The 144,179-nt window shown below is 35.4% G+C and overlaps 1 protein-coding gene across 6 annotated transcripts; it reads left to right on the plus strand.

The window, feature by feature from the left end:
• Window positions 1-3,009: 3,009 nt before the first annotated feature.
• Window positions 3,010-62,782, plus strand: LOC148603005 (secretin receptor-like). 6 transcript variants are annotated; one of them, XM_088552501.1, is made up of 15 exons: window positions 3,010-3,050; window positions 41,268-41,335; window positions 41,804-41,903; window positions 43,494-43,604; window positions 44,369-44,493; window positions 46,890-46,984; window positions 49,488-49,656; window positions 50,033-50,189; window positions 50,477-50,537; window positions 52,579-52,648; window positions 54,557-54,648; window positions 57,829-57,967; window positions 58,971-59,012; window positions 61,491-61,937; window positions 62,641-62,782. In XM_088552501.1, the coding sequence occupies exons 2-14, from the start codon at window positions 41,282-41,284 to the stop codon at window positions 61,779-61,781; spliced, it is 1,506 nt and encodes a 501-aa protein (XP_088408627.1). In that variant the 5' UTR covers window positions 3,010-3,050; window positions 41,268-41,281; the 3' UTR covers window positions 61,782-61,937; window positions 62,641-62,782. The 6 variants fall into 6 exon arrangements, with proteins under 6 accessions (XP_088408627.1, XP_088408628.1, XP_088408625.1 ...); XM_088552502.1 differs by lacking the exon at window positions 3,010-3,050 and adding an exon at window positions 6,873-6,924; XM_088552499.1 differs by lacking the exon at window positions 3,010-3,050 and adding an exon at window positions 11,461-11,603.
• Window positions 62,783-144,179: the final 81,397 nt, after the last annotated feature.

Consider the following 144,179-nt stretch of genomic DNA (forward strand, 5'->3'; position numbering starts at 1 on the left):
ACAAAAGCTTTTTTAAAAAATTTATTATTAATTACTAGGGCAGGTGTAATTAGCTTTAAACAAAAACTAAAAAAAAAAAACGATATTTCCCCGATATATGTCAGTCTTCGTTCATTTTGTTGAAAAGAAATTGAAGTCGTCGTTGAATACGAGTGCAAATAATACGAAAATAAAGTTATTAACTATTATTTATTAAGTTATAAACAAAATCTGTCAAATATTCCATTTCTATATTTGATTTAATTCTTCATGTTGAACAATAGGGTTTATTAAGCGTATAGCATAAATTGCTTTGTGCAATTCACCATTTTGTAATACTTATAGACTGTTTAAACAGGTGCTGGAAATGTATTTTAAATAGTGTGTTTCTATGCGGCGTTAATATAGAATCATACTTAATCATTTAAGTAGAAAGATATTTTCTTAAATTTCTCAAATAAATAATTAAATGAATATAGTGTATTTTTATATAAAAATATAGGTCAACAACATTTTATATATACTCTGTAGGTAATGTTCACTATATGGCAAACTTTTAAAAACTTACATTAAGAACATTTTCTAAAGAAAATTTCTAAAGAACATTTTCCTGCCAATTATCTCACATCAAAAGAATTTGTTATTTTTACCTTAATAATTGTGGGTCATAAATTCTTTTAAATAAATAGTAGTAAACCACCTCTCCTTTCAATGGTGCTAAGGTTTAAGACCCCGGATTAAGTTATTGTCTAAGTTTGTTTGTTGGTGTTTAACGCCCGAGCAGCAATATGTCAGCTCTATACAGGCAGTGAACATGAAAGGGACGATAAAATGAACATGAAAGGATGATGATGAAATGAAAAAAAGGGATGGGACGCACGGATAATAGGGGAGACTAATTTAGATTGCCACTAGAAAAAGGGGGATGGGTAGGGTCATTTTATCATCCTTTTCATGTTCATTGCCTGAATATAGCTGAAATATTGCTGCTCGGGCGTTAAACCTCAACAAAGAAAGAACGAATACATTTTTATTTTTGTTATTAAGTTGTTTAATCGGTCTTTTTGATTAAACGAATAATTATTAATTTCAATCTGTCTGTTCTTATGAGATAATTCACATTGAAAACTCAGTATTTTTTATTGTATTTCATTGTCATGTACAGAGTTATCCCCCTTAATTCTGAATTCTATAGTACATTCTTTGTAATTTATATCTCCAATATACAGGAATCATATGAAAAGCCAAATGTTGATTTTTGTGTACTTTAACATATTAAACAAAATATTAAAAAAAAACAACAAAATAATGCAGTCTTCCCAACCATGAACCACATATTGCATGATTCTTAGCTTTAGTGCTTGTTAATTATTCCAATACTGATTCATGTCGTCGCGGCAATTTATCTTTGCAGCTGATGATTGACAGGTTGTTACATGTATATTGTAAGCACATTGTGATGATTTCACGTATTTAGATACACATGGGACATTTATAAATTGTAAGATCATTCAAAATTCTGAGTTAGCTGATGGTTTTAACGCATTTACAAGATGAACTGACAGATCCATTCTTGCTTTTAATGTTAAAGATGGCAATGATGTCATAGAGTAAGTGTTAAACAGATCTCTGACTTGATGATTAATGGCAGGTTTTTCATTTCAATTTGTTGGTCAATTATTGATATCATATTGCAAAATATAAGTGTGTAAAGCTGTCTGACTGCTCATGTCATCGATTAGTTTCCTCATGTTGAATTCATCGTATTATACAACGAATATACGGTCAACATCTTTTTTTCGAATTCATAGACTCATAGGTAGAGTTATGACTTACTGCGTATGCGTATATAGTAGTCTCATCAAGGAAGGGTTTTATCTGGTTATTCGTTTCCATGGAAACAATGTATGATTCACTTGACCAATCTAGTTCTGTACTAGGTTATTTGTCTGCGTAAGGTTAAGGTTAAGGTTTTGATTAAACCTTCGTGGACAAAAGCTTACAAAAAACAAACCTAATTACTTCCTATATCTAGGCCCCGTACGGGTCCGGATGTTAAAAGAATAGGCCAGCAGCAGCGCTCAGCTTTTTGTAAAAGGCGACTAAATAGTGCTCAGAGCAACTGGGTTGTGTGCCCCAGGTGGTGGAATGGGGTAACCCTGGTGAGTACCATGCTGGGGTCGTCAGCCCATAATACGGAAAACCTGACCGCAAACCATAGTAGTGCACTGTGTTGGGAAAGATGCCACGTTTCTCACAAGTTAAAGAACCTTCTGTGGTATTCGATAGGAGTAGGAACCATAGAGCTCCGCCACAGGAGGCATAATTGCCCGGCACTACCAACCTCTCCCAGTGGCAATCCAAATTTGTCGACCCAATTATCCATGTGTCCCATTCCATTTTTATTTCATCATCATTTCATGTTCATCGCCTGAATATAGCTGAAATGTTGCTGCTCGGACGTTAAAACCTAACAATCAATCAATCAACCTATATCCAAAATGAGCTTTGTTTTTCTTCCTCGCGAAAACTGCTTAGATACCTTGCTTTTCACCATGCATATTTGTAAATTTCTGCTGAATTACAAAACTGGTCTTTTCAGCATTAAATATATATTTGGTTTAATGGAACGGAGAGAATTGAAACGGTATACCTTATTTCCTTTAAAACATTTATTTACTAAATCAACCGACATAAATATCCGCTTATATGATATTCAAGGTTATATTCGAATTTCGATGTGTCTATCTAGTACAAGAAGTATTTGTTTAATGTTTTGGTAATTATATATATAATGTAACAAAATTGTTCCAGTACCTGTTGACATTAACATTATTCATGGTGTGTTTCATCGAGATTGAAATATCAAAGACATTGAAAGCAAAAAGATTGAATGAAGAAAATCTTTGTCATTACACTTCGTTTAATTTAATTGTGTGATAGTACACTTTATTGCAAAGGTTATTTACAATGATATTGGATATCCGTCTGTTTAAAATAAATCTCTCCACTTTTTGTACTTAATAAATGATTTGTCGTAATGTGTTGATAGTTGTTCTTCTGATGATTTGGTAAGTTATTGTATTTTTTTATTTATTTTTGCACAAACAGCGCAGTTATGTGTCTGAATATCTGTTTCCTGTACAGACGGTCAAACCGTCTTGCTTAATATATGTACGTAAACTTTTACGATGCAGGCAAGTTGTGGTGTCGTATTTAAAGTTATTTTAAGTATTCTTGGTTTAATTTTTGCACCTAATCCATCTGTGCATATGTGTATTGTGTGTTCAAAATTGTACAGTGGAAGCAGCAGTAACCAGTATTAAATTATTGCTCTGTCATGTAATATACAAGGTTATACATTAGCTTAAAACTGAGGAAAAAAATTTAGTAAATATAATGACCGTCATAAACATCAATTGACTCTGCTATTACGATGTAATAACCCATTTCGAATGGGATTGAAATTACACATTGATAGCGATACTATAAAAATAGTCACTTTTCAATGATCATTGCTAAAATAGAAATTAGAGAAATAAGATATATGTCAACATGTCAAATCACGATTGTTTTGTGAATTGAATTAAATCATTAAAACATATATAATCTTTCTCAAAATATTGAATTTGCAAATTTTGACTTCTTCACCAACAAACACTGATGATACAATTATTCTTTTGTAAAATTTATATTTTCGATTCCAGTCTTAAACAACCTCAATGTCTCGTATCTATGCGGAATAACCAACTTTATAAACAAACAACATTTCAATTACGTTCTTATAATAGCCTTTCAAATATTACAAAATAACTTGTTAAGTAGCTGTCTTTGTAAGAATCATGCAAAATCTGAAAAAATGTGATATACCCTAAAAAAGGCTACATATTTTTGTTTTTGCAATTAAGTTGTTTTATGGGTCTTTACTATGAAATGTGTAATTATTCATTCAAATCTGCCTGCTCTTAGGAGATAATCAACATTGAAAATCCAGTAGATTCTATTGTATGTGAGCGTCATTTACAGAGTTATATCCCTTAATTTTGAAATCTACAGTGCATTCTATACAATTTTTATCTCCTAAGAGCACGGGTTATATGAAAAACCACATGTTAATTTCTGTTTACTATGACATTTCAAACAAAATATCAAAAATAAAAATTTGTAGGCTTTTTACCCATGAATCACATTTTGCATGATCCTTAGCTAGAGTGCTACTTAATTACCCAACAATACAATAAGATCAAATTTTAGTAGAACACTATACATAACCTGATGATCAGATTATATAACTGACATCTTTGAAGAATGCGAACCATATTGGGATAAATTGCCTATTGTTTGCACAATGTTACAAACAAAATCAAGAAATCTTGTATAATGTTTAAATTGATAACATTTTCTTAAAGCTTTGATATATTCGGCTTTAGATCACATTAAAATAATTCATACCATTATATAGTAGTAATGAAGTAGTATGAAGTTTGAGAAAGAACATATTTTATTGATAAGTATTGTTTATTTCTTATTTTTTTTTCTTAAAACAACTTCTTTTAACTTTAAGTTATTGTGCGAGTTCAATTAATATCTAGCTGAGTTGTGGTTGCTTTCGAGTTTGGAATATTTACATTTGTTTCAATTACAAATATAGGTAGCACTTTACGGGGCATTCAAATTTAGTGTTTTGTTTATGAATATCAGCAATATATCAACAAAAGGGTAGACATATACAAAAATTATGACCAGTATCCAAACTTGTCATGATTTAAGCAAAAAGGAATTTAAAAAAAAACCAAATGACATTCATATGAAAAATTGATGATGTTTACCGTGAGAGCGATATAAAAAATTGACATCAAATTGGAATAAAATTAAGCATACACAAGACATATTTCAGACACACCAAGGAAGCACACATGTTAAAGTTTCTATGAGAACAAAATTGACTCTGCAAAGACTCGGGAGAATTCGTCAAGTCCAATGGAGTATACGTCTTCATCTTTGTAGCACAACTGACTGATATATAGTGTATTCAAGATATTTTCAAAGAAATTTTGGCTTTACCGAAGGGATACGTTTATATAATGTGTAAGCGAGCGTGATATGGTCGAACAAACCTCTATTTCGCAAAATGTTTAAAGTACAAAATGCACATGAAACATGATCATATTTCAGAACATACATTTTCATTGATGATTTATCTATTTGATTTGTAAAACGGCTCGAATACAAGTCACTTAACAATAATATTCAAATTTGACACCAAGGCTTAAGATAAAGTTTTTGAATTTCTTCAATTCCACGTTTATTTCTTTTGTATTGGACGTATATCAGTTGATCAACACCAAAACATTTGAACGACAATACGCATTTCAACAGCTAAAATGTTACCGACTCGAAAGGAAACTATTAAATAATTATGTATGAACATGTTATACATTGTCAAGAATAGTATTCTTTAGATGACATTTGGCCCCTTGCAGGTCCGGGTGTTAAAAGCATAGGCCTGCAGCAGTGCTACGCTTGTCGTAAAAGGCGAATAAATAGTGCTCAGGGCCCTAGCCAGGGGCTAGGACGCTCTGCCCACAGAGCATCTGGGTTCTGTGCCCCAGGTGGTGGAATGGGATACCCCTGGCGTGTTACATGCTGGGGTTGTCAGGCTATAATACGGAAAACTTGACCGCAAACCATAGTGGTGCACCGTGTTGGGTAAGATGCCACGTTCCTCGCACGTTAAAGAACCCTACTGTGGTATTCTCCCGGAGTAGGAACCATAGAGCTCCGCCACAGGAGGCTAAATTGTCCGACACTACCTACCTCTCCCTATTTCCAGTGGCAATCAGGGTTTGTCGACCCCATTGTCCTTGTGTCCCATCCCTTTTTCATTTAATCATTTCATGTTCATTTTACCATCAATTCCATGTTCATCGTCTGAATATAGCTGAAATATTGCTGTGCAGACGTTAAACCCCAACAAACAAACAAACAACACAACAAAGAACAATAAGTAACTAAAATCATACACAAAAAGTAACAAAAGCAAATGAGCAACTCTGACTAGTAAAATATATTTTAACCAGAAACTTGTTCTGCTGTCCTTATAGATTTTAAGTAGCATTTAAAAATAGTATACCACAAATAATTTCATGAATTTTAAAGGAATGTCTAGACAACTAGGCGACCAAATGAGTAATCTAAATTCTTAAGTTGTTTTAGCATTATTTCTTTTGAGAAAAAAGCCATGTGGTACATACGAAATGAAAAAAAATACCAAACCAAATAAAATATATAACTATAACTTGGTTATAAAAAATGATAACTAAAGACTAAGGCAATGGCGCTATTTGGGACAATATAGGGAATCCATAAGGGTTCATTTTGACAGATGTCACCGTAATCTGCACGCAGCGCAGACATTCCTGTTCTCTCTAAATCATACCTCGTTTGACAATCGGATAACGTCGCGTAAAAATATTCACTTTTTGCCGAGGGCTGGCTGCAGCGTCTAGAGTGAATTTCCAACGTCAGATGCTGTTCGGAGCTTGATATCACTGTATTTTGTGAACGAGAGAATATCAAGTCATGAAGTGGCCGAGTATTTTTAACTTATACAATGGGATAGTTCAAACAACTTTTTACAAAATTTTACTGTATAAAATCGTGTCAAGGGTGATAAATAAAGGGTGAACACATCGTATTACTGTTCTTAACAATTCATCGTCCTTTTCAGTTCCTATTTATAACCCAATAAAAGCAGTTTTGTACGCTTTCTTATACATATAATATAAGGTCAATACCACTTCTGTTATCATCCAAATCTTATTATAGAATTATGAAAATTCAATGTCTCTTAGTTTGACGGTAGAGCATATATTCTATTCAAATATTGACTTACAATCATTTATGTCAGTAAGAGATTGTTAGTAACCGTGCGAGAGACAAGAGGTAAGTCGTTCAGATTATTTTATAAATTAGAAATCAGTACTAACGTATATTAAAATAAGTAATAGATAAAAAAGTTATATACGATAATCAATGATTCAGCAAATTTAGAAGAAAATAGATTACATAAATAAAGAAAAGAAAAGACGTATAATTGAATTTTTCATGCAGTGAATTCGTAAGAAAATGTCTGACGTTTTTTTAGTATACATGAACGATTGTTATCTGGTATAACCGAAAATTTCAATATTTGTTTGCAGTTTTATGATTTATAACATTTTCATATTTTACTGTATTTGTTGTTTACGAATGTCCATAAAACTTCGTTTAGTGAAGCTCATAACCTTATTCTGTTGGTACAATAATAAACCAATTCAAAAAAATAATACAAGAAGAGCTATTTTGTCTAGAATACTACATGTATTAGAAAACCAAACCACTTATTAATACCATTCTTTGTGAGAATCAGGCAATAGCACCTCTTTTTTTCTTAATTTGATCCATTTTCCACCATTTCGTTTGTAGTGCCTGTACCAAATCAGGACCATTGCGGTGCAAGCTACTCCGATGGTGTAATATCTATTTTGCCAGACTTTTTTTTTACTTGACTTGGTTATGAATCGGATTAGTGTTCGGTAATTTCGATATTCTTTGACATTACTGTTGGACAATCATATATGGAAACGTAAAAAAGTTTGTCCTTAATTCATAAAATACTTATACTTTCTGAGATGGCTAAAGTGCAAGACGCTGTTCGGATCTTGACAGGAACGAGACAGTCGTTCGCTACTGTTATATAAGATAGTTTCTATCCTAAACCAATTGCCAATTGCCAGTGGTAGTTATGCGAAATGTATGTCCAAAAAAAAATTTTAAAATCGTGTTTTGTTGTTCACAGATAAAGATCGTATCTTTGATTTTGCAGTATATAAATAATTGAAAGACGTTTTTATCTACTTTCTTAATAAATGGAAAATTTTTGAAGATAATTGAATTACAGGAGAAATAATTACATTAATATAAATTTTTGCTGGTTTCCAAAGCAATATATTATTATGGTTTGTACCGCCAGTTATCCACTTTCATTTTTTGCAAGTTTAAATCCATTCAACAAGTTATTAGAAAAAAAAAAACACACAAACTTGTAAGTATCTTAAGTGCTAATTTTGAATGTTTAAAGAACATTTCGACAAATTGACTCATTAATTAACGCAAATTAATGCTCTTGAGAGATTTTATTTGTTTAGTTATATGACGGATAAAAAGCGACATACTTTACAAATCGGCTATAATTACATTTCTTTAAACAATTACATAATGGCTGGGTAAAGACAGACAATTTGTCTCAAATTGTTTACTTCCTATATTTTTGTTACTAAATATATTAGCTTCATTTCTTTAGGTCATGTAGTTAAGTGCATCGATTCGCTAAGTACATGTTATAGATGTGATTACTAGTTACGCTATTTGTAAATTTTGTAGGACAATGGACAACTTAATTGGGGAGTCTTGGAACTTCTATGTTTGTACTTAATTCTTGTTATTTGTTTTGTCTCGGCCAATCTGAAGGTATGTCAAATTGAATCCGTTTACCAGCCACAATAGTGACTGTATGCCGTTATTAATGATACTAAATATCGACCTAAAATTGTTTTACCTTATAAGCACCTTGTACAGTACATTGTCTCATACAGATATAAATGTGATAAATGCGATTTATCATATACTTATAGAAAAAATGCCAAAATTTTACCCTATGATAATATGACAATAACATGGACAAATTTATATATGTTCCCTTAGATCCCCGAATTGCCTCAGCCGTGTGATAAGACATGTTATATCACAAGCCTCCGGTTCATACCAAACGCTTCCGGTTCATATCACACCTCTAATTCCGTAATCGCGCCACGTACTGTTCCGTTATTGATTCGAAATCTATTATAAACTCAGGAGGCAGAATTGAATGTAGTGTTGAAAGATATTACACACATTACAAACTTTGAAAAAAACTGAAACCCCAAAGCAAAACCGCCAGGAAATGCCGGAGATCATTAATGATAACAAGGACAAAGTTGTTCAGACGTTTTCAGGGGCAACAATTACTGGAAATGTAACAATTAATTTTCCCTCTTAAAAGCTTCAGCTAGATCAATTTGACTTTGATACACATCATTGACCAGATGATATTAATCAAAATAAATTTGTTCAACTGCATATTGTCCATAATTACAGAACTATTTATCAAGTTGACAGAAATAAAAATAAATGGTTATGGAGTGAATGTGTGTGTAGTACATTTTGAAAAATAACAACACTTTTCAGTTAAATTGGTATCACATGTCTCCGTCTGATAAAGAGAATCCAAAGGGATCTATAAGATCTATCAGCCCACGGTCAATATCATGACCTAGGGCTGATAATAGGTGTGATATGAACAAAGCCATGTTATAATCTATAAAACCGGAATAAGTTGATATATAAAAAACAATTTTTGACAAGACAAAACCTGAAATGAAAATTGGCATGTGTCTTCTTTTAAATAATATATTTAAACGATTAACTTACATATTACGAACAATTTGAATATTCCCAAAATAATATTTTGATCAGAAACAAACATGGTCCCTAATAGCTTTTAATTATAATGTTTCAAAATCTCATATCTTTTTTTGCAAATTGATCTTTGCGTCTAGTATGTTAACAAATAATAAGAAGCAAAGTGCTATTGTTATCAATTTGATAGTAGTTGTGTCTCTGTTAACAAACGTTTTATGATCCATATCCCGTTTGCTGTTGAAGTGTGGGAAAGAACACGTTTTGTATAAGATTGCAAGAAATTATAACAACTTCATAATTCATACCACCAGATCCTTTTATAAACAATTATTATCGTTTGGATATTTATCTATTTAGCTTTAACGTAAGTGTTGTTCAGATTTGTATGATTTAAAAGGTACTATCGTTAATGCAAAAAAGCAAATAGCCTGAAGAGAAACTCGTTCGATTATAGCATCATTTAAGGTAGATTGTAATGTACTTTTTCTGTGTGTGCCAAGGTAAAAAAAAATGTTTTGCTACAAGCTCTACGAAGTTTTATAGCATTCTTATATAGCACACGCGCACTGTCATGTGATTATACTATCTTGAGTTAATAATGTACTTAAGTATCAGTCTTTCTAAAAATCAGACAGAAGGTGATTCATGCATGTTAAAACCCCACTGACTTCAGTCTTATTTCTTGTTCAGAAACACTTACTGGTCACATGACCAGTCTTAATTTTTCATTACGTTGTTGAGATTTTGATACAAAAATCATAGAGATTGTAGATGAAATTGGCACTTTGGAAGAGTTATCGTTCTTGATTTAGCTTCATTTGGTTGATTTTAGTGGGAGATGAATGTATGATTTTCTAAAAAAAAAAAAGTGCAGATCTGAATGCAGAAAAGATCGTGGTTACGTGAAAGTATAGCATATGCAGACTGAAAAGGCATCGTTTGTTTGGTGGGTCTTTCTGCACCATGAATCACTTTACCATTGGCAGTGTCTGAATTTTATGTGGACTGGTACTTAAAAATAAAACAAAATGCTAGATAATTTTAAACACCATTGCATCAGTAAGTCTTAAACAGAATAGTGAAATAAATTGCGTGTACATGTATATTGTAAGAGCCAATTTAGCAGAGTTTTAGAGTGTATTCAATAATACATTGTTGACGCTTACCCAACCGGTGCACCTGGTCCATGTCTGGTCTTTGTCCCTGAATAACATTCTTTTACGTACCGCTATAACTTTGCTTTCCTTGATTGGTCTTTCAAATACTGTTTTTGAGGTCCTAAAAATTAAATGAGGATCTGGAAAAACGTAGTGTTTATCTTGTATTCAATTCATATACGGTTGTTTATTTGTTCTCCCAAGCCTTTATTTCTACGCATCATTGTTGAGGATGCTTACCATACCGGTGCACCTGATCCATGCTCCCAATTTTTAGTGGAATCTATGTTGCTAATACACTTTTTGTTTTTTTGTATGTATTATTTTGGTTTTTTATGTTCATTGTTGTGTTTGTCTGTTTTCCTTGTCTGGTCTCTGTCCCTTGGTTACATTCCTTTCATTTCCGCTAGAATCTTGTTTCATGATTACTCTTGCTTCGATTATTTGTCCAACGGTAAACATCATAATCTTAGACTGGAGGATTTTATGACGTGATTCATTATCATCTACTGAAAATTGTTTCTACCAATGCTTTTCATAAAAGAGCTCGCTTTGCTCGTAAACTACACGCATGACCTACTTCTAATATAATCGTTCTGACGACATAACCGTTTTAATGGCGTACTAATCATTATCACAGAAGAAACGAATAAAGTGCTAATGTTTTATCATATTGATTTTGAAACAATCAAATAATCAATGAAAAAGTCTAGTCTTGAAGAATCTTGATTGATCAAATATAATATTTACTATTTAAGAGGACGTATGACATTGTTCAAAAAGTATTTCTATAAAATTTTCTGGAGATAATTCTGATTAGACAAACATTATCTTTAGTATCACTCACGTTATCAGAGCGTTCGGAATCAAGCGTCAAGCACAAACGTGATATCATTAAGGAAGAAGTTATATGTGCTTTTTGTATTACATTTTTTTGTATTGTTTTGCGGACTTCACCTATTTCAGGTATGTACAACACTTTTTTGTGTTAAGTACGAAAAATACCACGAATATTAATTTATTATTTAATTGTAAGTGTTTGTGAGAATCAGGCAAAATGAGAAAAATCAGAAACATGCATGTCAAAACTCCACCGAAATGACAGTGTCATATCACTCAAGGTTATTTTCTCTATTTGAAAATACCATTATTTGTGTTTAGTATGAAAAATACCGCGAATATTAATTTATTATTTAAGCGTAAGTACTTGTAAGAATCAGGCAAAATGGGTAAAATTAGGAACATGTCAAAACAACACCTATCTAATAATGCAATATCACTCAAGTTTACTTCTCTATTTGAAAACACCATTATTTGATCTCTGCATCACTGGTTTTGCGGAGAAATGTTTTAATAGAATCTTAGAAAAATGAGGTTTTTGACAGAGTTATCTGCCCTCGAAATTTTCAGTGAATTTCAATGAAATTATAATTCAATGCACCAACATGATATGGAAAATCTTTTTTCCTTGATTTTGATAGTGCATATAGTCAAATTACACTATCAAAGTGATGGGTTTTTTCATACCATATTTCATCCACTGCCTGATTCTTACACAGACTGACACTTAATATCAAATATTATGTTAGACGAACAATATATATGTTTTATAAATAAATGTATAAAATTGGAGACAAATTTATGTTATTTACGAAATAAAATGGTCATATCAAACGTTTAGTGTTTCTAAGGTATACACCTTCATATGTTTTAACATATATATATTTATTGTTTTCGTTTATTGCGATTTTGAGTTTGCAAACAAGACTTTAGAGATATATTTATTTGATATTTGTGTTCGTCGCACCCTCGATTTATTTTGAGTAAATTGTGTAGTATTGTTATTTTAAGATTTTATTCAGTTTCACAGGTGAATCATGGTGTAGAAAAACCCATGGATCGGACGATGCTTTTTTGGTCTACATATGTTAAATTCGTATGTGTCAATAGTCCTTTCTGTATTTAGATCTGTACTTTTTAGAAAACTATACATTATCTTCTCACCAAAATCAGCCAAATTAAACCAAATCAAGTATAATAACTCTTGCAAAATGCCAATTTCATGTACAATCTATATAATATTTATCTCAAAAGCGCGACAACCAAAGGAAAAACTAAGACTGGTTATGTGATCAGTAACTGTTTCTGAACAAGAAATAAAAGTGAGATCGATAGTTTTTGGATATGCATGAGTCACCTCCTGTCTGATTTTTATAAAGACTGGTACTTAATGCGTCAAAAATATAGGTAGTAACTACATTTAGGAATTACTCTTCCCATATATCTTTATTATTGTATTATGGGTGTATCATGCTACTAGTCAAAACAGGAGATTTTCGTGATTTAGATAAAAGCATATACCATAGAGGGTTAGTTTTGGTATATTTGCGATGGCTGTAGTATCGAAAAAAATGATTACGAAATGTTCACACACACACATGTTCATACATCTTACAGAATAATGAATGCAGTTAAATTTTATATCTATGCTTCTTTATTTTCATTTCTTTGTACGTGTTATTTTGGTGATTTTCTGATTTTTGTCTTGTTTGTATATTTTCCATGTCTAATATTTACCCTTGAATGTTATACTTTATGATTACTGATTGATTGATTATTGGGGTTTAACGCCCGAGCAGCAATATTTCAGCTATATTCAGACGATGCGCATGAAATGATGAGGGAAAGAAAAAAGGGATGTGACACAAGGGTAATAGGGTCGACACATTTTTATTGCTACTAGAAAAAGGGAGGGAAGGGCAATTTAACAATTTAGCGCAAAGGTTCCTACTCCTATACAATATCACAACAGGGTTCTTTAACGTGCGAGGAACGTGGCATGTTTCCCAACACGGTACACTACCATGGTTTGCAGTCAGGTTTTCCATATTTCCGTAGCCTGATAACCCCAGCATGTAACACGCCAGGGGTATCCCATTCCACCACCTGGGGCACACAACCAAGTTGCTCTGTCACCAGAGCGCCCTAGCCCCTGGCAAGGTTCTGAGCACTATTTAGTCGCCTTTTACGGCAAGCTTAGTGCTGCTGTGGGCCCATTCTTTTGACACCCAGACCTGTACGGGGCCTTTATGATTACTGCTCGAATCCTGGTTACTTGATTCCCCCTCTATTAAAATAAAATAAACAGGGAAATTGACTCCGAATATTAACAACTAGACGTCTACGAGTTACCAAGATTACATATTATACATTTGTTCAAAAATGTTGAAGATCTTATTTGAACTTTTACATGTTTTTTTAACCTCTGACCTTTTTAATGTATTTTGTGCACAGGCGTTTGTTATGACAATAGCTGTTAAGTGATAGTCTTTTCCTTCTTGCTGAAAGCTTGACTTCATAATGTATATGGATTAACTAAGGTATAGCCATTTATATTTGCTGTGAGGAGTGGAGTTCTGATTCTTGTTTGAAGGCTTCATTGTTATTGTATTTGAATCATCGTAGATGAAAAGATGACTTATTACTGCTTACAAATCAACACATTTGTCGAAATTTAGAAGGCTAGACTATTCCCTCATCTATTTTATTTTGTTTTCCTATGTTACAGCTGTTCTTTCTTGGACACTTTTTCAAGATCTCACTGCATTTACAATAAATTCGAATATTGGTATTCGGAGATAAAACTCGAAATTGTTCTTGATAAGCTTAAAGTTTAAAGCTGTTACACAGTCTAAATTATTGAAATTCGACGATGGACATTGACTTTAAAATTAAATTGAAGATTTCTATATATATATACTGCACCAATTGACACTTAAAAGAAAAGAAATTCAATACCACATGGCACATGGTAGACATTTTATCAAGAAAAAGATGTTTAGATCCCTGCCTTGAAACGGTTTATTTTCTAACGAGAGCATTTCGGTTCATTTTCAAAACTTTAATTGAACATTTTGCCAGTTCTTAGAACGTAGAAAGAGTATGAATAAGAGTTTTTTGTTTTTTTTGTTCACATTGAAATATGAGGCAAGATGAGACGTCGAAAGATCAGTATTTGAGCTATCATAAAATATCTTCTTTATATAGGTAAATTCGAATTCTTTTAAGCAACTATTTTAAACACTTTGGAACATTATTCAAGTTTCGATCGGTTTAAATTGATCCTTATACTCGTTGACCAATGATAATCACACCATTTGAAGTCTGGTCAAGATTCAGATCATTGTATACTTTTACATAGCAAAAACCAATGGAATCGTTTATTAGTTGTTAAGTAGCACTCTAGCTAAGAATCATGCAAAATGTGATTCATGGGTAAAAAGCCTACATATTTTTATTTTTGATATTTTGTTTGAAATGTCATAGTAAACAGAAATTAACATGTGTTTTTTCATATCTCCCGTGCTCCTAGGAGATAAAAATTATATAGATTACACTGTTGATTTCAAAATTAAGGGAGATAACTTTGTTAATGGTGCTCAAATACAATAGAATCTACTGTATCTTCAATGTTGATTATCTCCTAAGAACAGACATATTTGAATGAATATTTACAAATTTCATAGTACAGACCCATAAAATAACTTAATTACAAAAATAAAAAATATGTAGCCTTTTTTGGGGTGTATCATATTTTTTCAGATTTTGTATGATTCTTACAAAGACAGCTCCTTAATTGTGCAGTCCGTCATTCATCCGACAAATACACAAAGCTGCGGAAAAAGGTTTTGGAATAAACTGTTACTTTAATCGTCCCCGGCCTTGTGAAATTCTGCCATTTTATATATGTCTCATTTATGAAAAGCTATCAGGGATAATTTTTAGGGCTGCTAGGGATAATTCTTAATAAGAATGAAAATTAATTAATTGAAATTAATCAAACAAGAAAATGATGCCAATTAATTAATGCCCCATGCATATACCGTGGTTTACGATAAAGTATGCACGTACGTTTTTGTCAGTATCTCTTGTTGCTGAACTGCGATGAATCATAACACAAAATAGCAAATAGCGGAAGTTCTGGTGAATACAAAGGGAAAAAATGATTTTAACAAAAGTTTTTTTTAATATGAAATTTACAATAAAGATATATAAGTTGTGTCAAAGAATTAAAGAAAATATATTATTTGTAACATTATTCTTTGAAAGACGAAATAGCACTTTTAAAAGTCCAAACACAAAACTCAAAGTAAACATTGTTTGAGGGGGTTTACATACCAATACTTCTAACATTCTTTTACCAATACTTATAAAATGGAAAAGTCGCCATTAGATTGCGTTGATATTTTTCAGAGTTTTGTTGAAACCTCAGACACATTGATAGGTTTAAGAATAATAATATGGCTGTTTGGGGCCACCAATGTCTCTTGAGAGTAAATATAAATTAAATTTAAGTCATTTAATACAGAAACTACATTTTAATTTTCTCATGAGAAGAATTTTCTGGATGAGATGTTAATACCCAGGCAAAACAGCTCTTCCCTTATGACATATGAGTGTACAATGTAAATTGTAGTCTTTATACGCATTTCTATTTATTTAAAGGAAAAATGTATAACATTAGTAACGTTGTTGGTTTTTTTTAAGTGGTGCATCCCTTACCTAACATGCGCGCACGATAATAATTCAAGTACCATTCTGTGTAAGAATCAGGCAATGGGTGGCACATCATTTCCCCCAATTTAGTAATTTCTGCCTATGATATATTCAGTACATCTAAAAAACAACCAAAATGCTATTTAGGTTTATCCGGAAGCATCTGTGATGTAGATATTTTTTGACTGCTTATATAGAAAAAGAGTGCGGAAATATTTTCCTGCCATTTTTCCGTAGTTCATTTCTATTAAATTTGACCTATCAATACACATGTATCTTAAAAGGCAATTTTTACTAACACTTTGATGGCTATTTCTGGTAAATTATCAGGTATAATTAATTGGTAAATGCAATAAAATCTATGTTTTTTCCCTTTATGTGCCACACGTTATATACATTTTGCTCGATTCTAAGACAGAGAAGTACTTAAATCTTAGACTGACTATACCAGGGGCGGATTCTGGCGGGCATGCGCCTCCCCCTAAAATTTACAAAGCATCGGTTGTCAGAGGTAGATTTAGGCGTTTTAGGTTGAAACTTTAATTTCTCACTAATTTTACCACAATAGATATCTACATTGCACCAACTCTAGAAGAATATTTCAAAAACTTAACCTCAAAAATATTTTTGTCTCGCTCTCCTCAGCGACATTTTAACTGTGCGCCTCCCCTCTCCCCCTCCCCTAATCTAAAATCTTGGATCCGCTCCTTGACTATACCATCCAATGTTTTCATTATTTCGCTTGTTTTATTTCGATAGAGGATAAGCACAACATATCCATTTCATATTAATATTCCAATGCATATTCTAATAAAACAGAAATATATTTTTCTCGGCCGCTTTTGTTTGATAGAATACCTCAGTAGAATGATCAGCAAAAGTAAATGTTTTGAGATTATATTGAGATTTAATTTTTCAATATCATCGATTGCAAAATTTTGAAAGTCACGTTTACAGATGTAAAAACCGATACTTTACAACTTAAACAATACAAGTCTTCTAACAGCAACAAAGAAAGTAGTTTTGACGAACAAATTTTCGTCAAGGGTAAAAGAAAACATTTCATTTAAAAAGACATGGGTCCTTCAAAGTCTTTTTAAATCAATTAATAAGCGGTACAAAAACAGTATTTGTACATATTTCTATAAAAGGTCAATATTAGCAGTCATATCTAAACAATCTAAACTAAACGTATGAAAAATACAAAACTTCATCCTTTATATAGGTGTTTCTGCTCACATTCTTGAACATATTTTTACACAAGGTGGTAGTGTCAAGTTTAATGTTGTCGATACCTGAATACCAGCTATAACAAGGTAAGCTTGCGTTGAATAGTGAGAAAAACATATGTCAACGAATGTTTGATAGACGCATGTACATCGTTACACTCTACTGTAATTTTGTTATGATATAATTCATTATGTCGATCTCATGCGTTACAATTTTTTTTTCAAAAGTTTTTTTTTTTATTATTTTTAGATTTTTCTTTTGTTTTGTTTTATTAAAATATCTTTAAGTATTCTATTCTGCTCGCTCCCATTATTATCAGATTTATTTTACAAATTTAGAAAAGTATTGACATTGTAATTGATTTTCTCCCAAAATGATATCATATCTACGTTTGTATATATAGCTTTTTATCGTAGACAACGATCGACGTCGATACATTCTTCTTTCGAAAGATACGAAATGATTTATTCATCTCAATTTATTAATGTTTGATAATGAATCGTGCCTTTTGTGAAGTAAAACCTCCATTTTGAAAGATTAAAAAAAACATTCCATTAATCCGTTAACCAAGTTTTCCCTTATGTTAAATCATTCCTTAGAATTTCTGTTTGTGAAATATAGACCTTAAATAGAAGCATCTGCATCTGTAGGGTATTGGTAATGGTGATTAGTGGTGAAACATCTTTTTGGTACGGGCAACGGTCAAACGTGAATTGGGTACGGCGAACAGTGAAACGTGTTTTGAGTACGAGGAACGGTGAAAGGTGTTTTGGGTACGGGGAACGGTGGCACGTGTCTTTGGTACAAGGAATGGTGAAACATGTTTTGGGTACGGAATATGGTGAAAATTGTATTATGCACGCGGAACGATGAAACGTGTAAAATACAGATTATTTCAAAAAGTGTTTGGGATATAGGAAAGACATGCCAGGGAAAACAGACACACACAACAAAGAACATGAAAAAACCAAAATAACATGTACAAAGAAAACAAAAATAAAAAAGCAACTCGGACTCCACTGAAAACTGGGGGTATAGACCAGGTGCACCGGTAGCGTTAGCGGTAATTGTCCATTGAGCATGGTAAATAAGGTACAGAGAATGATATCGTAAAAGGTGTATAGTATACAGGCGTCAATTTCACAAAAAGTCGTAAGTGTGAAATTGATCGTAATGTATGACGTCACAGTGCGATTTTAGATTGTGACGTCATTTCTTACGATCGATTTTACACTTGCGACTTTTTGTGAAATCGACGCCAGGATTTGAAAAAATATATTTTTTGTATAGGGAATTGTATATATCAGTTCAGAACATGTATAGTAAAGTGATAGTGAAAGTTAATGATGTACCAAGCTCCAAACAGCGTTTGATGTTCAAAATTCTCTCTAGACGCTGCAGTCAGCCCTCTCAGAAAGTGCAAGAATTTTGCAAAATCGGGAAAAAGTGAATGATTTTTTAAAAGCGACGTTATCCGATTGTCAAACGAGGTATGATTTGAATAACGCCCGAAAATTTCGAAAGGCCTGTCTGCAGCGGTTAGTGAGAGTGGAAACGAACGTCTTCCGCTGCGTGGGGCCTGATGATGCATGTGATATATTGGAAAGGATTTATAAGAAAATATCTTGGACATACATGAGAACATGAATAAGTACTTAGTCTATTATATGATATATAAAGGACTGAGATGTTTATGGAAGACTGTGAATAGTGTACAGCGAATAAATGATCAAGTAAATCAGTCTGTTGTGTACCTGGATATACATTTCTAACTTTAAATTAGTGTTACTGTTTTATTCAAGTATCCAGTATTATTAATAGTTTATTCAAATCTAGTTCACCTTAACAATTTCACTTTGTTAAATCTGACAGTATTATATTGAATTGATATCCATTTAAGTACCATTCTGTGTAAGAATCAGGCAATGGGTGGCACATCATTTCCCCCAATTAAGTCATTTTTGCCGAAAATATTCAGTACATCAAGAAAACAACCAAACAAGTCATTTAACTTTATCCTGAAGCATCTGTGATGTAGATATTTTTTGACTGCTTATGTATGGAAAGAGTGCGGGAAAATTTTCCCGCCATTTTTCCGTAGTGCATCTGAACTAAATTTGACTTATCAATATCTTAAAAAGGCAAATTTTACAACCACTTTGACGGTTATTTCTGATGGTTATCATGTATAATTAATTGGTTAATGCAATAAAAGCTCTGCATTTTTCTTTCATTTGCCACACCTTATGTACATTTTGCCCGATCCTTAGACGAAGAAGTATTTAATACCTTACAATGCACATGTACTGGCCAACAGACATAATATTAAATTTTACATATGCACAATAAAGAAATTGCTTGTTCATTCAAAATGTATGAACAGATCAACACCATTGTTGAACAATGAGAACATTTGTTTAAGTTATTGAAATGAACACAATAAAAGAATATCGATTTGCATATTTTTAGACCTTATCAACTAAAATCAATTCATTAGTTTTAGACTTATTATGATATATATGATTTCAAAACTTTTGATTTTATTCAGACCATTCTTAGTTTAAATTATCCCAATACAATGAATTTCAGGTGTGTTAGTCTTTTTGTTAAAAGGTCGATTGTTCTCATTTTCAATTTAAAGGAATCCAGCTGGGTAAATTCTCTCCGTTTATTTAGTTATCTAATAGACTTTAAGAATATTCTACACTTGACAATATGGTTAAGTAACACATATACGTAATGTTAACAGGTTTAATGTAAAAACCACCCTCATAGCTACATCTAGTTCTGACATGAACTTCAAAAATAAAGTAAGGCACAAAGTGGATTTGTTTTATTATGATCATTCTTTTTTTTTTTTGGGGGGGGGGGGGGCAAACTTATCTTTCTTCCCAACAGGTGCACCTGGTCCATGATTCAAGTTAAAATAATGTCCGTGTCGCTCATTCACCTTTTTGTTTCTTTATACGTGGTTATTTTAATGTTCTTTGTTGTGTGTTTTTCCTGTATAGTCTTAATCCTTGGATTATGTTATATGTATTTTGATAGCGCAAGAAAATATTGATGGTTAAAGAGTTCTGTGGAGCCATAGCCTGGGGAGATTTGAAATGGGTAATTCTTAGTTTGGCCTATAAAGATCTATGATACAACTATAACTAGGTGGTAGATTAATGTTTGTTTCTGGTTGCTAATTCAGTAACAAGCAGTCAGTTTTAAATTGTTTTCTAGTGGTTATGTTGAGAGCAAAATCATGATCATACGGGCCTTAAAACGTTCATGCTCATCTTAAGGCATTCCTTTATCGTTGTTCTAGCGGTTGTAAATCGTTAGCGCACGTTCTTAAACGTGTTGCTATTGTTGTATTTCTTTCGAATAAGGGCATGTATAGGTTTGTCCTGTTTTATGTTTTGATCTACCTCAGTTATTTGACAAGCCATGAACAGGATGTTAGCATGCGCAACGTCATTTACAGCCCTCATTTTTTTCGAAAATTAAAAATCAATTGGGATTCACATTTTACAAGTTCTATTGATATTGCTGCGGTTTACGCAATGCCAGGTTGAAAATGCCGTAAAATTGACATGAGTTGACTTCAGAATGTCTGGATAGGAAAGGTTGGTGGTTATTTCAGAATGTCTGGTTAAGAAAGGTGAGTGGTTATTTTACGGTTTGTTTAATCTATGCTTTACTATAAGTTTCTTTACGGCCAGCTGCCTATATAATCGTTATCAAAGTTGTAGATAAAATTTACATGTATTTACAAAGTTGATTGTGTTTATCAAACTGCCAACTTAATTAATTAAATCAACTAGCACTAATTATATATAAAAACATGCTTCTGTAAATACAGTTGTTGAAGTTAATAGAGAAATAAGCCTTTCGTATAATCTGATTGAACCAAAACATTAAACAAAGATGTACTTTGAATGATAAAAAAATATAAGAAAACAAAAATGAACTTTTTATGGTTATGAGCAGATACAGTGAAATATACTTGAAATTGAACTTTTGCTTTTGCCTGCATAAATTTATGCCTCCTCGTTCCTTAAAATGGTTGACTCCCTCATTATTTAGAGGATAAAACATTCCTGGTAAAAATTTACAACTACTTATCACGTCCTTTCTACCTACAAATGCCAAAGAAATTCGGTGCAATAGTTTCTAAGAAGTTTAAAAAAAAAAAAAAAATAGACGGAGAGTGCAAAACCATGTCCCCGCGATCAAAGTGGAAGAGATATTATGATTTATTCTGCTATAGTTAGGTCTGATATAGAAATTGTTCCGAATGGATATAAATTTATTTAGTAAATTCTGGCTTTATCTATACTATACACAAATGAATACGTATGTATCCTGATTTGCTCACCTTTTTTCTCGCTGTAAGCCTGAAATATGATTTATCTATAGCTAATCTCCCCGCAATATTTCCCTAATAATCAGTGTGATTTTAGTTAAAGAGAGATTAGCATGGGTTCTACATGATAACATATTTCAGAAGAGTACGTTCGATCAATAGACTTCCTGTTTCAACTTCTTTATTGTTCATTTGTGTCTTCAAGATGAAATATTTATTGTACTTATATATTATTACACTTAAACTACTTTATAACTGAGAAAACTTCCGTTTAAATTAGTACGCCTAGATATTATTGTACATGTATAGTGTTATTTTTGTGCAGGTTCTCAATGTAATTTGAACAGATCGTTGATTGTGCAATATGGCAAACATGCTTTGATTCGTTATGCTACTCATCCCCTGAAATACCATAGAAAGGGCAGTTTATCCAATTTTAAAACCTTTGTTTGTCGTAGTGTGAATGTTTCCCAATATCCTCGCGTTCTCGAATGGAAGAATAAGAATGAAATAAATCCTATTGCTTGATTGTCTGCTATTTGCGAAAACTTGAGATTTTAAGTACATTTGACTTGTCATTTCTCAACAAGAAATATAGTGACCTTATTATACTACATGAAGTTTTCAACAAATATCCAAATTGGTAATATCGCTTACCCTACCGGTGCACCTGGTCCGTGCTCCCAGTGTTTAGTGGAGTTTGAGTTGCTCATTTACTTTTGTTACTTTGTATATATTATTTTGGTTATTTTATGTTCTTTGTTATGTTTGTCTGTTTTCAATGTCTGGTCTTTGTCCCTGGATTACATTTATTTTTTATTTCCGCTAGAATCTTGGTTCCGTTGATTACACTTTACTGTGTTGAAAATGCAGTCCAGAAGGGGAGCAATTCACCTCTCAAAGTACCTAGCCCAAAGTTCACAGATTTTTGCCAAATTCTCATAAATAATTATACCCAATATATATTGACTAACTATATCTATTGAATCATTTTCTTATCGCTATCAACGGGAAGGACCTAAAAATACTACATATTTCCTTGAGGTTTAGATACTATGAAAAATTCCGGATTTTACTGGTATAAGGATCTTCAACTAATATATAGAATCACTAGATATCAAACGGAAAGGAACTTATCAATAGGTTCAACTGAAAAAAGTTCCTTTTATTAAAGCTCACTATACTCGGCGTCACATAAATAATATACTGTTAAAATTTGAATAAAAATATTTTCTACGACTTTATTGACACCAACCGTCGTTTAAATTGTCTTAAATGACTTGCTCATTCGTTTAGCCAAACAGCTTCTCAAAAACAAGTCGCTTATTAGCTTAAATCATGCGTAACAAATCCTTACGGGAAAATCCCATACTAATATCCGCCATGTTGGTTTTTACGGGACGATTTGTTTACAAACGAAGTGCGTAAGTTCCCGTCGAACTCCGGTGACAATCGTCTGCTTGATCAACTTCTCGGTATTATACGTTGTTCGCGTAAAATAAATCCGAGATATCCGAAATAACGCCGAATTGCATTCTGGGTTCTTCGGTTTTTGGACAAACCATTTAAACGTCAAACAACATCTCCTAGCAACCCGATCACTGTAAACATGGCCGACTTTTTACAATGTAAATATTGCCACCTAGAATTAAAATCTGACCGGAATTTAACGATTCAATGTTTAGGGAGAAGCCGTTTGGCTATACGAATGAGCAAGTCATTTAAGACAATTTAAACGACGGTAGGTGTCAATAAAGTCGTAGAAAATATTTTTATTCAAATTTTAACAGTATGTTATTTATGTGACGCCGACTATAATAGAACAAGTTGGTCCGGTGTGAGACTCAAAGCATTGTCTTGTCTGGACGCATTCGTCAATATCAAATTCAGAATTGCCGCATAAGCGACATTCATATCGAAGGAATATAGTGTTATTCGAAACTAATTGTAGATTTATTTCAAAAAAGAGGTAGGTTTTTTTTCCAATTTTATTGCACTTACTTTTATCCATACCATCAATTTGTCATACAGTATGAAGATATCTCTCCCGGTTTAATTCTGTTAAAGAATATATAAAAAAGATCTGTGTTTTGTTATACTAGGTATAATGCTTTTAAAATAATGTAAAAAGATAAATAAACTTTAAAACACCAATAACTGGTAAAAATAGATAGAAAGTAAAGGTCTAGACTTTGAATAAAAGAGTAACTTACCGGATAAAATTTCAGAGGGAGTCCATGCAAAAGCCAGGCAGTGAGTGGCACATGACAAATAATTTTTTTTTCACTCATTCCATATCATAAATGCATCCTTTCTTAAAGTTGACAGTGGGTTTTTGATTGACTTCAACAATGGAAGAAAAATAGATTACATAGAAAGCATTGGAATTCATTGAAAAAGGGGAGATAACTTATTAATTGAGCTAAATTTGGTTGCATTGTTAAGGAAATTTAAAGTCAATTTCTGAGCCATACATTTTCTATTAAAAACAAACTTTATACATTTGACATACTGTAACATATGATATATACATTACATTGGAACAAAAAATTCAATGGGATAAAATTTACCTTGTGCCACCTATATCATAGGATCTGCCTGGTTTTTACATGGACAGCCTCTCAGACGTTATTCATATGATCAAGGGGGAAAGATAAAATGAAATAAATGTATACTTTACATTTAAATGCATTTTATTTTCAAATATAAACATTTTATAATCTTAGGAATAAGATATCAAAAATAAAATGTTTTCATAAGCTACAAAAATCATTTTATCTATGCATGCATGACAAAAAATAAGAATTAAATAAGAAATAACTGAAGAACAAAATAAGTAAATTGAAGTTTAGGGTATGAAGTAAGAAAAAACACAATATCGGTTTGATCCGTTGTCTTTTTCCTTTCTTAAAAATGAATAAGAAATAACAAAGAAGTTGAACAAACATGCTTTATTAAATATTACATTACAATTTCTCACCTGTTCCATGATTCGAATATGTAGAGTCAAATAACTATTTAATGTATTTAACGATAGGTAAAGGGGTAGATCTAGAAATTATAGCAAGGGATATTCCGATCCAGAAAAATGGGGATTCGTTTTCCCATTTTTGGCAAAATTTTGCAAACAAATTCACAACCTTTCGAACAAAATTAAGATAGGAATGAGTCCAATTCTCAGAACTTTCTTACTGGATCCAGTACTACATTTGTACGATGGCTAATGCAAAGAAAGATAAACGAAAGGTAGCGACGTTAAGCCATGCAGTCTGCATTAATTAATAATAAAGTCCCTTTGAAAATGTTTGGTTTATTACAAGACAGGAAACCTGTCACTAAAAAAGACCTTTATAAGCTGGTCAAATATTTATCCACTAGATAACTCCTATATCTACACTTCTACAAAAGTTCATGGAAATGAATTACAGTGTCCAGAAGGTCAAATTTGTACCTCATCACGTGCGTCAAAGAGTAGCAATTAAGATTGGGAATTCTATACAAAAATTAAGCTTCGTTTATAAAGTTTATTACTAAATGTTTGTTTAGAAATATCAGAATGATCTTCTCTATGTTATTAAAAGCTTACAGCGGACAATTGATGTGTTATTTGAACGAAGTCACGTTTTAATATGTTGGCTAGGGGATGTAATGTCAATACAAAACTTGCTGAAGTGTTGTTCATAGATAATCAAAAATAAAGTATTTAATTTAGGTCTTTGTTCATAGCGTAAGCTACATTCCTAAATATCAGTGTGAAACATATAGCCTTAGCCGAAATCAATGTTTAATTCGATAGTTTCAACTTGTTTTCCATTTAAGTACTTTATCTGTCTAAGATTCTGGCAAAAGTGTATGAGGTGTGACACATGAAAACATGAATTTATTGCACTATCCAAGTATTTTGACCTTATAACCACCAGAAATAACCATCAAAGTGTTTGTAAAAATTGCCTTTTTAATATGCTGATAGGTCAAATTTTGTTGAAATGCGTTTTGGAATTACAATGAAAAAATTTTCCCGCACTTTTTTACTATAAAACCATTAAAAATATCAACGTCACAGATGCTTCAGGATAAATTAAAACAGCCTTGCGGTTGTTTACTAGATGTATTGAATATATTTCAGGCAAAAAAAGGCCAAATTGAGAAAAATCATGTTACCCATTGCCTGATTCTTACACAGAATGGTACTTATATACATGTATTTGTTATATTACTATGCAGGATAAGTTCCTGCTTCGCAACAATTGATCATAACTTGATAGAGGATTTATAACACTAGTCTTATTTTATCAATATTGCATTAAAACTGCTTCTTGATACTAGCTGAGTCAACCATTCAATCTTTCTAATTTTCATATAAACGAACTCGATGTAAGTAATCTGATTTTTTTCGCAAGAAAACAGTGAAACACTGTAATCCGTTCTTTTAGAGTATAATGACGGTATATTCTAAAGTGTTCGCTTTGTTTAAGTAGTTGCTCATCGGAAAATCCTGCGTGACGTATGGCAACTTCAAACGCTACTTTACGTCAGAGATGTTTGATTTACATGAATATGTAGTTGGCAAAATTAGAGTTCTCTCATTTGAAAAAAAAATGAATATTTCATTGAATGTTTCCTTCGCAGCCGACAGAAGAAAGACTATGAAATATTATTTGTATGTCAATAATGCGATTTATTCTAAATGGCATATAAAAATTGAAAATTTTTAAAAATGTGATCTTCTGGTCTATAAATCACCCCCTTGACGATTCTTTAATGACCCTGGCATATCAATAAATGAGGTACATGGATCTCCCCTCCTTTACGATTCATTGGTGTTTTCCTATTTTCGGTTTTTGTTTATGATTACTAGGTTTGTCTGCAAAAATGTTTTAATAGGGTAGACTTAGGGTAAGGGACGTAACTATTGAAATCAGTGATATGTTTTTATCATATTTAATTTCACAAAAGCAAATCAAGCTTTCATTTGAAACAGAATGAAATCAGTCCAAGTTGCTGATATGAGATTGATGTAAAATGCTGAATACAAACGTTCCAATGATTTGTAAGAGTTGTGTACCTTACCCTCTGTCTACATCAATAAACCGTTGACTTTCGTTTTTTGTGCCACTTTTTTAAATTCAAATCACAAATATTTTGAAGTAGGTGTACGACCATTTGATTTACAAAAAGGGGGAGGGCCCTTGAAAGAATTGAATAATAAATATGTATATCTTAAATAGCGAAACTAATATTTAGATCTTTTCAAATCATTCCAATCCGAACATTACAGTTTTACATATATGAAAATGAATAAATTGATTCGAATTATGTGAACAATAAGTGTTTTAACCGTTATACATGTAATTTGATGGAAATAAATAATTTGATCCGAAGAAATCCTCCATGTCCCCTCCCCTCATTGTCAAATGGATGTCTACTACACATTATTGCAATAAGAAAGATAACGCAATGATGCTTACAATCTTTACTTATAAGGCTACTTCTTTAAGACTAAAAAATAACCTCCAATTTAGAAGTTTTCTGCAGTGTAACGGGAAAGACTGTAGTTCCGATTGTGACGCTAAGTGTCAAACCAAATGAATTTGTAATAAGTGATTGCGATAATGTTGTCATTCGTATATATTATGCATTAATTGACTGTGTTTAAATAGTGTTTCATTCAATATATCTTGTCTTAAGTCCGTCAAAGACTCATTAAGGGTCTTATATAAATTAGCATTGTCAAACAAGATTTAAATACTATTATACTGCATGTAAGAATCAGGCAATAGGTGGGACATCGTTTTTTCTCAATTTGGCTTTTTTTTTCCTCAAAGGTATTCACTACATCTATTAAAAACGAAAAACGATTTTTAAAAAATACTATAAATAAAATCCAGGCACTGTCTATGGTAATGGTAAATAATGGTACAGAAAAAAATCCCGCCGAGCAAACGATGTCTTTTTCTGTTTAAATATGCAATTTTTACGTAACGTTAATCCTTTTTGTATTCAGATCTGTATTTTTAAGAAAACCATAAGACTCACTTCCCTCAAAGAAGACCTAATCAAACCAAATCAAGAACAATAACTCTTGCAAATTGCTATTTCATATACAGTCTATTATATATTTTAACTCGAAAGTGCAGCAACGGAATGAAAAACTAAGATTGATTTCGTATGTGATCTATTAAGGAGGTAGACCTAGGGCAAGGGACATAACTCTTACATATCATTGGAACGTTTATATTCACCATTTACATATATCTCGTGCAAGTATCAAAGTAACTTGGACTGATTTCATTTTGTTTCAAAGGAAAGATTGAAACGCTTTGGGGAAGTTGAATATGATACATACACATCACTGATTTCAAGAGTTATGTCCCTTACCCTAGGTCTATAGTATTTTCTAAATAAGAAATAAAAAGTTAATTTGGTCGGTTTTCGACATACATGAATCATCTCCTGTCCGATTTTTATGAAGATCATTACTAGTACTTAAATTTTGTTATGAAGTACATTATATCTGTGACGTAGATGGTTTACTAATATAAGAGCGAGACAATTTTCTGGCCATTTTTCCATAGTGCATTTCAACTTCATGTAGATTCTTAAAAAGACAAAGTTTACAAATACATTAATTTATTTTTTTCTGAAAGTTATAAGAAAAAACACTTAGATGATGCAATAAAAGAGCTGAGGTTTTGTTCCATGTGCCACACCTCAAACATATTTTGCCTTATACAATGTAGGGTCGAACGTTTTATGATTTTGTCTTCAAGACTAACCAGTTCTGACGTTAAAAAAAAAAGATATACATGAAGCAGTTCAAAAATTCGTAAAATCGGGAGTTTTTGTCATTTTCCGAATTCAATTCAGACGTCTCTGATCTTGTCAATATTTTTACGAATGACACATGCCATACACCAGTAAATTGGAAATTGTCTCTATTTCACTCATAAAACATTAAAAACAAAATACAATGAGTTTTATCTGCCTAATGAGAACCTTTTGTTATTTCCCACCAAAAGAAAAAAAAACTTTTGAACCATTTACGCAGTAATCTTATTACTTCTCACGTTAAGATTTGCGGTATTAAAAGTTATCCATTAGCTGATGTTATAAATTCTTTAAAAAGTGGGGGTCACCGATCAAATAAGAAAGTTAATCACATTTGTGTACCATTTCTGCATAATTTAGTTTGGTTATTGGACGTTTCCTACTCCAAATATTATGTTGGATGACGTTACGTCATAGTCAGCGAAGGAACGTCATTAGAAGAAAGAGAATATTAAAACGGCAATACAAAATCTTGACTGTGAAGAAATAAGCGGAAGATAAAACGAATTACGACTAGAGAGAACAGAAGATTGGGCAAAAGGAGATATATACATAAAACTATTCTGGTTGCATGGCCGTGTCTCTTTGCGTGAACATGTTATAATTCGTATTCATATTTTACCCTACCGGTGCACCTGGTCCATGCTCCCAGTTTTGAGTGGAGTCAGAGTTGCTCATTTGCTTTTGTTACCTTGTATGTATGACTTTAGTTACTTTATGTTCTTTGTTGTGTATGTCTGTATTCCATGTCTGGACTTTGTCCCTTGATTACATTCTTTTGATTACCGCTATTGTAACCTTCCTTCCCTTGATTACTTTTTGATTACCGCTATAACCTTGGTTCCCTTGATTACTCTTAAGTTAAATGTACCACAATGTTTATTTGTAATACTTCAATAGCGAATAACTTATCAGGATCTAAAGTTCAACGTTTACAAATGTACGTGGAGCGTATCAACAGTTAGTAGTAATATCTTAACTAAACAAAAGGAAGAAAATATCGCATAACAGCCGCCGGTGAAGTATTTTTTCAAATAAGAGAGTGCACCTACCATATGTACTTATACAAATTTGTGTCTTCTTTTGGCGTACTTTGTATCAAATTTGAAATAAAAATGCAGAATTGAAGTTTTCAAGAAGTAAAGAGGCAGGATCCATTATTTTTCTATATATTCGTTTACATTAAAAACTATTTCGGCGCTCTGTGCAGAAGAAAATAGTTTTCTAAAAAAAAAAGGGCAGGACAGAAAATTTAATCCTAGAATCAAAGAAAATAAATTGGCAGACCATCCTTGTCTGTAAACATACATCCTGATTGTAAGGCTAGATTATTTTTCTGGTGTACTCTGATACTGCATAGATTTTTTTTTGCAAATGGATGACAATCAATCATATGCATGATATCTATAATTCAAGTGGGCTAATAAAGAAAATTTAAAGACCGAGCGAAGCAAAGCAAAGAACATTTGTGGGGATAGAATTTGTAAAGAAAACATCATGATTTCATGCAAGAAAAATTCAAGGGAGGAGTGTTCGCCGGATCCGCTCTTCTGAATACGCGCCTGGGTTAGATACTCCGCATGAAACTTTTTTTTACATTTTTACCCCAGTAAATGAACTGGTAAATTATATTTTATTTGCAATAAAACGGGACTATCTTAAATATTCCTCATTTAAACATCTTGTCGGGAGTAAGAAAACTAACTCACATTCTCCAAGAAAAGAACATTGTTCCATATCTCCCATCCGATCCTCGCTAAAATGTTCGATAATTAAATTGGCATAACTCCCCCTAAAACTATCGGAGAATGCTGATTATCATTTTTTCAGTCTAAGTATTAGTACATGGTAACATTTGCTATTAGTTTCATCGGAATCTGTTGTGAAATTGTAGTCGTGAGCTTGCGTAGGACAGACGGATATACGAACGGACGCCTGGCATTTACCGAAGATTTCCAAAGTGGCCCTTGAATATCGACGTTTAATTTGCTTCTACGGTCAAAGGGAGATAAGTCGCGAATTTCGCGCAAAAAGCGACGTCACAAATTGACGACGATATAATAGTTTGCGCCATACAATGCGCATAAACAATAACGTGATTCCTCTTTAACATAGCTCTGCTCCAAAAGGCAAAAATTTGGTAAAACTTCGCAAATACAAGCCCTGGAAAAAACTGGGAAATATGATTTATGTATCTCCATATTTGAACGATATTCCAATTGTCTGGAAAAATCTGATGTGACATGAAACCGGTACCCACACTCAGTATATTCGGTGCAACTCCAATCTCTATATTGCATTTAAGCAACGACTAATACTTCGGTGAATCTTAATATAAGCATATAAACTTATTCTAAAATATAAATAGAAAATTGCATTTAAAGTCCTTTAATAATAAAAAAAGACTCGGTTTATGATATCGCATTTTGGATATGTCCCTCTAGGCTGCTCATGTAAAAATTGTGCAAATCCTTTGATATTGGTGGTAAAGAGAAAATTTTATCTTTTCTAACAATTTATTTCTTGTTTTAATGTTATGTTAAAGTCATTTACAACAAATGTAATTTTTTTTGGTATCAAATGTGGATATTTCAAGCAAACATAAAAGATCAGAGAGTTATTTCCCTCTATTTTGAATTTTATTTTGTGTACTCTATGTAGTTATTCTTGGAAACAAAATCTGGCATTTTCCAATTTATCTAAACCGAAACCCTTCTAGACACTTCTTTAATATCAAAATCGAAAAGACCTATCATTCATTACCCATGGTTCACTTTAGACAGGTTACATTCAACATTTTCAACAATTTGTGAAAGTTGGTTCGTCAATATTTGCGGGATTTTGTATCATTCGAATTCAAACAATTCAATGTCATCGTGCTATAATTTAACATGGTATCCCGGCCCGTCGAGCAAATAGAATTCTACATGTTTCAATCTAAAATGAAAAGGTTATTACAACGCAAAAAGTCAGATCCTATTAACTATTCCAACTTAGATAATTTCTCGTGATCGACTTAAACTTCTTAACTTTGATTAAATTGTGTACACAGATATATCATTTTGAAACATTCTGTCTGGAAAAGTTCGATCAAAGACTAACATGGATTATTGACACACATAAATCAAGCTCTAAAGCTGTGATCAGCGGCTAGGTCTAAATTTATTCGATGAATTTTGATTCCGTGTAGTTCGAGCTTAGCGATGTATCTTGAGACACACAATTTGAGTTTTGGAATTAAATTGATCTCTTTTGGTCCAAGCTATTTCCATACTACACTTAAAAGAAACATAAATAATTATTTCTATACTGCGGTTAGTTTTGATTGAACCACATTCTTTTATCCCTGTTTGCCCCTTTACAAGCTTTTTTTGGTCAAAAGATGTCAACAATGACTTATAAAATCGAACAGTCATAATACTATAAGATGAAAAACTTTTTGTTGAGAAAATTTAATATTATAACATAAAAATGTTCTGCTGAAAATGTTGGTTTGATGAGTACAAAACGAAAGTGACAGTAGAGAAAATGGATATTTATAGTTTACAAGACTACTTTTCTGTCCGATCTTCGTGGACTCCCTACTTTTTGCGGGAGATTAATTTTTCACATGTCCTTAGAAATGCTACATAAATGAAAGTTTTATTGAATCAATTCACATATTTCTATTTAAAAATTTCTAAAAATATGCAATTCACTATAGAAGTCTATGGGATCATTAATGAAATACTGAGATCCCAAATGGTTCGTTTCATACAATTACCGGAAGTTAAGTAAGTAAAAGTCGATTATTACCGGGTATATTATTGACATTTCCGTAAATGATGTTTTCATAGGTTTTTCAGGAGTAATTCGAAAGTTAATTACACTAGTTTCAGAGAATTAAGAGAATTATAACCCCTCTTAATGAGTGTTGCGATTATCTCGGTCCAAATGGGTGAATTGATTTAAAATTTGGTTCGTGGCATTATAAAGATAGGGCATACGATGTATGGAATTTTAGGTGTTGTCAGATAGTAACTTCCTGTAGGGACTTTATATAGATACTGTAGAGCATACGTTGTAAGCGATTTTGGGTACACTAAACTGGAAATGCAGAATACGTCAGTAAAAATGTCGATATATGCGTGCGCGTTGTTGTATAATCCAAGGTTACATTATACAGTAGTGTATATACACCTTTCTAAACTGAATCATAAATAAACTGAAAACCTGTTTAAACCAGGTTCTTCCCAACGTCCCGTCATATATCATAAATAAACTTTTAAAAATAAAACATCGACTTTTTGCTCCTGACGCAAACAGTTGTAAGGCCGAAAATGTCGGCTCACATTCTGTTCATTATGTTACATGTATATTTGTACATGTATTTCATTTGTATTTAGTTCCCTTTTACCTTTCAAATGTGGCAATTGTTTACTTGTTAATTTAGTATTCAAATTAGTACATTTTGAACCTGTATAAACCAATCAAAAAAAAAATCATAAATTGAACAAATACATGTATCTGTTCGAAATGTGTTCGATTTGAAACGTTTCTTGTTTGTTTGTTTGTTTGTTTGTTGGGGTTTAACGTCCAAGCAGCAATATATTTCATCTATATTCAGGCGATGAACATGAAGTGGATGATAAAATGAACATGAAATGATGATGAAATGAAAAATGGGATGGTACACAAGGATAATGGGGCCGAGAAATTTTGATTGCCACTGGAAATAGGGAGAGGTGGGTAGGGTCGGGCAATTTAGCCTCCTGTTGCGGAGCCCTATGGTTCATACTCCGGGAGAATACCACAGTAGGGTTCTTTAACGTGCGAGGAACGTGGCATCTTTCCCAACACGGTGCACCACTATGGTTTGCGGTCAGGTTTTCCGTATTATGCTTGTAGGAACTCCGCCTTCATTACATTTGTGTATCTTTTGTTTTCTTTAAGTATAAGTCCTATAAAAATCAGAAGGTGATTCATGCACGTCAAAACCCACCGAATTTCAGTTTTATTTGTTATTCAGAATCAGTTACTGACCACATAACCAGTCATAATTTTTTTCATTTGGTTGTTGCACTTTTAAGAAACAAATATATATAGATTGTACATGAAATTTGTATTCTTGCAAAACTTATCGTTCTTGATTTGGATATACTTGGTTGATTTTAGTGGGAGATGAATGGGTGATTTTCTGAAAATGCAGATCGGAATGCAGAAAAGCTTAACATTATGTGAAAGTAGACCGAAAAACATCGTTTGTTTGGTGGTTTTTCCTTTACCATGAATCACTTTACCATCGGTAGTGTCTGAGTTTTATATGGACTGGTACTTAAAAGCTATACAAAGGACACAATCACAACGTTTTTGTTTGATGTTCTTGAATATCCATCTCGAATCTTCATATTTTGATATCAGGGGATCTTGTCTTCCTCTCATTTTTCAAAGTCACTTACAGTTGCAAATGGTTTTAGTTAATGGAAATTGCGGGGCACAATAAACGACTACGTAGTGAAACTGTACGTTATATTTCTATTTATTTTTGATAATTATACACGGCTTTCCTCTTTGATTTATGGGACTGAATATATAATCATTTTCTTATTCCCACGTGTAAATATTTAGAGTTTGTGTGAGTCGACATACACACAAAATTTTGTCTTAACTACTTCACTTAAGAATTAAGCAAAATAAAGCATATTATCACACAAATAATGGAAAACAAAATATGCTGTAATCCATGCGTCAGAATGATAATGGCGTCCCAAAAAGCTTGTTTCAACCAAACGATAATTAACTATTATGAACATGGCGTCTTTATCTGAAAATGATTGAAAAAATACAACAAAAAACTGTCAACAAGGTAAACTCTTGTTTCCAATGGTAAGCCTTTTTCTTAAATGGAATGATATTCAAATTGATACATCAAATACAAGATCCGTGTTCCCTGCTTCCGTTCAGTTTATAATATCTTTCTTAATAGCGTTTTTTATGGGTTAAACAGATGTCATACAATTTCTTGTATTAGTAAATATTTGACTTCGGATATCATTTTCCAGATGCAAAATCGCAACATTAGAACCGTAAATATTTGATGTTCTAGTTGATAATACTCAGCCATTGTATGGAAATCTTCACGTGTTATACAATCAGATAATTGGTTATATGGTAATAAATCGTTTAGAATAGAAATAATGTGTAAATATCGTTACTTTACTTGCTATTAATTATATGGCGGTGTAACATTAGCTGATTGTATAAGAAAATCAGTTATAATTTATAATCTTACATGGTTAACAGCAAAGGGTCAATTAAGTAACACCCCAGCTGAGAATCAGGCGAAATGTGATACATAGTTGAAAAGCCTACATATTTTCATTTTTTACATTTTGTTTAAAATGTTACAGTTAACAGAAATTAGCATATAGCTTTTCATATAGCCCATGCTCTTAGGACATGAAAATTATATAGAATGAACTGCATAACTAAAAATTAAGGGAGATAACTCTGTTAATAACAGTAAAATACATTAGAAACTGTTGGAATGAATAATATAACATTACATCATGCAGTCCTATAAAGCAACTTAATAACAACGCCTATTTGGGTGTGTATCAAATATTTCAGAATTTGCATGATCTTAACAGAAAATGATGTCAATTCCATCCATGAAGAAATCATCTATATGAAGAGCAATGGGGAATCAGTGAACTCTATGTGGAACCTTTTTCAGTCTAAATTAGAAGACAGCATAAAAAGAAATATACCACAAAAAACAGCAAAAAATAAAGATGGATGTCCGTGGATAAACAGAGACTTAAAGAGATTGATCCGTAAGAGAGACCGATGCTATAAACGAAAGAAGAAATCTGGCAACAAAGCGGATAAGGAGAAATATAAAAAAGTTAAAACAGGAAACACAGAGACAACTTAGGAAAGCATATTGGTAGTATATAGAGGGCATAGTGACACCAGAAACAGATGACCGTGCTGGAAGTGGAAACTGTATGAAACGCTTCTGGACCTATATAAAGCATAAAAGATCAGATAACAACAAAATACCACCATTGAAAGCAGATGGAACGTTACATCCAGATTCCAAAGATAAAGCTAACATCTTAAATAAACAATTCCAGAAGGCATTTTCAACCAAGTCCGAAGTATCAGTTGAATCTTTTACTGACACCTGTAGTATGAAAGGTACATACGATACCATGCCAGACATCCAGATTACAGAAGTGGGTGTTACTAAACTATTGAAAAACCTGAACCCTCACAAGGCACCTGGACCGGACAATATTACACCAAGAGTCCTGAAAGAACTGGCCATTCATCTATCACCGATACTTACCATCATATACAAAGAGTCCTATAACATCGGAGAAATACCCAGTATCTGGAAAACAGCCTTCGTTTGTCCCATCTTCAAGAAAGGCAAGAAGTTTGAGGCTATAAACTATCGTCCAGTATCTCTGACTTGTATCGCCTGCAAAATAATGGAACATATCATCACCAGCAACATCATGGCACATGCTGACAGACATGATATATTACATCAACTACAGCATGGGTTCCGGAAAGGTCTGTCCTGTGGCACTCAACTTGTTGAGTTTGTTGATGATATAACCAGAAACCTTGACAACGGTAAACAAACGGACTGTCTGATTATGGATTTTAGTAAAGCTTTTGACAAAGTGTGCCACAGCTTATTGACCCACAAATTACATCATTATGGGATAAGAGGTAACACCAACAGATGGATACAAAGCTTTCTTAATAATCGAAATCAGGCAGTAGTTGTAGAAGGAGAAACATCCCAATACATACAGGTGGAATCTGGTGTTCCTCAGGGATCGGTTTTGGGCCCCAGCTTGTTCTTATACTACATCAACGACATGCCGGAAAACATCATATCAAAAACCAGATTGTTTGCAGACGACACTATTGTATATCTTACAAATACATCTGATATCGATAGGATAAGTCTACAAGATGACCTAAATAAATTGGCAGAATGGGAACAAAGATGGAAAATGAGCTTCCATCCCGAAAAATGCAATGTTCTGTCAATCTCAAGAAAGAAACAGCCTATTCAGAACAGCTATTTCCTCCATGATCATGAACTGGAGCACGTAACAACTGCGTAATATCTAGGTGTTTCTATAACATCAGATATGAAGTGGAACCAGCACATATCAAACATCTGCAAGAAAGCAAGCAACACCTTGAGCTTCTTGAGACAAAATCTTAACATCAGAAATGCCAACATTAAGGAGAAAGCTTACCAGTCATTAGTTAGACCAACCATGGAAAACGCATGCACAACCTGGGACCCATACTTGAAAGAGGACAAACACCGGATTGAAATGGTCCAGCGTAGAGCGGCCAGATATATAGCGAACAGATACCACAACACTTCTTCAGTTACCAACATGCTAGAAGATCTAAAATGGCCAACACTAGAAGAACGTAGGAGGAGAGATAGACTCGTACTAATGTACAAACTGGCAAATGGTCTGGTAAAAATCGACGCGACCAACAGATTGAGCAGTCCAGTAAGACTCAGTCGAAATATGGGCCTACACTCCTACCAATTACCATCATGCAACACAGTACTGAGGAGAGTCATTCTACCCAAGAACCATCCGGGACTGGAATGCTCTGCCCACTGACATTGCCTCTGCCAAGAGTCTTGAATCTTTCAAGGCTCATTTACTTGATTAAATTAATCAAGTTGTTTTTACTTGCACAGTTAATTGTACAGCACACTTTGTTAATTTTTCTTTTAATGGCTACTAAGTAAAATAGGGCATTGCGCACTAAAAGTGACAGTGACAGTATCATCAGTAATTGATGACGGTCGCGAAATGGTAGAAGTAGAGGTAGAAGACTTAATTGCAAGTTAAAAGGAAAATGTATCACTCTGAAAACATACACTGGATCATCAACCAAAGTTTTCAGTTCAACACGATTACTCAATTGTCAAAACGAATACATGCAATTGTAACGAGAGAGCATGGTTTGACTCGCAAAATTATACTCCGCCACCGAGGATCGAACCCTAGACCGCTCATTCTTTAGCCGAATCGGTTTGTCGCTGGCTTGTCAACGAGCGGTCTAGGGTTCGATCCTCGGTGGCGGAGTATAATTTTGCGAGTCAAATCATGCTCTCCCGTTACACAATCTTCTCGTTTATTTTTTTTTAATTTTCATGCAACAGTTCGCAATTTTAACTACCATTTTTTAAACAAACGAATAAAAGCTTGGAATGGATGAATGCTGTCAAACGAAATACAAAATGTTGCGTACACCAATACGACGAACTCCCAATGTACATGTACTATATTGACTCGGATTTAACCTATAACCACTGCCTTATTTACTAATTATCGCTTCGCTAGCTTTTCATACAAATCTGCGGTAAATTGGCGGGGTTTGACACTGAGTGTGACAGAGATATAAAGCAGGGTTTGACACTGAGTGTGACTGGGATATAAAGGTTTCGAATAGCGAATACACCCTCATCAACTGGGAGATTAGAATATTACTTGTACATTGCAAAGATGTACTTATATGCGTGTTTGTGAAGATAAATTCCCACCCTTTTTTTCAAACTGATTTATACTGCGATAGTCTGCGGAAATGAGATTCAAACTGGACTAGTAAAAATAATGTTGACTGGTGTTAAACTAGCGAGCAATTCGCAGCGAGCATTTATTCAGGGCAGCGTTCGTCTTTTTAGATTTTATAAATTTCGATAAGTAATATATTTTTAAGCATTATTTACCTATTTTTAAAATTTTTAATGAGTTTTACTGTATCGGTATGCTGTGAATGAGAATTATGTTTGATACTGAGACCAATTTTCTAGGGGTAGGGGCAATATTTTAAATTTATGTGGAAAGATTTTTTTTTAATTTTCTTGAAAATTTGAAAATGAGGTTTCCGTGGTTTATTTATGTAAACATTTAAATTATCTATCGAATGATACCAAATTTGAGACGTTTTAGTTATAAAAAAAAACTCGTGAGTAGACTTTATGTGCCTTTTCATGGGAAAATCGAAAATTCAATTTTTTTTTGCAATTGTTTTTATACATTCAGACTACGAATTGCCACAAGTCATCAAACCCCTGGAGTAATAATTGTGATAATACTAAACAAAAAATACAAAAAAAAATTTTTTTTACTGATGCATAAATACTCTAGTATTTTTGACATAGAAAAATATATCAATTTAAGCGATTTTTTTCTGTAGGGTGGGGTACATTTTTTTTTTTCACTCTAAAATCCTAAGTTTTACAGCAACATTCTGTGTACCATTGTCAAGATGAGACATTGGGCTACATGATGATACTTATATATTTTTAGTTCCTTTCTCATCTGCTGTCCCAAGGACTTAGACGCTCGAACAATTGAGTCACAAAAATCTTGGCTTTTTGACCCAGTGGGTTACAAATATAGGCTTACGCTGAAAAAGAACCCGAGAATGTTCTTTGGCGACAAATTAATTCGGTAATGGGAGGTATAAAGGTACTTGAAAAAAAATCACCATGAAGTTGTTGAGTGGGATGCGCAGTGGGCCCTCTCAGCCCATAGACCTTAAATTGTTTAAGTGATTTAGAAAAAAAAAACCGTTGAGTGGTTCACTTTTTTATCTAATATGAAGTGACTTTTTCGTAGAACTTGTACAGTAATTTAACTTTCCAATCAGAAGCATGTATTCAATGACAGTTTTAGTCTTGCGCTTTCGCAACAAAGATGTAAAACTTAATTGTGTGGTTCAGATCTATTCACAGCAACAGATATCTCATAAGTTTTAATTTCAATTTCATTTTCAAATCCGGAATTTCCACTGTTGGAAGCAATCTATACAGAGAATCGATTTGCATTTATTTAATTACAAGTACCTTCCAAGTAAAAAAAACAACAAAAAACCAAACAAACAAACAAACAAAAACAAAAAAACAAAAAAAAACAAAAAAAAAACAAAAAAAAAACATATATCCGTATTCTATCTCTCCATTTTCTTGGTTTTACGCTTTTGAGTTTTAACAATATACATGAAATCATTGACTTCTGTGAGTTATACATGTAACGGTAATATAATGTACTACCTCAACTACAAATTAGAATCTCTGTACACTGATTCTCATTCGTACAGAAGGATTGAGTTTCAATATGTTATGAGACTTTTGCCATTTTTTTTTCTCAAATAATGATTCAGTAAGTGATGAATAGCCATGTTCTCGACACCAACGCGAATATTCAACACCTGTCGCCCCCCCCCCTCCACCCCTCGGACACCCGTTCAATGTCCTTTCCATTTCCAACAGAAGTCATATTTTACGCTGAATTGATAGAAGTCAAGAAGTGAACAGAAAACATTTATTGATACACCTTATAATGGGGTTCATACCAAATCCATCATACAAATATCCAAAAGGCTATGTGCATACTTGTATGTTCAATGACTGAAACGTAAAACTGGCGTGAAAATTACGCTGGAATGTTGTGGTTGTTTAAACTGTCGGTATACAGCACAAATTTAATACAACTGGATCTTTCACAGAGTGTTAAAAGGTGGGCAATTTTCTTTACAAATGATAGCATGAAACTAATCTGAATTCCGGAGTACATACATGGGCATTGATTTTGATCAATGTCACATGTACAAACCAAATACACGCAAATGTGAGTTGTACATGTACGAATGTATTTGAAGAGTCATTTTCTGTAAGGATCAAAAATCCAACAAGGGACCCGGAAATTGTTTTTTTTTTTTCGTTTTTTTTTTCATTTGCTCATTTTTTGTACATAATGTTTATTTCACATTACTTTGGAAGTGTACTTGTGTAGAATTTGATTTTTATTGTTAAGGTAACCAGGAATTCGTCTGATGTATTTGTAACGAATCAGTATCGATGTATTATTAAGGAAAAGTTTGAGTATAGTCTATGACCGGAATCAAAAAGATAGTTTAAGCGTGGAAGCCGGTTAGGCCAGTTAAAAAGTGTTATTTCATAATCACAACATCCCATGTCAAAATTACGATAGAGCTACAAATATGTGGTCATTTGATTTGAAAAAGAAATACGATGTCGTAATTTCGACATAGATATAGTATATCGAAATTACGACATAACATCCAAGTATTTTTCTCGGCGTCCGTACTAAGTAATATCATCACATTGATATAAAATTACTTTTTCGATGTCCTTTTATTAGCGCACCTGAAGCTATTGCCATCATTTGACATTCGTCGTCGTTAACAATTTTCAAAACTCTTTTCCTCTGACACTACTTGACCAATGAGAACCGAACTTCGTACGAATGTTCCTTATGGGTGTTCTGTATATATCTCAAAAAAATGTTACGTATAACAAAATTTTGACATAGGGTTGAAGTGTTAAGAATGATGGTCAAATTGTCGTGTAAGTCTGTTAAGCCATGATGGTGTTATTGCCCATTTTCGACGTTTTTCGCTATTTCTTATGTTAATTCTTTAAACAAAATATTCTCCTCAGAAACTACTCGACGGAATTAATCATAATTGATACGATTGTAACTTAGGTATCCGACAGAAAAAAAGATGGCAGCTTTTACAAAAATAGACTGTTGCTTATGGAGACAGGCTCTTTGGAGCTCACAGTATGTTGTAGTATTTTTTCTTTATTACAGGTACGGTGAATAAAATGTGGATCTATACTTCAACACTACTGGCGTTACTTGTATTGACATGTTATGGGGTAAGACTTCATTTTGTTTTGTTTTTTTTTGTACCCTGACTCAACGAATGGGTTGTGTAAATTTACAATTACTGTGTCTGTCCGTCCGAATTTCGTTGCAATTATCTCGACTGCAAATAGTACATGTATGATTGCTGTCAGGCAGGGGAGATTTCAAACAAATTCAATGTTTTTAGAATTAAAACAAATAGAGTTTTAGTAAGATATATTTCAAATTGTCAGCACATATAAGGAAGTAAACTTAGGGTAAGGAACATAACTCTTACAAATCACTGGAACGTTTGTGTAAAGTATTTTACATCAATCTCTTCTAAGCATCAAAGTAACTTGGATTGATTTCATTCTATTTCAAATGAAAGATTGATAGGACTTGGTGAAATTGAATATGATGCCAACATATCGCTGATTTAAGAGTTACGTCCCTTAACCTAGGTCTACCTCTTTAAACTAATGTGTTTTACATTTCAGGATGTTGCCATAGTTTCTGTGGAAGAACAGAGTCGCGGTATATCGGAAGCAAATGAAACTTGCCAAGAACAGATAGAAATGGAAAGTGGACGGGCAAATGGTATACTGTATTATTAATATATATTCACGCTCTATAATACAGTAAAACTTATCTCAACCGAACTCTTGAATTTGGAATTTGTTTGGTTTAGACAAATGAGCGGTTTATTCGGGAGAAACATGTATGGGTTTAGACAAATGAGCGGTTTAATCGGAAGAAACATGACTGTATTGGTTTAGACAAATAAGCGGTTTATTCGAGAGAAAGGTTTATTCAATTTGGTTTAGACAAATAAGCACCTTATTCGGGAGAAACAGGTGTTGGTTTAGACAAATGAAAGATTTATTCGAGAGAAACATGTATTGGTTTAGACAAATAAGCAGTTTATTCGGAAGAAACGTGTATTGAAAGTGTGAAGTTATGATAGGGTTTTTGTTTGTTGAGGGTTCTGTTTAAATAGCTTTCACTGAAGTTAGAGCACTGTATACTGTTTGTTTGTTTGTTTGTTTGTTTGTTGGGGTTTAACGCCCGAGCAGCAATATTTCAGATATACAGGCGATGAACATGAAATTGAAGATAAAATGAACATAAAATGATGATGAAATGAAAAATGGGATGGGACACAAAGATAATGGGGTCGACAAATTTTGATTGCCCCTGGAAATAGGAAGAGGTGGGTAGGGTCGGGCAATTTAGCCTCCTGTGGCGAAGCCCTATGGTTCATACTCCGGGAGAATACCACAGTAGGGTTTTTCAACGTGCGAGGAACGTGGCATCTTTCCCAACACGGTGCACCACTATGGTTTGCGGTCAGGTTTTCCGTATTATAGCCTGACAATCCCAGCATGTAACACATCATGGGTACCCCATTCCACCACCTGGGGCACACAACCTAGTTGCTCTGTGGGCAGAGCGCCCGAGCCCCGGCTAAGGTTCTGAGCACTATTTAGTCGCCTTTTACGACAAGCTTAGCGCTGCTGCAGGCCTATTCTTTTGACACCCGGACCTGCACTGGTCCACTGTATACTGTAACCTGTCGCTCATTGATATTGTTTGGTACAGACTGATGTCCGATTTATAAAAAATAAAATACGTTTAATCTGACATATAATCGCTTCTTGATTCATTACATATTACTCATACAGCGTATAGGCTCTGCTGTACATGATGTTAAAAAAACAAGGCATGAGTACTTATCAGAACAAACCTGCGAAGCTATTATCGGTGTACTATACTTATGTGAATACATTAAGTAACAGGGGTCAAGTACTGAATGTCACGTAGGTGTTCAGCTTTGAAAACACGAATATATCCTCTGCGCAGGACTTTCTAAATGAACATGATAGCACTTCCAAAAGTGTCTGGTTTGGACAGGTTTTCGGTGTATTTAGTGATTGGTTTCAACAGGTTTCACTATGATTCTAGTAAATATGACAAAATTTAATGGAACGCATCTGGCCAAACTATAACCTAAAAAAATGTAGATTTCCCTTTCTACACCCGTCTCTTTATGAACATTTTAGGGTCATTTTATACGATTACTCAGAAAGGAAGTCTATATTTAACTCAGGCGCATGTATCTTCTTGTGTTAAACTCAAAGTTGTAAATATTAAAATGTACACGGATAAGGAACTATATTTTGTTTTCAGATAGTTATTGTGAACGGGCATGGGATACTTTGGCTTGTTGGCCCCCAACCCCAGCAGGAAGTGTGGCTAAAATACCGTGCCCAAGTTATTTGAATGGATTCATTAAAACTGGTAAGTTTAAAACATATTTGGCCTGAAAGGACATGCCTGTGAACCGACGAGTACGATTTGTCGCGTATCATAACATATAATAGGTAATACAATTCAAGAAATTGTTTCTATATACATTTTTGCATGCAGTAATAAATTATGATAAAGTTTGTAAATCTCGTCATGTGACTCCGTGGTTTCACGAGAATGGTCCATAGTCTTCCATTCAAATGCATGCAGATTTTTCATTTTCAGAACATATTTTCGTGTAAAAATAACAATAAAAATGACAGATACATGTATCTATTTCCACAAGATAAAATTTTCAAGAAAAGGCATAAAATAGAGCTTTCCGAGATCCCGAGATTCCGAGAAAACCAGAAAACACAGACCGGCCTTTGAATTTCATTAATTCTATACATAAGAAATTCCAGTGAGGAAAATGAAACTAGAACGAGACTTACAGATCCTATTATACCCTACTTTTCGAGCGGAATAGTAGTTATGGTTGTCCTGGACAGTTAGTATGTACAGGAACGTTACAGAAAGATAAACAATGGGCATGCGTCGTAAATCATATTTATGCACTAGTTGATAAATAAAGCAGTACAAAACTAATATATTTTCATATGTTTAGAGTCATTTTAATGTGTAGGACCGTCATGAAATTTCCGGTCGCACATGTACATTACAGAAAGGTATTCGATGGTCACGTGTCCTAATTTTATTTTTAGTAAAACTATTTGATAAATATTGCAGTACAATATTCTATTTCACATTTTAAGAATATGCATACAAGCTGTGTACGCTGAATGGCACATGGTTCTACCATCCTTTGTTGAATCTAACATGGACAGACTATACACAGTGTACTGACAAGACTATGATAAAGTTTCCTGAACTGATCGAGGTAATTTATGATAACTGAAATATGAAAGAGTAATCAAGGGAACCAAGGTTATAGCGTAATCAAAAGAATGTAATCCAAGGACAAAGACCAGACATGGAAAACAGACATACACAACAAAGAACATAAAGTAACTAAAATCATACATACAAAGTAACAAAAGTAAATGAGCAATTAAATAAAACGTTTTTATTAAATTAAATTTCGCGGGAACTATTTTGTGCACTCACACTTTACCCCCTAATTTAACAACACAATTTACTACACGGATTGTTTTTCTTTATTTTCACAGCTAAAAAATCAAAATCATGGGACAAAGCAAAAAATCAAGTAAAAATATATGCAAAAAAAATATTTCCGATATCCATTTCTTATTGAAAAGTATTCTGTTTCTGACAAACAGATTATAGATGATTGTTTATTAATGATACACAATTAATTCTGTATTTCTTTGTATTTTATCATTATTATTACATTTTGAACTGTATGCGTCTTCCACACCAAGCTAGAGACTTTTTTTTTAAATTTATGTTTAATGTTTATTTTATTAAGTTTTTTTTATTTTCAATTATTATTTGTTTATATTGGTGGAGCGCAAGCGATGTCCTATATACATGTATGTAGAATGTAAGACCAGAACTATGATTGGCTAAGAACTACCCTGACGGAAATGACGAAATTCGTCGACACGGAAGTAGACGATTGCACAATTTGAGAAGCAACGTAGTGTCTTTTAATACGTCAATGGATTCTATTTTATATTTTATTTATTTATAATTTTCTATAATTATAATTTTGAAATTACTGGATAAGAAGTAAACTTAAGTTTTCCCTGAATTAAGTCTAACACGTTCTCGTCGAATGGGACTTGACCCATAGCAACATGGCGGTGCACTCTAATCAAAGTATGAGCTCTGTACATAGCCTAAAATCATTTTAACTTCTGTTCTGTTTTGACGACTGGTTTTACTGATTTTGACTGGTGGCACTTTGATGCTGCCCATTTGTGTTGAAATATACCGGAAATAATGAACTGTAATGGAAAGCGAATGTTTAGCGCGATATAAAATCTGGTATAACTCACCCTTCATTATGAAATGGCTGTTCCAAGTCAGGACCATTGCGGTAGTTTACCAACATTCCGGTTTTTGCCCTGATATTACCATTTGTTATACGGATTTTCCTTTTAGATTATTTCTTTTGACTACTGCCTAGATTTTATCTGTTCGGTAATTTTGTTATTACCCTTCATTGTACAGACATATCTGCCCTTCCGGAGCACTTGATGCCAATACCGATTTTTTTATGATTTTTTGCAGTATTGTTTTCCTTATCTGTAATTGTGTTTTTATTCTGTTGTCTACATACCGGATGTAGACCATTTGTATTTCCTGTTTTCACGTTTTGGCCATGAACTTGGATTTCGATGTCGTCCGATTGTCCATCTAGTTTGATGCTGGTTCTGTGTTTTCGATATTGGCGTTAATAGTTTTCTTTCGATCTTAATAATTTCAATTTCACTTGAGCTCTTACAGTAAAAGGAAGTCAATCAGCGCTGAAAAACTGTCAATTATAACTTAGGAATCAGCAATATGCATATGATGTCGCCACAATTAAAATTATAACATTAAAAGTGTATTTAGTTCATATCGATAATTTGCATTCATGCTACTGTGCTGCACAATGAAAAAAAAAACGCAAAACGGCAAAAGATACATTATTTTATATAAACAGGCGCCATACTCTAACCCCGAAATAAAAATTTTTGTAATCCAATTTAAATAAGTAATACTCTTCTCTGTGAAAATAGATTCGTCGTTTTTTCCCAGAATTTATTTCCTAATTACCTCACAATGCAGGAGGTACAAAGTAACAGTTGTGAGAAGTTCGATTTTAGACTTAAGTTCCGTTTGTAGACCTGTATTTTATTTTGGCCATTTGATTATTGGGGTTTGGACATATTTTTTCAGTGAGCAATGCTCAGTTCTTTTTTTTTCTAGTTTTAATCAAGATCCATTTATCACGAAAACCTTTCAGCATAAATAATACTAAATGATAACTATTAGTGAGGTATAATTGTTTCCTTGTTAAAATTAAATCTACATTAACCTGTAATTATATAACTAATTGCAGGAATAATGTATAATCGATTTTCTCATGTGATAAGGACCGTGAAATTTATTAAAAGAAATGGGTTCTGATCAAGGAAGTAAAAAAAGGGTCCATGCTAATTCTCGTCATTGACACTTGATGTTTAGGAGCCATATTGATACCGTTTATAAGTTATTTGAAGGTTGATGTTAAAAGGTTTAGAGGTTCAAAACTACTTTTCCGGGATCTGAGTGTTACCGACATTCCGATGTTCATGTAAAAAACAATGATATATTTGATTTTTTCAGAAACACATGCCTTACATTAGAGTAATCTACAACATCGGATATGGGATATCTTTGGTCTGTCTAGTGGTAGCAACAGTCATCATGGTTTCATTTAGGTAATGTATCCAAATTACATAGATATTGGGAGAAGACAGAAAACGCTTTACAATAAACGGTTTATTTTTAAGATTCACGAAAATGAAACAAAAACGAAAACATGAAAAATGCAAACAAACAAAAACTAAGACAAGTAAATATTCCCAAAAGAAAAGAACTCATGTCTGAGGGAGAAACAATCTAAAGAGATATTACAGTGCATACAATGAAAAAGTTCAATCAGACTGGTCATACACTGATAAAGTGAATTCACACAATGAACTCCATTCCCTTGATAAACTGTTTGAATCTCCTTTATACGTATGTGTCAAAGTTGTCACCTAAAATAAAATCTTCGGGGATTGTTATTGAATCAACACAAGAACAGCGTTATCTGAACATCATCATTGTACACGCTATAAAAGTCGGCCGTTTCTTAGAGTTTTTGCCCGAGAAATCACCGATGAAAACACACTCTTTTAGTGTTTTACTTTTATTTCCCAATTTAAATGTTGTCAATATGAAATTTATTCTAGTCGCTGCAGTCAGCCCTCCAAATAAATGCAAGAATCTTGCAAAGTCTCGAAAAATGAATGATTTTACGCGAGTTATGCGATTGCCAAACAACACTTGATTTGAATAGTGTCCGAGAATTTTGAAAGGCTTGTCTGCGGCGGTTAGTAAGAGCGGAAAATAAGTCTGCCGCTGCAAGGAGCTTGCGTGATTAGTATGCCTCCGAAATATACAGTGTATGCTTGCCTCTAATTAATTTTCATCATGTCATGAACGTTGTTTATTTTATTGTCATGTACATCACGTGTTATTTTTAAGAAAAGGAATTATCAAATTGCTACGTATACGATACGTTACTTACACGTTGTAAGATAGGAAATAAAAATAGTCCCTTAACTCCAACAAAATGTGACGAATCAAACTGGCGGTATAATATTCACACCTTCGTATTACAACAATACAGCCTACTAAATGATGGAATCCGTCAAGCTGTTTAAGAGGAGCTGCGCGCACAGGACAGTGATAACGGACGGAAAAGTCAAAAACATCATACCCTCCGCAACTTCGTTGCATGAATTACAATTACATCAATAACACCTGTTAAAGAAAAAGTATAAGAGATAACGCGGTCACACCCCTATTTTATATTAAAGAAAAATAAACCGTATTAAAGATTTAAGATTGAACTCATTGCCAAGTCGCCTATGTAATGGCGGATGTAAAATATAAAAAAGTATGTCTAGGGAAGAAATCTTTCCGCTAAAATGAAGATGGACTCATAACAAGTATTGAAGTTTTCATGATGGTAATAGATCTCGACATCGACTCATTCTATTCTTTCTTGATAAAATAACAATTTCACATTGACAAACAATTTAACTTTTAAAGTCTCAGTCAAGTCCCATATTCATTTCCATGTTATCAAATGAATGGATATAGGAATACTTTCCACGATAGTTGTCCTGAAAAGTGGACACATTTTAAACTTGTTTGCGTACTGGTCTTTGATGAATGTCCATAAAGAAGGTTGCTTTTTGGTTATTGGTTAAAACATTGATGTATTTGTTTTTATAAAAAAAAGGATCCTCCTAAGAGTTGATCAATACGTTCAATAAATTTAACATTTAAGTGTAATTGCTTGTAAGAATCAGGCAAAATTGGAAAAAAAATAGAACTATGCATGTTAGAACCTCACAGATCTGATAATATAATTTTACTCAAGGATGCTTTCTCTATTTGAAAAGACCATTATTTGACCTCTGCATCACTGGATTTTTTCATTAGAATCTTAGAAAAATCTATGTACTTTTTACGATAGCTTATTCTGTTTTAATTGGATAATATAATTTGAAGATAGGTTGAGCTGCCAACTTATTTATGGAATGACTTTCGGTCTATAATAAAATAACCTCATTCACGTGACGCACACTAAATAACCTGCGTAGCAGGTTATTTACGAATGTGGACCACAAGCTTTGAAGTAATTTCAAATAGACCGAAAAAAATATAACAGTCATTCCATATTATTTAATTTAAGTATCAAAATTCAACGAGTAGATCATTGAAAAAGGTAGATGACGCCATAGTCATATACAAAATTCGGTATATGAGATGATGGACAATTTAATTTTATCCAATCAGGAAACGTGTTACTTCTGAAATTAAATTATATATAGGAAACCTATTTGTAAGGTGAGATAACCAAATTATGATCAAAATATGGTAATGCCCAAAAATATCAAGATTAAAGGAGTGTAACTACGTATAACGCGTTCTCGGCGTAATAATAAAATAAAAATGATGAACGGATTGACATTACAAAATATCAGTGATGTAAAACAGCAGTAAAAAAAATGTTGAGATTTGTTGGCGATAGAAAAGGACAAAATTTATTTCACATCCAAATTGTTTAAGTGTATTATACAACCAGGAACATAATTCACTTCCGTCTATAACGTAGATATGTAAATCTATAATGTAAATATGTCATGTATGGTTTCTCTTTGTTAGGCGACTTCGATGTCCACGAAACACAATACACATCAATCTGTTTGTTTCATTTATATTGAGAGCCTCAGTCTCATTCATGAAGGAAAACTTACTTGTCAAGGGATTAGCATTCCCATCAGATGTCATAGAGGTCGACGAAAACAGTTTTGCATTTATACCAAATAAATCGGTGGGTAAAGAAATATATTTTGAAGATAAACAATATACATGTTTTAAACACAAAGTTTTCAGTTCTCATGTAGCAAAAACAATATTATTTTCGTATAAGTGACATTCCTTATCACGAACACAAGCTTATGAAGATAACCAATGTCATTTTTCAATTTACAACTATCGATGAAGACTGTGCCTTCGATGTAAAACATAAATTTGTTTCAATATTTTGTATTTTATAGATAAGTATTCGTTCCGATTGTAAGAAAAAAAAACAACAAAAAAACAAACAAACGCACAAAAAATAAGACAAAAATAAAAACAAAATCATAAAAACACATTTTATTATATTTTAAAACACATTTTATCTTATACGTATATCCTTCTTTCAGCACTGGGAATGCAAGTTATTTTTTACAATTTTTCACTACATTCTGAGTACAAACTATGTGTGGATTTTAGTAGAAGGATTATATTTGAATATGCTGATCACATTAGCAGTGTTCTCTGAGAAAAGCGGAATCATGTGGTTTATTGTATTTGGTTGGGGTAAGTTTTTGAAAATGCCCAATCGTTTACACTTTAAGACAAAAAAAGTTAATTCATGTGAATAGGAAAGAACACGATGTTCATGCATACATTCAAGGGAGTGTTTGATCAACTGATGTTTTGAATGATTATAGTTAATGTATCCATTGATGTTGGTTAAAAACTGTTAAAAACCTCCTATAACGAAAATTGCCACATTGTTGAAAAACACAAGAATAGTGCCTATAAGAAAGTCAAATGTTGTAAAGATTTTATTCATACAATTGTGTTTTTTATCATTATTTTAGCATCTCCATTATTATTTGTTGGACCATGGGTTATAGTCCGAGCAAAGCTCGATGATTACCTGTAAGTTGTGTTCGTTTACTACTTTTGCTTATGCTGTACCGTCGCATTAAGGATCCTGCTTTAAAAAATTTATTGGATTTTTATCGGGTCAATACATAAAGCATTAGTCGTCTTTCATGCCAAGTTTCGATGTGTGTCGGATTAATCATTTAAACAAAATAAGTGCATGAACATTTGTCGTAGTGAAAAATAAATAAATAAATAAATAAATACATAAAAACTTAAAACAAGTGTTAATTGCCGCCAGGAGCTGCTTAGATTTTTACTGTTAATTATGTGAATATATATCAAAATTATTAAATACCAGTGCATAGATTCACAGTGTCTATGGTGGCGGGGATCCATGGTGTAGAAAAAACAATAAACCGAACGGTGCTATTTCGGTCTACATATGCTATATTTTTGAGTAACAATAGTCCTCTCTGTATTTGAGTCTATATTTCTGAGAGAACCACGCGATCGTCTCTAACTCAAATCAACCCAAATCTAACTGAATCAAGAACGATATCTCTTACAGACTGTCTATTTCATACGCAATCAATATTTTTTCTTATATTGAATATGCAACATTCGATTGAAAAATTATATGTCCTGGAACTGTATTGAGGAGGTAGACCTAGGGTAAGGGACACAACCCTTACAAACCATTGGAATGTTTGTATTCAGCATTTTACATCAATGTCATGTAAGCATCAAAATAACTTGGATTGATTTCATTCTGTGTCAAATGATTGCTTGATACGCTTTGGTGAAATTAAATACGATACAAACATATCACTGACTTCATGACTTATGTCCCTTACCCTAGATCTACCTCCTTAAATTAAAACTAAATATAAATTTGTTGGGTATTTCACTTGCATGAGTCATCTCCTTCTGATTTTTCGCATCAAGACTGCTATTTAAATAAAATAAAAGTTAATGCTTAATACCCACAACACGTCTTTTTTTATGTCTCAAACCCTCTTCTGCTATGTAAGTATAGTAATGCAATCCAAAGGAGGTACCTAATATCATCTCTAAAATGTATATGGCTCATTTATTTTTTTTTTGACATTTTATTCAGTGTTTGTACATTGATGAATGAAGCAAGTAATATAAATGTCACGAAAGTTTAACCACGTTTCATGGGAATCATTCTAATGATCATATAATGGCTTCATCAACGAAACTTTTGATCGCCAAGATGCTTTGAGTTTGATATCAGATTGTTACAAAATAAAACGTTTTGGAGATTTTTACAGTTATTTCCCTTCGATGAGGTGTACACCTTAAATTTCGATTTTTGTTTTCTTTGATGCTTATATAATACGTATACGGACCTTTATTCCTATTATGTATTGAACGAATGTTGTTGATTGTTGAACAGGTTGTACGAAAGTGTAAGTTTTTTTTTTGTAAAAATTAGAAACATGCATGTCAGAAATCCACCGATCTGACAAATTATTTTAAGTCAAGGATATATTTGAAAAGACCATTATTTGACATCTGCATCATTGGATTTGATGAGAAAAAATTCAGTAGAATGTTAGACAAAGCTGGTTTGAGATAGAGTTATCTGTCCTTGTAATGTTCATTTTAAGTGCATTTTATAAATGTGAAATTATAACTTAATTCACCGAAGTGATATAAAAAATTTTGTCTTTTTTCATTGCCTTTAAAAAAAGTGCAATTTTTCCTACCATGTTTCTGTCCGATTTTTACAGATACTGACACTTAATTCTTACTTATTCCAGTCAAAACTAATAAACCTCTTCGAATAAAGAAAGTTATCCAGTATTTTATCCCTTGCATTCCGGATTGTGCATCTACCGACATTAAACATATCGTATATTGTACATTCTTCAAATTTATGTCTCTTGTAGCACTATGATGTGCCAACTGTTCTGTTCTGTTCTGATTTCACAGTATAAAATAAAGTTATACAAAATCGCCATTATTGCCAAAAAGGGATCCAACTATTCCTTAGTCTTCTTCAAGAAACAAAATGTCTGTCCCACACTTTTTCATCAATATAACGTGTATGCATTATTATATCCAGGTGTTGGAATACTCATTTGGTTCGTGGATATTTTTGGATAATGCGAGGACCCATTGTTTTAACCGTTGCAGTGAGTACAATTACGTTTAGGAGTTGAGATTTAACAGCTTACAGCTTCTAAGGTCAACAAATACTTACTTTCTGCATACAGCCGTGTTCCTGGAAATTTGGACTTGGAATTTATTGACTGATTAAGAAAAATCGTCTCGTTCGTGTTGGTCGTACTTAAAAAAGATGAAAATTCGCACCAAATTTAAAATTGAAGTATTTTGAAGTAACGTAATAAAAGAGATTTTTTTCTCCCTATTCATTTACCAGCTGGCCCGTGTGAGCTATTGCTATCACTTGACGTCCGTCGTCGTCATTGTTACCAATTTTGCAAAGGTTTTCTCCTCTGAAACTACTTGAACAATTAATACCAAACTTGATATGAATATTATGAAACTGAAGTGGATATTTTCGATCCTTCGAAAAACATTACCACTGTTACTAAAGGGTCAGTATATATCTCCAAAATCGTCAGGTTTAGCAAAATTTTTACATGGGTTAAAGTGTTCAGTACGTCAAGATCAATCAAGATTTCGTGTATTTTTTTTTAAATCCATGTAGTTATTACCCTTGTTGACCTTTTTTCGCTATTTTTAATGTATCTCTTTAAAAATTCTTTTCATCTGAACTACATGACCAATTTTGCATATACTGTAAATGATGCGGGGAATTTAGTTCAGTGAAAAAATTGAATTAAACTTGGTATGTATGTTTCTTAGGGTATTCTGCATATAATGAATGCGGGACTTTTGATCCGTTTAAAAACATGTCCGAGGTTACCAAAATTAGAGCATAGGGGTCAGACAGAAGTTGTATGCATATAACTAAAAAATCCGTTAGGTTTATGAAAATCATGACATAAGGTTAGAGTGTTCAGCATGATGAGATATATTTTTGGTCAATTGTAAATCTGTTAAGCCTTGTTATTGCTATTTTTCATTACCTTTTTGCTACTTTTGTTGTAAATTCAGTTCCAAAAAAAATCTTCTCACGTTCACTACTGGACAGAATTCATTGAAAATTAATGTTCCTAAGGTATGAGCTTTAGGCATTTTATAAAAAAAAACACGACAGCTTTTACAAAAAAAATACAGTGTTGCTAAATAAATTCAGGTAAGCGATTCATGGTCTTTAGGGAACTGATGTGGAAATTTTTTATTCGTTTAAAGACATGGCCGCTGTTACTGAAAATAAAACAGGAGTCCGACAGAGGTTGTTTGCATCTATCTCAAAAAAATGTTTGGTGCATAAAAATTCTGACACCGGGTAAAATTGTTAAGCATGATGAGATCTGTATATAATTAATTTTTGTGTAAATATGTTCAGCTATGTTCGAGTTGTTGCCTTTTTACGAAGAAATTTCATTAAAAATAGGAAAAAAGACATTTTAATGTTATATCTTTGAAACTTTTTTCCTCAAGCACAACTGGACAGAATTCATTGAAAAAATAATTTGATTAATCCTTAGATATGAGAATTAGGTATTTTCATCAAAGAAAAAAAACCAAAAACGACAGATTTTACAAAAATACAATATTGCTTATCAAGTCAGGTGAGCGATTAAGGCTGTTTCAAGCATCATGTATCTAGTTTTTAACTTCAATGTTCGACACAGTATGAAATTAAGAACACAAGCTACATTAAGCATATCGCCATCATAAATGGTTGATAAACCATATTGCTATTTATTTATGCGGGTGAAAAATTTGGCGACTTTGAAGTGAAAAAGTTTACGAAAAACTTTGGCTGTTCTAATTATGGCTAATGATAATTATTGCTTCAACTACTTAAGCCCAGTGTAAATATCTATTCGAAATTTACTTTTTTGACCACAAAAATATGCCAAACTAAATATCTGCGAAAATTTACCGCTGTACGGCATTGTACAGTTAGACTAAGTAATACATGATATAACATTGTGTTTTTTTAGATTAATTTCATAATATTCTTGAATATTATTCGAGTGCTATTCACCAAGCTCACAGCCTTCAACTCATTTGAAACAAAGAAATTTAGGTACAGGTAAGTTATGACACACAACATTTTGTTTTCTTATGGCTTGTAAAAGTATTGTGTAAGTACTTTTATTCGTGCGGGAAAATTGATTTTTTTTAAGAAACCTTAATTTCAGTTTTTTTTTTATTTTTGCAACGACGGTTTGAATAGGAATCATAAATTATAAAAAGTCAGTTCAAGTTTTGTTGATCATTGGATTTTAAAATAGTTTCGGTGCGTTTGTGTTTGCGATGCGGCTTATGAAAGCATAACAATCCAAAGACCAATTTGTTTTCAATATATTATTTCGAGTAACAAAAACATGATACTTAGTTTGGCATGAATTATAATTTAATCAAAATACAACGCAAATGTACATTTCTCTTAACCACTTCCAATTTTATTGCATGGATATTAAATTCATATGACGAGACTTACAAGCCATATGGCAATATCGTATGTCAAAGACGGTTTCAATCCGTTCTTTGTCCTTTGAATATTAGTACTTTCACTGTTCAGTAATCATATTTAGAATCACCGATCATATATCCTACTTAGCCTAACAAACAGCGCTTAAGGAGGTTGACCTAGGGTAAGGGACATTACACTTGAAATCAGTGATATGTTTGTATCATATTCAATTTCAACAAAGCTTGTCAAGTTTTCATTTGTAACAGAATGTAATTACTTTGATGCTTACAAGAGATTGATGTAAAATGCTGAATACAAGCGTTCCAATGATTTGTAAGAGTTGTGTCCCTTACCCTAGGTGTACTACCTTAAAGGGGTGAAGGAATTGAATATAACACTAATTTTCAAATATCGCTTTCGCATTTAACTGATTTCATTGGGTGTCAAATTGACAAATGTGATGTTAATATTCGAACTACCTAGTAATCTGTAAAACGGCTTTGCTTATTTTATTCTTTATGTACATTGAAAACACAAGTAAATTGTCTTTTTTATTTTGCCTTTTCCTGGTTCAATGTTTGCCACTCATTTGTTGTTACTTTAATTTTCTTTAAAGTTAACCTACTATTCAAAGTTTGAACAATTGTTCTTAATAAAGGTAAAGAATCAATAGAATAATAATATCTATTAAAAGTATTTAACATTAACTGTGCCCATTCTAATTTTTTTTTGTCATAATGTCATTCCTTACCGGCTATACCATAATTCTGTGCGCATTGAGCATCAGTTGATTAATGTTAAACGTAAGGCGTAGCGAACGTTTTTTGTACTGTTGTGTTCGAATCGTTGAAGAAGAAAAATGAAATGAAAAAAATAGTTATCAGAAAAAAAAGTTTTGAGATAATTTACAACGAAGTATTTACAATAAGAAAACTGCATTGTTATTATCATGCAATACTAAGTATAACATTTGTGCCAAAGAAAAGTTTGATGTTAAAAGAGTGTTCAGCAAAACATGACCAAATAGACGGATAAACGACAATAAATCATCGATCTGCTACTGTTTAGTAAATTTTGTATTACATATCATCTGATTCCAATGGTTTTTAAACTGCATATGTGCAAAATGGTACATTAGCTATGCGTTCTAAAGTTTACATATAATGCCTTTATTCTTCATACACCATTTCAGTTTTAACGTCATTTAAGATGACTTAACAATTCTTATAAATTTATTCACAGGTTAATTTGAATGTTACCTTGGTTTGTACCAAAAATAAAAACTGGAGATTCTCTTCTTTTACATGTTTTACATGGGATAACATGATGAATTTTCAAATTTCTTATTAAACAAAGAAACAATTTGTTTCATAAGCTAAATCGCTGAATAACATTTGTCGAAACTATTGCATAATACAATATATATCTGACAGAAGCGAATCTCCTGTTGTTTTTGTTATTGCAAACGAGCTTTGGTTTGTACACCTGCACTGCAGCGCTCAATTAAACACGTATTTATGTATGATGTTTCAGAGTCTGCTTTCTGCTTTGTACACGCAATGTAACCATGCTTTGCTTATCGTTGTTCAAAAACTAATCCTTTTGTACTCTTTTAAACAAATCATTCAAAATAAAAGAGTAACCAAGGAAACAAATATTCGAGCGAAAATCTTTATTCAAGGAAAAAAGACTTGACAGGGAAAACACAACAAAGAACATGATATAACTAAAAAAAATGCGTAGAAAGAAAGGAAGAAAAGTAAATGAGCAATTTGAACATTACCAAAAACTGGCAGTATGGACCTTGTGCGTAGGTTGGATAAGCGCACTCTACAAGATGCTCATACAATGTCAAGTCGGGAAGGAAGAAATAGGAAGACAATTCTTATATGACTCATTACCAACTCGAGACAAAAAAGAAGACTTTTAACGTTCAAATATTTTCACAGCAGGCAAAAATGTTTTCTTCATTATGTCAACATGATCTAATGTTTATTGTGCAAGACAATTTTGTTATTACAATGGAACATGAAATTTAACACGAAGTTAACATAACGGAATAAAATAAAACTTCAGGGATTTAAGTTCTTATAATGCTAAGAAAACATTGACATAACTAGTTCAAGTATGAAGCGGAAACTTGTCACAAATTACAAGAATGCACATGAAAATATCTTTGCGAGATCTTTTTCATAAAGTACTACAAGCATTGTAATAGTGGATAGAAATATCATTGGAAAATGTCGACTATAATAAAAATACACACTTGTTCCGTAGAAAGCATGTATAAAGTATTCTCTTAAAGCGAATGAACACATACCTGTGAAATTTGTTTACATGTAATACATGTATTTGTTTTTAGACTTCGTGAGTGTGAATAGCTATGTCATCAACACATAAAGGTTTTAAGTCTAGTAAAATACATTTAACTTGTACCATATATGTTGAAAACAATTAATATAAAAATATCGAAATATTCAAAAGCTGACTAAAGTATACTAAAATTGATGCAAAAAGGACAGTGTCAGTGAATGGAAACATCACAAGTTCTTACACTTGTAACTGTAATGACAATGCTACCTATGTACTACAGATATCAAAGTATCACTTTGAATTTATTCACTTGGAACTTTAATAAACACCATACTGTTTTAAAATTAGGCTTTTTTATCGAACTATTTACAGTACAGAGTCATGATTCTTTTACTCTGAATGAAATAAAACAAACCAATAAAATTGTTTGCAATTCTCATGTGAAAAACAACCTATACAACTGTATAATTTCATCATTCACAGGAAACTAGCCAAATCAACAATGGTCTTAATTCCGCTTTTTGGGGTCCATTATATTGTATTCATTGGTTTACCAGACGAGGTCAGCGACAAAGCTGAATTAGTCAAATTATACTTCGAGATGTTCTTCAACTCTATTCAGGTACGAGTAATAAACAAACACAATAGAATAGGCAAGACAACAAATCAATGTAATAAATAAAGGTAAAATTATCGGTGAGGAGTGTCGTGTAACTAGGTAAGATGATTGTTTCGGTCTTATCTTTTGATATATGCGTCGTCCAAAGGCGTATTTTGACGTTAGAGCAATACAATCGTTTTGTTTCAAATAAAAGAAAAATAATTGTTGTGTTAAAAAGGGTACATTCTGTGCAAATACTGTTTTATTAAAACGATTTGATAAAGCAATTATTATTTATTTTATCTGTTGTACGAATGTTAAACACATAATAAAAGCATCGTTGTACTCCATCGCTTTATTTAAATGTAAATGTGGTATTTTATTACTAAAATTGCAGCCACGAAAAAGCCACCAGAATAATCTTTAATCGATAATTTCCTTTTCTTTTCTTTGGTTATAACTTAAAAACTTCAGACCGCGAAATTCTCACCGATACAAAATGTTAAACACAAAGTATCGCAAAAAAAAACCCCACTATCCGATATTCCAAAGTTTACATTTTCAACATACCGAAACGCTATTCGCAAGAAACATCTGTATTCAAAACTAAATAGTACAAAAGACAATGTGTCTTTGAGTTCTGAGTAATTTATAATATCATGAAACTACTTTAATCTTGATATTCACAATATTACTGTATATTTTCGAAAATTTTTGGCGTCGGAATCTACTGATGGTTTTTTCCCGAAATAAGGTGTTTTATCATAGCGTGTTCAGTTTTGATGATAGCCAAACGTTAGTTTTGGTTGTAACCAAAGATGTGCATTGACAATTCAAGCAGTCACTACTTTTAAGTGTTTAATTTGGCGCTTGTAATACAGGTACCAAATACGACAAAATAAAAATACATCCAAAATTTTACGGTATATCAAGTTGCAAAACATACACTTAGCGAAAAGAACATTACAACAGTTAGATAGATTTGTTATGCTCCTTTATCTGAATACATTTCCTTTTTTTGAAGGGTTTTATAGTTTCCTTACTATTCTGCTTCCTAAACGGAGAGGTTAGTACTAAAGTAGACATTGTAATTAAAAAAAAATGCTTTTATCGAATATGTGCCTAAACTCGATCATGATTTTCCCCTAGTTTTCACACACAATTTTACATTTTCTATCAATAATCTCATTGTATCTTGATATTTAGACCTAGAACATAACTTTCGCAAATTGTAAAACATGTAGTGTCGCTTTAAGTAAATTATAAGTAATCGTGATCAAAACAACGAAATCACGTTTTTCAACATACGGTCGTCATTCCAATGGGTACAAATTGCGCTCCTCCACTTGCTGACCTATTCCTTCACTCATATGCGGCTGACTTCATAGCTGATCTGATCCGAAAGAAAGAATATCGTTTAGCTAGATCCTTTAATCTCAGTTTCTGCTATATAGATGACGTATTATCTTTAAACAATCCTAATTTTGAGGATTTCATACATCGCCTCTACCCTATAGAACTTGAGATAAAGGATACTATTGACACTGAAGTCAGCCTCATCTCTCGACCTACACTTAGAAATCGATGGTTTGTTTGTTTGTTTGTTGGGGTTTAACGTCCGAGCAGCAATATTTCAGCTATATTCAGACGATGAACATGAAATGGATGATAAAATGAACATGAAATGAAAAAAAAAGGATGGGACACAAGGAAAATAGGGTCGACAAATTTTGATTGCCACTGGAAAAAGGGGGATGGGTAAGGTCGGGCAATTTAGCCTCCTGTGGCGGAGCCCTATGGTTCCTACTCCTATCGAATACCATAGCAGGGTTCTTTAACGTGCAAAGAACGTGGCATCTTTCCCAACACGGTGCACCACTATGGTTTGCGGTCAGGTTTTCCGTATTATAGCCCGACAACCCCAGCATGTAACACGCCAGGGGTACCCCATTCCACCACCTGGGGCACACATCCCAATTGCTCTGTGGGCAGACCGCCTAGCCCCCGGCTAGGTTTCTGAGCACTATTTAGTCGCCTTATACGACAAGCTTAGCGCTGCTGCAGGCCTATTCTTTTAACACCCGGACCTGCACGGGGCGAAATCGATGGTAAACTGTTGACCAGACTTCACGACAAACGTAATGACTTTTCATTCAGAATTGTCAACTTCCCTTTGATCTATGGCAACATCTCTTCAGAACCTGCGTATGCAGTGTTCATTTTTTGTTTGTTTGTTGGGGTTTAACGTCCTAGCAGTAATATTTCAGCTATATTCAGACAATGAACATGACATTGATGATGAAATGGAAAAGGGATGGGACACAAGGACAATGGGGTCGACAAATATTGATTGCCACTGGAAATAGGGAGATGTGGGTAGGGTCGGGCAATTTAGCATCCTGTGGCGGAGCCCTATGGTTCCTACTCCGGGAGAATACCACAGTAGGATTCTTTAACGTGCGAGGAACGTGGCATCTTTCCCAGCACGGGGCACCACTATGGTTTGCGGTCAGGTTTTCCGTATTATAGCCTGACAATCCCAGCATGTAACACGCAAGGGGTACCCCATTCCACATTCCACCACCTGGGAAACACATCCCAGTTGCTATGTGGGCAGAGCGCCCTAGGCCCCCGGCTAGGGTTCTGAGCACTATTTAGTCGCATTTTACGACAAGCTTAGCGCTGCTGCAGGCCTATTCTTTTAACACCCGGACCTGCACGGGGTTGCAGTGTTCATATCACAACTCATACTTTATGCCAGAGCTTGACGAAACTACGCAGACGTTTTGTATCGCGCTATAATTCTAACAAATTGGCTCCTGGAGAAGGGTTATGATATTGCAAGATTAAAGTCATCACTACAGAAGATTTATGGTCGTCATCATGAACTCGTGGATCATTACGGTGCATCTATCTGCACCATGAAAACTGATCTGTTCAACGTGTCATAGTTTTCCTTTCCTCGTTTGTCTACTCCGGATTTGACTTTTATGAGAAACTCGGCGGGTGTTCCGAGTCCGAGTTGCTCATTTATGCTTTTGTTACTTTGTATGTATGATTTTAGTTACTGTATTTTCTTTGTTATGTATGTCTGTTTTTTTTTTATATCTGGTCTTTTTCCCTGGATTACATTGTTTTGATTACGACTATAACCTTGGTTCCCTTGATTACTCTGTAACTACCACTAAGTTTGTAGAGAATAACAGCAGACCTGAAGTCGTCGTCAGAAAAAAAAACACAGCGTGCCTTACATAGTGACATAAAATGTTGTGTACAGACGTCAAAAACATACGAGCGTATCCTTATCGGTGTCACCACAATCAATTTGACTCCACCATTGCATTGAAAAATGTCAATATTTTTAGTATCATGGCAGTATCCAGCTATCGAAAAAATCAGCCTGTAAGAACAATGAAAAAAAGTTGCCGAAAAAAAATCAGAAATTGCCGTAAAGTTATATACACATTATATGAAAATAGCGAATTTGTAGATGTAACAAAACAATACCTTTTCTAAATGGGTACAATGTTTTTATTTGTTTCAGGTACAGACAGAAATCTCAAAGAAGTGGAAACGTTTTAATCTGTCACACGGTCGAGGACATTTGAGTTCAAATAGGGACACGATCATGTCTTACGTGTCCAGGGCAAGAGGATCTATAGGGTCAAATTCTAATTCTGACTGTGACCACAAAGACAAACGTAAATCATCTGATATTGAACTACAAAAGTTGACGAATGGTGAAAGCATAAATTACTCAAACAAAAATGAAAAACCAAATGGTCATGTACGATTCAGTGAGGAATCTCGACCAATGCTAAAGACTACCGAGTAGATGTTTGTAAAATTAAAACAGGTCAAACAGTTTGTTGGTTACAGCGGATATTTCATTCCAAAAATCTTGCCAAGACCCGGATGTCTATTCTCTTGCCATTTCCATATTGACTTTCAGTTCGGCGGGTTTCCTGGCACAACCCTATAAAAGTGATTTGTAAGTATAGTTGTATGACCAACGATGTATGTAGGGTTAACATATAGAGATTAAACAATAAACGTCTGGGAATAGAGTTGGTCATGCAATGAAAAGAGAACCAAATTTGTTCCCCTTAGTAATCAATTTTACTCGCTGTAGTTTCAGTTAAACTTTTGCTTTCGTTTCCTCATTTTTAAATAGATTCGTCATAATAAATCTAAAGCTGAAATTGGTTTCTGTCCTACCTACTGCATCATGTGCATTGTCGTTATTTAAACTATTGTTTGAGACCAACTTCAGTCATGCAAACTGTAAAGATTTACGGAGGATTGAAATTCATATGTTTAAATTTTAAATTTACATTGTCGTACTAGGTAAATCCTCTTCATACAGAAAATGTACTTAAATCGCCTGTATGATCCGTCTATATTATAAAATTAGAAATTAATCCTTCCTGTGAGATCTGACATCCAAAACATCACTAAATCGCTAAGAGGGAATAAATTGATAAGTTAGGATTGTGTGTACATTGTATGTGTATGTATAAGTAGTATTAACAAGGAGACATGATTACGTAATAAGATTTTTAGGTAAAAAATTAGGGGTTCAAACTTCAATTTGAAATGAAGGGACTTTAAAACTCGTAGCAAGATTTTTATAGATCTGGTTCGGTTTACAAATGTTTCACTGTATAAATTAATCATTTTGTATTTTTTAAAAGAAACATTCAGGTAGACCTATCGTAAATTGGATATTGCAACGAAGATGAACAGAAAAGTGAATCCGAATTGAAGACAATGAACATTGCAGAAATTATAGAGTAGTTGACTTAATATTTCTGATTAAAATAAACAAAAAACAAACTACAGTAGTAATTATCATTATGTCCTGACAAATACCCACAGAGAACCAAAACTGTAACACAAGGGTACGGCCTTGTAACCAATTATCACCTTCTCGATTGTCAATTGTCTTTTTTTACCAGAAAGAGTACAAGATAAACAAGACAAAACAGCAACAGTAAAATAGTAGTTCTCCTAAAATCCCCATAACACAATCATTAAAATAGAGCACAATACTTTTCATTAGTTTGTCTTTGGTATCGACAAATCCGGTACAATTCCCTTTTTAAACAATACAATACACAACATAAGCGTTATGTTACACTGTAAAGTAGAGTGATTATTATAAAAATGATTCGTGTAATTTGACCCCCCCCTCCCCCCCCAAAAAAAAGAAGCTTGTTTTACAGCTATCTTTGTTTGTTTGTTGGGGTTTAATGTCCGCGCAGCAATATTTCAGCTATATTATAGCTATCAGTCGTACATGTATCTCAATATAATGTGCGTCATTGAGTATTGGTGTTTCATTAGTTGCCTTATGTATTCGTTTTGATTATAATATGGAACAAAATGCATTTGGTGAAAATTTCCCAATGATATGCATAAAATGGAATATATTCTAATAATGATTTTTTAAATATAGCTAAAAAGCAACTTTAAAAACGGAAACTAGAACACCAATAATAATAGAACTAAGAAAAGCCACTTTTTTTCTATTTGTGAAATCAAGTAACTAAAGTAATACACTGCTTTTGACCCAGATATACCTTTGAAGTTGGGTGCGAAAAAAAACTGGTGCTCCTGAAATTTAATCGATTTTATCCTTTTAAATGTGGAATTTCTGTCTTTCAATCGGGAATATGGACTCAAAGTGTACACAAAATGTATTCAAGTAGTTGGTTTATCGTATTTGTGAATACATGATGTCAAAATATACATCATTATACTGTCTTAAGAATTGTGTATTCTTTCCTGATTATCGCAGACTCGCCATGGCATTCGCAAGTAGACATTTATCGATTCAATTCGACATTAAACATTTCAAAGGGATACAACCTAGTAACGTTTCATTAGAAAATGTTATATCGGTTCAATACACTGAACGAAACTGTATAATTTCGTTGTAAGACGTTCAAGCGAAGGAAAAATTGTAAGAGGATTGAATTTCAATAAAAGCCAGGTTTGTCTCTTTTATGAAGTTGAATGAATGATCTATAACTTATGTACCAGTAACATATCACCCTTATAAAATAGACGATTGTTACGTTGTCATCGAAATTCTGGTTTATGCTAAAGTTTTGCCAAGCGTAGTACGTCGGGGTTTTATAAAGGGAACTAACATTGAAAATGGCTCTCGCTACCTTCAAATTCTTGATTGTGTCAAATCTCTACCTAACAGAACTGAATTTAGTAGATTATGTGTCAGACTGTTTGCAGATAATTATCGTACCATGTGCAGACATTGTAACAATTATGATCACCCATCCTACACTTTTAAACATACACCTGATATGAACTACAGATGTTGTTTTAATTGCAATGAAACGAACACATTGCAAAAGATTGTAAAAACGACCCTTTCTGCTTTTATTGCAAACAGAACGGTCACACAAAGCTGAACTGTGTAAAGCTTGTAATGAAATTAGCAAAGTGTGACCATGGGGACTATGCAAATGATATTTTAGAAGGATGTAGTTCTGATAAAACCGAAAAAAACCTCGCATCGTGATGTTCATGTCCTAACGAAAATGGTATCCGAGGCTGTGATAACAAAAGTTCACAGTGATCCTTCACAAACAAATGCACAAACTGACAAAACACAATTTTAAGAATGCAATGTAGTTAACACGAAGACAAATAATAAAGATGATTATCGTACCATGTGCAGACATTGTAACAATTATGATCACCCATCCTACACTTTTAAACATACACCTGATATGAACTACAGATGTTGTTTTAATTGCAATGAAACGAACACATTGCAAAAGATTGTAAAAACGACCCTTTCTGCTTTTATTGCAAACAGAACGATCACACAAAGCAGAACTGTGTAAAGCTTGTAATGAAATTAGCAAAGTGTGACCATGGGGACTATGCAAATGATATTTTAGAAGGATGTAGTTCTGATAAAACCGAAAAAACCTCGCATCATGATGTTCATGTCCTAACATAAAGTAACTAAAATCATACATACAAAGTAACAAAAGCAAACGGACTCCACTAAAAATGGGAATATGGTCCGGGTGCACCGGTATGGTAAGTGTCTTCTGCTTTTATAGAGACTCCCACCGAGTTGCTCATAAAAAGTCAAGTCCGGGGTAGACAAAAGAGGGAAGAAAAACTATGACATGTTGAACAAATCAGTTTTCATGGCACAGATGGATACGATGACGATCCACGAGTTCATGATGACGACTATAAAACTTCTGTAGTGGTGACTTCAATCGTGTACCAACATAACCGTGTTCCAGAAGCCTACTTGTTAGAAGTATAGCGCGAAACAAAAAGTTTGCGTAGTTTCGGTAAGCTCTGGCATAACGTATGAGTTGTGATATGAACACTCCATACGCAGGTGCTGAAGGAATGTTGCCACAGGTGAAAGGAAAGTTGACAATTCTGAATGAAAAGTCTGCACGTTTGTCGTAATGTTTGGTCAATAGTTTTCTACTACCATCGATTCCTAAATGTATGTCAAGATATGAGGCTGACTTCACAGTGTCTGTAGTATCCTTTAACTCTTTAGGGTAGATGCGGTGTATGAAATCTCCGAAATTAGGATTGGTTAAAGATAATACGTCATCTATATAGCGGAAATTGAGATTAAAGGGTCTAGCTAAACGATATTCTTTCTCATAAGTCAGCCTCATAAGAGTGAAGGAATAGGTCAGCAAGTAGAGGAGCAGAATTTGTTACTATTAGAATGCCGACTGTTTGTGGAAAAACGCGTCTACCACACTGGACAAAATTCCAGCATTTTGGAAACATCTTAACTCCACTCATGATAAAAATAATTGCGTCATTTACATGGTCCTAGATCGCCAAAATACCGCAATGAACAAATGGTACAGGTACTGCCGAACTGAAATCCTAACGGAAATGTATGATATTTATGATATTTGGCGGAATCATTACCCCAATACAAAGAGATTCACCGTTCAACGTAATATTTCAAAATTCAGGATTTATTATATTTTTTGTTCTTCTATTTTAAAATGTAAAATATTAAATTCATGTCTTAAATATTTTCCAATCAGCGATCATGATATTATGGTTATCTTTAAAGTAAGAATGGACGAAATCCGGTGAGGCTCTGGACTATGGATAATAAATCCGAACATTATAAAATCTGAAAAAAATGAAATTCAAATGTTCTCCAGTTCAATTAAGTGGTGGGACTTAACTAAAATTACGTTAAAATCCTTAGCAATTGATTTAAGTGAAAGAGATAATCGTTTAAACAAAAATAAAGGGGAAATAAAAATAAAAGAAAAACAATTAGATTCTCTAAAATCTAATTGTTCTGACTCAAGTAGTGAAAATTACAAAATCATTATTTTATAAAGTTTACTCAGAATGATTACATTAATCAACATGAAGCTGCAAAAATCCGTTCACGGGCAAATTGGGTTAAAGAGGGTGAAAAGGCCCACTCGAATCTTCTTCCATTTAGAAGAGAAACGAGAGCAAGAAAAGTTATGAGTCAAGTGTTCTGATAATACCTATAAATATGATATTGATTCTCTGCCAAGGGAAAAACTCAAATTTTATTCAAATTCATTTAAAACGGAAGGGTGGAGCGAAAACCATGGTCAATTGCTAACGCGTCTTATTGAAAGAAGACTAAGTGAAAAGGACAAAACTTATTTAGATATCGTTGTCTCTTTTGATGAGGTTGAAAAAGTTCTTAAATCATTAAAAACCAACAAATTTCCAGGGGAGGACGGAATAATCTCGGAGTTCTATTATACTGGAATGTTATAAAACATACATTTATGTTACTACTGCATGAAATATTCGATAATAACAGCTTATGTGATTCCCACTATTAGGAAATAATAACTCTACTAAACAGTGATTATAGGATCATCGCAAAAATACTTGCAGAAAGACTTAAATTTGTTATTCCTAATCTAATTCACACTGACCAAAAAGGCTTAATTAAGGAGAGGAATATTTCAGCCGCGAAAAGAAGATTAAAGACATTATTGACTTTGTTGATGAAACAAATGAGGAAGGAATGATAATTATTCTCGATCAACAAAAAAGCTTTTGATTGGATGGAATGGGGATGGTTACACTATGTTTTAGAAACAAATTACATTGGAATAAAATTTCGATCATGGATTCAAATGTTTTTAAAAATGGCATAACGGCAATTAAAACTAATGGTTACATCTCCAGCTATTTCCCCATTACTAGATCTACCAGACAGGGATGTCCAATTGTTCTCTTCATTTATATATAATAAGCTGAGCCAATGGCATTTCCTATCAGGGGAGATAATCAAATTCAGGGTATTAAATTTCCAAGTGTAGAGGGTATTTGGAAAATCGAATCTAAACTAGGCATGTTTGCCTATCCTATAATACTCAACTGTTTAATAAAGATGAAGCTTCAATTGAGAAATCGTTTGAGATTTTATCAAGATATGAAAAAAACTTCAGGGCAAACATTAGTTATAAGAAAACCAAAGGTTTAAAAATAAGCCATTTCAGAGGCCAGCGAAGTCATTTCAACAAGATTTCGTGGACGACTAACAATGATAAGACGCTGGAAATTCAGCATGGTTATAAAATCGAAAATGACAAATTATAGTCCTCGAAGATAGAAAAAAAATTTAAAACAATCAATACATGTTTGGAAAAGTAGAAATTTAACATTTTTTGGCAAGTCGCTCATTATGAGGTCACGAAATTCAAACACAAGGAATATCCGATAGATTTGTACTAAAACGAAATAATTTAATCCGGGAAGTTTTTGGGACGGGAATGTAAATCAAGTTGACCGTAATGTTTGCTGCCAAGAGTTGGAAAAAGGCGGTAAGAGAATGGTTAACACACATTCTTATATTGATAGTATTATTATCAAGAATAATTATAAATTAGTCCAAGCTCAGCTGGACAGTTGGAATGCTTAGGTAAACATTGGTTGCGTAAATTTGCTAATAAATTCAATAAAGATTACTTCATATGCAACTGTTCCACTTTATTGGATCTCGAACTAAAACAAATACCTATGTACTATAAAAAGGCATTAAATACACGGTGTCAGTGTGTTAGTAATATACACAGGCTGGACACTTTCCATGATATACTAAACCTTAGGCATTTTATCAACTTTATTTGCCCCGTGCAGGTCCGGGTGTTAAAAGAATAGGCCTGCAGCAGCGCTGAGCTTGTCGTAAAAGGCGACTAAATAGTGTTCAGAACCCTAGCCAGGGGCTAGGGCGCTTTGCCCACAGAGTAACTGGGATGTGTGCCCCAGGTGGTGGAATGGGGTACCTCTGGCGTGTTTCATGCTGGGGTTGTCAGGCTATAATACAATCAACTTTAGTATCTTGTTCAACATGAGACTTCTTTTTCATCATACATTTTCTAAAAGCGGGTAACAAAGAATTAAAGATATTTTGGATTCAGACCATAAGAACTTGCGATTAAATACTTAAGAAACGTAACTGCATCTCTGATTATTAAAAAAAAACTATACCGTCAAAATTTACCGAAATTCTAAAAAAAACATTGGAAAAGTCTGGAAATGATATTGTTTTAACTGTTCACAATTTTTGTATGTAAACAGACGAGTAATATAACAGAAAAAAGCTCGACTTATAACTATCCAAAAATAATCAATAAATGTCGGAGCAAATGGAAAGAAACCGTTAACAAATAATTTAATTGGGATGAAATTTCGAAAGCTAGGAAAGGATTAATAACACATCTGAAATTAAAAGAATTTCATCGGAAATTTATTCACCGTATATTATACAATGAAAACAGACTGCAAGTAATGGGAATTTGTTAAATGGGAAATGTCATTTTTTGTCACGAAGAAAATAAAATTGAGACCAAAAAAAACCAATTACTCTATGATTGTATTTTTGTCAATAAAACAGTGAAGTATTTAATTAACATTGAAGTTAATCATGAATCATTAGATGAAGACCATATAATAAGCCAATTGTATTTGCAGAAGGCTTACAAAAATCACGAATGTAGTAACCTATTAAATTCAGTTTTTTTTTTGTATTTCTAACTTTATAATAAGGAACATTCGAAACTGAATTAGATTTTTGACGAAACTTTACACCACATTTATGGTGCATAGGTATTGGAAGTTCAGTTTAAAGAATGAACTTCATATCTTATCTCAAAGTTCCAGTCTTAAACCATTTGAGAAGGACATTTAAAACAGTATTATTAAGGATTTCTAAGTTAAATATATCATACAAATAATAATACAAGGATTGTGCACATTTGTGTATATATTTAACCATGTTACATAATATTATTAACATTTATGACATATGTATTAAAAGAAGTGTTCAAAGTTATGTTATATTATTTCTTGGTTTCAATTCGCTTGTTAAACATACAAAAGTTTTACAATATCATTCTGTAGTATACACTGTGTGTTGTTTTACTATGTATGTAACTGTGAATGGATACCTTTTTAATAGTAATACACTACATCTTGTCAACCTCTGAGAAAAGTATACAAGAGAGATATGGAGTCTATTTTCACCTTATACGAAGTCGCAGTTATTGTAATAAAATGCCTACATATTTTTGTTTTTCATATTTCAAATGTTATCGTAAACAAAAAGTTAATGTTTCTTGTCATATAACCCTTGTTCGTAGGCGATAAAAATTATATAAAAATAAAGTACTATGTAATTCAAAATTAAGGGAGATAACCTTGTAAAAGACACAGCAATACAATAGAAACTATTGGAATCTCCATGTGGGTTATCTCCTAAGAGCAAACAGATTGAAATGAATAATTATAAATTTCATGATAAATACATATAAAGCAACTTAATTTCAAATACAAAAATATGTCACCTTTTCTTTTTTAGGTGTATCACATTTTACAGAATATGCATTGTTCTTACAAAGACAGCTAATTAAACAATGAAAACTGACTAAACCGAACCCCTGTTGGACTTAAGTATTGGTTCAATGTGTACATGTATAAAGATTATTAAGATTCAAAACACTTTTCAACTGATATAAGAAACTTTAAAACGTGTCTGGTTTATTCTAGTTTTTGGATTATTCAGTATTTGTTTACGACAGGTTCCACTGTACAAACAGACGAATTCGATAGTATTTATAACAGATAAATGTATTGTTATCTTAAAAAATCCGAACCAGGAATGACCTGCAAAATCGCCACTCTCGAAGTGATAGAATTGAACACGCCATTCCTATATTCTTATTAGTGAACCCAATTGTAAACATTTAAAGATTGTTTTTATTTGTGCACTTATCTCATCGTCAAAGACTTTTATTAAAGGAAGTAAAAAAAAAGGTTTTTAGCGTTATTTCTAAATAAATATAATAGGGATTTAACTGATATCTAAAGTAATATTTCAACAGTTTATTTCCTACTGTACCTTTTTTTCAATTTAAGTTTTCACAGGGTGTACTTAGATTAAATGGAAAGACCATGTTGTCGTGAACGTCATAAATATCGAAAGTAATCTGTTAAATATTGATAAAAATTAAATTGAAACAAATTAATTTTCTTTTCTTAATTAATAAATCGAAATTTATAATTAGGAAATTTGAATTTCCCGCACCTATGGGCGCCACCATGACCGGTTGAACTGTGACGTCACGAATTCGGTTTGTAAAGTGAAAGTAAATAGGTAATTGATTATGATGTCCGAAGAAATCGCAAATTTGGGACTTTTCCCCTATAATTTCAACCCAAAATAAATAGAAGAAGAGATTGACGCACAACATGTATAAGCAAATGTCAGACATCATCGACAAACAACGTGATTTGCAACCAGATGACAAGTATTTGTAAGGAAAATCGTATGGCTACTTCCGAAGAATGTTCGTGTTGCTGGTAAACAAAAAACTTTTAGAACATTTCTATTTTATAATTCGTGCAATTGTAAGCTTGACAAGTCATCGTGTTTTGGTGATTACATAAACATGATCGTAGAAATATTTACGGAATATTGAATATTCTTTGTTTACATATTTTTTGCAGTATTTGTATCAGTGCCAAACTTAGTGACGTCACGAGCCAATCGGAAGCTATCGGTAAAAGTCAATAAAATCTGGCTATGATCTTCCTTCAGATAGGAGAGTTCTCCAAGATTGCTATCCCCTTATATTTCAAGGATTTCGAACTTTGCATAGCCTTGAGCATTTTATAAAAGCGCATTTTGCATTAAAGGTTATTTATTTTTGTTTACGTGGGAATGATTTGCCTTTAATACACGAGGAGAGTCAATTGTAGGTGCGAGTGGCAAATTAAAAATTGGACTTAATTTAAGGCGATACATATCCTACAATATTTACAATGTAGCTTTATTTACATGTACGATTTACATGTACTGGAAACATCAATCGCTTTAACTTTAATCTTAATGGTACATTTACATCTACATTAAAAATATCTTTCTGTTATGCTAAAATTTATTTCTCAAATCATTATTTACCGTCAGCCTCGAAAAACAAAAATCAAAATTGTTATCCTGAAGTAAGCTTACTTAACATGCTTACCGTAGTACAATGGCGAGGAAAAGAGTGACTAAATCGAATTAAATATATTACCTGTTACATCAAGTATTCCCCAATGTAAATGTAGAAGCATAACATTCATGTTGTCTTAACCAAAACTTAACACATGTGGCAAGTTTGTACTCCGGTTTTTTGTAACTATAACAATATGCTATTTGAATGAAAACCATATTTAAATAGGTTTTTATTATGAACTGACCTGAGAGAAAACACATTTTGCATATCGCTTATGTGTATTACAAGTTTACTTGGTGGTTAATCATGAAAACTAAACATCACGGTTAGGACGAATTACGTCGTAAACAGGTTTATCAAAATAAAATTAACTTTGCCACGTATATGTACATCGGAAGGATCATTCGAACGAAACATATAACATAACGGGAAGGTAGTCTTAAGTAAAGAATTTAAAGTATGCAACAGACTTTAAGGATGTTCGCTGCTCTGTTTAAGTAACATTCTTTAGTAAAATCAGAAAGGAGGTGATTCATGCATGTCAAAAACTCACCGATTTGAATTTTATTTCTTGTTCAGAAACAGTTACTGATCACACAACAAGTCTTAGTTCTTCATAAGAATAAAGATATTGTTTAAATGTAAGTGTTTGTAAGAATCAGACAAACGGGAAAAATGAAACATGTATGTCAAAAACCGACTGACCTGACTATAAAATATGCTCATGGATGTTTCTTTTTAAGTACTATTATTTGATCTGTGCATCATAGGATTTGCTCAGAAATTTTTCAATAGAATCTTAGAAAGAAAAAAAGTATTTGACAGAGTCATCTGCCATTGCAAAGTTCATTTTCAGCGCATTAGTGTTGACTAAAAATAAGTTTTGTTTTTGTTTTGACAGTTTTATAGCATTTTATACTCAAATATTAATAAATGTGTATCCATAATGGAACAGTTATATGTCAAAGGTCAAGGTCTGTATTAATGGCCTAAGGAAGATTGTAACGGTCCAATGCAACGCCGAGGACTGCTGCCGTCTACCAAGGGCCATTGTTACTAACCGAGGACATTCAACTGATCAACTATGAAGAAAAACGCATTTCTTAATACTTTTATTAACCAGTTTTATAGTTGTTGAGTGTCTTATAAGTAAAACATACTTGAAATTTTAGTAACACTACATTTTCTTAATGCATGTACTCAGCTCAAAATTAAAATCACTTTATGACTTTCAGTTAATTTATTTATCATTTAAACAGGAAACAGGAAAAGCTGATATTGACTCTTGCACATGTTTTTGATTACCTGACGATGTGACACGGCCTATTTTAGAAAGTCATAATTGAACTCTCCGACAAACCATAATAAGTCATTATGCCCGGTCCGAGAAGTCATAATAACTCTAATAACTGGTTATACCTGTAAGCAAGGACAATAATGCACAGTATTTTGTAATTATAACCAGGCAAATATATCCATAATGCTATCAACTGATGAATAACAAGGAATAAAGACTAAGTACGTGAAGAAATTTCTTTCGCGTTTCTATACTTATTCTAATCCGTTTTTGTCAACAGTATACTTTGTAAGGTATCAGTTTTTGATTTGAACGTGTATTATCGCCATGGATGGAAGTTAATTGATACACAATGTACATTTGTGACACATCAAAAACAGGTTTATTCAGTGACAGTAATAATATGGTCAGGTCGGTTGGTTTTTGACATGAATGTTTCTTAGTTTTTCTATTCGCCTGATTTTTACAAATACTTATACTTAAGTTTGTTTTGTTTGTTTGTTGGGGTTTAAGGTCGGTTGGTTTTTGACATGAATGTTTCTTAGTTTTTCTATTCGCCTGATTTTTACAAATACTTATACTTAAGTTTGTTTTGTTTGTTTGTTGGGGTTTAACGTCCGAGCAGCAATATTTCAGCTATATTCAGATAATGAACATGAAATGGATGATAAAATGAACATGAAATGAAAAAAAAAGGATGGGTCACAAGGATAATAGGGTCGACAAATTTTGATTGCCACTGGAACAAGGGGAAGTGGGTAAGGTCGGGCAATTTATCCTCCTGTGGCGGAGCGCAAAGGTTCCTACTCCTATCGAATACCACAGCAGGGTTCTTTAACGTGCGAGGAACGTGGCATCTTTCCCAACATCTTTCCGTATTATAGCCTGACAACCCCAGCATGTAACACGCCAGGGGTACCCCATTCCACCACTTGCGGCACACATCCCAGTTGCTCTGTAGGCAAAGCGCCCTAGCCCCCAGCTAGGGTTCTGAGCACTATTTAGTCGCCTTTTACGATAAGCTTAGCGCTGTTGCAGGCCTATTCTTTTAAAAACCCAGACCTGCACCTATTTTAACATTAGCATGCAAATGCTTTTTAATCACAACTAGTATTGTCATGCCGCAGAAGAAGAGGGAGGTTTAGCGCTGTTAAACCAAGATTTAACTCACCATATCGTTTGACGTGCCTGTACCAAATCAGTACCATTACGGTACTAACTGCTCCGGTGGTGTAATATGTATTTTGCTATATTTATATTGGACTTGACTTGATAATGGATCGGATTAGTTTTCGGTTATTTTGTATGTAAAGTTAAAGAATTTAGCATCTTAAATATTGTTATTATTTACGAGGTTCTGAAGATATTCAGTCTCGTATGAATTTAAAAACAAAAAAGCTAGGAGAGGAGCACAGTTTGTGTCCATTGAAATGCCAAATTGTTGAAAAATAGCTTCTGCAAATGTGACAAGTATGTTATCAATGAGGAAATCAAACATATCGCAAAACTTATTTTCTGTGTAGCACACTTTGCCATTCTGCGATAGACTAGCAAATATATACCACTAAATTTGTATGCCTAAAGCAACATTTCGTTGATATTTTACAGTTCAATGATCAAAATTGTTTTATTGGTTTTCATTGTGTTATGGTTAAATGAAGTTCAAGGCCTACACATTTTGTGATCGATTAAATTAACTGAATTATGCCGTGACAAAGTGCTATACCAATTTATTAAACATAAAATAAACATTGAGATTTGCTAGTACTGATACATAGCTTATATAGTATTTTTCGTTTTCCAATACTCTCCGTTCATTCACAATCACAATGAAATAATGTTTGTAATTGATGATATATTCTAACGATTATTAGGCTTTCACATTTTATCTTTTGAACTATTATTTGGGATTTCATCATAATATTTCTTCCTTTCAGTTTTTTTTTTTAATTTACTAGTTCTTCTTGATAACCGATAGTCTTTTTTCAATTAAAGAAAAACATTTTGCAGTTGTAATAAAACAATTAAATAGTTGTACTTCTGTTTTATCTCTAAATAGGGTGACTATTTATTATAATTTGGAATATGCCTTGTGGAAAGGAAGCGAGGATTATTATATGCATTTCAGAAAGACAAGAGTTGTTATGTTATGTTGCTACAAGACTGAAGTCATCACTACAGGAGGTTTATGGTCGTCATTATGAACTCGTAAATCGTAACGGTATATCCAGCTGCGCCATGAAAACTGATTTATTCAACACGTCATAGTTCTCCTTTCCTCTACCCCGGATTTGACTTTTTATTAGCAATTCGGCGGGTGTTTCTAGAAAAGCAGACCTGGTTCATGCTCCCAGTTTTTAGCGGAGTCCGAGTTGCTCATTTACTTATATTACTTTGTATGTATGATTTTAGTTACTTCTTGTTCTTTGTTATGCATGACTGTTTTCCATGTCTGGTCTTCGTCCCAGGATTACAGTGTTTTGATTACCACTATTACCTTGGTTCCCTTGATTACCCTTACTTAAGTTTGTTTTGTTTGTTTGTTGGGGTATAACATCCGAGCAGCAATATTTCAGCTATATTCAGACAATGAACATGAAATCGATGATAAAATGAACATGAAATGATGATGAAATGAAATAGGGATGGGATACAAGACAATGGGGTCGACAAATTTTGATTGTCACTGGAATTAGGGAGACATGGGTAGGGTCGGGCAATTTAGCCTCCTGTGGCGAAGCCCTAAGGTTCCTACTCCGGGAGAATACCACAGTAGGGTTCTTTAACGTGCGAGGAACGTGGCATCTTTCCCAACACGGTGCACCACTATGGTTTGCGGTCAGATTTTCCGTATTATAGCCTGACAACCCCAGCATGTAACACGCCAGGGGTACTCCATTCCACCATCTAGGGCACACATCCCAGTTGCTCTGTAGGCAGAGCGCCCTAGCCCCCGGCTTGGGTTCTGAGCACTATTCAGTCGCCTTTTACGACAAGCTTAGCGCTGCTGCGGGCCTATTCTTTTAACACCAGAACCTGCACGGGGCCTCTCTTTCTTAATTGTTTGATTTGAAATCTTTTAACAAACGAAGAAATTCTAATTTAAGGACAATCCAATATTGCCCATCACATGAGGACTTCCTTTAAAACCGAACATAGCAAGTACTTAATTTTAAATTCTAAAGTTTCAAATCAGTAACTATAGAGAAATAGGCTAACAACCTTTAATAAAGAGAGTTGATTACATTGGCGTGCAAATTTGTGATAATCAATCATGTTGTGTCGAAAAAAAAATAATCTTAATTTATCAAAAAAAAAGTGATGAAATGAAATGTTTTAATATATATGTTTGTAGTGCATTTTGTGACTTCTAAACATTTATTAGAAAGAAGCTTAATTTAGCGGCGTAACAAATAACATAACAAAAACGTCCTACTTCTTAGGTTTTGTAAGCACAAAAAGTTTAAGGAAAAAAGGCATTTTGTGCACTTCAAACAATTTTCATTACACCAAAATGAATTGTAATCATTTAATTTTCTTCACTTTTAGCAAATGGTAGCCAAATAAATCACATTTTTTGGTCGCTACTTGTCGATTATTAAGGGATGAGGTAAAAGTTTTGAATTTTATTCCCTTTTATCAAAAAAAAATTATTTTTTATTTACTAATAAAGAAGAATGCTTGTTTTTATGTCCATTGTACTAACATAATTTGTTTTGCTTAATGGAAGAAAAATGTTCCAAAGCAAAGACGAATATTTTGAAATGACAACGCTGCAATTTTTTTTGGCAATCAGCGGATTTATGTTTCTAAGTACATACCTGTCAAGCTGTCTAGGTCTTCAAAAGTTCCTCCAGAGGAGAGGAGAGGAGAGGTTTCGTTATTTGGCCTATGGACTATGAAACTCAAATGAAGAATAAATTTTATCATAATGAGAGAAAAGAAAAACGTATGGTATAATAAGACAGGTAGTCTATATATGCAAGGTTATATTACATAGGATGCACTACTCGGTCCTTTTAGACAGGTTATTGTTGAATAAAGGTTTTACCTTATGTTTTTGTTTGAAACCCTCAGCAATGAATTTAGGTACATAATTTCTATTATTATATAGGTAGCAGTGTTTTATCGGTTATTCTCAGTGTAATGAATTTCGATAGTTCACACTGTGAAATAAATTCGATAATCATGAAGAAAATCTTTATAATAAATAGGAAAATCAATTGGTTATCGTGAGTCTAGGCGTTCTTCGGCACTCGTGATAATATTTTAGTAATTCACTCTTTCCAATTAATTATCCTATTATTACACGGAACATTCTTTTTTGTCATCTTACAAAATCATACAACCCGTGCAGGTCCGGGTGTTAAAAGAATAGACCTGCAGTAGCGCTAAGCTTGTCGTAAAAGGCGACTAAATAGTGCTCAGAAACCTAGCCGGGGGCTAGGCGCTCTGCCCACAGAGCAACTGGGATGTGTGCCCCAGGTGGTGGAATGGGGTACCCCTGGCGTGTTACATGCTGGGGTTGTCAGGCTATAATACGGAAAACCTGACCGCAAACCATAGTGGTGCACCGTGTTGGGAAAGATGCCACGTTCCTCGCACGTTAAAGAACCCTGCTGTGGTATTCGATAGGAGTAGGAACCTTTGCGCTCCGCCACAGGAGGATAAATTGCCCGACCTTACCCATCCCCCCTTTTTCCAGTGGCAATCAAAATTTGTCGACCCTATTATCCTTGTGACCCATCCTTATTTTTCATTTCATGTTCATTTTATCATCCATTTCATGTTCATTGTCTGAATATAGCTGAAATATTGCTGCTCGGACGTTAAACCCCAACAAACAAACAAAATCATACGGAGATATATAGTTTCAATTATGTATTAGTTTTAATGATATAAAACATTTTTTTTCAAAATGTTATTGAAGAACTCTTTACATAACCATTTGTTTGATAAAATTGCAAAATCAACTGTCAAAAGTCCTTTTTAAATGGACAGGAAACTGTTATATAGAAATGTAATGGGAGTTTTAGATTAATTGATATTTCAAGAGAAAGAGTTCGGTGATCCCCAATTCTCGTTTCGAAATGTCAGTTAATTGTTCTTTTTATAAATTTATAATCTTATCCACCAGGTTTTTTTTTTAATATTATGAGAAATAAAATGTTGTCAAAATTATCTTTATTCAAGCTCAAATATTTCGAAATTAATGTTGAATAACCTATATTTTTTAGATTAAAATTCTCTGTATGTTCATTCAATGTCACATTCGAGAAAAGATAGGAAAATCTATCTGTTAGAAATATGTAAGAGTAATCAAGGGAACCAAGGTTATAGCAGTAATCAAAAGAATGTAATCCAGGGACAAAGACCCGACATGGAAAACAGACATACACAACAAAGAACATACAGTAACTAAAATCATACATACAAAGTAACAAAAGCAAATGAGCAACTCGGACTCCATTAAAAATTGGGAGCATGGATCACGTGCACCGGTAGGGTAAGCGTCCTCTGCTTTTCTAGAAACACCCATTAATGAATTTATTTTTTTTCTTTGTTGTTTCGGTTATTTAAGTTTTTTAGTGTATTATCCGTTATCTCTTGAATATTCTATTACGAACCGTTCCGATCTTAAGTAAACGATATTGGAAAGAGGGAATAAACAAAATATGATCACAAGTGCCAAAGAGCGCCTAGATATAATGCATAACTTTTCCATTATCTTCAAATTCAACTCTTTTTTTATTTTAGAATATTATCAATATACATTTTTTGTAAACATTGATGGATAAAGTTCAAAGATTGAAAGTTATTAAGCAGCTGTCTTTGTAAGAATCATGTAAAATCTGAAAAATGTGATACACCCCAAAAAAGGCTACATTTTTTTATTAAGTTGTTCTATGGGTCTATACTATAAAATGTGTAATTATTCATTCTAATCTGCCTGCTCTTAGGAGATAATCGACATTGAAAATACAGTAGAATCTATTGTATTTGAGCGCCATTTACAGAGTTATTTCCCTTAATTTTGAAATCTCCAGTGCATTCTATATAATTTTTATCTCCTAAGAGCACGGGTTATATGAAAAAACACGTTATATTCTGTTTACTATGACATTTCAAACAAAATATCAAAAATAAAAATATGTAGGCTTTTTACCCATGAATGACATTTTGCATGATTCTTAGGTGGTGTACTACTTAACACGATCTTGACAAAAGAGGTATTTTCAGCGTATTTCATATTTAGTAGACATCATGCACCGATCCCTTCCTTAAGGAAGTTGGAATTGATTTGGAATGCTTTTTAATATCTAGCTAGCAATAATTAAATTAAAGTGCATGATAAATATATCATTTATAATCATAAATGCTGATGAATAGATCAATAAATTATTATTATTTTTTGATAAAATCAATGTTTTATGAAAAATTAAATGTCTGTCAGCAATATAATGTTAAGACCTAAGCAGACAGGGTAGCAGTGACCTCCTGTAGTGAACGTAATAATTGCAAGATAACAAGAAATGATGATTATCTTCAATATGGTCCCTACAATGTGGACAGTTTCGGTTATAAGTCAAGTGATGTAGAAACAAATGTTCATTAAGACTGCTTGCTTCATTTCCCAAGCTCTGATTTGATATATTATACTTATAATCTTCATGTATGGTAAAGCTATATTTTCTGAGACTGGTTTGGTTCCCAATCGCACACATACAAGTATACGCAAATGAAGCTGCCATTATGCTGTATTTTAGCTACTGAAAATGCAGGTACATACCGGATATTGATGTTTTTTCTAGCTATAAATATACAGAACCAAGTTGATAATACAACCATAACAGATATACGTCATTGCGCAAGTCACGGTTATTGGTTTGATTGTCGTGGTCCAAAATGTATTTGGGTCGTTTTGGCAATCGTACGAAATTATGGGTAATGGTATTTTTGTAAATATTGGAGCGCCTTCTGTTGACTGTTTTGACAACCCATATCATGGAAAAAAATATGGTACGTTTTGAACTTAACCAAAAACGCTACTGAGACTGGTTCTGTTCTCAATCACATTTTTCGAAGTGCACGAAAATGAAGCTGCCATTGTACTGTTTTTAAGTTCCTGACTTTACGTTCACAAACCGGATATTGATGTCTTTTCTCCCCATAAATATACATGACCAAGTTGATAATACAGCCATTTAAGCTTCCTTCGGGTATAAACTAGTATTTCCATTTATTATAACATTTACCTTTTTCCAAATACTCCTGATTGCCACTGGAAATAGGGAGTGGTGCATAGGGTCGGGCAATTTAGCCTCCTGTGGCGGAGCCCTATGGTTCCTACTTCGGGAGAATACCACAGTAGGGTTCTTTAACGTGTAAGGAACGTGGCATCTTTCCTAACACGATGCATCACTATGGTTTGCGGTCAGGTTTTCCGTATTATAGCCTGACAACTTCAGCATGCAACACGCCATGTGTACCCCATTCCACCACCTGGGACACACATCCCAGTTGCTCTGTAGGCAGAGCGCCCTAGCCCCCGGCTAAGGTTCTGAGCACTATTTAGTCGCCTTTTACGACAAGCTTAGCGCTGCTGCGGGCCTATTCTTTTGACACCCGGACCTGCACGGAATTGATCCAAATTCATCAACCTAATTTGAATGTAGTCATTACAACTGGACAAGCTTCAAAGGCTTTTACAATCCATTCAGGCAATGCACTGGTTCTACAGACAATGGAGGTAACAAAAACTTACTAATTTTAAAGATGTATCTTCTGCCTGAATAAATGTTCATAAAAAGTTTTATTGTGATTCCTAAATTGTAACTTTTTTTGTTATATTCTATTGCAAAATATCTACTGCTGAAATATTTTTTTAAGCTACAGAAACCTCTTCCAAAGCAAATAGATCTTCGTGTTTTCGTGTTTCTGTGGTCCTTTTCACAATAAATCGAAAGTGTAAAATTAATCGTAAGTTATGACGTCATAGTAAATAAAAGTATTGTGACGTCATAACTTGTATTACATGAGACAGTACTTCAGCATTTCCTCCTATTATAACCCGGTGATAAAAAGTGCGCTTAACTCTTGGAGAGGTTACTCCTCAACTCTTATTATCTCATGTTCAATACGTTTATGGTAGAGCAGATACTCCTTTAGACTTTTCGTGATTTAAGCTTTTCTTCAATTCTCAAAGTTATGATTTATAATGTTAACACAATTGCTGAAGCTCGAATTTTAAAATCGAAATCATAACATCTCGATTGGAGGTCAAAATATAGGTCATATGACAAAATAAGTTTATTTTGTTTCTTGCCACCGTCATTTCAAAATATTGAGGCATTTTCCTGTAATTTCAAAAGAACTCATCGACAAACTGTCACAAAATATGCAAAACATAAAACAATCACTGTTAATGTTTTGGTGAACAAAAATGATCATAAACCAGTTTTTACATTTTATCTCAGAGACCGAAAGAATTATTGACCGCAATTACTGCCACGTACAATCTTCTTTTGTGTAGCTGTAAAGATCAGAGCAGCTCCTTAAAGTAGCCACTCAATTTTTTTTTAAGATTGATTATCTTTTCTAATAACAATGGGTATTGTTTCATATTATTCATATATTAAAAAGAGCAAAAAGGCTTTAATAGTTGGCATTTATGTTATTGATTTCAAGTCATAAAACATTATGGCATTTGAAGTAAATAACCCAAACCATATACTGTCATATTTTATATATATATATATATATATATATATAACATTTAGGTCACCTTATTTTATAACATTGACCAAGTACAAAGCGATGAAATGCTGATATACATATCGAAGAAACAATTGATTTAGTGGGACTTAATGTGTGTTCAAAGTAGTTTATTTTTTTAAAGCGAGACATGCCCTACTTAAGTGACCATTTTTTTCATCACATTGTTCGTTCGACTGTTTCAGTATCGAATTTCTAAGAGCCGTCCATTTTATGGAATTCTAAGATATTTTGTATCTTGCTTTGGCACGTCTTTTGCCACATGTTCCCTTTTCCTGATTTCTATCTTTACTACTTTCTGATTACTTACTTTGACAGAAAATGATGAGTGAGAGTATTCGTAGCACGACTTAACCGCAACCTCTTAATTTTTTATATTAACAAAAAAAATGTGTTTTGTTGTAATTATGTTTTAACGGTTTATCGAAGATTAAGGTATACATGGGAAGTATTTATAACAGGACAGCAACGTGTTGTATTTATGAAAACATAATATTTGTCACAAAAATAAATAGTATCATTCTCACACTTGAATTACATGTGTTAGCATAATTAAGGTCTTTCCCATTTCAATGGGAAGACCTTCTTGTATTTCTTCTGATTATTATTATTATTATTCTTTTTTTTTCCGCCAGGCATTTTGCCAAAGTTTTGGCTGAACGTATCACGACAATCTTTTGCAATCTGACAGGGGACTTTGGAATTCACCCTGTGAGACGTGATCATTTGTCGGTCCAGAGTTATCTGCCCCGTAGCGGAGAAACCAATTTTGCTAAAATTTCTGAAACAGTTTTAGATACACACAAACCGAAAGCTCCATATTTTTTAGAAACCCGGGGCAGTACTATTTGACGAAGTTTTAAAAAGATTTGAGATTTCCCTGGTTACGCGATTTCGCGACCTAAAATGAAATTGTTCGGTTGGTCACTAAACTTTTAAACCGTAAGTCGTATAGACTTGGGACCTTCACTGTTGATCATAGATGATATGTTGTGTGTTTAAAAATGTCAAGGTCAAAGGTCACTTTGAAATTTGACCTTGGCCTTGTTATCATTCAAACTTGGAATTGGTAACAGATAGAAGAAAATGATGAACATGAAAATATGCATCTTGATTAGATCTTCAAATGGAATGGCCCGTGCAGGTCCGGGTGTTAAAAGAATAGGACCCCGTGCAGGTCCGGGTGTTAAAAGAATAGGCCTGCAGCAGCGCTAAGCTTGTCGTAAAAGGCGACTAAATAGTGCTCAGAAACCTAGCCGCGGGCTAGGCGCTCTGCCCACAGAGCAAATGGGATGTGTGCCCCAGGTGGTGGAATGGGGTACCCCTGGCGTGTTACATGCTGGGGTTGTCAGGCTATAATACGGAAAAGCTGACCGCAAACCATAGTGGTGCACCGTGTTGGGAAAGATGCCACGTTCCTCGCACGTTAAAGAACCCTGCTGTGGTATTCGATAGGAGTAGGAACCTTTGCGCTCCGCCACAGGAGGCTAAATTGCCCGACCTTACCCATCCCCCTTTTTCCAGTGGCAATCAAAATTTGTCGACCCTATTATCCTTGTGACCCATCCTTTTTTTTTCATTTCATGTTCATTTTATCATCCATTTCATGTTCATTGTCTGAATATAGCTGAAATATTGCTGCTCGGACGTTAAACCCCAACAAACAAACATAAAAGAATAGGTCTGCAGCAGCGCTAAGCTTGTCGTATAAGGCGACTAAATAGTGCTCAGAAACCTAGACGGGGGCTAGGCGCTCTGCCCACAGAGCAACTGGGATGTGTGCCCCAAATGGTGGAATGGGGTTGTCAGGCTATAATACGGAAAACCTGACCGCAAACCATAGTGGTGCACCGTGTTGGGAAAGATGCCACGTTCCTCGCACGTTAAAGAACCCTGCTGTGGTATTCGAAAGGAGTAGGAACCTTTGCGCTCCGCCACAGGAGGCTAAATTGCCCTACCTTATCCATCCCCCATTTTTCCAGTGGCAATAAAAATTTGTCGACCCTATTATCCTTGTGACCCATCCTTTTTTTTTTTCATTACATTTTATCATCCATTTCATGTTCATTGTCTGAATATAGCTGAAATATTGCTGCTCGGACGTTAAACCCCAACAAACAAACAATCAAATGGAATGAGAGTTCTAAGCGTTTTGATGAAGCATTTTGACGTTAGAGGCCAAAAACCGGTATTTTTGGTGATTTTTGCAGTTTTTTGCCAATATATCACAAACCGTTACAGATAGAGGTCTACTGTAAAAGCCAAATATGTTCAGAATAACAAGTTCTACAAGAAAAGTATAGGTTTTATTCAGCATTTTCAAAACTGTAAGAGTTATGGCAAAACACTGATTTTTTATGCTATTTTGATAGGAACGGTCAATTTTTTTCCATTTGTTTCGAATAAAAGTACCTACAAACCATATACATTCTTGATCAGGAGCATAAATGCTACCTAACAATACCAAGGTCAAAGGTCAAAAGTCAAGGTCATTTGTTTAAATGGTCAAAAACTGGGTCAAAAATGGTTTTTGCCATGTTTGCCAATATGGTTCAAGATAGACAAGTCAAACTACTTCCAATTAATTTAGAAGCATGGTTCCACATTCAATGATATGCCACAATGCATACTTCCGGTCAAATTTGACGATTTTCAGAACCATATCAAGACAAGATTTTGACAATCTTTTGCAATCTGACAGGGGACTTTGGAATTCACCCTGTGAGACGTGATCATTTGTCGGTCCAGAGTTATCTGCCCCGTAGCGGAGAAACCAATTTTGCTAAAATTTCTGAAACCGTTTTAGATACACACAAACCGAAAGCTCCATAGTTTTTAGAAACCCGGGGCGGTACTATTTGACAAAGTTTCGAAAAGATTTGAGGTTTTCCTGGTTACGCGATTTCGCGACCTAAAATGAAATTGTTCGGTTGGTCACTAAACTTTTAAACCGTAAGTCGTATAGATTTGGGACCTTCACTGTTGATCTTAAATGATTTGCAGTATGTTTTTGGTTCTTTGTCAAACTTTGATAAGATATTTTATCTCATTTGTACGGTCATTTCTGAATCTCTATTAGGCACTTTTTTGCTGTAATTTTTTTGTTTAAGTCTTTATAGTATAAGTTATAACCAATGGTAAGTCGGGATTTACTGTCTAAATATGTATCTATATAGGAAAACTCTCCACCGACACTTATATCTATATTCGAATTCCATTAGTGGTGTCTTTGCCGGTTTTAGTTATTGAAAATTACCTCTCTCTTTGAAAATTGGTCCACACGTTGAAAACAACAGTTCTTACCGTAGTTAATGCATTTGTTTGATAAAACTAATCTTAAGAAAGAATTTGGATTAAGATTTTTTCTAAGGTAATCCAACAATCATGATTTATGTAATGAAAATGTGATAATCGAGTATGATCGTCTCGTGCTCAATGGTAATCTCTTAGCTGCTTTTAATCAGAAACCTTCACTACATTTATTCAAAGCTTCAAATGAATCCATGAATGCATATTTAGTTGTATGACAAATATTTATTTTGTTTGAAACAGTGAACGTAATCATTATAACATATGCGGTCAAAGCGCCGTAACTTCAAATGTGAAGTGGAAAAAATGAATCACGGAAATAAAGAATAATGAAGTTTAAATTTCCTTGTATTTTCCTACAGTTCAAACTGATGGCTATCGCTTTCTACTGCAAGGATAATTTAATTAAAACTTTGTTTTTCTTTTGTTGCGACCTCCAGTATTACTTTTTTGTTACCTTCCCCTTCGTTGATGTGTGCAAACAGTTGTAATATGTATTCACGTTTTCCGAATTGTTTGATTAATATGACAAATTAAAATATTTTATTTTGAAAATCATTCGTGAAGTAATAATCCTGTAAAAGATTGTAAGTAATTTTGGGCATTTCTAGTATTCTCACACTTCACCTTTAAAATGAATACAATAACAAAATCCAGTACTGTAAATGAGAAACGATGAATCATGGTGCTGTAACTGGAGTCTTCTGTGTGTGCAAGTTTCTCAGTGAAAATGACGAGTTAATACTTTACAATCTAAGACAACAACAATACTAATCTAACTGTTTAAGTAGTGTGATCTTTTAATAAATGGTAGTATTTGAATGTTCGATGAACAATTTGCTTTTGTAGATTTACTTGTCAACAACTACTACCTATGACCAAAGCTCATACAGTACACCCCGCGTGGATTGTTCGTGCACTGGGCTCTATCATTAAACACTGTGAATAAGAACTACATGTGGAAACACAGTTTTTTTAACAAAGTACAAATTCGTGTAAAACAATGGTGCATGACGCTTATAAATGCGGATCGCCTGTGAGTAAATTAACCGGTTCAGCTAGTTAACTGGAGGTGACTGCCTTTAACTAAAATACTTTAACATTGTTTTGGGAAAGCTTGGGATTTAAAATCATAACTGATGACCAACCTTAATTACTAATTTACATTTTAACACAGCTCGACGATCGACAGAAAACCAATAAGTATAAATGTTTTTGTGTATAAAAAGCCTAAATATCCAAAATCACTCCATAAATCGGCAAGCCAAAAATTCCAAAAGTATTCTCCGGAATGTTACATTCCTTTGAGAAAAACGATAAAACCGTAAATAGGTTAGAAACAAAGAACTTACAGACTGTAACAGTCTTAAATTAGAGAAAATGTGTGATACACACCTGAACTGGCTATCTGTAGAAGAAGCGATATACCGCGTCGCGCACTCGCTAAAATACTCAGTTAAAAATGAATCAACCAATCAGAGCAAGGATATCAACTCAAATGTTATGAACGCGATCTGAGTAAAACACGTTTGAAATAAACTGAACTTACTTAAAATACTTAGACTCGAACATTTAACGTTAAACACCGAGGCAAGCTCAAAATGAAAGTTACGACTACTTACATGGGTAACAATGTCACATGACCAAAGCCAAATCACGTGAACAGTTTGATAAGTAAACAATAATATTAAAATACCAACTAGCTACAGTCACCTCTGTTACAGTGCAATAATAAAAAATAGCCGCAATACACACTGACATCTCTTAAACCGAAATACGTTAAGTCTTCTTATTAATTAAGACAATAAATAAATAATGTGAATACGTTCATAGATGTGTCAGTTTTTGAAAGCTGTCTTTTTAAAAATACTCCCACTACATTATTTTAAGGCGGCATAATACGTTCAATTTATAAATAGGCACTTACATCGCCGATGGCCGCGTTTTTAACAGTACAAATCACTATTTACGATCTTTAACTACAAAACAAGCCTATGCATCGCCTAACATTAAACAAAAGCCTAGCGGGCATATCACGATAATTTAACATGTATTAATAATTTTCAATTGTCATAAAAATAAAAAATGAAAGTACTCATGTACTGACTCAGTTTACATTGACTCTTTCAGTTGCCTTAAAGAAATCAAGAACAGAGATCAACTTCTTGGTTATCAAAACATTTAAACAGTTATTGTACAGTAATACTGTAAAGTCACTTTGTTCCGACATTGTTGTCCCAACTTACACAACGGAGGCAAATAATTCACACTTATACGCAGTACTCATACTTTTGTAGAGACTTAAAAGTACGAATTTAGAGTTTACAATCTGCGTTTTATTTTGACCCCATTTGTTCAATACACATTCAAACAATACCTTTACAATGCATAATACTAGGTTAAGTGTTTTTTTAGTATTCCATAGAAAGTAGAAAGGTGGCCATTTGTTTGTTTGTTGGGGTTTAACGTCCGAGCAGCAATATTTCAGCTATATTCAGACGATGAACATGAAATGGATGATAAAATGAACATGAAAAAAAAAAAGAATGGGTCACAAGGATAATAGGGTCGACAAATTTTGATTGCCACTGGAAAAAGGGGGAATGGGTAAGGTCGGGCAATTTAGCCTCCTGTGGCGGAGCGCAAAGGTTCCTACTCCTATCGAATACCACAGCAGGGTTCTTTAACGTGCGAGGAACGTGCCATCTTTCCCAATACGCTGCACCACTATGGTTTGCGGTCAGGTTTTCCGTATTATAGCCTGACAACCCCAGCATGTAACACGCCAGGGGTACCCCATTCCACCACCTGGGACACACATCCCAGTTGCTCGGTGGGCAGAGCGCCTAGCCCCCGGCTAGGTTTCTGAGCATTATTTAGTCGCCTTATACGACAAGCTTAGCGCTGCTGCAGGCCTATTCTTTTAACACCCGGACCTGCACGGGGCAGGTGGCCATTTGACCTGGGAGTGACAATTGAGACCCTTTGCTTTGGAATACTTTATAATTATCTCCCTTTGATTTTTTTTCTATTTTCATGAAAATCAAAAGTTCATTTTGTTCTTAAATAATTGTATTGATGAAATTGACAGAAAAAAAAGTTTATAACTACACAGTTACTACTGAAGTTATCTTTTTCTAAGAATCAGAACTATTTTGCAAATTTTAAAATTTTTAAAAACCTCGCCTTTTAAAATATTTGAAAGAAATAAGTATTGTTGATCGATCCATCGCTATAAAACAAAATAAGACTACATATAACAAATGCTTTTCGCCTGAAAACTATGCGGTAACTGATTTGATTTAGAACGTGAGTAAAAACTGTCAGGTCAAGTTCCAATTATGAAGTGTTTGATTGAGATCTTTAAGACTGAAAGAAAGACATTTCTTAAACGAATCCTGTTCAATTATGATTTCAGTTACAAAAAAAAATGGTTGAAGTGGAATGGCGGTTTTAGAAGTCGGTATACGTAGTGGATTTCAGATAAACACAGAAACGATTGCACCCGTTGGTACACTTAAAAAAAGAGGAAAACAATAAAGTTGTTTTCTATTTTGATGAGGTACTGTTGGGAAAACTAATCCAAAACGGTAGAAACTTGTATAAAATGTATAAGCAGATACATATCCCCCCCCGAAAAAAAAATATATAGACAAAGAGAGATTCTTATTTCATAGCAGGTTTAACAGTACCAGCCATGCCGTTGTCAAATATGAAGCATGCACGAATAATTAAGTAGCTGTTCTTGTAAGAATCATGCAAAATCCGAAAAACGTGATACGCTCCAAAGAAAGGCTAAATATATTATTATTTTTGTAATTAAGTTATTTCATGGGTCTATAATATGAAATGTGTAATTATTCTCTCCAATCTGTCTGCTCTTGGGAGATAATCAACATTAAAAATAAAAAAAAAATGCATTGTATCTGAGTGTCATTTACAGAGTAATTTCCCTAAATTCTGAAAATACACAGTGCATTCTATATATTTTTTATCCTAAGAACAGGGGTTATATGAAAAACTGAATGTAAATTTCTGTTTACTATGATAATTCAAACAATGTCAAAAATAAAAAAAAAATATGTAGGCTTTTCATCCACTACCACATTTTGCATGAATCTTTGCTTGTGTTCTACTTAATACCCTATTCTTTTATCATCATTTTATACTAAAATACCATTCACAACAACGCTTCTTCATTATTCATTCCATAATGAGAGTAACTGAAACAGTAATCTGGGGAACCAAGGTTATAGCGGTAATCAAGAGTAATCAAGGGAACCAAGGTTATGTCGGTAATCAAAGAGTATCAAGGGAACCAAGGTTATAGCGGTAATAAAAGAATGTAATCCAGGGACAAAGACCGACATGAAAAACAGACATACACAACAAAGAACGTAAAAATATATTGGTGGCTGTATCCTGATTTAAAAAAAAAACTTCAGTATTAAAAGCATTTTTTTTTTCATTTTTTTCATTTGTATGTGTGTGTACGAGTGTACTTTTCTACATGCGAAATTTTGTTCTTGGAATTCTCAAAAAAAAAAAAAAAAATTATGAAGGCATGATTTTTTTCCCACTCAATGTACTCCTTTAATGCATTTTTATATTTTCATATTTGATCCTATTTCTGTTTTGCATTTGCTGGTCTACATTCACATTTGAAATTTGGTGGAAGAAATTAATCCTAATGAAGTACCAAAAGATGAAATTAACATCTTTTTACCCATGCTTTTAATTTGATAGCTCATCAAAAATAAGTTGATGTGATTACTTGCACTTAAAGTTTCTGTCCTGTAACCAGTGTCGCCAGTGCATACATTCGACAGTCAAAGATTAATCTTTTGCAAAAATGTAAAAGAGAACGCGAGATGCAATTCATACATTCATATACCGGAATGCAATAAAATGCTTGATATTCAACCGACTATTATCTGATTTGTAAAACTAAAAACATTGGGAATGAAAATGTGAGTACATATGTACTGTTTGTTTGTTGGGGTTTAACGTCCGAGCAGCAATATTTCAGCTATATTCAGACAATGAACATGAAATGGATGATACAATGAACATTAAATGAAAAAAAAGGATGGGTCAGGAGGATGATAGGGTCGACAAATTTTGATTGCCACTGGAAAAAGGGGGGATGGGTAAGGTCGGGCAATTTAGCCTCCTGTGGCGGAGCGCAAAGGTTCCTACTCCTACCGAATACCACAGCAGGGTTGTTCTTTAACGTGCGAGGAACGTGGCATCTTTCCCATCACGGTGCACCACTATGGTTTGCGGTCAGGTTTTCCGTATTATAGCCTGACAACCCCAGCATGTAACACGCCAGGGGTACCCAATTACACCACCTGGGGCACACATCCCAGTTGCTCTGTGGGCAGAGCGCCTAGCCCCCGGCTAGGTTTCTGAGCACTATTTAGTCGCCTTTTACGACAAGTTTAGCGCTGCTGCAGGCCTATTCTTTTAACACCCGGACCTGCACGGGGCACATATGTACTGAATATTTGCATAGTTACAGTTTGATAAAAACTTCTTAAAGGTAAAACGTATCATATTAAGCACAAATTGGTTGTTTGGTAATGTACCTTTCTTTAACAAGAAAAACGTTTGAATAAATACTAATGATCACACTAAATACTGTCAATATTAAATTGAACATGCTAAATATTACTAAACAACTAGTTTTAATAATTGTTTTTCCTAATCTAAAGGACGCTATACGAATGAATAATTGTTTATTTTCATAAAAATATTGAGCTTATTAAAATTTTTCATTTTTGTTTGTGTATCATATTTCAGATTTGGATGAGAACAATGTTAGGGAGCAAGTCATATATTCTAATTAAAGCACCTGTATTAATCGTGGTAATAAATCTATGGATATCGTATCACTTAAAGGTTTGCTTTGTACAAGTTATATAACTCATATGAGAAACATGTTTTACCCATTATAAATGTACTGAGTTTATCGACAATAACTACTTGTATATTGCTGAAAAAATGACTATATAACAAATATACACTAATTTAACGGAAAAAATATTTAAGCAACATTGTTAGCGACAAAAACTCAGACAATGCTCTCGGTGACGTTAATGGTGATGATCCAACAAATATAAGGACACAACCCACAACCCGAAATTCCGAAAACTGCTTTTAAAAGTAATGTGTTAGTTAAAAAAATCCTATGAACGAGTCAATGTTAATGCCAAAAATATATGCGTTGTAAAAAAATTGTAGTGATGCTATATACAATCATTAACATTTTTCCTCGAAAAGATCTAACATATGAACACAGTTTTAAGAATAAAAACCAAAATAAAGTAACTCATTTTGCCATGAATTTTGAATATAATTAAATGGGTCATATTACTGTCAAAATCTATTTCTGTTAATGTGTATTCATGTAATTTTATTTCGTGTTTTAAGTAATAGAAAAGAAAGAAAAAGGTTTGTCTGTAACAAACTTAAACCTGTCTTTAAAAACAAAAACAAACATAACAAAACAAAATGAAAATTTACGTCGTATCTTAACACTTTTTTTGATACTGTGCAACATGGTTTTTAATAGAATGAAGTATTTCGTTAACTACAGCTGATTATTGTTCTAATCACCCTTTCTAAAGTTGAATACATTTAATACTCAGATTTCATCCTTGTATTTATATGCCTCTGTATGCTGGATTCTTTATAATATACAAGAAAGTAAAAAAAAAAAAAATATAAAAAAAAGACATTTCGTTAACAAAAGCTGATTATGGTTCTAATCACCCTTTCTAAAGTTGAATATATTTAATACTCAGATTTCGTCCTTGTATTTATATGCCTCTGTATGCTGGATTCTTTATAATATACAAGAAAGTTAATAAATATATATAGAAAAAGTACATTTCGTTAACAAAAGCTGATTATGGTTCTAATCACCCTTTTTAAAGTTGAATAAATTTATTCCTCAGATTTCATCTTTGTATTTTTATGCCACTGTATTCTTTATCATATACAAGGGAGTAAACGAAAAAGGTACTCAAAATAAAATAATGTGCCTATAGTGTTGACCCTAAACCTAGTTCCGTAAGGAGGAACCGAAATAAATTTTTAGTCTGTTTTTTGCACTGCCTTCTGTTGCAAAAAATAGCAATGTTTTGTGCAGTGTCATAGTTTACTGAGGCCCCATGTAGGTCCGGGTGTCAAAAAAATAGGCCTGCAGCAGCGCTGAACTTGACGTAAAAGGCGACTGAATAGTGCTCAGAAAACTAGCCGGGGTCTAGGGCGCCCTACCCACAGAGCTTGTTTGTTTCACCACTTGGAGCACACAACCCAGTTGCTATCATCCATTTCATGTTCATCGTCTGAATATAGCTGAAATATTGCTGCTCGGACGTTAAAGCGCAATAAACAAATAATCGCTATGCTAAATCGTGCATATTGAAATAATTTTAATATATAGAAAATTTTAAAACTGAAAATAAAATTGTCTAAAACATGAACAGATTTGATGTTCCTTTAAAATTAAGACTGATACATGTAAGCATATAAAGTACTGCTTAAATAAGCAAGTTAAGTTTCGAGAAAGAACAATATCACATGGCCGTCATCGTTGTCACCTGCTCGTAAAAGAAGAAAAAAAAAATCATATTTCGATGATATACAGTTACAGCTACATGTATCAGAAGTAATAAGTTGCAAATGGCGAAAATGGCTATAATATAACATAGAAAAGCATCGATTGAAAACCGATATGCTTTCATTCGTTATTTGAAAAAAAAACCAGGATCATTTTCCCGTACTTTCTGTCATTGTCGTACTTTCTCAAGTTTGTATATTGTTGAAATGCTGTTTATTTAACTCAAGGCTTTTATATCTCTCTAAAATGAAAAACTTGCCTAAAACATATTTATATATAGCAGCACTATTTATAAAATCAACATACCCTAAGATATTATATCACACCCCAGACCTATATATTAGACGCGACACCTCTTCATTAAAAATTTGAAAGTTTCATATGTCACTACCTGTGCAGGCCCGGGTGTTATAAGAATAGGCCTGCAGCAGGGCTAAGATGGTCGTAAAAGGCGACTAAATAGTGCTCAGAACCCTAGCCGGGGGCTAGGGCGCTTTGCCCACAGAAAAATTGTGTGCCCCAGGTGGTGGAATAGGGTACCCCTGGGATGTTACATGCTGGGGTTGTCAGTTTAAAATACGGAAAACCTGACTGCAAACCATAGTGGTGCACCGTGTTGGGAAAGATGCCACGTTCCTCGCACGTTAAAGAAACCCTACTGTGGTATTCACCCGGAGTAGGAACCATAGGGCTCCGCCACAGGGGCTAAATTGCCCGACCCTACGCACCTCTCCCTATTTCCAGTGGCAATCAAAATTTGTCGACCCCATTCTCCTTGTGTCCCACCCCTTTTTCCATTCATCATTTCATGTTTATCGTCTGAATATAGCTGAAATATTGCTGCACGGACGTTAAACCCCAACAATCAATCAATCAATCAATCATGTCACTGCTACATGTATTAGAATGAATATTTTTTGAAATAGCAAGTATGGCTATAAAATTAACATATGGTGAAATCTTTTTTAATTTCAATCACGTACGTTTCTTCCATTGTCCTGTAGTCACGTCTTCAAGCCGAAATACACGTGTCGAATACCCCAAATTTCGGACTATTGAATCGGTAATTTAACACTAGATATAAGATTTTACATTCATTAAAAACCTGTCTATACGTAGCGTTAGAGAATCATTTGATTACTTCAAGCAAAAACAATATTTCATGAACCTTTGCCATGCCATCTGCTAATACAATATCGAAAGAGGTTTCATATTTCGATAATATATCGTTTCAGCAATTAGAATCAATACATTTTCCAATAGATAATATGGGTAATATCCTAAAATGTGATATACGCTTTTTGATTTAATAGTGTATCAAATTTCCAGAGCTTCTTTCATTGTCCAATATATTGTTTTACCAGTTTCTACTGCAATAATTGTTTTCAGTTCATTTTATGCCCATTTTAACAGAAAGCAACGCTCACAATAAACCAATGCTTTTCCAACCATTCTACAACAAAACGTCAAATTTAAAATATGTGAAAGTAGCCGCATTTAAGCACCATTCTGTGTAAGAGAGTAATCAAAGTAACCAAAAATAATACATACAAAGTAACAAAAGTATATGAGCAAGTCGGACTCAAAACTGCGGCATCGACAAGGTGCACCGGTATGGTAAGCGATATTTCAGATATATTCAGGCAACGATAAATAGGAAATGATGATAAAATGAAATAAAGGATGGAACACAAGGATAATAGGGTCGACAAATTTTTATTGTCACTGGAAATAGTTTATTTGTTTGTTTGTTGGCGTTTAACGTCCTACTCCGGGAGAATACCACAGTAGGGTTCTTTAACGTGCGAGGAACGTAGCATCTTTCCAACACGGTGCACCACTATGGTTTACACCACCTGGGGCACACATCCCAGTTGCTCTGTGGGCAGAGCGCCTACCCCCCAACTAGGTTTCTGAGCACTATTTAGTCGCCTTTTACGACAAGCTTAGCGCTGCTGCAGGCCTATTCTTTTAACACCCGGACCTGCACGGGCCATTCCATTTGAAGATCTAATCAAGATGCATATTTTCATGCACGGGGCTATCAGGTTTTCCGTATTTTAGCCTATTTTAGCCTGACAACCCCAGTATGTAACACACCAGGGGTTCTGAGCACTATTTAGTCAACTTTTACGACAAGCTTTGCACTGCTACAGGCCTATTTTTTTAACACCCGGACCTACACGGGCCACTGGAAATTGTTTGTTGGGGTTTAACGTCCGAGCAGCAATATTTCAGCTATATTCAGACGATGAACATGAAATTGATGATAAAATGAACATGAAATGATGATGAAATGAAAAAGGGATGGGACACAAGGACAATGGGGTCGACAAATTTTGATTGCCACTGGAAATAGGTAGAGGTGGGTAGGGTCGGGCAATTTAGCCTCCTGTGGCGGAGCCCTATGGTTCCTACTCCGGGAGAATCCGCGGTAGGGTTTTTAACATGCGAGGAACGTGGCACCTTTCCCAACACGGTGCACCACTATAGTTTGCGGTCAGGTTTTCCGTATTAAAGCCTGATAACCCCAGCATGTAACATACCAGGGGTACCAAATTCCATCACCTGGGGCACACAACCCAGTTCCCCTGTGGGCAGAGCACCCTAGCCCCCGGATAAGGTTCCGAGCACTGCCCACAAAGCAACTTGGATGTGTGCCCCAGGTGGTGGAATGGGGTATCCCTGGCGTGTTACCTTCTGGGGTTATCAGGCTTTAATCCGGAAAACCTACTGTGGTATTCTTCCGGAGTAGGAACCATAGGGCTCCGCCACAGGAGGCTAAATTGCCCGACCATACCCACCTCTCCCTATTTCCAATGGCAATCAAAATTTGTCCGACCCCATTGTCCTTGTGTCCCATCCCTTTTTAATTTCATCATCACTTCATGTTCATAGTCTGAATATAGCTGCTCGGACGTTAAACCCCAACAAACAACAAACAAAAAGGTTCCGAGCACTATTAAGTCTTCTTATACGACAAATTTTGCGCTGCTGCAGGTCTATTCTTTTGTCACCCGGACCTCCACAGGTCAGTCTGGCTACTGGATTGGAAATTCCCTCGGAGACATTAGGTCCACCCGCATTGGAATTGACCAAATGACAAATATATATTTTTAAAACTAGAAAAAAAGTCAGGTCCAATTTAATTTTTGGCGAAAAAATATCTTCGACCTAAAAAATATAGGTAGAATATCATGCACTATAAAAGAAAAAATTGATCATGACTGAAAAAAAAAAAACAAATTTGTTAATTCTGGGACACTATTACCATATCACATTTTTCCTAGTCTTAATAACACCATCAGTTCCACATAATAATTATCGCACGGTCTTCCTTATTGGCTTAAACATGTGCTGATGATACGATCTGTTTTGGTGCTATAAGTTTCAGTGATGCTCGTTAACGATTTTGGATTCAAGAGAACAAACAGAAGTACAGAACATTCCTTTTGATGCTGCTACGATAAGAGGGCACTGATATTGTCAAAAAAGCACCTACAAAACAACTGTCAATCCATTTTTATACAAATCGAAGATCATATATCATAATACTAAATAATTCAACCCAAATTGACTTTGACTCATGGTTTATGACACCAAAGCATGTTTTTGTTATTTATGTGCATATGAACATCAAAACAAAGCTTTTGGAATCTTTATCAGTGTGTCGTCCTGACTCTTCAGATATATTACATGTATCATAAAACATTAATTTTCATTATTTACACTATAAGTTTAACATTAATAATTATAGTACGGTTCTCCTGATTGGTTTAAAAATGTGCTGATGATACGATCTGATTTGGTGCTATTAGTTGCTCGATAAATGTGTTCTGATTTTATTTAGGTTTGTTTGTTGGGGATTTTATTTCGGATTTAAGAGAACAAACAGAAGTAACAGAAGTACAGAAGATTCTTTTTGTTGATACGATAATGGCAAATAACAGCAACATTTACGATGAATACATCGACTATGATGCTAACAGTACTTGTCCCGACCACTACGAATTCTACTCAAGGGAGATAACGCATCATGTTTGGACTCATCATGTCTGTGGTGCGTTTGCCTACTTGATTGCTCTGTTCAACGTTTTGGTAGTTAGCATGTTCGTAAAGAGCCGAAATATAACACCAACGAGCATAATCCTGATGTGTTTGGCGGTAACAGATACCTTGGCAGCTTTTTGCCAAAGTTTTCCATGGCAATTTGGACTTATACTTGGTCTTATTAAGAATGCTGGCACTAATGTACATGTACGAGCAGGCTATTGTGAATTTTTTGCACTAGTTGAAGCACCTCTGTTTTACGCATTCAACGACACCTCAATACTTCTTACGACTCAACTGTGTATCATTAAGGTGATGGCTCTGCAGTTTCCAATTTGGTTCCGGTTAAACATGACCAACAAAAAAGCAATGATTACATCCACTTTTCTAGCTCTCTTTGCTTTTGTACTGGAGTTGCACCCAGTTTTTACATTCCGATTTGAGGCTGATGAAAGCGGACTTTGTTGTTATAACAAAGATTTTAGCGGTTACTACTACGCATATACTGTTGTCGGATTGTGGATATTACCCATGATTTACCTGGTAGCTTCTATTTCGCTTATTTTCTCGTCCACTTTCATTGCTGCAAAACTCTTCTGTTGTCGAAATGGTATCGATTTGTTTCAAATTTCGGAACAAGCGCGAAGGAGGCATCGAAACGTGACAATCAGCGTCATTGCAATTACGATCGTTTTCTTGATCAGCGAGACACTTGACTTCGTCTGTATTTTATCCCCTATGATGACGACCATTTTTGACCTACCAGATGTCTATGAAAGCGACTGGTTCAAAACCATTTTTCAATACCAGCGGTTGATCTTAGAGATAGGGTATGCTTCAAACTTTGTTATCTACATAATAACATGTGAAGAATTCCGACGAAATATAAGGAAGATGCTGACGTGTAAGGGGAATGATATTGTCAAAAAAGCACCTACAAAACGCTCTGTCAATGCATATTAATACGAATCGAAGATTACCTCTAATTCGTAGAAACAATTCGACACAAACTGACTTGACTTTGATTCATGATTTATGACACAAAAGCGTGTTTTTCGTTTTTTATGCGAATACGAACATCAAAACAAAGCTTTTGGAATCTTTATCAGTGTGTTGTCCTGACTCATCTGATATATTTTGTGTATCGGACATTTATTGGCATTTGTTGTTATCTGTGTGTCATTTCATACAAACCAATTCAAATCTAAACAGTCTCCTAAAGTTTCTTTAAAGTAATTCTTATGACGAAGGACTCAAAACAACAACAATTCATCAATCATTTAATAACTGATAGTACAAAAAGCAAAAGGGGATAGTTATTTTCTGTAAAGGGAGAGATGTGTGAAGCGACCGGTTGTCAATAGGGTATGTAAGTCTCGTCATGTGACCCCGTGATTTCATGAGAATGAGTCCTAATCTACCATTCGAAAGCATGGAGATGTTATTTAGAGAACGTTGAGTTCAGTGTTAAAGGCAAACCTCTTTTTGTATAAAAATACCGATAAAAAATGACAAATGTCTATTTCTACATGATAAAGGTATTAAGAAAAAAAACAAAATAGAAGATTTTATATTGTAATACAGCGTTTCGAGTACCTAGAGTAAACAATAAAATGCAGATCGGTCTCCGGTTTTCAATACGTTCTAGGTCGGAAATTCCCTTAAAGAAAATGAAACTAGAACGAGACTTACATGCTCTATTTTCTTTATGAAATAATGAAATGATAACTTACTTCTGCTAACGGCTCAATAACTTTTTTTATTGGCACTTAAAATTGTTTTTCTTTTTTTTTTGTTTGTTTTGTTCTTCACCCGTGCAGGTCCGGATGTTAAAAGAATTGGCCAGCAGCACCGCTAAGTTTGTCGTAAAAGGCGACTAAATAGTGCCCAGAAGCCTAGCCTGGGGCTTGGCCCACAGACCACCTGGGATGTGTGCCTCACCCCGTGCAGGTCCGGGTGTCAAAAGAATAGGCCTGCAGCAGCGCTAAGCTTGTCGTAAAAGGCGACTAAATAGTGCTCAGAAATCTAGCCGGGGGCTAGGCGCTCTGCCCACAGAGCAACTGGGATCTGTGCCCCAGGTGGTGGAATGGGGTACCCATGGCATGTTACATGCTTGGGTTGTCAGGGTATAATACGGAAAACCTGACCGCAAACCATAGTGGTGCACCGTGTTGAGAAAGATGCCACGTTCCTCGCACGGTATTCGATAGGAGTAGGAACCTTTGCGCTCCGCCACAGGAGGCTAAATTGCCCGACCTTACCCATCCCCCTTTTTCCCGTGGCAATCAAAATTTGTCGATCCTATAATCCTTGTGACCCATCCTTTTTTTTTATCATTTCATGTTCATTTTATCATCCATTTCATGTTCATTGTCTGAATATAGCTGAAATATTGCTGCTCGGACGTTAAGCCCCAACAAACAAACAAACATGTGTGCCCCAGGTGGTGGAATGGGGTACCCCTGGCGTGTTACATGCTGGGGTTGTCAGGCTATAATACGGAAAACCTGACCGCAAACCATAGTGGTGCACCGTGTTGGGAAAAATTCCACGTTCCTTGCACGTTAAAGAACCCTAAAGAACTCCCGGAGTAGGAACCATAGGGCTCCGCCACAGGAGGCTAAATTGCCCAGCCCTACCCACCTCTCCCTATTTCCAGTGGCAATCAAAATTTGTTGACCACATTGTCCTTATGTCCCATCCCTTTTATATTTCATCATCATTTCATGTTCATGTTATCATCAATTTCATGTTCATCGTCTGAATATAACTGAAATATTGCTGCTCGGACGTTAAACCCCAACAAACATTTTTTTTTTGTTTTTGTTTTTGTTTCTGTTTTATCCCAAGCTACTGTTGTGATTCTGCAATTTCTTATGACAAACATATCTTTTAATCGGCCGTAACGTGGCCGATTTATTTAAGTACATCCCTATCTGAAAATCAGGCAAATAGTTCACAAGGAGTGGCAATGAAGAAAAAACGCATTGTTCAAGTATTTATACCTCATAACCATAAGAAATGACCACCAAAGTGTTTGTAACGTTCGCCTTTTTTTTTTTAAAGATATTGATAGGTCTAATTTAGTTGAAATGCAAGACGGAAAAATGGTTGGAAAATTTTCCTATACTGTTTCCCTATATGAACAAGAAAAAGATTTCTACGTCACTGATGCTTCATGGTAAATAAAAATCACATTATGGTTGTTTCTAGACGTATTGAATATATTTGAGGCACATAAATCCAAAAAGAGAAAAATGATGTGCCACCCATTGACTGATTCTGTCAAATAATGGTACTCAACAGAATAACGTTAGTTTTAAACGTCTCTACAGAACGTCAAATCTTGCCATAACGGGTTTACTATGATATATCCATTCACCACTGCCTTTATTCTGTATGTAATTACTTTTAACTGTACATAAACAACAATTTCTCCCAAAAAATATGTACAACTGTTGTCTTAATAAAATTAAAGATTACTTCATTTTTTAAGTCCATTCAACCATAATGCGCGTTATATATCCCTTTCACAACATGACTGGACGGAATATGCAGTTATTATCAAACGTATTTTTCTCTTTATGTTAGTTTTTGCCAAATAAAAAGTGTGTTTGGTAATAAAATTTAAGTCCAAAGTAATTGGAATCTTAATTAAAGTGTAAACACGAGAACCAAGATTCGAGCGGAAATCAAAAGAATATAATCCAATGATAAAGATCAAGTACACACAAACAAGGAACATGAAATAACCAAATTAACACATACAAAGAAACAAAAGTAAACCAGCGACATGGACTCCCAAAAAATGGACTAGGTGCACAAATTCTCCTTGCATAACATGTTTAATATTAAAGTTGTATCATGAAAGATTATAAGATACGATTCATATATTCGTCAGATATTCGTGAATCTGTAAATGAATTTTAATTTCGATTTTAGGTTGAAAAGTCGAGTTTCCTCATTTAGTTTAGTGCAAATTTTAATGCAAATGATTGCCTACACTTTAAATTTTTAATGAATAAGATGTAATTTGTCCATTATAACATACGGATACTTTCACTTAATAGAAAAAAAAACTAACAAAAACGTACGTTTGATCAAGCTAACCCCGTGCAGGTCCGGGTGTTAAAAGAATAGGCCTGCAGCAGCGCTAAGCCTGTCGTATAAGCGACTAAATAGTGCCGGGGGCTAGGCGCTCTGCCCACAGAGCAACTGGGATCTGTGCCCAGGTGGTAGAATGGGGTACCCCTGGCGTGTTACATGCTGGGGTTGTCAGGCTAAAATACGGAAAACCTGACCGCAAACCATAGTGGTGCAGCCTGTTGGGAAAGATGCCACATTCCTCGCACGGTATTCAATAGGAGTAGGAACCTTTGCGCTCCGCCACAGGAGGCTAAATTGCCCGACCGTACCCATCCCCCCTATTTCCAGTGGCAATCAAAATTTGTCGACCCTATTATCCTTGTGACCTATCCTTTTTGTTCATTTCATGTTCATTTTATCATCCATTTCATGTTCATTTCTGAATATAGCTGAAATATTGCTGCTCGGACGTTAAACCCCAACAAACAAACACAGAAGTCGATCAAGCTAAACGTCTGAAACACGGCATGTTTCATTACCTTTAAGCTGATACCAAATATAATTCCATTCATGCAAATTATGCACATTTGAATTTATATTTAGTTCTGATTCAACTTGGGCTTTCACATAGGAAATTATGTTTTTGTCATTTATAAATATAGGGGCATTGGGGCCAAACTCTTCTACAATACATACATGATCTGTGGGCAGAGCGCCCTAGCCTCCGGCTAGGGTTCTGAGCACTGCTTAGTCGCCTCTTACGACAAGCGTAGCGCTGCTGCAGACTAATTTTTTTGCAACCCGGACCTGCACGGGGCCAAAATTTGTCGACCCTATTGTCCTTGTGTCACATCCCTTTTTCAATTCATCATCATTTCACGTTCATCCTCTGAATATAGCTGAAATCTTTCTGCTCGTACGTTAAACCCCAACAAAAAACAAATATATAGGAGGTCAAAGAGGACAAGCTCAGGGGTAAAAAGGATATTGGAAGAGTAATCAATTTTGTTTGTTGGGGTTTAACGTCCGAGCAGCAATATTTCAGATATATTCAGACAATGAACATGAAATGGATGATATAATCAACATGAAATGAAAAAAAAAAGGATGGGTCACAAGGAAAATAGGGTCGACAAATTTTGACTGCCACTGGAAAAAGGGGTATGGGTAAGATCGGGCAATTTAGCCTCCTGTGGAGGAGCGCAAAGGTTCCTACTCCTATCGAATACCACAGCAGGGTTGTTCTTTAACGTGCGAGGGACGTGGCATCTTTCCCATCACGGTGCACTACTATGGTTTGCGGTCAGGTTTTCCGTATTATAGCCTGACAACCCCAGCATGTAACACGCCAGGGGTACCCAATTACACCACCTGGGGCACACATCCCAGTTTCTCTGTGGGCAGAGCGCCTAGCCCCCGGCTAGGTTTCTGAGCACTATTTCGTCGCCTTTTACGACAAGCTTAGCGCTGCTGCAGGCCTATTCTGTTAACGCCCGGACCTGCACGGGGCACATATGTACTGAATATTTGCATAGTTACAGTTTGATAAAAACTTCTTAAAGGTAACACGTATCATATTAAGCACAAATTGGTTGTTTGGTAATGTACCTTTCTTTAACAAGAAAAACGTTTGAATAAATACTAATGATCACACTAAATACTGTCAATATTAAATTGAACATGCTAAATGTTACTAAACAACTAGTTTTAATAATTGTTTTTCCTAATGTAAAGGACGCTATACGAATGAATAATTGTTTATTTTCATAAAAATATTGAGCTTATTAATTTTTTTCATTTTTGTTTGTGTATCATATTTCAGATTTGGATGAGAACAATGTTAGGGAGCAAGTCATATATTCTAATTAAAGCACCTGTATTAATCGTGGTAATAAATCTATGGATATCGTATCACTTAAAGGTTTGCTTTGTACAAGTTATATAACTCATATGAGAAACATGTTTTACCCAATATAAATGTACTGAGTTTATCGACAATAACTACTTGTATATTGCTGAAAAAATGACTATATAACCAATAAACACTAATTTAACGGAAAAAAATATTTAAGCAACATTGTTAGCGACAAAAACTCAGACAATGCTCTCGGTGACGTTAATGGTGATGATCCAACAAATATAAGGACACAACCCACAACCCGAAATTCCGAAAACTGCTTTTAAAAGTAATGTGTTAGTTAAAAAAATCCTATGAACGAGTCAATGTTAATGCCAAAAATATATGCGTTGAAAAAAAATTGTAGTGATGCTATATACAATCATTAACACTGACCATTTTTCCTCGAAAAGATCTAACATATGAACACAGTTTTAAGAATAAAAACCAAAATAAAGTAACTCATTTTGCCATGAATTTTGAATATAATTAAATGGGTCATATTACTGTCAAAATCTATTTCTGTTAATGTGTATTCATGTAATTTCATTTCGTGTTTTAAGTAATAGAAAAGAAAGAAAAAGGTTTGTCTGTAACAAACTTAAACCTGTCTTTAAAAACAAAAACAAACATAACAAAACAAAATGAAAATTTACGTCGTATCTTAACACTTTTTTTTGATACTGTGCAACATGGTTTTTAATAGAATGAAGTATTTCGTTAACTACAGCTGATTATTGTTCTAATCACCCTTTCTAAAGTTGAATACATTTAATACTCAGATTTCATCCTTGTATTTATATGCCTCTGTATGCTGGATTCTTTATAATATACAAGAAAGTTAATAAATATATATAGAAAAAGTACATTTCGTTAACAAAAGCTGATTATGGTTCTAATCACCCTTTTTAAAGTTGAATAAATTTATTCCTCAGATTTCATCTTTGTATTTATATGCCTCTGTATTCTTTATCATATACAAGGGAGTAAACGAAAAAGGTACTCAAATTAAAATAATGTGCCTATAGTGTTGACCCTAAACCTAGTTCCGTAAGGAGGAACCGAAATAAATTTTTAGTCTGGTTTTTGCACTGCCTTCTGTTGCAAAAAATAGCATAGCAATGTTTTGTGCAGTGTCATAGTTTACTGAGGCCCCATGTAGGTCCGGGTGTCAAAAAAATAGGCCTGCAGCAGCGCTGAACTTGACGTAAAAGGCGACTGAATAGTGCTCAGAAAACTAGCCGGGGTCTAGGGCGCCCTACCCACAGAGCTTGTTTGTTTCACCACTTGGAGCACACAACCCAGTTGCTATCATCCATTTCATGTTCATCGTCTGAATATAGCTGAAATATTGCTGCTCGGACGTTAAACCGCAACAAACAAATAATCGCTATCCTAAATCGTGCATATTTAAATAATTTTAATATATAGAAAATTTTAAAACTGAAAATAAAATTGTCTAAAACATGAACAGATTTGATGTTCCTTTAAAATTAAGACTGATACATGTAAGCATATAAAGTACTGCTTAAATAAGCAAGTTAAGTTTCGAGAAAGAACAATATCACATGGCCGTCATCGTTGTCACCTGCTCGTAAAAGAAGAAAAAAAATCATATTTCGATGATATACAGTTACAGCTACATGTATCAGAAGTAATAAGTTGCAAATGGCGAAAATGGCTATAATATAACATAGAAAAGCATCGATTGAAAACCGTTTTCATTCGTTATTTGAAAAAAAAAAAAACCAGGATCATTTTCCCGTACTTTCTGTCATTGTCGTACTTTCTCAAGTTTGTATATTGTTGAAATGCTGTTTATTTAACGCAAGGCTTTTATATCTCACGCAAGGCTTTTATATCTCTCTAAAATGAAAAACTTGCCTAAAACATATTTATATATAGCAGCACTATTTATAAAATCAACATACCCTAAGATATTATATCACACCCCAGACCTATATATTAGACGCGACACCTCTTCATTAAAAATTTGAAAGTTTCATATGTCACTACCTGTGCAGGCCCGGGTGTTATAAGAATAGGCCTGCAGCAGCGCTAAGATGGTCGTAAAAGGCGACTAAATAGTGCTCAGAACCCTAGCCGGGGGCTAGGGCGCTTTGCCCACAGAGCAACTGTGTGCCCCAGGTGGTGGAATAGGGTACCTCTGGGGTGGTACATGCTGGGGTTGTCAGTTGAAAATACGGAAAATCTGACTGCAAACCATAGTGGTGCACCGTGTTGGGAAAGATGCCACGTTCCTCGCACGTTAAAGAAACCCTACTGTGGTATTCACCCGGAGTAGGAACCATAGGGCTCCGCCACAGGGGCTAAATTGCCCGACCCTACCCACCTCTCCCTATTTCCAGTGGCAATCAAAATTTGTCGACCCCATTCTCCTTGTGTCCCACCCCTTTTTCCATTCATCATTTCATGTTTATCGTCTGAATATAGCTGAAATATTGCTGCTCGGACGTTAAACCCCAACAATCAATCAATCAATCAATCATATGTCACTGCTACATGTATTAGAATGAATATTTTTTGAAATAGCAAGTATGGCTATAAAATTAACATATGGTGAAATCTTTATTAATTTCAATCACGTACGTTTCTTCCATTGTCCTGTAGTCACGTCTTCAAGCCGAAATACACGTGTCGAATACCCCAAATTTCGGACTATTGAATCGGTAATTTAACACTAGATATAAGATTTTACATTCATTAAAAACCTGTCTATACGTAGCGTTAGAGAATCATTTGATTACTTCAAGCAAAAACAATATTTCATGAACCTTTGCCATGCCATCTGCTAATACAATATCGAAAGAGGTTTCATATTTCGATACTATATCGTTTCAGCAATTAGAATCAATACATTTTCCAATAGATAATATGGGTAATATCCTAAAATGTGATATACGCTTTTTGATTTAATAGTGTATCAAATTTCCAGAGCTTCTTTCATTGTCCAATATATTGTTTTACCAGTTTCTACTGCAATAATTGTTTTCAGTTCATTTTATGCTCATTTTAACAGAAAGCAACGCTCACAATAAACTCTTGCTTTTCCAACCATTCTACAACAAAACGTCAAATTTAAAATATGTGAAAGTAGCCGCATTTAAGCACCATTCTGTGTAAGAGAGTAATCAAAGTAACCAAGATTCTAGTCGAAATCAAAAGGATGTAATCCTGGGACAACGACCAGACATAGAAAACATAGAAACAGAAAAAGAACATGAAGTTTCTAAAATAATACATACAAAGTAACAAAAGTATATGAGCAAGCCGGACTCAAAACTGCGGCATCGACAAGGTGCACCGGTAAGGTAAGCGATATTTCAGATATATTCAGGCAACGATAAATAGGAAATGATGATAAAATGAAATAAAGGATGGAACACAAGGATAATAGGGTCGACAAATTTTTATTGTCACTGGAAATAGTTTATTTGTTTGTTTGTTGGCGTTTAACGTCCTACTCCGGGAGAATACCACAGTAGGGTTCTTTAACGTGCGAGGAACGTAGCATCTTTCCAACACGGTGCACCACTATGGTTTACACCACCTGGGGCACACATCCCAGTTGCTCTGTGGGCAGAGCGCCTACCCCCCAGCTAGGTTTCTGAGCACTATTTAGTCGCCTTTTACGACAAGCTTAGCGCTGCTGCAGGCCTATTCTTTTAACACCCGGACCTGCACGGGGCTATCAGGTTTTCCGTATTTTAGCCTGACAACCCCAGTATGTAACACACCAGGGGTTCTGACCACTATTTAGTCAACTTTTACTACAAGCTTTGCACTGCTACAGGCCTATTCTTTTAACACCCGGACCTACACGGGCCACTGGAAATTGTTTGTTGGGGTTTAACGTCCGAGCAGCAATATTTCAGCTATATTCAGACGATGAACATGGAAATGATGATGAAATGAAAAAGGGATGGGACACAAGGACAATGGGGTCGACAAATTTTGATTGCCACTGGAAATAGGGAGAGGTGGGTAGGGTCGGACAATTTAGCCTCCTGTGGCGGAGCCCTATGGTTCCTACTCCGGGAGAATACCACGGTAGGGTTTTTAACATGCGAGGAACGTGGCACCTTTCCCAACACGGTGCACCACTATAGTTTGCGGTCAGGTTTTCCGTATTAAAACCTGATAACCCCAGCATGTAACATACCAGGGGTACCAAATTCCATCACCTGGGGCACACAACCCAGTTCCCCTGTGGGCAGAGCACCCTAGCCCCCGGATAAGGTTCCGAGCACTGCCCACAGAGCAACTTGGATGTGTGCCCCAGGTGGTGGAATGGGGTACCCCTGGCGTGTTACCTTCTGGGGTTATCAGGCTGTAATCCGGAAAACCTACTGTGGTATTCTTCCGGAGTAGGAACCATAGGGCTCCGCCACAGGAGGCTAAATTGCCCGACCCTACCCACCTCTCCCTATTTCCAATGGCAATCAAAATTTGTCGACCCCATTGTCCTTGTGTCCCATTCCTTTTTTAATTTCATCATCACTTCATGTTCATAGTCTGAATATAGCTGAAATATTGCTGCTCGGACGTTAAACCCCAACAAAAAACAAACAAAAAGGTTCCGAGCACTATTAAGTCTTCTTTTACGACAAACTTTGCGCTGCTGCAGGTCTATTCTTTTGACACCCGGACCTCCACAGGTCAGTCTGGCTACTGGATTGGAAATTCCCTCGGAGACATTAGGTCCACCCGCAGTGGAATTGACCAAATGACAAATATATATTTTTAAAACTAGAAAAAAAGTCAGGTCCAATTTAATTTTTGGCGAAAAAATATCTTCGACCTAAAAAAATATATGTAGAATATCATGCACTATAAAAGAAAAAAATGATCATGACTGAAAAAAAAACAAATTTGTTAATTCTGGGACACTATTACCATATCACATTTTTCCTAGTCTTAATAACACCATCAGTTCCACATAATAATTATCGCACGGTCTTCCTTATTGGCTTAAACATGTGCTGATGATACGATCTGTTTTGGTGCTATAAGTTTCAGTGATGCTCGTTAACGATTTTGGATTCAAGAGAACAAACAGAAGTACAGAACATTCCTTTTGATGCTGCTACGATAAGAGGGCACTGATATTGTCAAAAAAGCACCTACAAAACAACTGTCAATCCATTTTTATACAAATCGAAGATCATATATCATAATACTAAGCAATTCAACCCAAATTGACTTTGACTCATGGTTTATGACACCAAAGCATGTTTTTGTTATTTATGTGCATATGAACATCAAAACAAAGCTTTTGGAATCTTTATCAGTGTGTTGTCCTGACTCATCTGATATATTTTGTGTATCGGACATTTATTGGCATTTGTTGTTATCTGTGTGTCATTTCATACAAACCAATTCAAATCTAAACAGTCTCCTAAAGTTTCTTTAAAGTAATTCTTATGACGAAGGACTCAAAACAACAACAATTCATCAATCATTTAATAACTGATAGTACAAAAAGCAAAAGGGGATAGTTATTTTCTGTAAAGGGAGAGATGTGTGAAGCGACCGGTTGTCAATAGGGTATGTAAGTCTCGTCATGTGACCCCGTGATTTCATGAGAATGAGTCCTAATCTACCATTCGAAAGCATGGAGATGTTATTTAGAGAACGTTGAGTTCAGTGTTAAAGGCAAACCTCTTTTTGTATAAAAATACCGATAAAAAATGACAAATGTCTATTTCTACATGATAAAGGTATTAAGAAAAAAACATAAAATAGAAGATTTTATATTGTAATACAGCGTTTCGAGTACCTAGAGTAAACAATAAAATGCAGATCGGTCTCCGTTTTTCAATACGTTCTAGGTCGGAAATTCCCTTAAAGAAAATGAAACTAGAACGAGACTTACATGCTCTATTTTCTTTATGAAATAATGAAATGATAACTTACTTCTGCTAACGGCTCAATAACTTTTTTTATTGGCACTTAAAATTGTTTTTCTTTTTTTTTTTTGTTTTGTTCTTCACCCGTGCAGGTCCGGATGTTAAAAGAATTGGCCAGCAGCACCGCTAAGTTTGTCGTAAAAGGCGACTAAATAGTGCCCAGAAGCCTAGCCTGGGGCTTGGCCCACAGACCACCTGGGATGTGTGCCTCACCCCGTGCAGGTCCGGGTGTCAAAAGAATAGGCCTGCAGCAGCGCTAAGCTTGTCGTAAAAGGCGACTAAATAGTGCTCAGAAATCTAGCCGGGGGCTAGGCGCTCTGCCCACAGAGCAACTGGGATCTGTGCCCCAGGTGTCGGAATGGGGTACCCATGGCATGTTACATGCTTGGGTTGTCAGGGTATAATACGGAAAACCTGACCGCAAACCATAGTGGTGCACCGTGTTGGGAAAGATGCCACGTTCCTCGCACGGTATTCGATAGGAGTAGGAACCTTTGCGCTCCGCCACAGGAGGCTAAATTGCCCGACCTTACCCATCCCCCCTTTTCCCGTGGCAATCAAAATTTGTCGATCCTATAATCCTTGTGACCCATCCTTTTTTTTATCATTTCATGTTCATTTTATCATCCATTTCATGTTCATTGTCTGAATATAGCTGAAATATTGCTGCTCGGACGTTAAGCCCCAACAAACAAACAAACAAACATGTGTGCCCCAGGTGGTGGAATGGGGTACCCCTGGCGTGTTACATGCTGGGGTTGTCAGGCTATAATACGGAAAACCTGACCGCAAACCATAGTGGTGCACCGTGTTGGGAAAAATTCCACGTTCCTTGCACGTTAAAGAACCCTAAAGAACTCCCGGAGTAGGAACCATAGGGCTCCGCCACAGGAGGCTAAATTGCCCAGCCCTACCCACCTCTCCCTATTTCCAGTGGCAATCAAAATTTGTTGACCACATTGTCCTTATGTCCCATCCCTTTTATATTTCATCATCATTTCATGTTCATGTTATCATCAATTTCATGTTCATCGTCTGAATATAACTGAAATATTGCTGCTCGGACGTTAAACCCCAACAAACATTTTTCTTTTTGTTTTTGTTTTTGTTTCTGTTTTATCCCAAGCTACTGTTGTGATTCTGCAATTTCTTATGACAAACATATCTTTTAATCGGCCGTAACGTGGCCGATTTATTTAAGTACATCCCTATCTGAAAATCAGGCAAATAGTTCACAAGGAGTGGCAATGAAGAAAAAACGCATTGTTCAAGTATTTATACCTCATAACCATAAGAAATGACCACCAAAGTGTTTGTAACGTTCGCCTTTTTTTTTTTTTAAAGATATTGATAGGTCTAATTTAGTTGAAATGCAAGACGGAAAAATGGTTGGAAAATTTTCCTATACTGTTTCCCTATATGAACAAGAAAAAGATTTCTACGTCACTGATGCTTCATGGTAAATAAAAATCACATTATGGTTGTTTCTAGACGTATTGAATATATTTGAGGCACATAAATCCAAAAAGAGAAAAATGATGTGCCACCCATTGACTGATTCTGTCAAATAATGGTACTCAACAGAATAACGTTAGTTTTAAACGTCTCTACAGAACGTCAAATCTTGCCATAACGGGTTTACTGTGAAATATCCATTCACCACTGCCTTTATTCTGTATGTAATTACTTTTAACTGTACATAAACAACAATTTCTCCCAAAAAATATGTACAACTGTTGTCTTAATAAAATTAAAGATTACTTCATTTTTTAAGTCCATTCAGCCATAATGCGCGTTATATATCCCTTTCACAACATGACTGGACGGAATATGCAGTTATTATCAAACGTATTTTTCTCTTTATGTTAGTTTTTGCCAAATAAAAAGTGTGTTTGGTAATAAAATTTAAGTCCAAAGTAATCGGAATCTTAATTAAAGTGTAAACACGAGAACCAAGATTCGAGCGGAAATCAAAAGAATATAATCCAACGATAAAGATCAAGTACACACAAACAAGGAACATGAAATAACCAAATTAACACATACAAAGAAACAAAAGTAAACCAGCGACATGGACTCCCAAAAAATGGACTAGGTGCACAAATTCTCCTTGCATAACATGTTTAATATTAAAGTTGTATCATGAAAGATTATAAGATACGATTCATATATTCGTCAGATATTCGTGAATCTGTAAATGAATTTTAATTTCGATTTTAGGTTGAAAAGTCGAGTTTCCTCATTTAGTTTAGTGCAAATTTTAATGCAAATGATTACCTACACTTTAAACTTTTAATGAATAAGATGTAATTTGTCCATTATAACATACGGATACTTTCACTTAATAGAAAAAAAACTAACAAAAACGTACGTTTGATCAAGCTAACCCCGTGTAGGTCCGGGTGTTAAAAGAATAGGCCTGCAGCAGCGCTAAGCCTGTCGTATAAGCGACTAAATAGTGCTCAGAAACCTAGCCGGGGGCTAGGCGCTCTGCCCACAGAGCAACTGGGATCTGTGCCCAGGTGGTAGAATGGGGTACCCCTGGCGTGTTACATGCTGGGGTTGTCAGGCTAAAAATACGGAAAACCTGACCGCAAACCATAGTGGTGCAGCCTGTTGGGAAAGATGCCACATTCCTCGCACGGTATTCAATAGGAGTAGGAACCTTTGCGCTCCGCCACAGGAGGCTAAATTGCCCGACCGTACCCATCCCCCCTATTTCCAGTGGCAATCAAAATTTGTCGACCCTATTATCCTTGTGACCTATCCTTTTTGTTCATTTCATGTTCATTTTATCATCCATTTCATGTTCATTGTCTGAATATAGCTGAAATATTGCTGCTCGGACGTTAAACCCCAACAAACAAACACAGAAGTCGATCAAGCTAAACGTCTGAAACACGGCATGTTTCATTACCTTTAAGCTGATACCAAATATAATTCCATTCATGCAAATTATGCACATTTGAATTTATATTTAGTTCTGATTCAACTTGGGCTTTCACATAGGAAATTATGTTTTTGTCATTTATAAATATAGGGGCATTGGGGCCAAACTCTTCTACAATACATACATGATCTATGGGCAGAGCGCCCTAGCCTCCGGCTAGGGTTCTGAGCACTGCTTAGTCGCCTCTTACGACAAGCGTAGCGCTGCTGCAGACTAATTTTTTTGCCACCCGGACCTGCACGGGGCCAAAATTTGTCGACCCCATTGTCCTTGTGTCACACCCCTTTTTCAATTCATCATCATTTCACGTTCATCCTCTGAATATAGCTGAAATCTTTCTGCTCGGACGTTAAACCCCAACAAAAAAACAAATATATAGGAGGTCAAAGAGGACAAGCTCAGGGGTAAAAAGGATATTGGAAGAGTAATCAATTTTGTTTGTTGGGGTTTAACGTCCGAGCAGCAATATTTCAGATATATTCAGACAATGAACATGAAATGGATGATATAATCAACATGAAATGAAAAAAAAAAAGGATGGGTCACAAGGAAAATAGGGTCGACAAATTTTGACTGCCACTGGAAAAAGGGGTATGGGTAAGATCGGGCAATTTAGCCTCCTGTGGAGGAGCGCAAAGGTTCCTACTCCTATCGAATACCACAGCAGTGTTCTTTAACGTGCGAGGAACGTGGCTTCTTTTCCAACACGGTGCACCACTATGGTTTGCTGTCAGGTTTTCCGTATTATAGCCTGACAACCCCAGCATGTAACACGCCAGGGGTACCCCATTCCACCACCTGGGGCACACATCCTAGTTGCTCTGTGGGCAGAGCGCCTAGCCCCCGGCTAGGTCTCTGAGCACTATTTTGTCGCCTTATACGACAAGCTTAGCGCTGCTGCAGGCCTATTCTTTTATCACCCGGACCTGCACGGGGGGAAGAAGAGTAATCAACGGAACCAAAGTTATAGGGGTAATCAAAAGAAAAGTAATCCTTGGACAAAGACTAGACATGGAAAACAGACATACACAACAAAGATTATAAAGTAAAAAAAAAAGCAAATGAGCAACAATGAGCAACTCTGAATCAACTAACAACTAAAAAAATGGAGCATGTACCAGGTGGACCAGTAGCGTAAGGGTCCTCTGCTTTTCTAGAAACACCAGCCAAGTTGCTCATAAAGTCAAGTCCGGGGTAGACGAAAGAGTAACGGAAAACTATGACACGTTGAACAAATCAGTTTTCATGGTGCAGATGGATACACCGTAACGATCAACGAGTTCATGATGACGACCATAAATGTTTTGTAATGATGATTTCAATCTTGTAGCAACATAATCCTGTCCCAGAAGCCTATATGTTAGAATTCTAGCGCGTTACAAATAGTCTGCATAGTTTCGGCAAGCTCGGGATTCTACAATTTAAAACTCATGACTAGGGAATCAATATATCTAACAGAAGAAGGGATTCAAGTTTATTGACAGGAACATTCACCAGTGTCAGGTTAAATGTTATGCCCACGATTCTAAGGCTTACCCAAATGTATAGAATAACCAAAATGGTTTTTATTCATAAAGAGTAAATGACATCCGTAGATCACATTTTGCCCATCTTAAATTTGATATTATGATCATGTCGTATGAAATTATATATACCATCTGGAATTATAGATACACTAAAATGGAAATACTCGGATAATTTGAGATATATTGGTGTCACTCGAAAAGTGTGGGGTATGAAAAAGAGAGTGGGTGGGATAACTAATTGACGAAGATTGTATAGCTATTGCTGATGACAAAGCTATTGATAAAAATAATTGATTGATTGATATTTGGGGTTTAACGTCCGAGCAGCAATATTTCAGCTATATTCAGGCGATGAACATGAAGTGAATGATAAAACATTTGTTTGTTTGTTGGGGTTTAACGCCCGAGCAGCAATATTTCAGCTATATTCAGACGATGAACATGAAATGATGAAATGAAAAAGGGATGGGACACAAGGACAATGGGGTCGACAGATTTTGGTTGCCACTGAAAATAGGGAGAGTTGGGTAGGGTCGGGCAATTTTGCCTCCTGTGGCGGAGCCCTATGGTTCCTACTCCGGGAGAATACTACAGTAGGGTTCTTGAACATGCGAGGAACGTGGCATTACTCCCAACACGGTGCACCACTATGGTTTGCGGTCAGGTTTTCCGTATTAAAGCCGGACAACCCCAGCATGTAACACGCCAGGGGTACCCCATTCCACCACCTGGGGCACACATCCCAGTTGCTCGGTGGGCAGAGCGCCCTAGCCCCCGGCTAATGTTCTGAGCACTATTTAATCGCCTTATATGACAAGCTTAGCGCTGCTGTCAGGCTATAATACGGAAAACCTGACCGCAAACCATAGTGGTGCACCGTGTTGGGAAAGATGCCATGTTCCTCGCACGTTAAAGAACCCTACTGTGGTATTCTCCCGGAGTAGGAACCATAGGGCTCCGCCACAGGAGGCTAAAAATTGCCCGACCTTACTTACCTCTCCCTATTTCCAGTGTCAATCAAAATTTGTCGACCCCATTCTCCTCGTGTCCCACCCCTTTTTCCATTCATCATTTCATGTTCATTTTATCATCAATTTTATGTTCATCGTCTGAATATAGCTGACATATTGCTGCTCGGACGTTAAACCCCAACAATCAATCAATCAATAGAGAAGTAGTCTTGATTTTACAACTTCACATAAAAAATAGTGAAAGTACCAATGCATTAAAATACATTCGTAATAATAATGAATAAATATTGATTTTATTAAAAAAATAAATTATTCATATCAACAATGCATGGTGTACATTTTTCATGTAAAGTGTGTGTATGTTTTTTTTCTAGTATCGATCATTCCTTTGTCATATGCATAACGTAATAGTCGGGAAAAAAGATTTACTAAAGAGTTCAAAGGAATAATTGAATTGTATTACACATTTTCAACTGACCTAAAGATATATATTGATGACTCGAACATTTCAAGTAGTTACATTATATAAGAGATAGACAGTAATCAAGGGAACCAAGGTTATAGCGTTAATCAAAAGAATGCAATCCAGGGATAAAGACCAGACATGGAAAACAGACATATCCAACAAAGAACACAAAGTAACATCATGCACACAAAACAAAAAAGCCAATGAGCAACTCGGACACCATTAAATCTGGGAGCTTGGTCCAGGTGCACCGGGAATTTAATACTTACATATATTGTTGTAGCAAATTGTTATGCATGAACTTAAAATTTAGTTAATATGTTAATGTTTAAAATAATCATATGTGTCTTGTCTGCTTTATGATACAGAAAAGTTGGTTATTCATTACTATGAAAAATAAGTTACGCATGTAATTAACTTTAAAGTCAGTTAAAATATGTGTTCATTTTTGGAAGAAGAAAATAGAAAATATTTCATCGAATTGACGGATTTCCTCGGTTATATATAATAGAGTATCATACATCCGGTTGTCAGTGAAAGTAATCATTTCCAATAAGATGGTACATTTTACAAGAAAATTGAATTGTCATAAAAATGATTATAAAAATAAATTTGTGCAATATTTGTTTTTTTTATTTTGCCACCACTCCTGGGGGTCCGGGTGTCAAAGAATAGGCCCACAGCAGCGCAGGACTGACTTCGTCACAGGAGGCTAAATTGCCCGACCCTACCCATCTCTCCCTCTTTCTAGTGGAAATCAAAATTTGTCAACCTCATTTTCCTTGTGTCCCATCTCATTTTTTTTATTTTAAAGTAAAAATTTCTGAATATATAGATATTTGCTCTGAGCGTGTGTTGACATTCACACAAAAGTTATCTTCTAAGGGTTCGAATGACATATTTTTCATATAGCGTTTTTGTTTGCCGGTTCAACTCGTATAAACTACTACTTTACACAATATATTTTTCACCAAAGAAAAAATGCAAAATTTAATAAAAATTTCATTGAAATGGACTGTAAATGAACATTTATGTGGCAAATACTGTGTCAAAAATCACATTTTTTTAACATTCTATCGAACAATTTCTGATCTAATTCAGTGATGCAGCTATCAAATAATGGTCTTTTTGTAGAAAACGTATCCTTTAGTGAAATTTTATTGTCAGTTTTATAGATATTTCATGCTACACATACATTAAATTGTATTCATGCATATTATGACTCTCTCCACTTTTGAGGGTAGACATAGTTTATGTCCTTATTATCATATGTTTGTAAGCGTAATTCCTTGGAAATTAATGCATCGAGTTATATAACACTTTGTAGGTAAAGAGGAAATGATTTATTTGTTGTTATGTTTTAATGCCGTTTCGGCGATTACGGCCATATCACGGCAAGAACATTTAATGAAATGGAAATATTAAAAGCAAGATCAAAGTCTCTTCATAAAATAATGAAATTAAAACAAACAGCTATTTACATATAAAAAGGTACATAAAAGGTGAACCTAAAATACATATAGAAACATAACTTCGATAAAACATTTAAAATATTGAAAAATCAAGGAAGGTATCCAATTTAGATTTTATTAAATAAACCGATGTCCCACAAGAAATCGATAATGTTTTTAGATGAAACGGTCTTGAACAAATCATACATATTGGAGCAGTCAAAATAATTTTGCCTAGTGTTGGCAAAATCCACACAATCTAGAAGAACATGTTTGATAGAGAAAGGGCAATCACATGGGATACACTCAGGTGGAGGATCACCAACAAGCAAATGGCCATGTGTAAATCTAGAATGTCCAATGCGGCATCTAGTCATGACCACTTACTCTTTGCGATTACCCGATCCGGATTGATGAACGCCTAGATCGGGTTTTATGGAATTGAGTTTGTTGTGTTCAAGACCGTCCCATCGGTCCTGCCACATCTTTAAAATATATTTCCTTATTAAATGTTTAAAATCGGTGTACGGCAAACTAACGTCCTTCTTGGCAACCCTGTCTACAACTGAATTCCCCTGAATACCAACATGACTGGGTACCCAGAAAAAAACAATCTCTATATCAAATTCCCGAAGTCGATGAATAAAATATAAAATTTGTAAGATAAGAGTGTTTTTTCAGTTTGTGATTCTTAATTGCCAAAAAACAGCTCAAAGAGTCAGAACAAATAACAAACTGTGACAGATTAGATTGAGTAATTAATTTAAGTGCTAACAATATGGCTCGAGCTTCAGCTGTGAATATGGAAGCGCTCGATGGCAACCGTTCAGTTACAGTTCTGTCACCATGGACAGCTGCACATGCAACGCTATCGCCATCTTTTGAGCCATCTGTATTCACCGTCGAAAAATCTGGATAATTTGCTTTAATTTCAGAAAATTTTTGTTGTAAAAATAAAGGATTGGTATCTTGACTTTTTATATTCACGCAGATCAAAAATGAAAGAAGGGTGTGGAAGCTCCCATGGAGAGCATTTCGAAGTAACAACAGGTGTCACTGCATTGGTCTCCAGATGAATTGCTTCCAAATGAGGTTTTATTTGTATTCCAAAAGGAGGGGTTTTGCTTTCATGTTTTCGATAAATGTCGACATAAATAGGATTAATGACACAGTCGTAGGCAGGGCTTTCTGAGTAGGCAATAAGTTTACTTACATATCGAAGACCTAATTTCAAACGTCTGTTTCCAAGGGATGGTTCATTTGCCTCGGCATAAAGACTCTCAATAGTAGAGGTTCTAAGGCACCAAGGCAAAGTCGCAACCCCTGGTGGTGAACAGCGTCTAAACTTTTAAGGTAAGATTTTTTGGCGGAACCATAAACAATAGATCCATAATCAAGTTTAGATCTAACCAAAGATCTATATAAATTTAATACAATTGAGGTATCAGCACCCCAATCGGTACTGGACACCATTTTTAAAATATCTAGTGCCTTAAGACACCTAGATTTAAGTAGTTTGATATGAGGAAGAAAAGAAAGTTTACTATCAAAAAGTAATCCAAAGAATTTTGTTTCTTCTACTATTTTGATTTTATTACCATAAAGAAAGAGATCTGGGTCCGGATGCAGCTTTCGCTTTCGACAAAAGTGCATACCAACAGTTTTAGATGTAGAAAACAAACCCATTCTCCAAAGCCCATTTCTCAATTCTTTTGAGGCAAAGTTCTAACTGCCTTTCAATATTACTCATATTTTGTCCCCTGTAGCAGATCAAAAAGTCGTCTACATACAAGGAACCGTCAATATTGTCCTTCAAAACTTGGGCTAAACTATTGATTTTAATACTGAAGAGAGTGACAGAAAGAATACGTCCCTGAGCAACTCCCATTTCCTGTTCCTTCTCGTCAGAAAAAGTCGAATTTACCCTTATATTAAAATGACGATCTGACAAAAAATTAGACAAGAACAGAGGAAGTCTTCCTTTCAACCCCATATCAAATATATCTTTTAAAATACCATATTTCCACGTCGTGTCATAGGCTTTTTTTAAATCGAAAAAGACCGACACAACATGTTCATTTTTAGCAAATACATTTCTGATGAGCGTTTAAAACCGGACTAAATGGTCAAGAGTACTTCTGCCTTGCCTAAATCACTGAATATTAGATAGTAAGTTGTGCTCCTCAAGGAACCACACAAGGCGATCATTGACCATTCGTTCCATTGTGCCCCGTGCAGGTCCGGGTGTTAAAAGAATAGGCCTGCAGCAGCGCTAAGCTTGTCGTAAAAGGCGACTAAATAGTGCTCAGAAACCTAGCCGGGGGCTAGGCGCTCTGCCCACAGAGCAACTGGGATGTGTGCCCCAGGTGGTTGAATGGGGTACCCCTGGCGTGTTACATGTTGGGGTTGTCAGGCTATAATACGGAAATTTGACCGCAAACCATAGTGGTGCACCGTGTTTGGAAAGATGCCACGTTCCTCGCACGTTAAAGAACCCTGCTGTGGTATTCGATAGGAGTAGGAACCTTTGCGCTCCGCCACAGGAGGCTAAATTGCCCGACCTTACCCATCCCCCTTTTTCCAGTGGCAATCAAAATTTGTCGACCCTATTGTCCTTGTGTCCCATCCTTTTTTTTTATGTTCATTTTATCATCCATTTCATCTTCATTGTCTGAATATAGCTGAAATATTGCTGCTCGGACGTTAAACCCCAACAAACAAACATAAGTTTCATCGTCTCTGTTCCCGCCCGCCACCGAGTGCCAACACGGGCGATGGTAGGACTCTACGGATTTCCAGCAGATAGCATCAGGGATTCCAGAGACGACATACTCGAACGGAGCGTATCTATCAATGGCGCATATACAGCGTACTACTCGATTGACCCATGAACCACCGCCTTCTTTATTTGCCATTTGTAAGCTTTTGAAAATCTTAAAAATATTGGATTAAACAAAATGCCATCAGTAAAGCAGGTGGACAAACGAAGAGCATGGCGTGACCAGCCAATTTATCGAACTGGGTCCATCCAATCTCCCGTTTAGATGACCTAAGAGTCGAGTGGCATGTACAGCCGTATCCTCGATCATCCAGCCATCGATGACACGGGGGTTACGTAACGACTGGAGTCTAGATACGACCTTCATCCACTAGGACCTTCTGGCCCACCGATAACTCACGGGTTGCAACTCACGGCAAACAAGTAGGTGAACCCACTTTTTATTTTAAACACCGGGCCCACGGAAATGGTGTATACACTAGTTTTGCATATTACGTAGAACATATTGTGGGATTTATACCTCTTTAAACTTAGAAATGCGAAAGACTTACGTTTTTGTAGGCAAAAACAAACATTAATTCTAGTTTGTGTGATAAGTCTTCTCTTTACTATACAAACACATAAGGAAAATCGGACAATAACACCCGGACCTGCACGGGGCGCCTTGTCACGAAGCGACAGTTATATATCATTATCCGCATATAAAGGTTTGAAAAGACGGGAAAAACGTTCTTTCAATTCTTACAACGTAACAGTATAGGCTTATTGATATAAGAGTTATCTTACAAAAACACCAAACAAACAAACAAATTTAACGTTAACTGTTGAGTTGCAAATTCCAAATTCTAAGACGGCAAACTTTTTATATCCATCAGTCATTCGTTTTTCATTGCAACATCGCTCAATTAAAAAATGAAAGTTGCACGATTTTTACTTAAGACACAATGTGTAGGGCACAAACAAGGAATTTTTTTTGTATCCTGAATTTTAAAGGAGGTATATATTTTCCTGAGGTATTCAACTAAGTCATCTTATTGTTGCAACTACTTACATAAAAAGTATATGCCAACAGACTCTTAATGGCAAAATAAATTTGTAAATGCAAATTCATCATTTTTTGGATTCAATATATGTTGCTATATGATTTCATAGTTCCATGCGCATTATGCTTTTTTTTTTATTTTGTTTGTTTGTTTGTTGGGGTTTAACGTCCGAGCAGCAATATTTCAGCCATATTCAGACGATGAACATGAAAAGGATGATTAAATGAAAATGATATGATGATGAAATGAAAAAAAGGATGGGACACAAGGACAACAAGGTCGACAAGTTTTGATTGCCACTAGAAAAAAAAGAGGGATGGGTAAGGTCGTGCAATTTAGCCTCCTGTGGCGGAGCGCAAAGATTCCTACTCCTATCGAATTTCACAGCAGGGTTCTTTAACGTGCTAGGAACGTGACATGTTTCCCAACACGGTGCACCACTATGGTTTGCGTTCAGGTTTTCCGTATTATAGCCCGACAACTCCAGCATGTAACATGCCAGGGGTACCCCATTCCACCACCTGGGGCACATATCCAAGTTGCTCTATGGGCAGAGCGCCTAGCCCCCGGCTAGGGTTCTGAGCACTATTTAGTCGCCTTTTCCGACAAGCTTAGCGCTGCTGCAGGCCTATTCTTTTAACACCCGGACCTGCTTTTTTTATCAATATCACTGTCTAGTCTAGAGTTCGTTTTGAGAAAACTCGTTTAGGTTGCAGTAGACGTCGACAAATATAATTTTTTGGAGGATATCATACAACGAAATTACCGTCATTTTGTTGTCATTGCATGTACAAGTTTGAAACTCGTGATTGGTTGTATGTTTCAAATGTCAGTCTCAATAATATTTTAAAGACAGTTGAGACCAAGAAGAATTCTTCAATGTGGGTAGTGCCTGTATGTTTTGTTTTCCAATTTTTTACGAAATGTGCAAAAGATCCATCATCTTTTGTTTAATATTTTACAAAATAATGCTATCTGAAAGTTTTCAAACTTATGAGGTCACCGTTCAAAGTCATATCGATGGTACATACGAAGATGGTGGCAACATCGGATTTCATGTGGACAAGTCCTTGATCGAATGCACATTTCTATGTGCTCAAAGTCAGCTTTGTCGGTCGTTTTTCTACAAGACCGATAATGGCAACAATTTCTTGCATTCGGACCTATTCATGTACCGACAAAAAGTGGAAAACGGTGGGAGTTTTATGAAATCATATAAGGTAAATAAGAAGTTTTTCAATTATCGTCTTGATTTTGTTCAAGCTTATTTAACTGCTTAATCAACGTTCGAATTAATAAAGTGAACGTTAAAATAAAAAGTCATCTACTTTTCCAGTCTTTTAATTCGTTATTAAAGTGAATCTTGCCATCAATGTAAACCCGCACGGAAGCAACCGGTCAACAACTTAACCGTCAATAATATTCACGAGCGGTGCGTTCAAAATTCGAATTAAGTTATGTATATAATGAAAACGATAAACAGGAATAAAAATGATTATACATCTCTAAATATTGTTTGCTTTTGATTTCAATAATGCTGTCAAGTGGCAGGACCGAGCATAGAAATTTCGCAAATGGGGGTTCTAGATGGGTTTCCAAAAGGGGGGGGGGTTGGTTCTCCACTTTTCGCTCAATATTGCCAAGTTTTAACAATTAAAAAATTAAAAATTAAGTACTTTTTTTTTTATCAAAAATGGTGTTTCGGATATCTGTCTTGGATCAGCCACGCACTATGGGATTTGATTTTCTTAGATTAGATAACTCGTCTTAATACAAATGAAAGTATAAACAAAATTCTGTTTAGAATGTTTCTTCAGAATAATTTTTTTTCTGAACCAATCCTTCTTTCATTTACGAAATTAGTTATTTATATTGATATTCATACGTATACTTTTGTTTGTTTGTTTGTTTGTTGGGTTTTAACGTCCGAGCAGCGATATTTCAGCTATATTCAGACAATGAACATGAAATGAAAAAAAAAGGATGGGTCACAAGGATAAAAGGGTCGACAAATTTTGATTGCCACTGGAAAAAGGGGGATGGGTAAGGTCGGGCAATTTAGCCTCCTGTGGCGGAGCGCAGAGGTTCCTACTATCGAATGCCACAGCAGGGTTCTTTAACGTGCGAGGAACGTGGCATCTTTCCCAACACGGTGCACCACTATGGTTTGCGGTCAGGTTTTCCGTATTATAGCCTGACAACCCCAGCATGTAACACGCCAGGGGTACCCCATTCCACCACCTGGGGCACACATCCCAGTTGCTCTGTGGACAGAGCGCCTAGCCCCCGGCTAGGTTTCTGAGCACTATTTAGTCGCATTTTACGACAAGCCTAGCGCTGATGTAGGCCTATTCTTTTAACACGGGGCCATAGACGTATACAGTGTACATGTAAATTATATTGGTGTTATATATTGTCCGACCCTACCCACCTCTCCCTATTTCCAGTGGCAATTAATATTGGTCGACCTATTGTCCTTGTGCCCCATCCCTTTTTCATTTCATGTTCTTTTTATCATCAATTTCATGTTCATCGTCTGAATATAGCTGAAATATTGCTGCTCGGACGTTAAACCCCAACAATGTTATATATTGTCCATGTGACACACATGTAGTATGCAAGAGACGTTTTAATCACTGTCTGGTAATTAAGTATGGATTTTTGATTCCGATATTTTTTTTAAAAATTTTTCGAGCTTTTGACACAATTCACGACAAGAGTCAAACTTTGTTATAACACAAGGAGATTTTGTAAAACACATGATTAAATTCGATATCAATAGACAGCGTAAATATGTTGATTTATTTGCTTGATAGTCCATTCATGATAGCAATCACATGTTTGAAAAAGAGCCCCCCTGTCATTTATGTTACAAATTAACCTTGTGTACTATTGTCTTTCTCTAGGACTATCTTTTCAAAAAGTATTGGGATCTTCCATATCTTCCTTTTTCGTTGGAAAAGTGTTGAAAATGGGCCACTACCTAATAACATACCGTATAACGAAGTCTTTGGGACCATGGCCCATAAATGCATCTTGGAACCAGAATGGGATTTTACGCCTACTCAATTGATTGTTAGGGTTTTACGCCCGAGCAGCCATATTTCAGCTATATTCAGGCGATGAACATGAAATGATGCAATGAAAAAGGGATGGGACACAAGGACAATGGGGTCGACAAACCTTGATTGCGACTGGAAATAGGGAGAGGTGGGTAGGGTCGGGCAATTTAGCCTTCCGTAAAGGTACCTGCTCCTATCGAATACAACAACAGTGTTCGTTAACGTGCGAGGAACGTGACATCTTTCCTAACACCACTATGGTTTGCGGTCAGGTTTTCGTATTATGGCCTGACGACCCCAGCATGTAACATGCCAGGGGTACCCTATTCAACCACCTGGGTCACACAAACCAATTGCTCTGTAGGCATAGTGCCCTAGCCCCCCTGGCCAGGGTTCTGAGGACCATTAAGTCGCCTTTGACGACCAGCTTGTCGTTGCTGCAGGCCTATTTATTTACATCCGGACCTGTGCAGGGCGCGTCAAGTTCATTATCAAATATAAAACTTATGTCTGTGTAATAATACCGGTAATTTATATTTATTTCTACATGATATAACTGTTAATAAAAGCAAGACAAATGATAGACTTTGCGTTGTAATGCAGTACTTTAAGATCCCGGGACTGTACAGTGCAATAAAGATCGGCCTCCGCATTTCAATTATTCTTCATCAGTAATTCCGATAAGGAAAATTAAAGTTATACATGGGAAATTGGGTTGTTTGAAAACAATGATACCATTTTTGCAAGTCATGGCCCATATTTTACATCAAATGCTTTCTTACAAGGTTTTTGTCGAATTTATACAAATCATTTTCAAAAATGGAAAATAGTAGTTTTCGTTTTTAAATGAAAATTGTCATAGTACTGAATTAAATTGTTTGGGAACATTTCGGTTCCCTGAAGACTAAACTTATTTGATTTTCTTCGTATATTATCTCAATATAAGCCTTGATGATATCGTTGTGTTTATCACTGGAATTGCACAATTAGTTTAAATGCTATATTTGTTGCGAACACCGACATTACATAATCAGGCTAAATGACATATTTGTTGTTAACACTGGCATTATGTAATTAGGCTTAAAGGTGTAAAATTGAGAAAAATGATGTGCCACCCATTAATATTGGACGGTACTTTAGTCTTTATTATTGTGTTGGCATTTATCCATAGAAATAGTATTTCGTTGTAATTTTGTTTCGGGGTTATAAATCGCTCGCCAAAATATCCTATCCGTGAATAATTATTTAATATCTGCAGTGTGAAAATTTGATACATAATGTTATTTATTCATTTATTACGTAAGTGTAAAAGAAACGGCTCGATTATTTTTTTTCCATTTACAGTGATAACATTTCACATGGCTTTAAATTAAGTGTTCGTACTTAAGTTTTGTCCATGGGATATATATAAGTGTAACACGTTCACGGTTGTTTTGACCTGTATTATATGCCTTTTTGCAATGCTATATTCAAAGTTTTTATTAACTACAAGGTGAAGGACCCGCAGGACAATTCGACGAAGTTGCCAATAACAAGATTGCTTGGCAAAGTTCAACATACTACAATTATAGAGCTAATAGAGCCATTGATGGCAATATTTGGACTTATCAACACACATTAACAGATTGGTATCCTAATTGGTCTGTTGACCTTGGACAGATATATGATGTCAAGCGTGTTGAAATATACAACAAACAGCAATGTTGCTATGGTAATTCAAACAAATTATTAAAAATAGTATCCAGGTGGAAAATTAATATGGCTGGCATTGCACAATGGTGCAACTTTTGGATCAGACCTGTTTCGGTGTTCCCTTTAGAAAACAAATTCAGTTGAAGAAAGAGTAAATTGATATGGTACAATTTTAATATGTGCCCTATCTTATTCAAGGCGTAAACAATATGTTTTGGGTTCACTCAGCTAGTTGAGATGTTCTCCTTTTCAAGATGAAACGAGTAACAAGATTCTCATAGTATCACATTGTGTATATCTATATATTTGTCAGTACAAATATTTACGGTACAAAGTAATTAAACGTACCTAGAGTATGAACAATAATCCAGATTAAACAATGTTCAGTTAATACGACATTTGAATGACTCCTTATTTAAACAGTATACATCGTTGTTTTTTTTTTTAAAAGATGGTACACCTAGATACAAATATATAGTTCGTGGTAGAGATTCCTCATACTTTGTAAGAAATCATTCCAAATCATCTTCCAAATATACAGAGGAAGATGTTTACAAAATGCTGGAATTTTCAATCGACAACATATTTGTCCAGTGTGGTGGACGTGTTTTTTCAACAAACGGTCGGCATTCCAATGGGAACAAATTGTGCTCCTTTACTTGCTGACCTATTTCTTCACTCTTATGAGGCTGACTTTATAGCTGATTTGATCAGAAAGAAAGAATATCGTTTGGTTAGATCCTTCAATCTCAGTTTCCGCTATATAGATGACGTATTATCTTTAAACAATCATAATTTCGGGGATTTGATACATCGCATCTACCCAAAAGAACTTGAGATAAAGGATACTACAGACACTGTGAAGTCAGCCGCATATCTTGACCTACACTTAGAAATCGATGGTAAAGGAAAACTATTGACCAAACTTTACGACAAACGTGACGACCTTTCATTCAAAATTGTCAACTTTCCTTTCATCTGTGGCAACATCCCTTCGGCTCCTGCGTATGGAATGTTCATATCACAACTCATACGTTATGCCAGAGCTTGCCGAAACTACGCAGACTTTTTGTATCGCACTGGAACTCTAACATATAGGCCTCTGGAACAGGGTTATGTTGCTACAAGATTGAGGTCATCACTACAGAAGTTTTATGGTCGTCATTATGAACTCGTGGATCGTTATGATGTTTCCATCAGCATCATGAAAAATGATTTATTCAACGGGTAATAGTTTACCTTTCCTCGTTTGTCTACCCCGGACTTGACTACTGTAAACGTACTTATTTTCGCGGGTACTTATATTCGCGATTTTACAATTTCAAACAAGTTCGCGGGTATTTAATTTCGCGTTTTTCTAGTTTTAACTTTTACTATTTTCGCGGAATATAACTCTGTCTCTTTTTAACATCGTGTAAAAGACAAAGTTTATTCCATGATTAAAAATCAATGATTGTCAAAGGATTGAGCCTACGAAAAAGAAAGTGTAATGTAGATAAAAAAATATCGATCTTTCCCCCTGGGAAGATTTTAATGCGTGAGTTCTGTTGTGTTCTGTTCTGTTAATATCGGTGATATTAATGTGGACCTACGTTTGTTTACTCTCAAACCACTGCAAGCAGGATGGATCGTACACGCATTTCAGAACGTTAAGACTGAGACACTGAAAATGGGGTGGGCTAAGGCAGGTATAGCTCACGTGCAAGAATGTGTAACTTTATACCAATGATAATGACAGTATATAATTATTTTAATTTTATTTTGAATACCTGTAAATATGTTATTAGATATAAAATGTGACGGATCGATTATTTAACTATCCCTTTCATAATAAATAAAGATCAAAGCGTACACAGGTCATTATGGTCACTATGGATTATTCGGATCAATGAACACATTCACAATAAAAGTGTCAATCTTACAAATACAGGTAGCGTGGACTGCTCTCACCTGATATTGTTTTCACAACAATTTAAAGGTCAGCTTGGGTCGTTCTGGTTGTAAAATTGTTTACATAGCAATTTGTCTTTGATCGACGGGCATGTGTTGTCTAGGGTAATAAAGTTTCTTTTTTGTGATATGGGTATTTATGTTCGCGGGTATTTATTTTCGCGGAAAATGGTCAACCGCGAAATCCGCGAAAATAAGTACGTTTACAGTATTTATGAGCAACTCGGCGGGTGTTTCTAAAAAAGCAGAGGACGCTTACCCTACCGGTGCACCTGTTCCATGCTCCCAGTTTTTAGTGGAGTCCGAGTTGCATATTTACTTTTGTTACTTTGTATGTATGATTTTAGTTTCTTTATGTTCTTTGTTGTGTGTGTCTGTTTTCCATGTCTGGTCTTTGTCCCTGAATTATATTCTTTTGATTACCGCTATAACCTTGGTTCCCTTGAGTACTCTTTCAAGCAAATGCATGATACATGTATACTGTATTTATCCAAAAAGAGGGATGTACTGTATTTATCCAAAAGAGGGATACCGCTAACTCGTGATAAATGTTCAAATTTACAAACAAAACCTGTCAACTTCCAGCTGATTTCCCTTCTTTAAACAAACAATGTAAAGTTTTGATTAAATTATTCAAATTGATTCATCGAGGAATACATCTTTTGCCAGGTTGAAAAATCATTGATACTCCTATGATTGTGATCTATCACCTATATACCGGATTCCTAAACTTCACAAGAGTGCATACAAATACATACATAGCTGGATCTTCAATGTATCAAATCTCTTTCAAAACTTTGAACTTCTATACTCCCAGCTTTCAAAGAGGGTCACCAGTCGTGATTGATTGATTGATTGTGCCAGGCGAAGGGTAGGCGCTCTGCCCACAGAGCAACTGGGATGTGTGCCCCAGGTGGTGGAATGGGGTACCCCTGGCATGTTACATGCTGGGGTTGTCAGGCTATAATACGGAAAACCTGACCGCAAACCATATTGGTGAACCGTTTTGGGAAGGATATCACGATGCTGTGGTATTCGATAGGAGTAGGAACCTTTGCGCTCCGCCACAGGAGGCTAAATTGCCCGACCCAACCCACCTCTCCCTATTCTCAGTTGTAATCAAAATTTGTCGACCCTGTTATCCTTCTGTCCCATCCTTTTTTCATTTCGTCATCCATTCATGTTCATCGTCTGAATATAGCTGAAATATTGCTGCTTGGACGTTAAACCCCAACAAACAAAGAAATTAATCTGAGTGTCCGCAGTATAAAGCACTTATTTTCCTTCAACAATCCTTGTTTCGGACGTTGTATGCATTGCATCTATCCCAAAGAACTTAAGATAAAGAATATTACAAACACTGTGAAGTCAGCCTCATATTTTAATCTACACTTAGAGATAGATGGTAAAGGTAAACTATTGACCAAAATACGCAATAACCTTTTATTCAGTGTTGTAAACTTTCCTTTCATCTGTGGCAACATCACTTTAGCACCTGCGTATGGAGTTTTCATATCACAAATCATACCTTATGCCAGAGCTTGCCGTAACAACACAGACGTTTTGTATCGCGCTAGAACTCTTAACGAATAGGCTTCTGGAACAAGGTTATGTTGCTACAAGATTGAAGTCATCACTACAGAAGTTTCATGGTCGTCATTATTAACTCGTTGATCGTTACGGTGTATCCATCTGCACCATGAAAACTGATGTGTTAAACGTGTCATATTTTTCCTTTCCTTTTTGGTCTACCCTGGACTTGACTTTTAATGAGCAATTCGGCGGGAGTTTCTAGAAAAAGTAAAGGATGCTACTCTACCGGCACACCTATTCCATGCTTATAGTTTTATGTGGAGTCCGAGTTGTTCTTTTTTACTATTGTTACTTTGGATGTATTATTTTTGTTATTCTATGTTTATTTGTTTTCCATGTCGGGTCTTAGTCTCGGGATAACATTCTTTTCATTTCCACAAGAATCGTGGTTCCCGTGATTTTTTTTTAAATTCGAATATAATATTTTCTGCTCCGAGACGGTAACTAATTATCGTGCCACTTTAACTCTTTTTCAGTTGAAAAAAGTTACATGCACATTTTCTTTTTAATGATATTTCAAGCACTTCATTTAAAATTAGGCAGCTTCATATTTCAAATTTTCTTTTAAGAGTATTCGAAACGAGAAGAGGTGATAAAGGTTCTCATTGGCCTGAAATAAATTATGTCTGTTTGTTGGGGTTTAACGTCCGAGCAACACTATTTCAGCTATATTCAGGAGATGAACATGAAGTGGATGATAAAATGAACATGAAATGATGATGAAATGAAAAATGGGATGGGACACAAGGACAACGGAGTCGGCAAACTTTGATTGCCTATGGAAATAGGGAGAGGTGGGTAGGGTCGGGCAATTTAGCCTCCTATGGCGGAGCCCAATGGTTCCTACTCCGAGAATACATACCACAGTGGGGTTTTTTAACGTGCGAGGAAGGTAGCATTTTCCAAACACCGTGCACCACTATTGTTTGCGGTCAGGTTTTCCGTATTATGGCCTCACGACCCCAGCATGTAACATGCCAGGGGTACCCTATTCAACCACCTGGGGCACACAAACCAATTGCTCTGTGGGCATAGCGCCGTAGCCCCCGGTCAGGGTTCTGAGGACCATTCTGACAATTTTTTTACTTTTCTTTTTTTTCCTTATGGTCATTACAAAAATGGTGTTTAAACTCAAGAAACAACTTAATATTTAGTGCGTACATTAATCATTACATACTGTACTAGCCCCGTGCAGGTCCGGGTGTTAAAAGAATAGGCCTGCAGCAGCGCTAAGCTTGTCGTAAAAAGCGACTAAATAGTGCTCAGAAACCTAGCCTATGCCACGTTCCTCGCACGTGAAAGAACCCTGCTGTGGTATTCGATAGGAGTAGGAACCTTTGCGCTCCGCCACAGGAGGCTTAATTGCCCGACCTTACCCATCCCTTTTTTTCCAGTGGCAATCAAAATTTGTCGACCCTATTATCCTTGTGACCCATCCTTTCTTTTTTTCATTTCATGTTCATTTTATCATCCATTTCATGTTCATTGTCTGAATATAGCTGAAATATTGCTGCTCGGACGTTAAACCCCAACAAACAAACAAACAAAACATACTGTACTAACAATTGGATTTTGTTTTTGTTGCAATATATATATTAGTGGCAACATTATGACGTCATTACAATTAACTAATGTCAAAAAACAATATTTTCCCTTTTACGATATCAAATTGCCCGACATTACCCACCTCTCCCTGTTCCCAGTGGCAATCAAAGTTTGTCGACCCCATTGTCCTTGTGTCCCATCCCTTTTTCATTTCATGTTCATTTCATGAACATTGTCTGAATATAGCTGCAATATTGCTGCTCGGACGATAAATCCCAACAAACAAACCTTTTACGTATGTATTTTACTATGGTATGAACACTTTTGGTAATGTTATTACATTAGACATATTCATCCGAATGCTTCAACACCATTATTTAAAAAGGTGTTTCGTCATTGAACTCAAGAATGTTTGTCCATCTATATGTTATCCTCCGTCATGCACTGAAGTGTTTTTGGGGACTTGGTAGACAATCTACTCAGTAGCTCAGTGAATGGTTGCTTATTAATGGTTTTCTTTAATACTTTATGTTCTAGGCCATCATCTGTGCTTCCTACACACAAAGATGTTTTAGGGCAAACCTACTTTTTTTTTAAATTTATTTTTTTATTTATCTATTTATTTAACAATTTTGTCAATTTCTCTAGAGTAACTTTATGTACGATTACGTTTATGGGTGCCCCGTGCAGGTCCGAGTGTTAAATCAATAGGCCTGCAGCAGCGCTAATTTGTCGTAAAAGGCGACTAAATAGTGCTCAGAACCCTAGACGGGGGCTGGGGCGCTTTGCCCGCAAAGCAACTGGGATGTGTACCCCAGGTGGTGGAATGGGGTACCCCTGACGTGTTACATGCTGGGGTTGTCAGGCTATAATACGGAAAACCACCACAGGAGGCTAAATTGCCCGCCCCTACCAACCTCTCCCTATTTCCAGTGGCAATCAAAATTTGTCGACCCCATTGTCCTTGTGTCCCATCTCTTTTTCATTTCATCATTTCATGTTCATTCTATCATCGTCTGAATATAGCTGAAATATTGCTGCTCGGACGTTAAACCCCAACAAACAAACAAACAAAACGTTTATGGGTAGCCGATATGCACAACATGTTTTTAACATGAAATGATGATGCAATGAAAAATGGGATGGAACACAAGGATAATGGGGTCGACAAATTTTGATTAAAACTGGAAATAGGAAGAGGTGGGTAGGGTCGGGCAATTTAGCCTCCTGTGGCGGAGTTATATGGTACCTACTCCGGAAGAATACCACAGTAGGGTTCTTTAACGTTTGTTTGTTGGGGTTTAACGTCCGAGCTGCAATATTTCAGCTATATTCAGACGATGAACATGAAATGGATTATAAAATGAACATGAAATGAAAATAAAAATGGATGGGACACAAGGGCAATAGGGTCGACAAATTTTGATGGCCACTGGAAAAAGGGGGGATGGGTAAGGTCGGGCAATTTAGCCTCCTGTGGCGGAGCGCAAAGGTTCCTACTCCTATCGAATACCACAGCAGGGTTCTTTAACGTGCGAGGAACGTGGCATCTTTCCGAACACGGTGCACCGCTATGGTTTGCGGACAGGTTTTCCGTATTATAGCCTGACAACCCCAGCATGTAACACGCCAGGGGTACCCCATTCCACCGCCTGGGGCACACATCCCAGTTGCTCTGTGGGCAGAGCGCCTAGCCCCCGGCTAGGTTTCTGAGCACTATTTAGTCGCCTCATACGACAAGCTTAGCGCTGCTGTAGGCCTATTCTTTTAACACCCGGACCCGCACGGGGCGGGGGTTCTTTAACGTGCCAGGAAGTTGGCATCTTTCCCAACACGGTGCACCACTATAGTTGGCGGTCGCCCCTGGCAGGCCCGGGTGTGAAAAGAATAGGCCTGCAGCAGCGCTAAGCTTGTCGTATAAGGCGACTAAATAGTACTCAGAAACCTAGCCGGGGGCTAGGCGCTCTGGCCACAGAGCAACTGGGTGGTCTGCCGTAGGTGGTGGAATGGGGTACCCCTGGCGTGTTGCCTGCTGGGGTTGTCAGGCTGTAATACGGAAAACCTGACCGCAAACCATAGTGGTGCACCGTGTTGAGAAAGATGCCATGTTCCTCGCACGTTAAAGAACCCTGCTGTGGTATTCGATAGGAGTAGGAACCTTTGCGCTCCGCCACAGGAGGCTAAATTGCCCGAACTTACCCATCCCCCTTTTTCCAGTGGCAATCAAAATGTGTCGACCCTATTATCCTTGTGACCCATCCTTTTTTTCATTCCGTGTTCATTTTATCATCCATTTCATGTTCATTGTCTGAATATAGCTGTAATATTGCTGCTCGGACGTTAAACCCCAACAAAAAAAAATGATTTGCGGTCAGTTTTCCGTATTATAGCCTGACAACCCCAGCATGTAACACTCCAAGGGTACCCATTCCACCACCTGGGGCACACAACCCAGTTGCTCTGTGGACAGAGCGCCCTAGCTCCCAGCTAAGCTTCTGAGCACTATTTAGTCACCTTTTTGTGACAAGCTTAGCGCTGCTGCAGTCCTATTCTTTTGACACCCGGATCTGCACGGGTCTGAAACCAAAAGAGAAATGAAGGTATATTAAAATACAAAATAAAATTGAATGCAAAGAGTCCTACATGTAAAAGCTTTCCAGTATGTCGAAATGTAAGTATTTTCGACTAAGAAAAGTGTACATTCATCAATTTCCCGATTTAATGATTGTGTGTCGGTGTATTTTAGGAAATATCAAAGTCCCTTGGGCATTCAATTGATCATGTTAAAATTTCTATGGAAACAACTTTAGAACAAATATCTCTATTATATATGTGGTTACGAATAATTACTACAATGTATAATTGAAGACAAAATGCTATAATCTTTTATAGGTAACAGATTGCACAATCTTGACATTTTGCTAGGTATATCTCTTGATGCAATGGTAATGTGTGATCACTTTAAAGGACCTGGAAAGAATGGCGACCGTTTACTGTTCCCCTGTAGACGTACAACACCTTTACGATATGTGAAATTCTTGATAAGAGATAGAATTAACCTTCATGTGGCTGAAGTGAAAGTATACGCATACAAGTGAACATTTCTTTTGTGAATTCATACTATTTGTACAATTATTGAAATAGATTATGTAAGTCTCGTTCTAATTTCATTTTTTTACCGGAATTGCCGATGTAGAATGGATTGAAAACCGAAGACCGATCTGTATTTTATTGTTCACTTCCGGGTCCTCTGAACTCTGTATAGCAATGCCAAATTTTCTGTTTTCTATTTTTTTTCTTAATACCTTTATCATGTAGAAATAGATGTCATTTTTATCGGCATTTTTTACACAAACAGATGGTTTGCCCTTAACACTGCACTCAACGCTCTCTAAATGACTTATCTCCATGCTTTTAAATGGACAAGGACCCGTTCTCGTGAAATCACGGGTTCACATGACGACACTTACATACCTTATCGGAATACGACAGTAGGTGAATCGAGGTGTTTTAAATTGACATCTTATATATGTTTGCATAGGTCTTTTTCTTTATTATTGAGATCATTTTTGGGTGTTAATAAGAAGAGGTCAATGTTGTATTTGTAAGCGTTTACTTTTTAGGTGATGTATTTACGGTGTTTTGCTTATAAAATGTATAACTATGACTAAAATGATATGCATGCTAGTTTAAAGTGCCAGTTCGTACAAAATTCATACTCGGCTAACGGCAGAGATGAATTATGGTCTTGAAATACCATCCAAAGAAAGGATTTGTTAGAGCTGCATACAAAAAAATCTCTCCTATGAAGAAAACCAAACACTCATGCATCTCTCATATAAATCAGCCAAATTAAGAACGACAACTCTTGCACAGAACCCAATTTAAGTACAATCTATAAATCTTTAAAAAAGAACCTGAATAAAAATGTATACATATAGTGTAGTCTGACTTATTTTTGAATAATAGACAAAGTAAATTTAGTGCATTTGTTTTAGTCACTTCCTCTCAGATATTTATTTGCAGTTTTTTTTTCTCTCTCTTTTTTTAGTCTTAAAGTTGACTCATTTCGCAGTCACCCCGTGCAGGTCCAGGTGTTATATGAATAAGCCTGCAGCAGCGCTAAGCTTGTCGTAAAAGGCGACTAAATAGTGCTCAGAACCTTAGCCGGGGGCTAGGGCGCTCTGCCCACAGAGCAACTTGGATGTGTGCCCCAGGTGGTGGAATGGGGTACCCCTGGCGTATTATATGCTGGGGTTGTCGGGCTATAATACGGAAAACCTGACCGCAAACCATAGTGGTGCACCGTGTTGGGAAAGATGCTACGTTCCTCGCACGTTAAAGAACCTCACTGTGGTATTCTCCCGAAGTAGGAACCATTGGGCTCCGCCACAGGAGGCTACATTGCCCGACCCTACCCACCTCTCCCTATTTCCAGTGGCAATCAAAATTTGTCGACCCCATTGTCCTTGTGTCCCATCCCTTTTTCATTTCATCATTATGGTTTCCTGTCAGGTTTTCCGTATTATAGCCCCCCTGTGGATGGCTATCCTTGTCGTGGTAGGGGGGCTTGCGTGCCTCAGTGATCCTAAGAGCTATGCCAGCTGGAGTTTTTTCTCCTGGTAGGGTTACCCATGCTGGAAAGGTTAGAGGCTAGACTAAAGCGATCCGAACATCGACCGTGGGCCCGGTGCCGTGAGTTGCAACCCGTGAGTTATTGGTGGGCGAGGAGGTCCTAGTTGATGAAGGTTGTATCTAGACTCCAGTCGTGACGTAACCCCCGTGTCATCGATGGCTGGATGATCGAGGATACGGCTGTATATGCCACTCGGCTCTTAGGTCATCTAAACGGGAGATCGGATGGACCCGGTTCGATCAATCGGCTGGTCACGCCATGCCCTTCCTTTGCCCACCTGCTTTACTGATGGCATTTTGTTTAATCCAATGTTTCTAAGATTTTCAAAAGCTTACAAATGGCAAATCAAGAAGGCGGTGGCTTGTGGGTCAATCGAGTAGTATGCTGTCTATGCGCCATTGATAGATACGCTCCGTTCGAGTATGTCGTCTCTGGAATCCCTGATGCTATCTGCTGGAAATCCGTAGAGTCCTAGCATCGCCCGTGTTGGCACTCGGTGGCGGGTGGGGAACAGAGACGATGAAACTTATAAAAACTTAACATGGCGACAAAAAACAACGGGGAGTCCAATGTTTCTTATTCAAAAAAACGAAAAAATGATGTCTGCAATTCTTCTGACGAAAGTGATAAAAAAGATTTATTGTAATTTCTGCAAAAGATAAAGACAAAAATGTTAATGACCTTTCCCCCTTTTTAATACAGAAAACACTCAAGGGTGTAGCTGGTGATGTTAAAGATACAAAGAAAATAAGATCAGGAATTTTAATTGAATGCCTCAGACCTGGCCAATCATCAAATTTGTTAAAATTAACCAGGATTGATGACCTTTATGTGGTTTCATCTGCACACAAGTCACTAAATCAGTCACAGGGTGTCCTTAAATACCGAGGTCGAGACCTCGACGCCTTGACTGATGAAGATCTGTGAGGAACTGAAATCTCAAGGCGTTAAGTCAATGAAAAGGTTTACTTCTCGACGTGCAGATGCAACCACACCAATGAGAACAATCCTGTTAACATTTAGTTCCACTTCAGTGCCACCTCATGTCTACATTTGTCCATACAGGACAGCTGTCAGTCTGTATATTCCTAACCCACTTCGGTGTTTTAAATGCCAGAAGTTTGGGCATGGAAAGGGCCAGTGTAGAGGAAACCTGTTTTGTTTCCGATGCTCTGAAGAAAGACACGAGGGAATCGACTGCAGAAAAGATCTGAAATGCAGAAACTGTGAGGAAGCTCACATGTCATCATCTAAAGATTGCTCTCTTTATAAGAAAGAAAAAGATATTTTAAAGATAAAAACTGAAAAAAAAAATTCATATAGTGAAGCTCGCCAGAAGTGGTCCCTTTCCAACAATTTTCTTGCATCTGGCAAAACATCTTATGCTAGTGTTGCAAAGCGTGCTTGTCTGTCCTCGACTGTTGAGGTGCAGACGATCATGAGTTGGAAAGAGGATATCAATGGTCTTGCCAAACTGCCCACTGAGGTATCCACCAAAATAATGAAACCATCCAAAAAATGTTTAGAGGAAATTAAAAAAGGCTAAGAAATCTCACCAATGTTCCCAGACTCAGTCATCCCAAAATTCCGGATCATCTTCAAAATCATCTCCATCATCACAACAGTCATCGTCTTCAAAATCTCAACAAAAGAATGTCCAACCCCCAAAAAAGTTGGGGAATTTCCGTGTAGAGGACTTGGAGAAATCTAAGTCTAGGCGACAGATTGTGTCGCCTGTGGTGTCGAACTCTGATTCCGAGAAATCAACAGATCATGGACTTTGTCCAGGTGAAAACTGGCTGGGTCCCGACCTTGATCAGATTGACCAAACAGATCCTGTTGCCATGAAAAAATACAAGGAGCAGCGCGCTCAGTCAATTCGAATTGACCTTAATGGTGGCACTCGTACTAGAAGGTCATCGAGTCGTGGTCGAGGATCCAAGTCAGAGAAAATATCCCCCGTTCGTCACCCATAAAAATGGCCAAATTACTTCAATGGAATTGTCGAGGTTTAAAGGCTAATATTTTGGAATTAACTCTTCTTGTTCAGTCTATTTTACCAGTTGCATTATGTCTCCAGGAGACTCATTTAAAAGAAACGGATCAAATTTCCGTAAAAGGATATACAATGTATAGTACATTTGCTGAGGCAAATGAACGAGCTGCTGGTGGATCTACCATTTCTATTAGGAACAGAGTAATACATAGTTCAGTTCCTTTAACTACCGATCTACAAGCAGTGGCAGTTCGGTTATCCCTTGATAAAACCATAACCGTTTGTTCCATTTACATTCACCCAAATTCAATTTTGTTCAGAAATAAATTAGTTGATTCGATTAAACAGTTGCCCAAACTATTTATTATTTTGGGAGATTTTAATGCTCATAATCCTTTATCAAAAGATGGCGATAGCGTTGCATGTGCTGCTGTCCATGGTGACAGAACTGTAACTGAACGGTTGCCATCAAGCGCTTCCATATTCACAGCTGAAGCTCGAGCCATATTGTTAGCACTTAAATTGATTACTCAATCTAAATTGTCACAGTTTATTATTTGTTCTGACTCTTTGAGCTGTCTTTTGGCAATTAACAAACTGAAAAACACTCTTATCTTACAAATTTTATATTTTATTAATCGACTGTGGGAAATTGATATAGAGATTTTTTTTCTCTGGGTACCCAGTCATGTTGGTATGCAGGGGAATTCAGTTGTAGACAGGGTTGCCAAGAAGGCATTAAATGAAATAATAAAGGACGTTAGTTTTCCATACACCGATTTAAAACCTTTAATAAGGAAATATATTTTAAAGATGTGGCAGGACCGATGGGACGGTCTTGAACACATCAAACTCAATTCCATAAAACCCGATCTAGGCGCTGGTGATCCTCCACCTGAGTGTATCCCATGTGATTGCCCTTTCTCTATCAAACATGTTCTTCTAGATTGTGTGGATTTTGCCAACACCAGGCAAAATTATTTTGACTGCGCAAATATGTTTGATTTGTTCAAGACCGTTTCATCTAAAAACATTATCGAATTCTTGCGGGACATCGGTTTATTCAATAAAATCTAAATTAGATACCTTCCTTGATTTTTCAATATTTTAAATGTTTTATTGAAGGTATGTTTCTATATGTATTTTATGGCCCCGTGCAGGTCCGGGTGTTGGAGTCGACAAATTTTGATTGCCACTGGAAATAGGGAGAGGTGGGTAGGGACGGGCAATTTAGCCTCCTGTGGCGGAGCCCTATGGTTCCTACTCCGGGAGAATACCACAGTAGGGTTCTTTAACGTGCGAGGAACGTGGCATCTTTCCCAACACGGTACACCACTATGGTTTGCGGTCAGGTTTTCCGTATTATAGCCTGACAACCCCAGCATGTAACACGCCAGGGGTACCCCATTCCACCACCTGGGGCACACATCTCAGTTGCTCTGTGGACAGAGCGGCTAGCCCCCGGCTAGGGTTCTGAGCACTATTTAGTCGCTTTTTACGACAAGCTTAGCGCTGCTGCAGGTCTATTCTTTTAACATCCGGACCTGCACGGGGCTTAAATGAAAGAATAAAGGACGTTAGTTTGTCATACACCGATTTTAGACCTTTAATAAGAAAATATAGTTTGAAGATGTGGCAGGACCGATGGGACGGTCTTGAACACACCAAACTCCATTCCATAAAACCTGATCTAGGTGTTCATCAATCTGGATCGGGCAATCGCAAAGGGCAAGTGTTCATGACTTGATGTCGTATTGATGTCGCATTGGACATTCTAGGTCTACACATGGCCATTTGCTTGTTGGCGATCCTCGACCTGAGTGTATCCCATGTGATTGCCCTTTCTCTATCAAACATGTTCTTCTAGATTGTGTGGATTTTGCCAGCACCAGGCAAAATAATTCCGACTGCGCCAATATGTTTGATTTGTTGAAGACCGTTTCATCTAAAAACATTATCGATTTCTTGCGGGACATCGGTTTAATTAATAAAATCTAAATTGGATATCTTCTTTGATTTTTCAATATTTTAAATGTTCTATCGAAGTTATGTCTCTATATGCATTTTATGTCTTAGGTATACCTTTTATGTACCTTTTTATATGTAAATAGCTTTTTGTTTTAATTTCATTTTTTATGAAGCGACTTTGATCTTGTTTTTAATATTTTCATTTCATTAAATGCTCTTGCGGTGATATGGCCCTGGTTGCCGAAACGGCATTAAAACACAACAATCAATCAATAGATTAAAGTCTCATTGCTCCTGTTAAGATTATCGTATCAAACTGTCGGTGCAATACTTTCTGTGATCAGTTGTATTAATGACTGACAATGCTACAAAAATGAAAGAAATATATGTTGAAATTTTATTACGAAGTTACATCCCAGTAACGGACGAACAGAACAAAGAGAAATTGGTATTTCTATGCCCCCTTTGTTGTGGCCTCATACCTTTTGTAGTACATTGTTAAAGAATAAAACTCGTAAAACCACTCATTAAATCAGGCTTATGTTTTATTATGTGAGGTACATTTAAACTCCTTTTTTATTGATCATAAGAGGTACTGTAAAAGTAGTCAAGGGAACTAAGACTCAATTAAAATCAAAAAGATATAATACAAGAATTGAGACCAGACAGAGAAAACAGACACACACAACAAAGAAATTTAAATTACCTAAATAACACTACAAGGAAACAAAGGTTAATGAGAAACTCGGGCTTCACTAAGAAAATGGGAGCACGGACCAGGTACAACGGTAGGGTAACCGTCTTTCGTTTTTTTAGAAACACGTATTGTTTATGCAAGCTTTTTGAAGAACTGTAGCATGAATATACATTAATTTTCGACTTGTCCAAGTCAATCTCAAGTATCAGCTAACTGTACATGATGATGTCTCTCTCGCAAAAGAGAAAGTACTTTCTGTCAAGTCAGGTTTCATTTAGGAACTCTTAACATTCAAATTCGACGTACAAACAATTGTTAATGAAAGTTCCCGTTGAATGAGATGTAAACGTCAAACAAAATTAATGTTTCAATTGTCTAGTCACATACATAGATTCTGTACATTCTAAATTTAATGTTTCGATTGTCCAGTTACATACATATATTCTGCATTCCCTGATTGAAAGAGCCCCGTGCAAGTTCGGGCGTCAAAGAATAGGCCTGCAGAAGCGCAAAGCTTGTCGTGAAACGCGACTGAATAGTGCTTGGAAACCTAGTATGGGGCTAGGCGCTCTGCCCACAGAGCAACTGGGATGTGTGCCCCAAGTGGTGGAATGAGGTACCCCTGGCGTGTTACATGCTGGGGTTGTCAGGCTATAATACGGAAAACCTGAACGGAAACCATAGTGGCGAATTTCGTTGAGAAAGATTTCACGTTCCTCGCACGTTAAAGAACCTTGCTGTGGTATTTGTTAGGATTAGGAACCTTTGCACTCCGCCAAAGGATGCTAAATTGCCCGACCCGACCCATCCCTTTCTTTTTCTTGTGGCAATCAAAATTTGTCGATCCTATTATCCTTGTGTCCCATCCGATTTTTTTCATCATCATCATGTTTCATCCATTTCATGTTCATTGTCTGAATATGGCTGAAATATTGCTGCTCGGACGTTAAACCCCAACAATCAATCTATTAACTGATTGAAAGATCTGCTGAAATTTTGTTAAGTCAATCGTCCAAACATGAACAGCAACTATTTTGCCGCAAACAAATTCATTAACACAGATGGACATTAACATACTGCTAAAATATAGCACACGATTAAACATCCAATTAAGGAGGTAGACTTAGGGCAAGGGACATAACTCATGAAATCAGTGATATGTTTGTATCACATACAATATTACTAAAGTCTTTCAAGCTTCCATGTAAAACGGAATGAAATTAGAACAAGTTAAGTTGATGCTTACATGATATTGATGTAAAATGCTAAATACAAACGTTCCGATGATTTGTAAGAGTTGTGTCCCTTACCCTAGGTCTACGTCCTTAAATGAGCTCCATGTCATTCAAGAGATTGCAATGTTTATAACGAAAGTTTTATTGCTGGGAAAATATGTCTTGAAATATGATTTCAATCTTGTTTATAATCGGTTTTAACATAAAAGTGAGAAAATAGACCACGCTTCTGGATTATACTTGCAATGTTGCGGGTGCCGCTGGTGAGGCAGGTCATGGTTACTGTTCCAGAGCACAATATTTCATTCCCGGATTTTTATAGGAGTTCATATTGCTTTAGAATGTTTGTGATAATTTTTTTTTCTCATCTTCAGTTTTATATGTTATTGTATATATTCTGTTCGACACATTTTGTTTTTAATTCGTCTTAGTTCCTTTGATTTTTTTTCATCTTTTTGTACTTGGAATTTGATGTATTTATTTGATTTTGTCTGGGAGGTAAATTGTACCGATATTTACGTCATTGTTTTATTGTATCTCATTCGTGAGATACACACGAAATAATAATCTTAATGCCGAATTCATAAAGGAAATAAAGATAACGTAAAATGCGTTTAATGAAGAGATTTTATTACTTTTTATTTATTTTTTATACTTTGGTGTACAAATGAAAGTATATAAATATTTTAAATTTGTCTTGTATCATTTTATTTTGCAAATCTGACTTCGACTTCTATCAACAGAAACATAAGAGAAAAGAATGAAAAACCCATATGACATGATTTTTTCGTTGAATTTCTTTTGTTCTCTTTAGAACAAGCAGTGTTTATACTGCTTGAATATCGGGTAATTTTGTACCGTATTAACGAAACGTATTTTACATAGCAGCAGTTTTACTGCAAAAAAATGATAAAAAGATCCTGTTCGAATTTGTTTTAGTTTTTGTTTTTATCATGGGAAATGACATTGGTAAGATTATAGTGCAAAATGCCATGATAAAAGTACATATGAATGTGGTAAGAACATATACAAATGTAGCTAAGAGTGGAATAGAGAAGTATATTTCCCTGAGGAAGTGATTGTCGGTCTCATTCAAGCAACCAAACGCATGATTTTGTACTGTGGGAATCTTTCCTATTCTTCTACGAGGGCGACTCTCAATTCGTTCGCATTTTGTCATTTTGGGTTCCGTTTATTGATTTTACGTTCTTATGAAGTCCTACAAATGTCCAATTGGATTGATGCCCGGTGTCATTGCTGGCCATGGTAGTGTTTCAGTGACTTCTGCCTCAATACATTCCTCACGACAGAGGCTCGATTGGTTCTAGCATTGTCTGTCAGCAAGGGCATGATTATCAAAATGTGGCCTTAAATGACCATCCAAGATGTCATCGCGGTATTTTTCCGACCATTCAATGTACTGTATATGATCTGTAAAGGAAGCTTACAATCAATTGAATAATAGCCTCATACGGCAGATACTCCAACAACATCAATTTCATTCAAAGCTGTAATCTTTTAACGCCAAACACACATCCGACGGTCTGTAGGCTTTGATAAAAACCAGCTATCACCTAACCAAAGAATGGCCTCCAGATTCTTAAATTCCAGTAACGACGATGTCTTGCCCGCTGCAGACGTGCATGGCGGTGTCTCATGTCAGTTTCTTCCATTAAGCGACCCGTGCAGGTCCGGGTGTCAAAAGAATAGGCCTGCAGCAGCGCTAAGCTTGTCGTAAAAGGCGACTAAATACTGCTCAGAAACCTAGCCGGGGGCTAGGCGCTCTGCCCACAGAGCAACTGGGATGTGTGCCCCAGGTGGTGGAATGGGGTACCCCTGGCATGTTACATGCTGGGGTTGTCAGGGTATATTACGGAAAACCTGACCGCAAACCAGTGTGGTGCACCGTGTTGGGAAAGATGCCACGTTCCTCGCACGTTAATTAACCCTGCTGTGGTATTCGATAGGAGTAGGAACCTTTGCGCTCCGGCACAGGAGGCTAAATTGCCCGACCTTACCCATCTCTCCCTTTTTCTAGTGGCAATCAAAATTTGTCGACCCTACTGTCCTTGTGTCCCATCCCGTTTTTCATTTCATCATCATTTCATGTTCATGTTATCATCCGTTTCATGTTCATCGTCTTAACATAGCTGAAATATTGCTGCTCGGACGTTAAACCCCAACAATTAATCAATCATGTCAGTTTTGTTCGTTTTAAAGGTCTTCAAGCACGTAAACGAGAATTGAGAGGGTTCCGAAAAACTGTCCGGTCACTAATGCGACCACCAGTAGGCCATATTCTTCCCAACTGTCCTGCTGTTAAAAAGGGATGCAATCTCGCTCGACGGGCAAGGAAACGATCCTCTTTTTTTGTCTACCGCATCTTTTACTGTCTTCGACTGACCCTGTCTGTATAAAAAGTCATCGCGTTTATCGTATAGTTTGCCAATAGTTTTCCTTTACCATCGATCTGTAAGTGTAGATCAAGATATGAGGCTGATTTTGCAGTTTCTAGGAGAGTTTTCAAGGGAACCCGGCCCGTGCAAGTCCGGGTGTCAAAGAATAGGCCTGGGGCAGCGCTAAGCTTGTCGTAAAAGGCGATTAAATAATGCTCAGAACCCTAGCCGGGGGCTAGGGCACTCTGCCCACAGAGCAACTGAGTTGTGTGCCCCAGGTGGTGGAATGGGATACCACTGGCGTGTTACATGCTGGGGTTGTCAGGCTATAGTACGGAAAACCTGACCGCAAACCAGTGTGGTGCACCGTGTTGGGAAAGATGCCACGTTCCTTGCACGTTAAAAAAACCCTACTGTGGTATTCTCTCGGAGTAGGTACCATAGGGCTCCGCCACAGGAGGCTAAATTGCCCGACCCTACTCACCTCTCCCTATTTCCAGTGGCATTCAAAATTTGTCGACCCAATTATCCTTGTGTCCCATCCCATATTTCATTTCATTATCATTTCATGTTTCATTTTATCATCCACTTCATGTTATCGCTAGAATATAGCTGAAATATTGCTGCTCGGGCGTTAAACTCCAAGAAACAAACAAGCAAACATTATTTAAAAAAAAAAACATTTCTAGAAACAGAAACCCAACAGGTACTCCTGGTGTATGCTCCAAGATTTTAGTGAAGTCCGAGTTGCTCGTGCTTTTGTGACTTTGTATGTATGATTTTTATTACTTTATGTTCTTTGCCGTGTATGTTTGTTTTCTATGTCTGCTCTTTGTCCCTGGATTAGATTCTTTTGATTACCGCTAAAACCCTGGTTCCCTTCATTACTCATTCAATGTAATGAAATGGTAAAAAATTTAAAGAAATGCAATTCAAGTTTACAATTTGATAATTTTGCTTACTACGAACATTTGAAACTCTCATCGGGGAACTCATTTTTCCTTCATATATGATTATGAGTTCCACTATTTTTTTTTCAGAAATTAGGGGATAGGCCTGCAGCAGCACTAAGCTTGTCGTAAAAGGCGACTAAATAGTGCTCTGAACCCTAGCCGGGGGCTAGGGCGCTCTGCCCACAGAGCAACTGGGATGTATGCCCCAGGTGATGGAATGGGGTATACCTGGCGTGTGACATGCTGGGTTGTCAGGCTATAATACGGAAAACCTGACCGCAAACCATAGTGGTGCACCGTGTTGGGAAAGATGCCATGTTCCTCGCACGTTAAAGAACCCTGCTGTGGTATTCGATAGGAGTAGGAACCTTTGCGCTCCGCCACAGGAGGCTATATTGCCCGACCTTGCTCATCCCCCTTTTTCCAGTGGCAATCAAAATTTGTCGACCCTATTATCCTTGTGACCCATCCTTTTTTTTTCATTTCATGTTCATTTTATCATCCATTTCATGTTCATTGTCTGAATATAGCTGGAATATTGCTGCTCGGACGTTAAACCCCAACAAACAAACATATGATCTAAATGGGAAGTTTTATAGCATGTAAGAGTTTGTAAGAATCAGGCCAAATGCGAAATAGTAGAAACATGCATGTCAAAGCCCCACCGATTTGACAATGAAATATCATCGAGGACAATTTCTCTGTTTGAAAAGACCATTATTATTATTATATCACTGGCTTTGCGCAGAACTTTTTTCAATAGAATCTTAGAAAAATAAGATTTTTGTTTTTTTGTCAGAGTTATCTCCCCTTGAAAT

This window comes from Perna viridis, chromosome 11, assembly GCF_037379345.1.
Source record: "Perna viridis isolate PV_CMFRI_1.1 ecotype Kerala chromosome 11, ASM3737934v1, whole genome shotgun sequence".
In the NCBI taxonomy this organism is placed as follows: Eukaryota; Metazoa; Mollusca; class Bivalvia; order Mytilida; family Mytilidae; genus Perna; species Perna viridis.

Coding starts and splice junctions, on each gene's coding strand:
- LOC148603005 (XM_088552501.1), top strand. CDS start 41,282: ATGTGGATCTATACTTCAACACTACTGGCGTTACTTGTATTGACATGT. Junction 57,968..58,970: donor TGTTCTTCAACTCTATTCAG/GTACGAGTAATA, acceptor CTTTTTTTGAAG/GGTTTTATAGTTTCCTTACT. Junction 59,013..61,490: donor TCTGCTTCCTAAACGGAGAG/GTTAGTACTAAA, acceptor TATTTGTTTCAG/GTACAGACAGAAATCTCAAA.